The sequence below is a fragment of the Coregonus lavaretus genome (genome assembly GCF_964263955.1).
Source record: "Coregonus lavaretus genome assembly, chromosome: 27".
NCBI lineage: Eukaryota > Metazoa > Chordata > Actinopteri > Salmoniformes > Salmonidae > Coregonus > Coregonus lavaretus.
The window spans coordinates 21579511-21708554 of NC_140014.1; the positions used below are offsets into that span (position 1 = coordinate 21579511).

The 129044-nt window shown below is 43.1% G+C and overlaps 9 protein-coding genes and 1 pseudogene across 10 annotated transcripts; 7 read left to right on the top strand and 3 right to left on the bottom strand.

Moving 5' to 3' along the window:
- Positions 1 to 28476: 28476 nt before the first annotated feature.
- LOC311102771 (apoptosis-resistant E3 ubiquitin protein ligase 1-like) lies at positions 28477 to 57014 on the bottom strand. The gene is made up of 22 exons (XM_084144173.1): positions 56978 to 57014; positions 56325 to 56594; positions 55639 to 55807; positions 53895 to 54115; positions 42581 to 42652; positions 41992 to 42218; positions 41259 to 41496; positions 40425 to 40594; positions 40125 to 40305; positions 39640 to 39893; positions 39444 to 39521; positions 39186 to 39327; positions 33843 to 33964; positions 33647 to 33722; positions 33432 to 33541; positions 33141 to 33320; positions 32709 to 32834; positions 32376 to 32505; positions 32235 to 32293; positions 32057 to 32146; positions 31749 to 31924; positions 28477 to 31520 (listed from the first exon to the last, which is right to left on the bottom strand). The coding sequence occupies exons 2-22, from the start codon at positions 56470 to 56472 to the stop codon at positions 31418 to 31420; spliced, it is 3072 nt and encodes a 1023-aa protein (XP_084000299.1). The 5' UTR covers positions 56473 to 56594; positions 56978 to 57014; the 3' UTR covers positions 28477 to 31417.
- An 855-nt stretch (positions 57015 to 57869) lies between these two features.
- Positions 57870 to 61346, top strand: LOC311102352 (rRNA-processing protein FCF1 homolog). The gene is made up of 8 exons (XM_084143668.1): positions 57870 to 57944; positions 58233 to 58297; positions 58606 to 58677; positions 58812 to 58960; positions 59060 to 59132; positions 59427 to 59514; positions 60263 to 60357; positions 61050 to 61346. The coding sequence occupies exons 1-8, from the start codon at positions 57942 to 57944 to the stop codon at positions 61096 to 61098; spliced, it is 594 nt and encodes a 197-aa protein (XP_083999794.1). The 5' UTR covers positions 57870 to 57941; the 3' UTR covers positions 61099 to 61346.
- A 1275-nt stretch (positions 61347 to 62621) lies between these two features.
- On the top strand, positions 62622 to 69590 carry LOC311102477 (tubulinyl-Tyr carboxypeptidase 1-like; the record flags this gene model as incomplete). The annotated part of the gene is made up of 7 exons (XM_084143833.1): positions 62622 to 62849; positions 65303 to 65391; positions 65988 to 66044; positions 66712 to 66786; positions 67229 to 67610; positions 69149 to 69258; positions 69518 to 69590. 7 exons carry the CDS (start codon positions 62622 to 62624, stop codon positions 69588 to 69590), a joined length of 1014 nt encoding a protein of 337 aa, XP_083999959.1.
- Positions 69591 to 74548: 4958 nt separating this feature from the next.
- Positions 74549 to 77094, bottom strand: angel1 (angel homolog 1; the record flags this gene model as incomplete). The annotated part of the gene is made up of 8 exons (XM_084143995.1): positions 76951 to 77094; positions 76769 to 76838; positions 76189 to 76631; positions 75902 to 76055; positions 75627 to 75737; positions 75457 to 75487; positions 74826 to 74992; positions 74549 to 74709 (listed from the first exon to the last, which is right to left on the bottom strand). Exons 1-8 carry the CDS (start codon positions 77083 to 77085, stop codon positions 74549 to 74551), a joined length of 1272 nt encoding a protein of 423 aa, XP_084000121.1. The 5' UTR covers positions 77086 to 77094.
- Positions 77095 to 80248: 3154 nt separating this feature from the next.
- Positions 80249 to 83267, top strand: LOC311102626 (annotated as a pseudogene). Its single transcript has 10 exons — positions 80249 to 80344; positions 80462 to 80545; positions 80792 to 80873; positions 81776 to 81825; positions 81923 to 82004; positions 82162 to 82247; positions 82349 to 82541; positions 82627 to 82757; positions 82830 to 82918; positions 83136 to 83267. The product of its transcript is annotated as an uncharacterized misc_RNA (transcript).
- Positions 83268 to 84920: 1653 nt separating this feature from the next.
- olfm4.1 (olfactomedin 4, tandem duplicate 1) lies at positions 84921 to 87042 on the top strand (the record flags this gene model as incomplete). Its single annotated transcript, XM_084143997.1, has 5 exons — positions 84921 to 84974; positions 85061 to 85222; positions 85617 to 85829; positions 85968 to 86112; positions 86216 to 87042. 5 exons carry the CDS (start codon positions 84921 to 84923, stop codon positions 87040 to 87042), a joined length of 1401 nt encoding a protein of 466 aa, XP_084000123.1.
- Positions 87043 to 90320: 3278 nt separating this feature from the next.
- On the top strand, positions 90321 to 92145 carry olfm4.2 (olfactomedin 4, tandem duplicate 2; the record flags this gene model as incomplete). Its single annotated transcript, XM_084143998.1, has 4 exons — positions 90321 to 90485; positions 90721 to 90933; positions 91090 to 91234; positions 91352 to 92145. 4 exons carry the CDS (start codon positions 90321 to 90323, stop codon positions 92143 to 92145), a joined length of 1317 nt encoding a protein of 438 aa, XP_084000124.1.
- Positions 92146 to 95021: 2876 nt separating this feature from the next.
- Positions 95022 to 103598, top strand: rps6kl1 (ribosomal protein S6 kinase-like 1; the record flags this gene model as incomplete). The annotated part of the gene is made up of 11 exons (XM_084143999.1): positions 95022 to 95157; positions 95597 to 95721; positions 96284 to 96376; positions 98611 to 98658; positions 99675 to 99807; positions 100068 to 100739; positions 100938 to 101636; positions 101749 to 101838; positions 101995 to 102077; positions 102240 to 102335; positions 102499 to 103598. The coding sequence occupies 11 exons, from the start codon at positions 95022 to 95024 to the stop codon at positions 102607 to 102609; spliced, it is 2286 nt and encodes a 761-aa protein (XP_084000125.1). The 3' UTR covers positions 102610 to 103598.
- Positions 103599 to 103675: 77 nt separating this feature from the next.
- On the bottom strand, positions 103676 to 111237 carry LOC311102886 (dihydrolipoyllysine-residue succinyltransferase component of 2-oxoglutarate dehydrogenase complex, mitochondrial-like). Its single transcript, XM_084144344.1, has 15 exons — positions 111113 to 111237; positions 110013 to 110046; positions 108517 to 108556; positions 108342 to 108403; positions 108144 to 108218; positions 107962 to 108017; positions 107680 to 107788; positions 107341 to 107505; positions 107066 to 107151; positions 106748 to 106845; positions 105533 to 105663; positions 104908 to 104981; positions 104726 to 104809; positions 104484 to 104651; positions 103676 to 104337 (listed from the first exon to the last, which is right to left on the bottom strand). The coding sequence occupies exons 1-15, from the start codon at positions 111173 to 111175 to the stop codon at positions 104203 to 104205; spliced, it is 1380 nt and encodes a 459-aa protein (XP_084000470.1). The 5' UTR covers positions 111176 to 111237; the 3' UTR covers positions 103676 to 104202.
- Positions 111238 to 111873: 636 nt separating this feature from the next.
- On the top strand, positions 111874 to 121371 carry LOC311102498 (prospero homeobox protein 1-like; the record flags this gene model as incomplete). Its single annotated transcript, XM_084143858.1, has 5 exons — positions 111874 to 111923; positions 113923 to 115603; positions 117376 to 117477; positions 118603 to 118797; positions 121204 to 121371. The coding sequence occupies exons 2-5, from the start codon at positions 114002 to 114004 to the stop codon at positions 121369 to 121371; spliced, it is 2067 nt and encodes a 688-aa protein (XP_083999984.1). The 5' UTR covers positions 111874 to 111923; positions 113923 to 114001.
- Between the last annotated feature and the right edge of the window lie 7673 nt (positions 121372 to 129044).

Sequence of the window (129044 nt, forward strand, 5' to 3'; positions counted from 1 at the left end):
CGCCATGCTCTGCCAACTGAGCTACACGGGACTATGTGTGTCAATGTGTGGGGGCACCGGTTAGTCGAGGTAATTGAGGTAATATGTACATGTAGGTAGAGTTATTAAAGTGACTATGCATAGATAATAAACAGAGAGTAGCAGCAGTGTAAAGGGGGGGGGGGGGGGGGGGGGCAATGCAAATAGTCTGGGTAGCCATTTGATTAGATGTTCAGGAGTCTTATGGCTTGGGGGTAGAAGCTGTTTAGAAGCCTCTTCGACCTTCAAAGCCTTTCAAAGCACTTCATGGCTACAGACGTGAGTGCTACGGGTCGGTAGTCATTTAGGCAGGTTACCTTAGTGTTCTTGGGCACAGGGACTATGGTGGTCTGCTTGAAACATGTTGGTATTACAGACTCAGACAGGGAGAGGTTGAAAATGTCAGTGAAGACACTTGCCAGTTGGTCAGCGCATGCTCAGAGTACACGTCCTGGTAATCCGTCTGGCCCTGCGGCCTTGTGAATGTTGACCTGTTTAAAGGTCTTACTCACATCGGCTACGGAGAGCGTGATCACACAGTCGTCCTTAACAGCTGATGCTCTCATGCATGTTTCAGTGTTACTTGCCTCGAAGCAAGCATTTAAGTAATTTAGCTCGTCTGGTAGGCTCGTGTCACTGGGCAGCTCGCGGCTGTGCTTCCCTTTGTAGTCTGTAATAGTTTGCAAGCCCTGCCACATCCGACGAGCGTCTGAGCCGGTGTAGTACGATTCGATCTTAGTCCTGTATTGACGCTTTGCCTGTTTGATGGTTCGTCGGAGGGCATAGCGGGATTTCTTATAAGCTTCCGGGTTAGAGTCCCGCTCCTTGAAAGTGGAAGCACTACCCTTTAGCTCAGTGCGAATGTTGCCTGTAATCCATGGCATATTGCAGTCTGTGCTAGCAAAACAGTCCTGTAGCTTAGCATCTGCTTCATCTGACCACTTTTTGATTGACCGAGTCACTGGTGCTTCCTGCTTGAGTTTTTGCTTGTAAGCAGGAATCAGGTGGATAGAATTATGGTCAGATTTGCCAAATGGAGGGCGAGGGAGAGCTTTGTACTCATCTCTGTGTGTGGAGTAAAGGTGGTCTAGAGAGATGAAAACTCTCTTGGTAGATAATGTGGTCTACAGCTTATCATGAGATACACTACCTCAGGCAAGCAAAACCTAGAGACTTCCTTAGATATCATGCACCAGCTGTTGTTTACAAATATACATAGACCGCCACCCCTTGTCTTACCATAGGCTGCTGTTCTATCCTGCCGATACAGTGTATAACCCGCCAGCAGCTGTATGTTATTCATGTCTTCGTTCAGCCATGACTCGGTGGAACATAAGATATTACAGTTTTTAATGTCCCGTTGGTAGGATATACGTGTTTGTAGTTCGTCCACTTTATTATCAAGCAATTGTCCCATGTCCGTTGGTCTCGTGAGTACCTGTGCTCTATTGTATCGGCTTTCGTGTTACGTGTTACTGTACATTGTATTACGGTTTACATACCGTGTCATTGTGCACTTGTTATTACGGGTCTCGTCCTGTGTATTATTTAGAGGTTTACACCTTGCTCTTTTGTTTGGGTTACATCCCTGTGTTATATATATACGTGTTTGTTTTGGGCTTCGTCCCCGTCATTTTTCATGACATACCTTATGTTGGGTGGAGTAATAAAAAAAACTATTACGTATTCCTGCGCCTGTCTTCTATCATTATACAACGTGACAGAATAATTGACCAATCTAAATGGAGACAGCGGGAAAGGCCGAGCTGGTAACCATCGTAGAGACAGTCCAGCATCTTGAGGACTGTCTCTCCAGACTCGGCAGCGCCATGGACAGCGTGATGGTAACCATTCTACATTTGGAGGGGAATGTGCAGTCCCTCCAGTCTCCAGCACTGGTTCTGGCACCAGCCCCCACACCACCACTACCTGCCTCTGTCCCATCTGAGCCGGTCCGCGGAAATACCCCTGTCCCTCCCGGAGCGCTTTGACGGCGCGCCAGCGAGATGCAAGGGATTCCTTCTGTAATGTGACCTGTACCTCGCTCGCTACGCCGAGGCTGTGTCCGGGAGAGACAGGGTTGCCACAGTCATCTCGGCACTGACCGGACGGGCCCTGGACTGGGGTGCCGCGATCTGGGAAACGGGCGGACCCGAGGTCAAGTCCTACGAGCGCTTCACCCTCCTCTTCCGCTCGGTGTTTGATCATCCTGTGGAGGGCCGAGAGGGGGGTGAGCATCTACTCCGACTACGCCAGGGATCTAGGACTGCCTCTGCTCCTATTGTAGAGAAAGGGGTCATTTCTCCCCAACCTGCCCTCTAATAGGCGAGGAGGTGACAAGCCAGGGAATTCCCTTGCTCCAACCCAGGTAGGATGCAAGATCTCCTCTCCTTTTCTGTCAACTCAACCAGTGTGTTTTTCCATTAAATTCCCTGAATACCCTAGCCCCTCTCTCCCGTTAGCTCTGATTGATTCCAGAGCTGCCATGAATCTTTTAGATAGCGCATTGGCCACTGCATTTCGCATTCCTTTGGTTCCCTTACAGTAACCCATTCCGGTTCGAGCCCTGGATAATCGTACAATAGGGACAGGGCTCGTACATCACATCAATGTTCCCGTTTCTCTGCTGATCCATGACACTCATTTAGAACAGATCACCTTTTTGATTATAGACACCACCATGCACCCCATTGTTTTAGGTCTCCCCTGTTTGAGTTGGCATAACCCTGTTATTTCCTGGTCCGAGAGGAGACTGCTGGGTTGGTCGCAGGAGTGTCACGGGAGGTGTCTCGCGGTGTCTGTCAACGCCACTATGGTGGAAAGTCCGGACCACGCCACTCAAGTGGATTTACCGGAGGAATACCAGGATCTGCACCGGGTTTTCGCTGCCCTTTGGCCTATCTAATGCTCCTTCAGTCTTCCAGGCCTTTATTAACGAAGTGTTTCGGGACATGCTGGGATGGGGCGTAGTGGTTTATATAGACAACATTTTGGTCTATTCTGCTGACCGAGCCCAGCATGTCTCGTTAGTCAGGTCTGTGCTGGGAAGACTGTTGGAGCATAATCTATATGTTAAACAAGAAAAATGTTTGTTTTTCCAGCGGACCGTGTCCTTTTTGGGCTACTAATTTCCATGGAGGGAGTATGAAAATATATGCACTCACTAACTGTAAGTCGCTCTGGATAAGAGCGTCTGCTAAATGACTAAAATGTACAAAAAAAATAATAATGAGATGGAGGAGCAATGTGTCAGCGCAGTCAGGTCATGGCCCATCCCCAACTCCGTGAAAGCAGTCCAGCGATTCCTGGGGTTCGCCAACTATTTCCGGAGGTCCATCCGGGGCTTCAGCACGGTGGTCGCGCCTCTTACCTCCCTGCTGAGAGGAGGTCCCCAGCGGCTTCGTTGGATGGCAGAGGCGAAGAGGACATTCGAGACGCTGAAGGCACGCTTCACCACTGCTCCCGTGCTGGCACATCCCGACCCCTCACTCCCCTTCATCGTCGAGGTGGATGCCTCCAAAGTAAGAGTTGGGGCAGTGCTGTCCCAGCGCACCAGAACCCCTCCAAAACTGTAGCCCTGCGCCTTCTACTCAAAGCAGCTGAGCCCCTCCCAGAGGAACTACGACGTAGGGGACCGGGAACTATTGGCGGTCAAGAAGGCTCTGAAGGCGTGGAGGCACTGGCTGGAGGGGTCCAAACACCCTCTCCTGGTGTGGTCGGACCACCGCAACCTGGAGTACATCAGGGTTGCGAAGAGGCTAAACCCGAGACAGGCCAGGTGGGTTCTATTCTTCACCAGGTTCCAATTCATGCTTTCCTATAGGCCAGGCTCGAGGAATGTGAAGGCGGACGCCCTGTCTCATCTCTATGACGCAGAGGAGAGGCAGGGAGAGGAGACCCCATCATCCCTCCATTCCGTATCATCGCGCCAGTAGTGTGGGACGTGGATGCCGACATACGGCTGGCCCTGCATACGGAACCCGCACCTGCACAGTGCCCGGAGAACCGCTTCTACGTGCCCACGGGTGTGCGGGACCGCCTCCTTTCCTGGGTGCACACGGCGCCTGTATCGGGTCATCCTGGGATAGGCCGTACCATCGCCTGCCTGACTGAGAAATACTGGTGGCCCACCTTGACTAGGGATGTCCGGGTTTACGTCTCTTCCTGCTCCATCTGTGCCCAGTCTAAGACACCCAGACACCTCCCTAATGGAAAGCTCCTTCCCCTGCCGGTTCCACAACGACCCTGGTCTCACCTCTCGGTGGGCTTTGTCACTGACCTTCCCCCTCCCAAGGGAACACCACCGTTCTCGTTGTTGTGGACCGGTTTTCCAAAGCTTGTCGCCTCCTTCCTCTGCCTGGGCTCCCGTCGGCCATGCAAATCATGGAGGCTCTTTTTATGCTTGTCTGCACTACGGGATCCCGGAGGACATTGTGTCAGACCGTGGCCCTCAGTTCACCTCACGCTTATGGAAAGCGTTCATGGAACGCCTGGGGGTCACGGTCAGTCTTACCTCCGGGTACCGTCCTCAAGCTAATGGGCAGGTGGAGAGGGTCAATCAGGAAGTGGGCAGGTTCCTGAGGTGTTACTGTCAGGATTGGCCGGGAAAGTGGGCGGATTTTCTACCTTGGACTGAGTACAAGCAGAATTCCCTCCTCCACTCCGCCACTAACCTCACTCCTTTCCAGTGCGTGTTGGGGTATCAGCCGGCCCTGGCACCTTGGCATCCAAGCCAGACCGAGGCCCCTGCGGTGGACGAGTGGTTTCGGCACGCTGAGGAGATCTGGCACACTGCGCACACTCGTTTCCAGCGGGTCGTGCGTCGGCACAAGGAACAGGCCGACCTCCACCGCAGTGAGGCACCTATTTTCTCTCCAGGCGACCGGGTCTGGCTCTCGACCCGGAACCTGCGCCTGTCTTCTATCATTATACAACTTAACAATTGCACCTTGTGCATTCTACTATTACAACTTTCAAAAATCAGTTTAAAGCCGGACAGAGTTCCTTTAAAAAAAAAATGTGTGTGCACTATGTCATCACGCACTGATTTTTATCTTGCAACAAGTCTGTTTGGTGGAAACACCACTGGTGGGAAAATGTGCATATTTTCTTTATGCATATTTTTGAATAGTCGCATGAAAATCTGTCGCCAATTGGATGGAAACCTAGCTACTAACCATAACTAATCATTGGACTCCAGAAGAGCAGGAGGTAATGTTCCTTTCAGGTCAGAGGTCAGTAGGGTAACGCCACAGATATTTCACCGGATGTATAAATGTGAAGCATCCGGTTGGCGTTTCCACTCACGACCAAATATGGTGGTGAGAGGAAGCCCAGTGGCCAACAGCGGGAGAAGATGGAGCGAGATGGAATTTGGACGACATTCTGATAATTTTCTCATCGATGAAACATTTGATACAGCTTTCTGTTTCCAAAACTAGATCTGTTACAAACAGAGTGGACTAAGTTTTGTAGACTTTACCCTTTGCCAAAGTTTCAAAACATGGTGTTGTTTAGAAGGAGTGCAAGGGCGAATTGGGTTACTGCACATGCTCACTTCACAGAGAAGGCGTTCCCTAACGGAAATATGCAAGTACTTGCTCTCCCCTCCTTCTTGCTTGTTCTGCCCACTATGATTAATTTGCTCCCATTGGAAACAACAGGCTGTAGTCTATCTTGGGTTAGTTATAAAAAATATTTGTTAACGCTGATAGCTAGCGGCACCACTGAGAGTGAAGCTCTGTCTCCGCGGCAACCCTTAGAGTAAAGCGCTCTGTTTCTGTGTATGACAATCAATTATACCTTGCTAGGGTCATGTGATCCTGGGTGAGAGGACAGTCTGAGGGGAACGGGAGAGGAGGAGGCTGATGGAGGGGAAGGCAGTGTTTCTGAGGCTGGGGAAGAGGCTTCTCTCCCTGGCCGGACTAGTCTGCTGCAAAGGCCTCCAGGCAGGCATACACCTAAGGCAATTCCCCTTCCCAGTGCTTCAGACAGATGTTAGGAAAAAGTGCTCCATTCATCATGCCGTTTCTATGGCATCTCTTTGAACTTCCTTTTATTCTACACTACCAGCCAAAAGTTTGGACACACCTACTCATTCAAAGGTTTTTCTTTATTTGTACTATTTTTTACATTGGAGAATAATAGTGAATACATCAAAACTATGAAATAACACATATGGAATCATGTAGTAACCAAAAAAGTGTTAAACAAATCAAAATATATTTTATATTTGAGATTCTTGAAATAGCCACCCTTTGCCTTCATGACAGCTTTGCACACTCTTTGCATTCTCTCAACCAGCTTCATGAGGTAGTCACCTGGAATGCATTTCAATTAACAGGTGTGCCTTCTTAAAAGATAATGTGTGGAATTCCTTCTTAATGCGTTTGAGCCAATCAGTTGTGGTGTGACAAGGTGTGTGTGTGTGTGTGGGGGGGGGGTATACAGAAGATAGCCCTATTTGGTAAATGACCAAGTCCATATTATGGCAAGAGCAGCTCAAATAAGCAAAGAGAAACGACAGTCCATAATTACTTTAAGACATGAAGGTCAGTCAATATGAAACATTTCAAGAACTTTGAAAGTTTCTTCAAGTGCAGTTGCAAAAACCATCAAGCGCTATGATGAAACTGGCTCTCATGAGGACCGCCACAGGAATGGAAGACCCAGAGTTACCTCTGCTGCAGAGGATAAGTTCATTAGAGTTACCAGCCTCAGAAATTGCAGCCCAAATAAATGCTTCACAGAGTTCAAGTTCCAGACACATCTCAACAGCAGCTGTTCAGAGGGGACTGTGTGAATCAGGCCTTCATGGTCGAATTGCTGCAAAGAAACCATTACTAAAGGACACCAATAAGAAGAAGAGACCTGCTTGGGCCAAGAAACATGAGCAATGGACATAAAACCGGTGGAAATGTGTCCTTTGGTCTAGAGTCCAAATTGGAGATTTTTGGTTCCAACCGCCGTGTCTTTGTGAGACGCGGTGTGGGTGAACGGATGATCTCCGCATGTGTAGTTCCCACCGTAAAGCATGGAGGAGGAGGTGTTATGGTGTGGGGATGCTTTGCTGGTGACACTGTCTGTGATTTATTTAGAGTTCAAGGCACACTTAACCAGCATGGCTACCACAGCATTCTGCAGTGCTACGCCATCCCATCTGGTTTGGGCTTAGTGGGACTATCATTTGTTTTTCAACAGGACAATGACCCAACACACCTCCAGTCTGTGTAAGGGCTATTTTACCAAGAAGGAGAGTGATGGAGTGCTGCATCAGATGACCTGGCCTCCACAATCCCCGACCTCAACCGAATTGAGATGGTTTTGGATGAGTCGGACGGCAGAGTGAAGGAAAAGCAGCTAACAAGTGCTCAGCATATGTGGGAACTCCTTCAAGACTGTTGGAAAAGCATTCCAGGTGAAGCTGGTTGAGAGAATATAAAGAGTATGCAAAGCTGTCATCAAGGCAAAGGGTGCCTTTTTGACAAATCTCAAATCTCAAATATATTTTGATTTGTGTAACTCTTTTTTCGTTACTATATGACTCCATATGTGTTATTTCATAGTTTTGATGTCTTCACTATTATTCTACAATGTAGAAAACAGTACAAATAAAGACAAACCCTTGAATGAGTAGGTGTGTCCAAACTTTTGACTGGTACGGTATGTCTCAGTCAGTGCAGAGGCAGCTTAGTCAACTGAGGCTGGAGGTGTAGAGTTGACCTATATGCTAGGTGCTACAGTAGGCTGTGTCCCACATTAACCATTGGTCTAATCATCAGGGGTTCATAATGTAGCAGGACGTCAAAACCAAAGTGTTGTGTAAAGCGGTGACTACAACTCACAGACTTCATTACCCAATCTGGGATTTCCACGTCCCCCAAACACACACGCCGTTAAACCCATTCTCCCTGGTGTGTCTCATCAATGCCCAGCTAGTAAATCACAGTCCACAGGGAGTGCTCGCTGGGGCAGCCAGGTTATTATTGTGTGATGTTGTCCACACACACTAGACACAGCCCTGTGTGATGCTGTCTACACATACACACACACACACACCAGGCACTGTCTGCAGGGTTATGTCATGGCATCAGCGGGAGTTGACTAGGGGCAAGCCCATGTGGAACAATCCCTCCCATGTCACCTTTACCTCCCATCTAACACCAGCTCACAGCAACCTCCCAGAGCACTGCAGTGGGGGTTATACCATGCAAAGCAAAGGAAACATAGGAAACATACATCCCCTCCTATCAATAACTATGCCTTCTCAACAAGCACATATCTGCATAACATGTTGACAAAAACAACCACCGTGTGTTTACTGTACTGTATTGTGTCTATGTTAGAAGAACTTGATATCAAGATCTTTGTATCATAAATCCCCCATGCAGCCTATAGTGGCTACATAGAGTTGAGCAGTCAGGAGAGAGCAGGAAGAGAGGCCCTGTGCTCCATGGTCTCGGCTCCTGAGCGCTGCTGAGCACCCAGCAGGCTTCAAGGGCGAACGGTCATTAAGGAGCCAAGTTTTAATAAGCCTGCAGACAGACATGCTGCTACACAGCCCAAGTGCCAGGAAAGGTGATTTTCTTTTGTGCACTCAGTCACTACATTCTCCCTCATGACTCCAGATATCATGAATGACCTGCAGCCAAACATCTCTCTGTCTCCAACAGTCACCTGTAACAAAGGATGATCTGTAGCTTTTACGAATACTTTGTCAATGTTCATTGTCTTACATGGATGGGTTGACCCAGTAGTCATGAGATGGTAAGGCCTTCCTGATGAATTGAGGAAGGCAGGGGTGAGGGGGTGGTGGAATCATTGACACATCAGAGGGTTATCAGTCTGCCCCCTTACCAGTGGTGTACCACAGTTTCACAGCAACCCCCCCCCCCCCCCCCCCAGCAGTTTTATAGGTAATCTCATGCTATTTTAACCATTTTAACACACACACACACTCACTCACACATTTACACCATATGTGCACCATAATCTTCACTCCTCAGGAATACTTTGAATATCTCTCCATTTAGATACAACTTGAAATACACACACTATAAAACCCATGGTAAGGGGGCAAACGCGGAGATATACCAGAAACAGGAGTGTAATATAACTGTACTAGAGGAGTAGCTAGAAATATAAGAGTCATGCGTTATACTGTGTGCACTGATGGCAGATAGACAGTAAGAGAGGAAGACGATGGGGAAAGATAGAGGTTGTGTCAAAGGCAAGTATGCCGGATTAAAGGGTAGTAGGCCGGATTAAAGGGTAGTAGGCCAGATTAAAGGGTAGTAGGCCAGATTAAAGGGTAGTAGGCCGGATTAAAGGGTAGTAGGCCAGATTAAAGGGTAGTAGGCCGGATTAAAGGGTAGTAGGCCGGATTAAAGGGTAGTAGGCCAGATTAAAGGGTAGTAGGCCGGATTAAAGGGTAGTAGGCCGGATTAAAGGGTAGTAGGCCAGATTAAAGGGTAGTAGGCCAGATTAAAGGGTAGTAGGCCAGATTAAAGGGTAGTAGGCCAGATTAAAGGGTAGTAGGCCAGATTAAAGGGTAGTAGGCCAGATTAAAGGGTAGTAGGCCAGATTTGTATTTATTCTGACACTGTAGACGTGTGCAGGAGGCTGTGGCATTACCACTAGACAAGCCAGGCCACGTAGGAATCTTTCTGATATTAATCATGTTTCATTCATATCGTTGTGATCTCAAAACCCTCTTCTGTAAAAGTGAGTCACCCAGTTTCAGTCCTTTCATTGTCCTTTTCAGACTTGGCCCATGCAGGACATTGTTATATTGAGACTGTTGGGAAAAGGTGAATTATAAAGGGCAGGGTGACAGCTGAGGAGAAAGGCACCTGACGACAGACACAACAAATATCAGGACCTGTGAACGAACAAGATAATATGTCACGATTATCTTTCAGCATTTTGTACTTAACTGTGCTGGCTCCTGGAATGTGGGCAGAAAGCAGCAAAGCAGGTAAACCCTGAGTAATTAAACAAGCATTTTATAATGTTCCATAGTCATTTTTCTCACATAATACTTTATATAGATCCTCAGATAATGTACCTATGCTTCCTTTTGCAAATGAGAAGAGTTACTTATACAGGGTGACGTACTGTACAAATATAGGTTACAACTTGTCAATTATTGTCTGGAAGGTGTAGGGTTAATGCTCTTTAGCTGCCCTATGGCTGTTGGGAATCATACTTTTCATTCAGAAAAGAGTGTGTCTAAATTAAGTGGGTGTCTTTGGAAGTAGACCATAATTGTTTCACAAAATATAGTGTTTTGAGTGAGCTGATGAAAGCCAGTCAGTATTCACAAATTAGGACTGGCCTATGGCACTAATATACAGCCCTGTTTACCATGGATGTATCCAGAGCATTCTCAGGCTCCCTTTGAAAATAAACACAGACTCAGTGGCGTTTGGCACCATGACTATGTACATTCTAACAAGACAGAATTTCCTCACTCATGAAACAGACAGCAGAGGAGAGTTGGCAGAGAAACCAGTGCTTTCCATAAGGGTTGGATTACACTAAGGGCTGTAGTAGTGGCCATCTTTGTGTTGGTCCTACTGTTTGCTTCAGCCACATTTGTGTTTTCATTCCTCTTATGGATAGTCTGTGACTGTGTTACGAGAAGCTGAATAATTTCTGGCTGTGATCATTTGATGAGGGGTCCAACCATCTGTCCAGCAGTCTACTGAGGAGAGGAGAGGAATGACTCCATGTTTGCTGCTTGGAGACTGATGTGCTTATCAGATCACTGTATCAAGTTTAATGATGATGGATGTTGTCAGATAAAACTTAAATTGGAAATCTTTACAAAGTATTATTCATTATTCAGAAAGGCATGCAGGACCACATCTGGAACCAACCTGTTGTGTGGACTGTCCAAGGCCTAACTAAATATAGACTACTCAAATAGCTTTGGCAAAGGTGCAACATCTCAAAAGTACTGCATTAGGTCACTTTTTAAAGTATCTCTATTGTTATGACATCTTTGTTCTTGAGCTAAGGGGGGAAGGAAAAAAGTATGGAGTATACTGTACAAGCTCATTCTGAAAATGAGAACCGCAATAAGTGCTGTACAGGTAGGCCAAGTAATTTGGGAATGTATAGTATGCTTTTCATATCATAAGATCATATCCAAATATGTCGACCAAATATATGATATGCAACATACAGAAGCCAGTTTCATTGAAATAAAGACATGAATCATCACGGTCACTTCCAAAACTCTGTCACATGAGCCTATACAATACAACTACAAACAAGACCATAAACTTGGACTAAAGTTATGGCTAAACGAATGGCATTATGTAATAAATTCATTCAGTCAGGTTCATTTCCATGCCAAACCTCATTGAAGAAAACGTTATGGTCAAAGGCTGCGCTGATATAATGTTTACTCTGCCGCAGAAAGCTTAGTGTAGCCAGAGTTCTCTTAAGACTCAACACACGGATCAAAGATTGATTAATCAGATGGAAAATAAAATGTCCAAACAATGGTGTGCATGCACAGTGTAGCATATCTGACATTTTGAATCTCCCTCCAAGTTGGGCTGACTGGCTGGACTGACTGGCTGGGCTGTCTGGGATGTCTGGCTGGGCTGACTGGCTGGGCTGTCTGGCTGGGCTGTCTGGCTGACCTGACGCTGAGAGTCAGACTGAGAGGTTGACAGCCCCCTCTGTGACAGCAGCAGTCTGGAATGGGCTTCTTCAAAAGGTAATGGGGCTTCCATGACTTTAATGAATTATCGCTGCTAATTGGTCCTGTGAAGAGTGACACTGGGGAAAAAGCAGAGACACAGAGAGAAAGGGTGGCTCCATCCTGCATGAATCAGATTTCAGTCTTGATTCATACAGCGTATGGGGAGGCTGGACTGGATTACATAAACACTGTGTGTGTGTGTATGCACATGTGTGTGCATGTGTGAGAGAGAGAAAAAGAGAGGGAGAGAAGGAGAGGAGAGAGAAAGAATTTACAGTAAACTCAGTCCATCCCTGCTACAAATCATAAATCATAACTCACCTACTGTCCTCTCAGTTAGGGCCTCCTGCAGCTGTTACTATTTCCTTTCCACCTGCCACCCCACAATGCCCTGCAAATCAACACCCATCCGATCAGGTTCTGGGTCTCTGTAGCCTGGAGAAGAAACACCAATGGGCCTCTAGCTTTCCTGAACTACAGCCCTGTCCAAAGGAAGCAAACAAATCAGGTGCCTGTCAGACTCTCCTGTCCATCAACAATATATGTAAAGTACCAGTCAAACGTTTGGACACACCTACTTGTTCAAGGGTTTTTCTTTATTTTTACTATTTTCTACATTGTAGAATAATAGTGAAGACATCAAAACTATGAAATAACACATGGAATCATGTAGTAACCAAAAAAGTGTTAAACAAATCAAAATATATTTTATATTTGAGATTCTTCAAATAGCCACCCTTTGCCTTGATGACAGCTTTGCACACTCTTTGCATTCTCTCAATCAGCTTCACCTGGAATGCTTTTCCAACAGTCTTGAAGGAGTTCCCACATATGCTGAGCACTTGTTGGCTGCTTTTCCTTCACTCTGCCATCCGACTCATCCCAAACCATCTCAATTGGGTTGAAGTCGGGGGATTGTGGAGGCCAGGTCATCTGATGCAGCACTCCATCACTCTCCTTCTTGGTCAAATAGCCCTTACACAGCCTGGAGGTGTGTTGGGTCATTGTCCTGTTGAAAAACAAATGATTGTCCCACTAAGCCCAAACCAGATGGGATGACGTAGCACTGCAGAATGCTGTGGTAGCCATGCTGGTTAAGTGTGCCACCAGCAAATCACCATCACACCACATATCATCCGTTCACCTTCACTGCGTCTCACAAAGACACAGCGGTTGGAACCAAAAATCTCAAATTTGGACAAATTTGGCAAAGGGTGGCTATTTGAAGAATCTCAAATATAAAATCTATTTTGATTTGTTTAACACTTTTTTGGTTACTACATGATTCCATATGTGTTATTTCATAGTTTTGATGTCTTCACTATTATTCTACAATGAGTAGGTGTGTCCAAACTTTTGACTGGAACTGTATGCATTTTCAATTCATGAACTCACGTGCAGTGCATACTGACATTCCCAGGCAACATTTCTTCCTCTTTTGGACATCAAGATGATGCCATTGTCTTCTATTCATCTGACGTTTATGTTTTCACTGGTAATTATAATAATACATTTTAATGTTAAGTCATCTTTTAATTTCTCATCTTTGATGTCTGATTCATGGACAATCTACCACTCAAATCAGTCAAAATGTCTGAGGCAAGTTCGAAATTACAACTGCTTTAATACATAAGCTAATAACAATGCAGTCTCTCAACCTTGCCACACAAAAAAAAAAAAAAAAAAAAAAAAATTGTACCTTGGCTTACTAAAATGCCTGAAATCTGTCCAAGAAACATTTCTTGCTAGAGAAAAAGAAAGCTGTGAAATAGTCGCAGATCATCTTACTGAAAGCGTAAAGGTAGTTGTTAAAAAGACATATGTTTACACAATTTTCCCTGATATTCCTGTTCGAACAGTGTGACGACTTTCAGAGGCCCTCCGCTGCTGAGGCTTCTCGTCCAATCCATAAAATAAAAATATACAGCCAGCTCTTCTCATGGCTCCCACCCCGAACCAAGTCAACACAGTCTGCCATGGCTGTGGCCCTTCTCATGTCCTCACATGTATCTGGCCTTTAATGTCCTCCCCAGAGTGCACTGGATGTTATCCTCATTATCCTATTGGGTGGCTGACACTTTCAAACAGGAAGAGGCTCCTGCACTGACCCACAGCACTAACACAGAAAGCAGAGAGGATGGTGGGAGTATTACATCACATCCTGCTGGCACCTGGTAATAACTAAGGGCCAACAGTGTCATAATGTGTTGAGCGATGGAGAGAAGCATGGAAATGATCGACCTTTGCCCTCATACAATAATCTGGAATTAGCTCAACACTGACAGGACAGAAGCGATCAAGGAGATTCATGAACAGATTAATTTTCTAGTGAAATAAATACTTTTTTCTCTTTTTATACACTCCAAAACCGAACTTATACATACAAACAACAACTTACAGACATAAACAATGACTACATCTCATCTGTCCATACCCTTGTGAGATTATACACATGCTACCTTACCTTGCATGCACCCTCGAAATACATTAGATAAGCTGTCAAGCTGAAACATTTCTAAACTACCCTATACGTGCAGACAGCCTTACCACACATCCCAGCCTCATCTAGATTGAGTGGTGATTGGCATGGAGGCAGTAGTACCTAATAGTATTCAGTCAATCTTCCAGTCGTGTTGAACAGAGCTTCGCCCTGTTCTGTTACTGCACCACCAGGGTGGTCCCATGGATCTGTAGGCTGTTGAGAAGGCTTGGCAGAGGATGCTACCCATGCCAGGGCCAGACAGACAGGAATACACTTCACTCACTCAGCAGTTTCCAGCAGGTATATTCCCACTGGTTCCTCTGGGGACCCCTCCATCTCACCCCACCCATCCTCCAACCAGCCCCTCTGTCTCCCAGCAAGGCAGGTCCCTCAGTTTCCCCTGTGTAGCTCCAGCCCTGCTCAGTGTGGCACCATGCCAGCCCAGGCACATGCACCACTGTCCTGGCCAAGCTAAATGCCAGGCTGAGCAGCTACCTTATTTGGCAAATTTCTACGTCCTGTCGTTGATGCTCCTTTTAAACCCGTCCGCTTTTTTTATTTGTCTATTCCCCTCCTGCCTACGCTGTGTGCGATTGCTCTAGCAACAAAACATCATTACCATTACTGACTGACCCACACAAAGAGGTCTGATAGTGGGCTTATGAGACGTGGTGATACATGTGGTTGCCAGATGTTGCTATTGGTGTGGTTGTTCAGTTGTTGTCATATGTGTCCCTCTAGTTGGGGGAAAGCAGGGGCAAACAAACAATATGAATAAATTCTCCACAGACTAGATAAACTGTGTGATTACAATTCTCACAGAGACACTGCTCACTCCGCTCTCTGACACAGAGGCTCCCAACACCACACCACATCTCCTTGACATGGAGAGCCTCATCCACAGACCACAACACAACCCCTGTGGTCTGTCTGTGTCTACAGGGGAGAACCAGGCTCAGCCTCTCCATGAGGAACGGGTGAAATAATCCAGGCAGAGCAGGCTCAGTGACAAGAGACAGAGAATGTATATCTCGCAAATTTATGACTGCAGATTGCACTAAATCTAACTTAAACCAACATTACTTTGAATTTCCATAAAACAAGGTTCCTGGTAAGGACAATGTTCATAGTCATCTACTGTTACAGCAGTACCTCATTCCAGGGGATTTACTGAGGCTAGTAAAAAAATGATAAATTAACCCCAGTGTGAGTGTCACCAGTGGAACTGCAACAGAAGCAGGAAATTTAAAACAGCACCATTATATATATATATATATATATATATATATATGTACTGTAGCCTACTCTCTCCCAGCAGATCCATGACCGGATACATCCACTCTCTCATACAGTATTTGTGTTGAGTCTGAACAAAGCTCTTTGAAGAGTAGCAGTGCTCCGACCAGGCTGGGTTCAGGTCTGGCTGAGTGGCCTGGATCATTCTGTAAGCCTGCAGTCAGTCACAGTGGTTGGAAAGGGGGCTGGTGCCAAACCCATTCCTGGGCACTGCCAGCCAGACCTTGGCGTATGTCAAGGCCCTCAGAGATGTGAACATACCCTCAACAGATCCCTCTGAAGGGCCCCAAAGGATTGTGATACCACCAGGCAGAAAGGCTCTCATTGTACAGACTGAATTCATGACACTGACTTTGACCTTAAGCATAAACCTCCCCCTCCCCATCCCATGGCTTCACAGCAAGGGCCCTGCCGTTCACACACACCAGGAGAAGACATCTTAAACTGTACCATGTCCTCCTGGATGAGTGAAGATGTATATAAAGTGTTTTAACATGCGTTTGCAGTAAATGGGACAATTTGACATGGCCATGTTTATGGGACCAGGAGAAAACACTGTGGCGTTCCGCATTGTTTGTTTTACATATTTTTACATGAGTCCTGTTCCCAAAGACGGCGTGGACTCCACTTTACAACCCATTCATGCCTGATATGGCGGTGGCAGGGGGACCCTGGAGAGAGAGACGGGGGTGGGTTGTTCATTGAACAATTGAGAACTGGGCTTCAGAGAGCAAGGCAGTGCAGAGGAAATATGAGGACTGTAAATGTTTCCTGACAAACTGAAATTAATACGGCTGCACATCCCAGCAGGACCACTAACCCCCATGAATCAAGGTGGCTTACTCTAACACCATATATAACACAGACAGCAGCAGACTGGGGAGCACTCCATCTACCTCCAAACATCTTCCCAAGTCATTCCTAGTTTTTTATATTTTGGATGAAAGAGGATGAAAGATTCTGTACATTTTTTTATTTTTTTTGTACATGTCTGACCTCAGCCTACACTATGTAAGCTATAGGGTTGATGTAAATATTCATAACAAGTCTCGCATAACACGTTGGCTGTTTTGTTTTTTAAGGAAGGCTACATTTCAGAGAGAACATTAACATTCAAACACCCTAAATATCTCACATTCTGTAGACACTAGTGACTTCACCTCCCATGGATTGTTATCAGAGATCTCTGTATTTTAAAGCATTCACAGCCACTTGCATCACCCATAGTCTTTCCTATGTAGGCAAGTTGTGGTGGTGAAGCTGAGGGTATGGAGATCTCTCACCCTTGTACAGTGGGAAGCAGCAGGAATGGTCTCTGCTCTGGGCCTTGTTCAGATTGGAGTCGTTGAGAGCGTCCCAACACGGGTGATGAGTTCTAGGGGGATGAGTACCAGGTCTCAGTGCAAACCAGACCAGTGCAAACCAGAGATAGGAAGTCATATGTAACAGAGATATAGAGAGAGAGTGAGGGAGAAAAAGAAAGAGAGAGAAGGAGAAAAAAGAAAGAGAGGGAGACAAATCCTTTAATCAGCAGCCTCCCATGCACACATTCCACCCCCAGTGATCTGCCAGAGCGGCGTCATCACTCGGCCACCCATCTCCCCCAGGGTCACCGTCATTTCCCCCACAATCCCCCACAACGCCACACTGTCACCATGTCACAAAGCCACACACTGCTGGCCCTGGCAGCGGCGCAGCAGGAAGACCTGGAGGGGACAGAACCGGCGGTGATAAATATCCACTAAAGTAATTTAGTCAATCCATCACCTTGTCAGAGCTGTTGTGACTGGCCAGCCGCTGTGCTCTGTTCCGTGCCGAGGGAGAGCATATTTGGTCTCGTTTTAAGGAGGATGCTCCGTGTGGCTGACGTTTGCCAGGGTTTTGGACCCAGGCCTAAGGGACCGGTCGCACGTAACATGAAGTCAGTCCTCGATGGTGCCTGCGAAGAGAGGAGGATGGAAACCCATGAAGAAGTCTAACCAAGGCTGCTCCTGGAGAGAGAGCGCCTGCCTGTCCTTCAACACTGATTGAAACTGGCCCCTCAATCAGCCCAAATGATAAATACCTACAGCCAATCGAGTTGCCAGTTAATCAGTGTCATCCAATCAGGTAATCAGGAGCCAATGTTGGAATGGGGAGCAGAGGGCCCTGAAGATGTCCAGCAGGAGGAAACATCAGTCATGTTCTTCAGACATTAAGACCTGCCAGGCCACACTTCTGCTCTCTGTCCCACATGGCACAGTACTGTCTGTGCACAATTATCCTGTAATCGGCTAGCAGACAAACAGATAGACTTCCCCTCAGGAATAGAATGGTTGAGTCAGGAGAGGAAATGGATCTCAACACTTTCAAGGCAATCCAATGGTTTGAGCTAACCACCCACAAGTGCTCTTGTTTATGCCATTGCCTGAGAATGGGAACATTGTCGTAAAGTGATTATTTCCCAAAGGATTCCTACTGATAAAGATGATTCTGTGACTTCATTGTGTAGGTAGATTATCTCCACATTACATTTCTCATGGGAGGGGACTAACAAATCAACAAACAAACAAACAAATATGGTACAATATCTCTGTGGCGGGTCAGAGGCATCCATCTTGATTTGTGGTCCTTGTTTATCGAGCATTCCTGCAGGGAATTTGAGAGGGACCATTATGCAAATACCCAGGTGCATGCCAAGACTGAGGGACTGAACTCTTGTTCCAAGTGCTTCAAGATGCCTTGGCCTAGCCTTGATAGGGTTTACACAACAATGGTGGGAGGCAGGCAGCTTGTGAGCATGTGGATGTAGTGTGGAGGGCCAGGAGTTCTTCATATCTGGAGTACTCCCCATTCCAACAACAAAACCATTAGATGCTAGGCTTGGCTCTGCACTGTATATCTGTAGTCCATGCACCAGCCATATTACAGCCACAAGTTTACATTCAATCCTTCTTTGGTCACCAGTTATCACTTCTGTATGTTTTGACAGAGGGAAGCTAGGTTGTCTTCTTTCCCCTCTCTCATTCTTCACTTTCTCCACTCAAGTATCACATTCTAGTGCAAAGTAGAACTGTCACGTTCGTTCATAGATGGGTCAGACCAAGGCGCAGCGTGATATGCATACATGTTTATTTTAAACTTAATAAACAACGACAAAACAATAAACCAACGAAACGCGACGTCCAAAGGTAACACACAACAAACCTCACACGGAACAAGATCCCACAACTTAACGAATGCCAATAGGCTGCCTAAGTATGATCCCCAATCAGAGACAACGAGTGACAGCTGCCTCTGATTGGGAACCACACCGGCCAACATAGAACTACACATACTAGAATATAAACATATATATACACCACATAGAAAATCACACCCTGACTCAACAAATAAGAGTCCCCTGAGTCAGGGCGTGACAGTATCCCCCCCCCCCCAAAGGTGCGGACTCCGACCGCACAACCTTTACTTAACAGGGTAGGGGCCGGGTGGGCATTCCGCTTCGGAGGCGGATCCGGCGACGCACACCACTGTCTTGGTGCAAGGAGCAGGAACAGGCCGGGCCGGGCTGGCGACGCGCACCACTGGCTTGGTGCGAGGAGCAGGAACAGGCCGGACCGGGCTGGCGACGCGCACCACTGGCTTAGTGCGAGGAGCAGGAACGGGCCGTACCGGACTGTGGAGGCGGACTGGAGGTCTGAAGCGGAGAGCTGGCACAACCCGTCCTGGCTGGATGCCTACTTCCGCACAGTATGTGTGAGGCATTAGCACAGGACGCACAGGGCTGTGCACGCGCACTGGCGATACAATACGTAGAACCGGCGCAGGATATGCGGGACCGAGAAGGCGTACTGGAGACCAGGAGCGTTGAGCCGGCACACCCCGTCCTGGCTGGATGCCCATCTTCGCACGGCACGTGCGTGGTGCTAGCACAGGACGTACAGGACTGTGCCGGCACACTGGCGACACAGTACGTAGCTCCGCATAACACGGAGCCTGCCCAGTCACACGCCTCCTCGCGTGAGTACGGGGAGTTGGCTCTGCTCTAACACTAGGCTCCGCCAACCACCCTTTTAGCCCCCCCCAAAAATGTTCTTGGGGCTGTCTCTTGGGCTTCTTCCTCGGCCAGCGCCTTCTGCGTTGCCGCTGCTCCTCTCTATACCGGGCCTCCACTGTCTCCTCCCAAGGACGGCGATCCATCCCGGGCTGAATCTCCTCCCATGTCCAGGATCCCTTTACTTCCAGGATCTCCTCCCATGTCCAGGATCCCTTTACTTCCAGGATCTCCTCCCATGTCCAGGCTGTCTGCTCCTGGACACGCTGCTTGGTCCTCGTTTGGTAGGATCTTCTGTCACGTTCGTTCATAGACGGGTCAGACCAAGGCGTAGCGTGATATGCATACATGTTTATTTTAAACTTAATAAACAATGACAAAACAATAAACCGACGAAACGTGACGTCCAAAGGTAACACACAACAAACCTCACACGGAACAAGATCCCACAACTTAATGAGTGCCAATAGGCTGCCTAAGTATGATCCCCAATCAGAGACAACGAGTGACAGCTGCCTCTGATTGGGAACCACACCGGCCAACATAGAACTACACATACTAGAACATAAACATAGATATACACCACATAGAAAATCACACCCTGACTCAACAAATAAGAGTCCCCTGAGTCAGGGCGTGACAAGAACACTCAATTGGTTGACTTCATTAAGTCTTTAACTGATGGGAAAACAGTGCTATTGAATGAGGCATATTTATTTTTAAACGTAATGAGGTGTCAGTAGGGTCGTTCGCCGAACCATTTGAACTCACAAGGTAAATAAAAGTATTTAATCAGCCACCAATTGTGCAAGTTCTCCCACTTAAAAAGATGAGAGAGGCCTGTAATTTTCATCATAGGTACACGCCAACTATGACAGACAAATTGAGGAGAAAAAAATCCAGAAAATCACATTTTTTATGAATTTATTTGCAAATGATGGTGGAAAATAAGTATTTGGTCACCTACAAACAAGCAAGATTTCTGGCTCTCACAGACCTGTAACTTCTTCTTTAAGAGGCTGCTCTGTCCTCCACTCGTTACCTGTATTAATGGCACCTGTTTGAACTTGTTATCAGTATAAAAGACACCTGTCCACAACTTCAAACAGTCACACTCCAAACTCTACTATGCCCAAGACCAAAGAGCTGTCAAAGGACACCAGAAACAAAATTGTAGACCTGCACCAGGCTGGGAAGACTGAATCTGCAATAGGTAAGCAGTTTGGTTTGAAGAAATCAACTGTGGGAGCAATTATTAGGAAATGGAAGACATACAAAACCACTGATAATCTCCCTCGATCTGGGGCTCCACGCAAGATCTCACCCCGTGGGGTCAAAATGATCACAAGAACGGTGAGCAAAAATCCCAGAACCACACGGGGGGACCTAGTGAATGACCTGCAGAGAGCTGGGACCAAAGTAACAAAGCCTACCATCAGTAACACACTACGCTGCCAGGGACTCAAATCCTGCAGTGCCAGACGTGTCCCCCTGCTTAAGCCAGTACATGTCCAGGCCCGTCTGAAGTTTGCTAGAGTGCATTTGGATGATCCAGAAGAGGATTGGGAGAATGTCATATGGTCAGATGAAACCAAAATAGAACTTTTTGGTAAAAACTCAACTCGTCTTGTTTGGAGGACAAAGAATGCTGAGTTGCATCCAAAGAACACCATACCTACTGTGAAGCATGGGGGTGGAAACATCATGCTTTGGGGCTGTTTTTCTGCAAAGGGACCAGGACAACTGATCCGTGTAAAGGAAAGAATGAATGGGGCCATGTATCGTGAGATTTTGAGTGAAAACCTCCTTCCATCAGCAAGGGCATTGAAGAGGAAATGTGGCTGGGTCTTTCAGCATGACAATGATCCCAAATACACCGCCCGGGCAATGAAGGAGTGGCTTCGTAAGAAGCATTTCAAGGTCCTGGAGTGGCCTAGCCAGTCTCCAGATCTCAACCCCATAGAAAATCTTTGGAGGGAGTTGAAAGTCCGTGTTGCCCAGCGACAGCCCCAAAACATCACTGCTCTAGAGGAGATCTGCATGGAGGAATGGGCCAAAATACCAGCAACAGTGTGTGAAAACCTTGTGAAGACTTACAGAAAACGTTTGACCTGTGTCATTGCCAACAAAGGGTATATAACAAAGTATTGAGAAACTTTTGTTATTGACCAAATACTTATTTTCCACCATAATTTGCAAATAAATTCATTAAAAATCCTACAATGTGATTTTCTGGAAATGTTTTTCTCATTTTGTCTGTCATAGTTGACGTGTACCTATGATGAAAATTACAGGCCTCTCTCATCTTTTTAAGTGGGAGAACTTGCACAATTGGTGGCTGACTAAATACTTTTTTCCCCCACTGTATCTGGATCATTTATCATTGGACTCTCTTTGACTCTCCCTCACACTGCAGGAGTGGAGATATCAGGACAGGCGTGGTGGTCAGTTGAGGAGAGGAAAGCCCCTCATCATCAGTTACTGTTAGTGGGATCTGTCTCTACTCTAGGGTTAGGGATGGATCGACATTTACAGAATGGTTAGCCTATCTGGAGGAAAATGGGGGAGGGTCATGTTTTTTCAATTTCAGTCAAGTGGAAGGTTTAGTATTTTTTTTAAATCTAGTCCAGGGGAGGGTAATGTAATTTTGTATGGTGAATTTTCAATATTTCTCAGTGTTTTAGAATTAGTTGCTTATTAGGCTATTATTCGGTGTGTGCCACCCCTTATCTCTGATTCTCCGCTGGGTGCGCAATATCAAGTGCGCCTATAGGCTATTTAGTGTGGTCTCAATCAAATGATCCATAGCCTATAGGCTACGAAGTACATGCTCGGAGAAGCACAGTCACAGAGCAAAGTTATATTTCTAAGATAGCTGCTGGGATGGTATAAGTACAACTAGGCTGCATTACACACTGCAGTGGATATTCCAACCCTGAGCCCCGGCCTGCTCTGCTCTTGCTGATCAAAAACGTTTTTGTGTGCTGCCTAACCAATGGCTGTGCTGTGTAGGCCTACAGTGGCAGTTCAGGAAGAGATTCAAAGCCTTCTTCCGGGTGGACTAGACTATTGCCTATGTTCTGGTGGTCCAGAGGTCAATTGTAATACTTTGCTACTACTATAATTGATTTAATTAAAAACAATATATTGCTTGCCCATGATGTATTTATCTGAGTTATTGACCTCACAATAAGACAGATTCTAGTAACTTACATTGTGGTGCTGAAACTTGAAGCAGCAGCCGTGGCACAATCAACCGGAAGTGGACAGCTCATGGTGCTGAAAGTAGGCAAATTTGAGTACATATAATTAATTTCAACCGTCTTCATTTTAATTAGACTTTACTAACAACAAGAGGGCTTTGTGTTGGAGCCTATTTCTTCCTATTTAAGTAGGCCTACCGGTTTGACCGACGAAATTATGCTTTAGGCTCCTATATCCATAGATTTGTCGGTCAATTCCTCCATCAACCATGTACTCTTTAAATAGACTACCTCTGTGTCAGTGAAGTGCTGTTAAGTTAAAACCAAGACTCGAATTGAGGGGGTATGAGAGGGTATGCCATAGGCCTAACTTATATGAAAGCAAATGGCAACAAAAAAAACAGGCCTACCCCTTGTTAGCTTAAGATTTTGAAGAAGAAAAAAACGGATCCGATTATATAAAGTGAGCTATAACAGCGCTTTGGTCCGCGATGCTTTATGCTACAAACAAGCTGTAAAATACCCGGGAAAAACATGACTCCGATGCATATGGGAATATCATAGCTTCGTTTCTTTGACATTCAGCGGCTGAGCTACAACCTATAGCCTAGGAGACAAAAAATAAACTTTGCTTGGGAAGTAATCTAATTCCGTCACTATAGAAGATGTTTAAACCCCCTTAACTTTTGAAAGTACTATGCTCAGATTCCTAATGATGTCTCAGATTTAATTATTTGCAGGGACAGTTTTGTTGCAAGACACACTGATTTGGCATTGGAGAAATATGATAACATTTACATTTATATTTTAGTCATTTAGCAGACGCTCTTATCCGAGCGATTTACAGTTAGTGAGTGCATACATTTTCATACTGGCCCCCCGTGGGAATAAGATGAACACATAGGCATATCTCTGTCCATTCTTAGCCTGTAATTTGTGTAAGTTGTGTGGTATTAAAAAAGATTCTGCTAATATGTAAAATGACGTAGAATTGCATGAAATGTTTATAAAAGGCTATTTTTTTCTCAGACCTGCAAATACGATGATAGATTCATGTAATGATTTTACTATAAAGGAGATCTTTCCACCCCTACTCCTGTCCACGGTGGTCTGCGAACCCACAACATTCTGGCCCACAGCCCTGTGGCTATCAAAAGTCTTACGTTGCAATGTAATGAGTACAGGATTCCGAACAGTTCTTAAAACTGCATATCTAAGGCTCTGGTCTGTCCAAGAAGTGAGGGTAAACGGTAGAAATGTTCTCTGCTATAGATTTTGTTTTAATACTTATTTTGGGTATAGGGGAGGGTCACTTGTTTTGTTTAAGCGTTTAGGGAGGGTTTAGGTAAATATATTTTGCTAAAGAGAGGGCCATCCATTTTCATTTCGGAGCGGTCCGATTTGCTCCATGTAACCCTTATTATAAATAACGTTCACTGTCTTAGCGGTAACCTGTGAAGTCTGCTGACTGGAGGGAGTGTTGCCATACTGTTGCTGCTTTGCTTCACATGTAGAAATACTGCCCACTTGTGTCTGAAAGAACATTACATTCTGCTGAAATTGTAGCCTATCACAGCAGGGCAATGGTGGTTGCATAATCATGAGGGTAATTTTGAAATGCACTATTAAACAAAACATGCAAGTCCCACAAATGATAGACTACCATAAAATCATAGTAGGATGAAAGTGAAAGCAGTCTGGTAGCCTACTGAAGACTCCAGTCCAGGTGAAGAGCAGGCCTCCAGATATTCCCAGCATGTGGTAGTCATGCACCATCTGGTTACGCTCTTCATGTGATCTCAATGAAATGCTAATGCAACATGAGGCCTTCCCATTTTAGCACCTGTAGACAGGCTTGTCACTATACCACAGCAGATGGGATAATTGATGCCAGGCTATGTTGAGGCTGCCGGACAGACGGACGCTCTTCTCCTCCCCATCCCTTTGATTGTGTCCATGGACAGACCACTGGGACGTCAATTAAAATAGAGATAATCCTGGAAGGAGCAAGACCTTGTCTGTCTATGGGAATCATCTTTAGTTTTGTGCTGTGGAGAGAAAGGCTAGTGCGTCTGTGTTGCAGTGAAAGGGCACATGCTATAGCCACTAGCCAGGCTGCTGCAATTATCACTGTCATATACACTGAGTGTACAAATGTTGCTTTTTTCCATGACATAGACCAGGGATGGGCAACTTTGATGGGGGCCACAAAAAACTGAACTAATGAGGGGCCGCAGTGGCTCATGGGTCTGCATACCCACATCCTTAGCCCGGTCAGTAATTTGACCATGCTTACTACAAGTTTAGATAGCTGGCCGCTAGTCTCATTTACCAATCTAAAAAAAACAGCTGACATGGGCTAATTGAGTGACTGCTCAAAATTGCACCATGTGTATTCTATTATTCTAATTCTCAACAGGAAGTTCCAACTGAGTTCCTAAAATAAATACAAATATATCTATATTTTTTTGGGAGTGAAATTGGTCCGCGGGCCTACAAAAGTTGCCCATCCCTGACATAGACTGACCAGGTAAATCCAGGTGAGATATGGACTGTGTATGTATGCCATTCAGAGGGTGAATGGGCAAGACAAAATATTTAAGTGCCTTTGAACGGGGTATGGTAGTAGGTGCCAGGCGCACCTGTTTGAGTGTGTCAAGAACTGTAACGCTGCTTGCTGGGTTTTTCACGCAAAACTGACGAATTGAGGCTGTTCTGAGGGCAAAAGGGGGTGCAACTCAACATTAGGAAGGTGTTCCTAATGTATTGTACACTCAATGTAGTTCCCCCACACTCGGCAATCAGAGAGCTGGGGTCTGGATTTAGTCTGGCTCTACATGATCATACTGACAGCATTGGTCACACTCCCCATCAGAGAGAGGGTCAGGCCCAGGGTTCTCCTCTAAGTCTGGAGTCACTAGTCAGGTGGCCATGTTGGACTGGTCAGACACATCCAGGTCCCGCACTTAATTTCGAACGGTAACAATGCTTTGATAATAATATCAGAGGATTAGAAATACAGGGCTTAAAAACAAAGGTGTCATTGTACGCTGATGATTCATGTTTTCTTTTAAATCCACAACTAGAATCCCTCCACAGCCTCATAGAGGATCTAGATACATTTTCTAACCTCTCTGGATTACAACCAAATTATGACAAATGTACTATATTACGTATTGATCACTAAAAAATAAAAATTTTACATTACCATGTAGTTTACCAATAAAATGGTCTGATGGTGATGTGGATATACTCGTAATACATATCCCAAAGGAAATAAATGATCTCACTTCAATACATTTTAATAGAAAGTTAGCAAAAATAGATAAGATCTTACTACCATGGAAAGGAAAATACCTGTCAATTTGTGGAAAAATCACCCTGATTAACTCTTTAGTATTATCCCAGTTTACCTATTTGCTTATGGTCTTGCCGACGCCTAGCGAACAGTTTTTTAAATTATATGGAAAAAAAATATTCTATTTTATTTGGAACGGCAAGCCAGACAAAATTAAAAGAGCATATTTATATAATGAATATGAATTCGGAGGACAGAAATTATTAAATATTAAAGCATTAGACCTATCACTAAAAGCTTCAGTCATACAAAAGTTATACTTAAATCCGAACTGGTTCTCAAGCAAATTAGTAAGATTGTCTCACCCAATGTTCAAGAAAGGCCTTTTTCCCTTTATTCAGATTACAACCTCTCACTTTCAGTTATTTGAAAAGGAAATAATCTCCCAAATGTCACTATTTCTAAAACAAGCTATAGAAAGTTGGTTGCAATTTCAATTTAATCCTCCAGAAACAACAGAACAAATAATGCAACAAATATTGTGGTTAAATTCAAATATACTAATTGACAAAAAACCTTTATTTTTTGACAGAATGTTTAAAAAAGGTATAATCTTCGTAAATGATATCATCGGTAGGACTGGTGGAGTTATGTCGCACATGCAGCTAACAAAAACATATGGAAATGTCTGCTCTACCCAAAATTACAACCAAATAATTGCAGCCTTACCGCAAAAGTGGAAGAGGAAAGTGGAAGGGGGAGAAAGTAAGGAACTTCTCTGTCGGCCCTGCATTAAAGAACATAATTGGTTAAGGAAAACTGTGATAAATAAAAAAGTATATCAGTTTCACTTAAGGACCAAAGGATTGACAGCCGTCCCATATAGATTGCAAAATAGTTGGGAAGAGATCTTTGACGTACCGATCCCATGGCATAGTGTTTATGAACTGACACGCAAAACGACACCGGATTCAAAAATCAGAATCTTTCAATTTAAATTATTATATAAAATTCTTGCTACCAATAGAATGTTATTTATATGGGGGATACAATCTTCCCAGCTCTGCAGATTTTGCTGTGAAGAGACAGAATCATTAGATCATTTGTTTTGGTTCTGTCCATTTGTAGCTTGTTTTTGGACACAGGTCCAGGAATGGCTAAAGGATTGCAATATTTACCTGGAACTAACCTTGCAGATAGCACTACTGGGTGATCTGAAAAGTCATAGTCAATCAATCAATAATATAATAATACTTTTAGCAAAAATGTTTATTTTTAATTCACAATCTGTAGAAGCAATGAGAATAGAAAGGTTCAGAACTTTTATAAAACATCACAGTACGGTTGAAATATATATGGCAAATAGAAATCCTATATGGATGGTGTTAAGAGATAGATGGGAGGTATTGAATAGAGTTGAAGGATGGGACTAATAACAAATAACAACAAATAATAACAAAGATATCTAATAATGTAAGCATACTGTGTCCATAATAAGTATATAGGTTGTATGTTGGGAGCTTTTGGGAAAGAGCACAGTTAGAAAGATATGGCATATAGAAGCAAACCGGATGGACATCATGAAAATGATCGGAGAGGTTGAGAGTAGAAGAAGTTCAGGAGCAAAAAAAAAAAATAAAAAATAAAAATAAAAATAAAATATATATATATATATATATATAATATAATTATTGTAAAATTAACTCTGTCCATAAGGTGTAGATAGTAATTATAGACCGGAAGTAGAGGCCTGGGCATTGTTGTTCACTAATTTACTCCAAGTAGGGAAAGGATGGTGGGGTTGAAAAGTAATAAAGGGGAGTATATATATAAAAAAAATATATTAAAAAAACATGGGGGATTGGAAGTGATGCAGACAATTACATTGATAGAAGATACAATTTATCTGCAATATTAAGCTGATCCATTAACCCCCCCCCCCCCATTTTTTTTTTTTTTACAAAAATAACAAATAAAAAAATTATAATTTATTTATTTATTAATAAATAAAAAACAAAAATAAACAATGCTTTGATCACTGAACATTGTTCAAAACACCAGAACATCAAATGTTCTGTTTCAGCATAATTTCCCCCCTAATTTTTTATCAATGGTATTTGCAATGAAGGTGAACATTATTTGAATTGGAGCATACTTGAGTGATATGTAGCTGTACCATAATGGAGTAAATGCTTGCTTACTTAAATGTGCCGGATGATGGCATGCCATAGCTCTCTGTTATTCATGATAGCTGGAAGGTCCTCTGTTCTGAGACCAGTGTCTCTGCAGATGTTGTCCACGCAGGTTTCATGTGGTCTTCCAGGAGGTCTGCGCCCATGAGAGGATACCCACAGTATGAGATTGCTGGTGACTAGCTCGAGATGCCTGAAACAGTGACCAGCAAATCTCAGCCTCCTTAAACGAAGACAAATTGACACACAATGTAATAATCACTTTTTAATCGCATTAAACAAAAAAGGACTGCAGAGCAGGAACTCTGACATTCATCAGTGATGGCCAACAGTTTGGCCATTTTATTTTACACAAAGAAATCTCAGCTCCAAGCCATAAACAACTATTTCACAATATTTACATAGATAGAAATCCAATACCAAACCCCAATAACCACTGAGCTTTCCAAATCAGTCGAACTGGAACCTTGAACACTGAAAGCAGGACCTGCTTATGAACGTGAAACACTATATAAACAATAACTTTAAAATCACAATTATTTACACATCTTCATATCATGTCCTTATCTAAACTGTACTCAACTATTTACACTTTTGTAAATGCACATGGTTTGTATAAGAATATTTTGGATCTTGATTCCTATAGTACAATGCATTTCTACTTCTGACAACAGTTTGACTTGTGCCTCCATAAGGATAGCTACCATTTTAGTTGACTACCTAGTCTTTAACATTTCAAAATAATATTCAAATATTTCATTAAGATTTGCCCGAGGCAAATCCAAGTGGAGGAAGAAAGCTCACTGCATCGCAAAAGAAAAGTTGCATCGGCTCTGAGTGACTGGGAGGTATTTAGTATTTACTAGGTACAGTACGTGCAGTAAACCCAAGCACCAATAAGAAAAAAACAGCCCCCTAAAGAGGTTCCCAATAATGTAAAATTATTCTGTTAGACTGTGAGAAGTGTGTATCCTGTTCAACAAGAGTGAGGTGACGTTTAAGTGGTAAATCTCTTAGTGGTTGATTCACATTGACAAATGTGAGGAGGGTTGAAGAACAACAACTTAACCTCCCGTGGGTTTGCATTTGTGGGGCGTTGTGAGGCTAATGATTCAGGTGAATATGATATTTTAACACTTCAAAGAATACAATAGTATTGCTTAAAAATGTGTCTGTGTGTCTGCTTTAGGCTACTGTGCTATGTTCTAGATGTTGGCTTTCCTAAATAGCCTGTACATGTGGTTAGCTGCACACTGTAATACACTGCATATTGCCAAATGTACAAATGTTCGCTGCAGAGATGAAACGACCATAGAAGATGAATACATGCAGTTCAGAACATAAACCAATATTTGACACCATCCTGTAGGCTCAGAGTTTGACTTAACAACAGTATTATACGGACATGAGCATTGGAAAACTCTGGAAATAAATATGTAGACATAAGTCAATAATACAATGAAAACACAGGTAATAAATATTCACCTTGTGTATCCTGTATCATTCCAATGATAAAACTGGGGGGGACAAAAATGCAATTTCAGAATGTGGGGCCCCCGTTCCCAGTGAAAGTTACGCCCCTGGTTAGTCAGAAGGGAGGCAGCTAAAATCACACAAGCACTCGGAAGGACACAGACACACAAACACACATACAGCGAAGGGGATGCATAGATGAAATTGGAGATCCAGAGGTAAACCCATACAAGGCGGTGAATGAAAACCAAGTCAAGAGCACAAGACATGACAGATATCAAGGTAACCTTGAGTTCCAGTCTCTTCAAATGTTAACATTCAATTGATATTCACATCTCAAATCTCCCCGGCAAAGTCTACCGAAAGTAATGTTATTGTAATATCTCTGTTGTTATAGTTTTACTAGTCTAGGCTTTGTTTAACTATACACTTCTCCAGATAAAGTCAGAGGCAAAGGGCTTGAATAAGGCAGGTTTTAAAAGAAAAACAGTTAGGGTTCAAGACGAATAACATCGTCAACAAAAAGTAATCAACAGTATGGGGGAAAACAACACAAATCAGTCCATAAAACAGACACAGTGACATGGGGATGTACTTGGTTTGTTCCTTTGAAAACCCATGTCTTTGTACAGTGAAGTCAATTGCCGATGTGAAACGTTAAAGGGATTCTTCAGGATTTTGGCAATGAGGCTCTAACCCTTTATCTACTTGAAGGAAGTTAGAGGTAGTTTCGCGAGCCATACCTATAGACTTCCAGTCATTGCGCTTACGCTAGTTAGCATTGGCTCGCAAAACTACCTCTAACTTCCTTCATACTGTACACAGAGACATAAAAATTGTATCCACGAGTTCATCTGACTCTGGGGAGGTAGATAAATGTCCTCATTGCCAAAATCCTGAAGTATCCCTTTAATAACAAAAAACGAATGAATCAGCTTGACTTCAACTGTAATATATGAAACTCCCACCAACAAAAAAGTGTGACCTCAAATATATAAATATCAAGTACCTCTTGTCCCTTCTCTTTGAAAATAAATCAAAAAAAGATCTGAACTGTTGCCATAACATGAAAACCTATTTACATTTATGTACACATATTGAAATAAAAGAGTCATATATATGTACACATATTGAAATAAAAGAGTCTATATATTATACATACATACATACATACATACATACACTGTATATCCTTCCCTGATCAGTTAAGGCCAAAGTGCTATGGGTGCACAGCTTCTCCACACTTTGTGTAGGCTGCTTTTGCATTTAAATGTTCCTTATTTTTTATTCCAAAACAAAATTCCAAAAAGCAATATAACATCAAGCTCACAAGGCTCTTAAACTAGTGCTACATTCTGTCTCAAACATATAACTAAGTAACTAGCATCTAGAATAAAACTACCAAGCCTTTTAACACCAGTTCATCTTTCTTCATTAGAAAAGCAAGCGTTGTACAGCATATACATAGTGCCAGCAGACGCATTAGGACTTCCCAGAGCCTTCTGGGACATCCTGTGGACTTCCTGTAATGCCCTCTACCACTTAAAGAGGATCATGGATAGTCTATTTGAGTCAAGGAGGGTTGAAGCGGATGGAGAGGATAACAGGGGCATACCAGAGGCCTGGTTGGCGCTGGTGTCGTCAGTACAGTGTGACCAGAGTCTGGGGGTGAGCTCCAGGGAGAGGAGCTCCAGGAATAGGGCCAATCAGAGCATGCCGAAGCCCTCACTGCCCTCACTGATGGCCAGCTTCAGCATCTTGTGCAGCTCCTCATAGGAGTCATAGGTAGGGAGGCACAGCTGGTTAAAGCTAGAGAGAGTAGAATCCACAGATAGTCAGTCAATTGACAGTTGTGTATGTGTGTGTTCTACAAGATGTGTAGTGTGTCTGGTCATTATTCATGTAAAGAACTGAAACCAACTATATAGTACATGTATATGAGCCAAGTATGAATGTGAGAGTGAATGTGCATATACTGTAAATGTCTGTCTGAGTGTGTGTGTGTTTGTGAGGGTGCGTGCATGCCCGTCCACTCACCAGGTGTGTGCGGTGGGCAGGGTGCTGTGTGTGGGAGCAGCGATGATCTGGAAGGAGGGGCAGAGGGTGTTGAAGCCCCCGGGGGGCAGCTGGGAGGAGCCGGTGGTGAACTGCAGCAGGCGAGCCAACTCCTCCTGCGTGAAGCTGGACACCACGGCCCAGAACCACTTCATCACCTAGGACAACACGACACCAGAACACAGTCAGCATGGTGCTCAACACTAACATTTATCACATCTCCATCAATGCTGTGGCAAAGCAGTATCTTTCACCATGTACTATGGATCAGAACTGGTGATGTCACCCACCTTCTCTCTGAAGTGCCAAGACCCTCCTACGACCACAGCATGGGCCTTGAAGTCCTGGACATCGATGTCCCCCGTACCACACAACAGCAGCTGGGGAAAAACAGACATTTAGACATTACAGGGCCATAAGAGTGAGATTTGGAACGTATGACAGGGAATGTGATTTTATGCAGCATACCTCCAGCTCATTCTCATCAAATATGGCCAAAAGGTTCTCTGGAACAAGTTCATTCAAACCTGCAATTCACACGAGATTCCAGATTAGACACAGATGTGAATGTGAAATGACTCCATACTATATCTTTGTTTGTATCCTTACCTTTGAGAAAGTGCTCCACCTCGTCTCGCACCTGACTGGCGAGCCTGTACTGGGCCAGCAGGTTCAGATAATGCATCTTGTTCTCATTGTTGACAGCAATCTGAGCTCCTCCAGATATCAGCTCCACCACCTGCAGTGACACAGTAACAGAGCTCAGGACATGACTGACAACACATAACAAACCTTACACTACCTCTACTTTATTTAGGAGTCCTAAGCAGTCTGCCAAGGAAATCATATGGATTTCTTCTGTTTAGTTAGTGCTTTCTTTTTTCTCTGAGATGACATGGTGGATAAGGGAAGTCATGTCAAATAGAATGATTGCCTCATCACCTTCTCCAGCTGTCCTGACTTGCTGTACTTCTCCTCGGCAAACACCAGGTCCATTTCACTGACATCATTGTTTAGGATGACACAGACTTTCATTTTGTAGAACTCCTGATCATCCGTCTCAAAGTACTGCCGTGGAAAATGAAATAAAAACACAGGAAAATGGTATTGAAATAAACACGTCATTCTATCTTGGCGAAACATTAAGGATGACTTATCCACATAGAGCGGCAGGTTCAGATCTTAATATGTTCTAGAAACACCACAACATACAACTCGTACGCTATGAAATCAACAGATCTCCTTTCATAGCCTTGTGAACAATGCAACACTTACTGTATGATACCAACTAGCCGAAGCATAAAGGTAAACATTGGGAGTGAGGTCTAACTCCAGTTCCTCTGGGCGGATGTAGGACTGGGGTGGAGGGCGTACCTTGTAGTTCATCCTGAGTCCGATGATCTGGGCTAGGAAGGAGCGGGTAAAGCGAGCGCGGACCATCTGTTTGTAGGCCCCGCCCAGGGCTGACTCATACAGGCACTTCCCCACCACGCGGCCCGCAAACTCATACATCTTCAGACGCAGGTGTGCCGGCCGCTCTGCGTTGGGGTGAACCTGGGAAGACAGACAGAAACATTACCTCACTATCATATTGGAAAACCCCCAGCACTAAGTCAGTATTAGCCGTATTGTGTTAGTTGTGCTGGTGAAAAGGGGAGGTCTTACTAGGCCCTGGTTGTCGTCACTGAAGCGAGTGAACAGCTGATTGGTGGTGTCAAACAGGGTCTTACAGATGAGCTCAAACCACTCCCTTCGTGGCCCTCCCCAGTCCAGCGCTAGGGACCAACACAACACACATACTTAGTCATTCAACAGCCCTCCCCAAAAACAACACTAGCTGACTGTCCTGTCATCTGCAGTATGTTGAGTGTTGATCTTACCTTCCTCATCCTGGAACACCACCTCAAAGTTCTTACTCCAGTCCGACACGGAGAAGTTCCGGGTGGATTTCAGAGACTGGGGAGAGAGATTTTAAAACATTGTAATTTTCACACTCATTGTCATCATATGAGTCTGCTGTAGCAGTTCTTAATCTCACTGCGGCTCAGAGAGTAGTTGCACGGTGGGTTCACTCACCGAGTCCAGGATGCAGTGGCGTGTGATCTTCAGGCAGGTCTTGGTGCGAGGTCTCTTGGAGTGGATGTGTCTGAGCTCCCTCTGGAAGAAGCTCACCTTGTCCTGGAACGTCTCCGAGCCGCCTGTTAATGGCATAAAAACCATAAAATCGCAACGCTTCTACAGATCTTAACCATGTACTCCCCATGGATACTGAATTGGAAGAGGAAGGAAACTAGGGCTGACCCCATTTAGTCGACTGGTCAATTGTTTGGTCGATAGGCTGTTGGTCGACCAAGATTTCTTTAGTCGAGCAGTAGCAAAAAATAAATAAAAATGTTCATGGTGTGGAAGACACCTGTCTGATTCAAGCCTGTCAGTGGACTAATCCATTATGGAGGCCGTAGGGATGGCATAGTCCATCACTCTAAGACATGTGCTACTGAAATTGTATATGGTTGTATTACATAAGAACAATGGCGCAACACTAATAAAAAGTATATTATTTTATAATAAATTAGCTTTCTCTCGCGTTGGATAGCGGTCGCGGTTCTGAAACACATCAGTGCGCTGTTGAATTGGCGCCTTTTCCTAGACCATGTTGCTATGTGCATAATAGCAAAGTTAACCAGCATATTGTTGTTGAGAACAATGCGGCGGAGGCAGCAGGGGAGTTAGGAGACGAGAAAACATCCCTTGCCTTAGTTGTCTAAGGAAAGTGAGGAGAGAGGAAACTCCATCTTAATTAGGTCTATAATCAATAGCCTAACTAACTAAAGACATACAAGACCACTGATAATCTCCCTCGATCTGGGGCTCCACGCAAGATCTCACCCCGTGGGGTCAAAATGATCACAAGAACGGTGAGCAAAAATCCCAGAACCACACGGGGGACCTAGTGAATGACCTGCAGAGAGCTGGGACCAAAGTAACAAAGCCTACCATCACAAACACAATACGCCGCCAGGGACTCAAATCCTGCAGTACCAGACGTGTCCCCCTGCTTAAGCCAGTACATGTCCAGGCCCGTCTGAAGTTTGCTAGAGTGCATTTGGATGATCCAGAAGAGGATTGGGAGAATGTCATATGGTCAGATGAAACCAAAATAGAACTTTTTGGTAAAAACTCAACTCGTCGTGTTTGGAGGACAAAGAATGCTGAGTTGCATCCAAAGAACACCATACCTACTGTGAAGCATGGGGGTGGAAACATCATGCTTTGGGGCTGTTTTTCTGCAAAGGGACCAGGACGACTGATCCGTGTAAAGGAAAGAATGAATGGGGCCATGTATCGTGAGATTTTGAGTGAAAACCTCCTTCCATCAGCAAGGGCATTGAAGATGAAACGTGGCTGGGTCTTTCAGCATGACAATGATCCCAAACACACCGCCCGGGCAACGAAGGAGTGGCTTCGTAAGAAGCATTTCAAGGTCCTGGAGTGGCCTAGCCAGTCTCCAGATCTCAACCCCATAGAAAATCTTTGGAGGGAGTTGAAAGTCTGTGTTGCCCAGCGACAGCCCCAAAACATCACTGCTCTAGAGGAGATCTGCATGGAGGAATGGGCCAAAATACCAGCAACAGTGTGTGAAAACCTTGTGAAGACTTACAGAAAACGTTTGACCTGTGTCATTGCCAACAAAGGGTATATAACAAAGTATTGAGAAACTTTTGTTATTGACCAAATACTTATTTTCCACCATCATTTGCAAATAAATTCATAAAAAATCCTACAATGTGATTTTCTTTTCTCATTTTGTCTGTCATAGTTGACGTGTACCTATGATGAAAATTACAGGCCTCTCTCATCTTTTTAAGTGGGAGAACTTGCACAATTGGTGGCTGACCAAATAATTTTTCCCCCCACTGTATATAGACTACTGTATCAATCAATCATTAATTTGTTCATGTCATCACACAGCATATGAGTCATTCATGATTTGAAATGCAATCAAGCATTTTAGTTTTAAAATAAAATGAACCTTGAATAATTAGCGTAAACAATAAATAAACCGTTCCATTTCGTAATTCACAAATGAATGAGACTGTTTTTAGTCTTAATAAAGGCTTTAAAGTTACAGACTTTCTGGTACGCTTATAATTTATTTAATGTTGTTTACATTGTTCCAAACGGTCCGAAAAATTATATTGTAATCTGACAGCACCTGTTTGACACACATAATATGCATGCAGCACTTGCTCCTTACCTTCTTTTTCTTGCTCTCCAGTATTTTCCACAACTAGTCAAATGAATTCCTCACATCTGACTTCCCCTTTACCTCCTGAGCAACCAGTAAACATTCCCCTGTTTCGAGTTTATTTGTCACGTCCTCTGCATCCAGTTTGCTGTCAAATGTGTTACGGTGTTCTGAGTTTGTTATCACCAATTTATTGATGTGATTATGATATACAGTGCATTCGGAAAGTATTAACACCCCTTGACTTTTTTCACAATTTGTTACATTACAGCCTTATTCTAAAATGGATTAAATAAAAATAAATCCTCATCAATCTACATACAATAACCCATAATGACAAAGCGAAAACAGGTTTAGACATTTTTGCTAATTTATATACAGTACCAGTCAAAAGTTTGGACACAACTACTCATTCCACGGTTTTTCTTTATTTCTACCATTTTCTACATTGTAGAATAATAGTGAACACATGAAAACTATGAAATAACACATTTGGAATCATGTAGTAATCAAAAAAGTGTTACACAAATCAAAATATATTTGAGATTTGAGATTCTTCAAAGTAGCCACCCTTTGCCTTGATGACAGCTTTGCACACTCTTGGCATTCTCTCTACCAGCTTCACTGGGAATGCTTTTCCAACAGTCTTGAAGGAGTTAGCACATATGCTGAGCACTTGTTGGCTGCTTTTCCTTCACTCTGCAGTCTGACTCATCCCAAACCATCTCAATTGGGTTGAGGTTGTGGGATTGTGTGCCTTGAATTCTAAATAAATCACAGACAGTGTCACCAGCAAAACACCCCCACACCATAATACTTCCTCCTCCATGCTTTACGGTGGGAAATACACATGTAGAGATCATCCGTTCACCCACGCCCGTCTCACAAAGCCACGGCGGTTGGAACCAAAAATCTCCAATTTGGACTCCAGACCAAAGGACAAATTTCCACCGGTCTAATGTCCATTGCTCGTGTTTCTTGGCCCAAGCAAGTCTCTTCTTCTTTTTGGTGTCCTTTAGTAGTGGTTTCTTTGCAACAATTCGACCATGAAGGCCTGATTCACACAGTCTCCTCTGAATTTTTTTAACACTTTTTGGGTTACTACATGATTCCATATGTGTTATTTCATAGTTTTGATGTCTTCACTATTATTCTACAATGTAAAAAAAATAGTACAAATAAAGAAAAACACTTGAATGAGCAGGTGTGTCCAAACTTTTGACTAGTAGTGTATATAAAAATACAAAAAATACCTTCTTTACCTAAGAATTCAGACCCTTTGCTATGAGACTCAAAATTGAGCTCAGGTGCATCCTGTTTCCATTGGTCATCCTTGAGATGTTTCTACAACTTGATTGGAGTCCACCTGTGGTAAATTCAATTGATTGGACATGATTTGGAAAGGCACACACCTGTCTATATAAAGGTACCACAGTTGACAGTGCATGTCAGAGCAAACACCAAGCCATGAGGTTGAAGGAATTGTCCGTATAGCTCCGAGACAGGATTGTGTCGAGGCACAGATCTGGGGAAGGGTACCAAAAAATATCTGCAGCATTGAAGGTCCCCAAGAACACAGTGGCCTCCATCATTCTTAAATGGAAGAAGTTTGGAACCACCAAGATTCTTCCTAGAGCTGGCCGCCAGGCCAAACTGAGCAATCGGGGGAGAAGGGCCTTGTTCAGGGAGGTGATCTAGAACCCAATGGTCACTCTGACAGAGCTCCAGAGTTCCTCTGTGGAGATGGGAGGACCTTTCAGAAGGACAACCATTTCTGCAGCAATCCACCAATCAGGCCTTTATGGTAGAGTGGCCAGACAGAAGCCACTCCTCAGTAAAAGGCACATGACAGCCCGCTTGGAGTTTGTCAAAAGGCACCTAAAAGACTCTCAGACCATGAGAAACAAGATTCTCTGTTCTGATGAAACCAAGATTGAACTCTTTGGCCTGAATGCCAAGCGTCACGTCTGGAGGAAACCTGGCACCATCCCTACGGTGAAGCATGGTGGTGGACGCATCATGCTGTGGGGATGTTTTTCAGCAGCAGGGACTGGGAGACTAGTCAGGATAGAGGGAAAGATGAACAGAGAAAAGTACAGAGAGATCCTTGATGAAAACCTGCTCCAGAGCGCTCAGGACCTCAGACTGGGGCGAAGGTTCACGTTCCAACAGGACAAGGACCCTAAGCACACAGCCAAGACAACGCAGGAGTGGCTTCGGGACAAGTCTGAATGTCCTTGAGTGGCCCAGCCAGAGCCCGGACTTGAACCCGATCGAACATCTCTGGAGAGACCTGAAAAAAGCTGTGCAGCGACGCTCCCCATCCAACCTGACAGAGCTTGAGAGGATCTGCAGAGAAGAATGGGAGAAACTCCCCAAATACAGGTGTGCCAAGCTTCAAGCTTGTAGCGTCATACCCAAGAAGACTTGAGGCTCTAATCGCTGCCAAAGGTGCTTCAACAAAGTACTGAGTAAAGGGTCTGAATACTTATGTAAATGTTATATTTCAGTTTTTTTTTATATATAAATGTAAAAAAAAAATCTAAAAACCTGTTTTTGCTTTGTCATTATGGGGTATTGTGTGTAGATTGATGCGGGAGAATAAGGCTGTAACTTAACAAAATGTGGAAAAAGTCAATGGGTCTGAATACTTTCCGAATGAACTGTACTATAAGTCAGGCCCTATTGGTCACGTGCATGCGATGATGCATACATGTGTCACGTAAAGAGAGCAATGGTTGAGGGACTAGGGAATGTAAATGGCTCTAATTATGTTGCAGCTTCAGCAACACGGACAGCGCGATAAACACTGTTGATGTTCTGTGGTGGTCGCTTCAGCAGGGAGGAGAGCAAGACAACGGGTGCTAGTCACACAGTCACTCGCTGCCATTATTTTTTTAACACAGCGCAGGAAGTCTGAGCCTGGCCCGGCACAATCAAATCAATTACGGTTGGACTCCCTCTAGTCAATTGTGTGTCTTAATTATTTAATCAAACAGTGCGCTTAAAGCATGAGACAAGCTCAGTGAATATAGTTGATTTGATTAAAATACATAGCATGTGGAATATACACGTTTTAAAATGTTGACCAATCAATTGGTCGAATGAACAGATGACTCTCGGTCGACCAAGATTTTCTTTGGTCGGGGATAGCCCTAAAGGAAACCAACCGATATTCTTGTGCAGGAAACGGATGAAGGTGGCAGCCATGATGTTTCTGTCTTTACAGCTCAGCTCCACTGGCGGCTGGATCCCATCATCCACCACTAGAGTCAGGTACTTGTGAACAGGGTCAGGGCCGTAGTATGTGAACTGGGAGGGACAGAAGAGGAGGGTGAACACACCAGCTCTTTAAATCTACTGATAAAAGGTCAGAAAGTATTATGTGGACATCATACAGTGTTTCACAGCAGGGCTACTTGTCCTACCTTTGTCCCTGGACACACTCGAAAGGTAAAAAGGCGCCATGGAATAATTTTCAGGTAAAACTCCTTCACGGACAGTTGCTGTGTGGCAGAAAAGTAAATTGTCCAGTCAATGACAAAAGTCTGCAACACACCCGACTGTAGAGCATGTGCTATTTCTATTAAAATAGCCTTCCCTTTCTAACCCCTCTTCACCCACCTTTGGGGATATGTAGCAGTAGACCTTTTTTGGTTTCTTGACCTTCTCTGGCTGGCCCTCTACAGGGGAGTCATGCTCATCCTCCTCGTCCCCCATGGAGGGCCGTCTCTGAGGGGCCATCAGAGCAGAGGCTGGGAGCTGCCACGAGGAGTTACTGTTGTTACTGTAGTTCCCTGTGCCATAGAGGTACGCCTCAAAGTAGATGCTGATCCCTGGAGTGGACACGTTCTTCTCCACACAGTTCTTCTCATTCTCTGTGGGGGAGGTGGAAGAGCAGCAGTTGAAACACAGGAGCGATGTAAGAGATTTGACTACACCAAGAACGAAAGTCTTGATATATACTGTACAGTATCTCATTTTGAGTATGATAGGCTGACAATACATGTAGCAACTTGGTGAAATACTAATTGATCAACTCTATCCTACCTCTGTCTCCCTTCACCTCGGCCTGTGTAATCGTACCATAAAATAGGACCCTTACTCACCACTGAGAACGATGATGTCAAATTCCCCGTTGCTGATGGGCAGGTCGTTATAGGAGATGCGTGCCCGGAAACAGCCCTTCTTCCTAAGGGTGATCTTCAGCAGTACCTGGCACAGCTGCTTGTTGGATGTCACTGACTTACTGTAGTACTCCTCCAGGCTGTCGTCATCCACTGTGCCCAACTGAGAGGAGGAAGACACTAAATGGATTCCCATTTTCCACTTTCACAGTCTAAAATCCGGAAACAAATGACTTTATGCTGTTATATGAGGATTGCTATATTGGGTCCCAAGTGTCTTACCGAGTGGACGTGGACACTGTAGTTGACCTTGTCTATGAGTGAGGTGGAGTTACTGGTGGGGTTGCCATACTCGTCCCGGGGCTCAATCTGCAGGGTGTGCTGCTGGCCATATACTAAGACCAGGGTGGAGAAGTGGTAGGCTATCTTCGTTTTGGATGGGACCACTGTCCCTGAAATGAACACAGAAAATAAGGGGAACAGATGAGTATTGAAGGAACGTTTCAAATTAAAGTATGTAGTGTTTGCCAGTACAATACATGCAATGGCCATGAGACAGCAGAGAAAAACAAGTCTCTTTCATTTACACAAAAGGTTCAAGTTGCTTCCATGTTAAGGGACCATTTCAAGCCTAATTGATCAAAGCTGTAGAGCATGATGAAAAGTCAAAGCAATCCAAACATTGTAATAAACAACCAGACGAAAATACAATGTTCAGAAAAATATTGATTTTGTCTTAAATAAGGTTGATGTCAAGTTCAGCATCACCTCATGCTATATTTTGTAAACAAAGTCAAACTACAAAACTGATTGTGATGAAGAATATTATTAACAGCCTTATTATCGTGCTATGAGGACAAGCAATGGAAAGAACATTGGAAGTAATATTGGCATTATAATCAGGGGTATCAACATTTCTGGTCTGGGTGGCCATTCATTCATTCTTACTAGGCAACGTCAAAGTTATGTTCTTTATCATGAGCAAAAGCACATGATTATCAATATCAATTACTTAAACGTCATCATGTCATTCATGCTTCGTATTAATCTTACAAATATAGCACAGTCCTGTCCTGAGATGGGTTAGTTACACAGTCCAAAAGGTCATGACCTTACCTGGCTGGAATATCTTGTAGTAGGGGCTGTAGGCCACGTTGAGTCCTCCCAGTTTGACAGCCACCTCATAGCGTCCAGCCTTTCGGACAGTGAAGGTCACTTTGACCACGTTGGACTCAGGCTCCTGCAGCACCTCCTGGGTGACAGGAATGTCTAGGGCCAGCTCTATGTGGGTGATGTTGACCCTTAACCCCACAGGCCGGTGGGCAGGGAAGGGCTGGCCGTTCTTATAGAAGAGCTGGGGTAGAGAGTCAGAGCAAACCATGAGAAACCATGACAGGAAGTCTAGCACCACAACTTCTGCCAGAACACCATCGTGCCAACAGTCTATTCATTGTGTGCTTTATGATCCCAATAGAAACCTGTAGTCCCCTGTAGCTCAGTTGGTAGAGCATGGCGCTTGCAACGCCAGGGTTGTGGGTTAGTTTCCCACGGGGGGCCAGTATGAAAATGTATGCACTCACTAACTGTAAGTCGCTCTGGATAAGAGCGTCTGCTAAATGACTAAAATGTAAAATGTAAATGTAAACCCAACAAACAAGCCAAATAACAGAATCACTGATTTTAATCTGCAGAAACAAAAAAAATGACATCCAAATGTATCCTTCCTCCACACTCTTTTTAATATTTGAGGTAGGTGGTTGTGTTTTAATACAGAAACTAAACTCTTAAAATCCAGAAATGACTGAAGTAGACTTCAGATTTCAAGCCGTTAGGTAGGTAAGGATCTTACCTGAACACGGAAGCTCATAGTTTGGCCTACTTCCTGTGGGTCCTTCCAATCCCATGACACCTTGCAGGAGCGCGGGTCCAGGTAGTTCCCCCGTACATAGTCGTAGATGCTGCGGTCGCCCCTCCTCCCAGGGTCATCATTCTGCAGGAAGCTAACCACCCGTGCAGCGAGCTCACATAGGAACTTGATGGTAAAGACAAACGCTATGATGGAAACAGTAATTCCACCTGCCAGGGGGAGACATTGTGTCAGAGACCTAAATGTGATTAAATGCACAGCACACTGAGGATGGCTCATACTGATCTTATTAGTAGAGAGACCATTTGCAATGCAATACTGGAAATATTACTTCAAAGAATGCCCTCCAGGTCTATTTGATTTAATGAGCTGCAGAGAAGCAGTAATTGTATGGGTAAAGCCTGAATCTTGGGACACAAACAGTATCACAAGTTCAAATATGTACTAGTATTTCAACAAGTTCTATGTTCTTCCTGATAATTCTTAATTACAAGTTAGTTTAGGCCCCAGGCCTGGATGACAGGCGTCCATCCCCTACTTCAAACAGCTACGGTCAGTAGAACTCACTCACCAATCACGTAAAACATGAGGTCCCTTATCAGAAAGCAAAGTGCCACAGTACAGCCAAATATAAGAGCTCCCGCTGAAAGAGAAACAAAGACAGACAGCATACTTCACTTGACTTTCACAGCACAGGAGCTTTCAACAGACATTTCATTTAAAGCTGACGTGCTCTAGTGTACACGATTCATTCTGAGAGCCGCACTTACAGATCAACTTGGAGGATTGACCTGTATTTCACTTTTGCTTTCTGATTCATCTGTAGATAATAAACCTTTAAACGTAGAACACACCCAGGTTGGACTCTGCATCCAGGACATTAATCAGGAAGCCTATTAGGTCCATGTTGTCCTGCACTAGCCAAGTACTGCAGTATGTGGACTAGGGCTGACTCCGTTTAGTCGTCTGGTCGATAGGCTGTTGGTCGACCAAGATTTCTTTAGTCGAGCAGTGGCAAATATATAAAAAAAGAGACACCTGTCTGATACACACCTGTCTGAGTGGACTAATCCACTGCGGAGGCCGCGTTAGAGTGGCACATCAATATCACCAGTAGTACTAAATAAAATGTTTGTTTGGTTATGGTCATTTCTGTTAATACATTCAATATAGTATTATTACAGTCTTACCATCATTGTAGGAGTGGACACGTTGTTTGCAGAACGCACAACCTAGGCTACACTTGTGAGAAAAAAGTTAATTATATTTACGAGTTGTCAATTTATTCATTGTCTTTTGTTTGGAGCGCTTCTGTCAATCTTGAGTAAGGACATGCACTTGACTATGCATAGAAGTAGGCCTAGGCTACCTGGCCTGCGCGCAAACGTAGGCCAAAAGATTTGCCCATTTGGGGATCTGATACTATTTCTGATTGTCTTAACTCACCATCACTGTGGAGCTTCTCAAAGTAATTTTTTCTTCGCCTCAAACCGCAAGTAAATGAAGTCTTGTTTTTACATCCATTGAGAATGACAATAGTTCCTCAACGTAGCCTATTTGAAAAATATTTCCAGCTCTCTCCCTTTTGATAACCACTCAGCATGAAAGGGGAAAAAAATGTCATGCTCTGATTTGATCTGCAAATAGCCTTACGCTGTATCTGTCTGTCCGGAGCTCACCGGTGTGGGAAACTCTGAGGGCCCAGAATATTTGATACAATGTTGCAAGTTTGCTAGCATGAGCTTCTGGCCCGACCAAGTTAATAGTTGATACAATGTTTAAAGTTCCTTGCAGACAGGCCATGCGTAACCATAGTGATTTATAGGATATTAATTCATCAGGATATTTTCTACCTGCAGGCTGCAATGTTTTTAATTTGTTGGCTTTATGTAGGCCATTTTTACATATTGGCAATGGCAATAGAAGTTACTTTTAGATTTGTTTCATTTTAATAGAATTTTGATTAACCACATAACATGAATTAAATTAAACAGTTCCATGAAAATGTGCATATGAAAATCATAACTGGCACGCAGATCAGTAGAAATGGTGCGATAACTTGGAACTCCAAATGGAAAAGGTTGCTGACCGCTGGTGTAGCCTATTACCGGCAACTTCAGGAGAGTAATGGCAGAATCTGCAAAGGCCAGCAGCAGCGGGCAGAGGGAAGAGGAGGGTGTTTTTTTTACCCCTTTTTCTCCCCAATTTCGTGATATCCTAATTGGTAGTTACAGTCTTGTCCCATCGCTGCAACTCCCGTATGGACTTGGGAGAGGAAGATCAAGAGCCACGCGTCGACGAAACCCGACCCTGCCAAGCCGCACTGCTTCTTGACACACTGCTCGCTTAACCCGGAAGCCAGCCGCACCAATGTGTCGGAGGAAACACTGTCCAACTGGCGACCGAAGTCAGCATGCATGCACCCGGCCCGCCACAAGGAGTCGCTAGAGCACAATGGGACAAGGACATCCCGGCAGGCCAAACCCTCCCCTAACCCGGACGACGCTGGGCCAATTGTGTGCCGCCTCATGGGTCTCCCGGTCACGGCCGGCTGCGACACAGCCTGAGATCGAACCCGGGTCTGTAGTGACGCCTCTAACACTGCGATGCAGAGCTTTAGACCGCTGCGCCACTCAGGAGGCCCACATTAAAAAATGTCAACCAATCGATTGGTTGAAAGAACAGACGACTCTCGGTCGACCAAGAGTTTTTTTCTTCGGGAACAGCCCTAATGTGGACACTGTGTTTATTCACCGATGCACCATACAACAAAGGCAAATCAAGATTTTCCAGGAATAGGAGTTAGGATATTCTTGGCGTCAGAGAAGATACCTATCACAGGATGCATAGCTATTTGTTCATTGAGAGTGTATAGGCCAATGAGAATCGATGTGTGTACTACAGTTTGTAAATTATTGACATAATGGAATGTAGACTTCATGGCCCCAAACCACTCATCTCTTAACTCTTTCCCTGTCCTCACAACACTATGGCATGACATCATTATACCATAAAAACATCATATCAGGATAGGGTAAGGAAATGGTACATTGGAGAATTGTAATGTAACAACATAGGCCTAGGCTACCTTCTTTCACATTATGTGGTTGCACTTTTTTACAATCCAAAACATCCACGTATAAACAACAACATGCAGGCGCACACAAACATCCACAACATCATCCCTGCCCAGACCCACCTGCTCACCCCCCGTCTTCAGCACCCATATTACTCTCCGCCACATGGCTTCAAACTGCACCATTTTGTATCTCTCCGTCGCCTACGCACTTTCAATCAATCAATCAATTTTATTTTATATAGCCCTTCTTACATCAGCTAATATCTCGAAGTGCTGTACAGAAACCCAGCCTAAAACCCCAAACAGCTAGTAATGCAGGTGTAGAAGCACGGTGGCTAGGAAAAACTCCCTAGAAAGGCGAAAACCTAGGAAGAAACCTAGAGAGGAACCAGGCTATGAGGGGTGGCCAGTCCTCTTCTGGCTGTGCCGGGTGGAGATTATAACAGAACCATGCCAAGATGTTCAAAAATGTTCATAAGTGACAAGCATGGTCAAATAATAATCAGGAATAAATCTCAGTTGGCTTTTCATAGCCGATCATTAAGAGTTTAAAACAGCAGGTCTGGGACAGGTAGGGGTTCCATAACCGCAGGCAGAACAGTTGAAACTGGAATAGCAGCAAGGCCAGGCGGACTGGGGACAGCAAGGAGTCACCACGGCCGGTAGTCCCGACGTATGGTCCTAGGGCTCAGGTCTCTCAGTTGGCTTTTCATAGCCGATCATTAAGAGTTGAAAACAGCAGGTCTGGGACAGGTAGGGGTTTCGTAGCCGCAGGCAGAACAGTTGAAACTGGAATAGCAGCAAGGCCAGGCGGACTGGGGACAGCAAGGTGTCATCATGCCCGGTAGTCCTGACGTATGGTCCTAGGGCTCAGGTTCTCAGAGAGAAAGAGAGAACGAGAGAATTAGAGAGAGCATACTTAAATTCACACAGGACACTGGATAAGACAGGAGAAGTACTCCAGGTATAACCAACTAACCCCAGCCCCCCGACACATAAACTACTGCAGCATAAATACTGGAGGCTGAGACAGGAGCGGTCCGGAGACACTGTGGCCCCATCCGAAGAAACCCCCGGACAGGGCCAAACAGGAAGGATATAACCCCACCCACTCCGCCAAAGCACAGCCCCCGCACCACTAGAGGGATATCCCCAACCACCAACTTACAATCCTGAGACAAGGCCGAGTATAGCCCACAGAGGTCTCCACCACAGCACAAACCAAGGGGGGGGGCGCCAACCCAGACAGGAAGATCACATCAGTAACTCAACCCACTCAAGTGACGCACCCCTCCCAGGGACGGCATGAAAGAGCACCAGCAAGCCAGTGACTCAGCCCCTGCAACAGGGTTAGAGGCAGAGAACCCCAGTGGAGAGGGGAACCGGCCTGGCAGAGACAGCAAGGGCTGTTCGTTGCTCCAGCCTTTCCGTTCACCTTCACACTCCTGGGCCAGACTACACTCAATCATATGACCTACTGAAGAGATAAGTCTTCAGTAAAGACTTAAAGGTTGAGACCGAGTCTGCGTCTCTCACATGGGTAGGCAGACTGTTCCATAAAAATGGAGATCTATAGGAGAAAGCCCTGCCTCCCGCTGTTTGCTTAGAAATTCTAGGGACAATTAGGAGGCCTGCGTCTTGTGACCGTAGCGTACGTATTGGTATGTACGGCAGGACCAACTCGGAAAGATAGGTAGGAGCAAGCCCATGTAACGCTTTATAGGTTAACAGTAAAACCTTGAAATCAGCCCTTGCCTTAACAGGAAGCCAGTGTAGGGAAGCTAGCACTGGAGTAATATGATCAAATTTCTTGGTTCTAGTCAGGATTCTAGCAGCCGTATTTAGCACTAACTGAAGTTTATTTAGTGCTTTATCCGGGTAGCCGGAAAATAGAGCATTGCAGTAGTCTAACCTAGAAGTAACAAATGCATGGATTAATTTTTCTGCATCATTTTTGGACAGAAAATTTCTGATTTTTGCAATGTCAACATTTAGATAATAAAGCATTTGACCTTTCCATTGTGTTAACGATGAAGGATTGATTGATTTCCAGTTTAAGTATACGTTTTCTCAAGATGATTGACGAGAAAAGTATCGTCCAACCCATTGGGTATCTCACTGCACCCTCATATGCCATGTCTTGAAATATGCAGACAGACGGATTAAAAGTAAATTGACATTGTAATACTTCTGACAGCCAACTTTCTAACTCCACACATAACTTTTTGACTTTATAGCATTCCCAGAATGCATGGATTATTGAGTCATTGTTAGTTTTACACTTAAGACATGACCCGTTGTGCTGTAGAATGTAGCATACGCATCTTCAATATGTACCCATTGTTCCTCTTTAATCCATTTAACTATATGTCACAAGTAAAATCCCTGAGTGCGAAGTTGATACAATTCCAGGTCTGGAAGGTTAAAACCACCCTCTGACTTATGAAGATGTAAAACTTTCCTTTTTATTTGATGAGTTTTATTTGCCCAGTCTGTTATGACTGAGTATACTTGTTTAAAGAATCTATTCGGTGAAGTAATTGGTTATACCAAGAATAAATATAAAAATGTTGGGAGCCATGCCATTCTGAAGAGGTTTATTCTACCTGTAAAATGTATGGGAAGATTGTTCCATTGAATTAGATCTGCTTTCATATTATAATAATAATAATAATATGCCATTTAGCAGACGCTTTTATCCAAAGCGACTTACAGTCATGTGTGCATACATTTTTGTGTATATTGTTGAGTAATGGGATAAAGTTGCCTTTATACATTTGTTGTCACTAATTTGTTGTCACTTATTAAGTATCTTAAGTATTTTATATTTGTTGTGGTCCACTTAAAGGATTGCTGTCGATCATGAGTTATCATTTTTACTATTTCCATAATTTCGTTTTTTCCCATGCAAATCTTATATCCTGAGATTTTAGAAACAACTTGATTGGAGTCCACCTGTGGTAAATTCAATTGATTGAACATGATTTGGAACGGCACACACCTGTCTATATAAGGTCCCACAGTTGACAGTGCATGTCAGAGCAAAAACCAAGCCATGAGGTTGAAGGAATTGTCCGTATGGCTCCGAGACAGGATTGTGTCGAGGCACAGATCTGGGGAAGGGTACCAAAAAATATCTGCAGCATTGAAGGTCCCCAAGAACACAGTGACCTCCATCATTCAAGTTTGGAACCACCAAGACTCGTCCTAGAGCTGGCTGCCCGGCCAAACTGAGCAATCGGGAGAGAAGGGCCTTGGTCAGGGAGGTGACCAAGAACCCGATGGTCATTCTGACAGAGCTCCAGAGTTCCTCTGTGGAGATGGGAGAACCTTCCTTAAGGACAACCATCTCTGCAGCACTCCACCTATCAGGCCTTTATGGTAGATTGGCCAGACGGAAGGCACTCCTCAGTAAAAGGCACATAACAACCGGCTTAAAGTTTGCCAAAAGGCACCTAAAGGACTCTGACCATGAGAAACAACATTCTCTTGTCTGATGAAACCAAGATTGAACTCTTTGGCCTGAATGCCAAACGTCACGTCTGGAGGAAACCTGGCACCATCCCTACGGTGAAGCATGGTGGCGGCAGCATCATGCTGTGGGTATGTTTTTCAGCGGCAGGGACTGGGAAACTAGTTAGGATCGAGGGAAAGAGGAACGGAGCAAAGTACAGAGAGATCCTTGATGAAAACCTGCTCCAGAGCACTCAGGACCTCAGACTGGGGCGAAGATTCACCTTCCAACAGGACAACGACCCTAAGCACACAGCCAAGACAACGCAGGAGTGGCTTCGGGACAAGTCTCTGAATGTCCTTGAGTGGCCCAGCCAAAGCCCGGACTTGAACCCGATTGAGCATCTCTGGAGAGACCTGAAAATAGCTGTGCAGCAACGCTCCTCATCCAACCTGACAGAGCTTGAGAGGATCTGCAGAGAAGAATGGGAGAAAATCCCCAAATACAGGTGTGCCAAGCTTGTAGCGTCATAACCAAGAAGACTCGAGGCTGTAATCGCTGCCAAAGGTGCTTCAACAAAGTACTGAGTAAAGAGTCTGAATACTTATGTAAATGTGATATTACAGATTTTTATTTGTAATACATTTGCAAACATTTCAAAAAAACTGTTTTTGTTTTGTCATTATAGGGTATTGTGTGTACAGTCGTGGTCAAAAGTTTTGAGAATGACAAGTATTGGTCTTCACAAAGTTCACTGCTTCAGTGTTATGGAGATATTTTTGCCAGATGTTACTATGGTATACTGAAGTATAATTACAAGCATTCCATAAGTGTCAAAGGCTTTTATTGACAATTATATTAAGTTTATGCAAAGAGTCAATATTTGCAGTGTTGACACTTCTTTTTTAAGACCTCTGCAATCCGCCCTGGCATGCTGTCAATTAACTTCTGGGCCACACCCTGACTGATAGCAGCCCATTCTTGCATAATCAATGCTTGGAGTTTGTCAGAATTTGTGGGTTTTTGTTTGTCCACCCGCCTCTTGAGGATCGACCACAAGTTCTCAATGGGATTAAGGTCTGGGGACTTTCCTGGCCATGGACCCAAAATGTAGACGTTTTGTTCCCCGAGCCACTTAGTTATCACTTTTGCCTTATGGCAAGGTGCTCCATCATGCTGGAAAAGGCATTGGTCGTCACCAAACTGTTCTTGGATGGTTGGGAGAAGTTGCTCTCGGAGGATGTGTTGGTACCATTCTTTATTCATGGCTGTGTTCTTAGGCAAAATTGTGAGTGAGCCCACTCCCTTGGCTGAGAAGCAACCCCACACATGAATGGTCTCAAGATGCTTTACTGTTGGCATGACACAGGACTGATGGTAGCGCTCCCCTTGTCTTCTCCGGACAAGGTGTTTTCCGGATGCCCCAAACAATCGGAAAGGGGATTCATCAGAGAAAATGACTTTATCCCAGTCTTCAGCAGTCCAATCCCTGTACCATTTGCAGAATATCAGTCTGTCCCTGATGTTTTTCCTGGAGAGAAGTGGCTTCTTTGCTGCCCTTCTTGACACCAGGCCATCCTCCAAAAGTCTTCGCCTCACTGTGCGTGCAGATGCACTCACACCTGCCTGCTGCCATTCCTGAGCAAGCTCTGCACTGGTGGTGCCCTGATCCTGCAGCTGAATCAACTTTAGGAGACAGTCCTGGCGCTTGCTGGACTTTCTTGGGCTCCCTGACGCCTTCTTCACAACAATTGGACCTCTCTCCTTGAAGTTCTTGATGATCCGATAAATGGTTGATTTGAAGCCCTTTTTGTGCAAAGCAATGATGACGGCATGTGTTTCCTTGCAGGTAACCATGGTTAACAGAGGAAGAACAATGATTTCAAGCACCACCCTCCTTTTAAAGCTTCCAGTCTGTTATTCTAACTCAATCAGCATGACAGAGTGATCTCCAGTCTTGTCCTCGTCAACACTCTCACCTGTGTTAACGAGAGAATCACTGACATGATGGCAGCTGGTCCTTTTGTGGCAGGGCTGAAATGCAGTGGAAATGTTTTTTTGGGGGATTAAGTTCATTTTCATGGCAAAGAGGGACTTTGCAATTAATTGCAATTCATCTGATCACTCTTCATGACATTCTGGAGTATATGCAAATTGCCATCATCAAAACTGAGGCAGCAGACTTTGTGAAAATTAGTATTTGTGTCATTCTCAAAACTTTTGACCACGACTGTACATGTTGAGATAAGCATAGTATAAAGCATAGTATAAAAAAACGATTTAATCAATTTCAGAATACTTTCCGAATGCACTGTATGAGCTTTGTTCAGATGTTGAAATCAAGTGGCCTACCTTATTATTCAGAATGAGAACGAGTTGCCAATTACTTATATAATAGTTTTATGCTTATTTCACATTTATAAAACACAGACTAAACAGCTACTATAACAACCTTTATTTGACTAAAATGCTGCTAGCGATACGTGGTACCGTAACGCACGTGCGCAACAAACTGAGCATACATTTTCCAGAATGAATGTTCATTGGTACATCCGTTTCAGTAGTGTCTGCTCTGTTCGAAATTTAAGGAGTTGAAACATAAACAGGGTATGGTTCGAAAGGTTCACTTCTCCTCTTACAGTAAAATAATGTCTCCATGTGTTTCGGTGTCCATATGACCGATTCAGTTGGATCAAACCTCAAATGCAAATAGCGAGTTGAAACCATTTGTCAGAGAGAAAGAAGTGATCTTTCATTTTTGTTGTTGTGAGTGGTAGGGGGAGGGGCTTTGGAGAAAGAGGCGAAGCAAGAGATTAATTTACAGTGTACATTCAATTAATATATAGTGGATGGTGGGGGTCTACTTGGGGAGAGTGGGTCCACCGAGAGACTGAAGTGAGATGAGTGGAGGCCCCACAGACAAGTGTCTGATGCCCTCCCAGTCACCCCATCCCCATCCCCCGGAAAGAGCCCCTCTCCACTCTCACCAATAACCACCATTGAATCTTAGCTATAATGACAAACTCGACATCTTCTCCTAATCTATCCAGAACTCTTATTCATTTTACAGCAGGTTTGCAAGTCACAAAAATAAATTAAATGACATTGTAGTATAGTTAAATACTTCCTTCTCTCTCTCCCAAGCCATACCCATCCCTCTCCAGCTCCCTCTCCCTGCTTTCTCCCCCCTTTACCCCACCCAAGCCAAGCTTGTCACAACCTCCTATCTTTTCCCACCCTCCCTACCTCTCTGACACACTTACACCCATTTCCGCCCAACATATACCCTATGCATCCAAACACCCATTCTCTCCCACCCTCCTACACATATTCATATTCACCACCTATCACCAGTTTTAACCGGCAGGTAGACTAGCGGTTAAGAGCGTTGGGCCAGTAACCGAAAGGTCGCTGGTTCGAATCCCTGAGCCGACTAGGTGAAAAATCTGTCTGTGCCCTCGTGCAAGGCACTTTACCCTAATTGCTCCTGTAAGTCGTTCTGGATAAGAGCATCTGCTAAATGACCCAAATAAATATATACAGTACCAGTCAAAAGTTTGGACACACCTACTCATTCCAGGGTTTTTCTTTATTTTCACTATTTTCTACATTGTAGAATAATAGTGAAGACATCACTATGAAATAACACATATGGAATCATGTAGTAACCAAAAAAGTGTTATAATATTTTATATTTGAAATTCTTCAAAGTAGCCACCCTTTGCGTTCATGACAGCTTTGCACACTCTTGGCATTCTCTCAACCATCTTCATGAGGTAGTCACCTGGAATGCATTTCAATTAGCAGATGTGCCTTCTTAAAAGTTAATTTGTGGAATTTATTTCCTTCTTAATGCATTTGAGCCAATCAGTTCTGTGACAAGGTAGGGGGGTATACAGAAGATAGCCCTATTTGGTAAAAGACCAAGTCCATATTATGGCAAGAACAGCTAAAATGAGCAAAGAGAAATTACAGTCCATCATTACTTTAAGACATGAAGTTGAGTCAATCCCGAAAATGTCAAGAATTTAGAAAGTTTCTTCAAGTGCAGTCGCAAAAACCATCAAGCGCTATGATGAAACTGGCTCTCATGAGGACCGCCACAGGAAAGTAAAACCCAGAGTTACCTCTGCTGCAGAGGATAAGTTCATTAGCGCTACCAGCCTCAGAAATTGCAGCACAAATCAATGCTTCACAGGGTTCAAGTAACAGACACATCTCAACATCAACTGTTCAGAGGAGACTGCGTGAATCAGGCCTTCATGGTCGAATTGCTGGTTCAAACCACTACTAAAGGACACAAATAATAAGAAGAGACTTGCTTAGGCAAAGAAACACGAGCAATGGACATTAGACCGGTGGAAATCTGTACTTTGGTCTGATGAGTCCAAATTTGAGATTTTTGGTTCCATCCGCTGTCTTTGTGAGACGCAGAGTCTGTGAACGGATGATCTCTGCATGTGTGGTTCCCAACGTGAAGCATGGAGGAGGAGGTGTGATGGTGCTTTGCTGGTGATACTGTCTGTGATTTATTTAGAATTCAAGGCACACTTAACCAGCATGGCTACCACAGCATTCTGCAGCGATACGCCATCCCATCTGGTTTGGGCTTAGTGGGACTATCATTTGTTTTTCAACAGGACAATGACCCAACACACCTCCAGGCTGTGTAAGGGCTATTTTACCAAGAAGGAGAGTGATGGAGTGCTGCATCAGATGACCTGACCTCCACAATCCCCCGACCCCAACCCAATTGAGATGGTTTGGGGTGAAGGAAAAGCAGCCAACAAGTGCTCAGCATATGCGGGAACTCCTTCAAGACTGTTGGAAAAGCATTCCAGGTGAAGCTGGTTGAGAGAATGCCAAGAGTGTGCATAGCTGTTATCAAGGCAAAGGTTGGCTACTTAGAAGAATATAAAATGTATTTTGATTTGTTTAACACTTTTTTGGGTACTACATGATTCCATATGTGTTATTTCATAGTTATTCTACAATGTAGAAAATAGTAAAAATAAAGAAAAACCCTTAAATGAGTAGGTGTGTCCAAACTTTTGACTGGTACTGTATATATATATTTTTATATACAAACACATACCCACACACACGCACATCCATAAAACAGTTATTGACATATATGCACTTACTGTTTCAGCATGACTATGTAGTAACAGTCAACTTCTCCTTTACAACATATTACCTAGATCTGCTCATCTGTGTGGCTATTGCTTGATAAAACAGTGAAACGCTAGGTCCTTGCAATACATCAGTATCTTCTACAGACAGCTATTGAATCCATGGCAGAAGCTTTCCAACACCTATCCAACAATGCGTACAAAGTGATCAGGCACTCACCGATAGACCACTTCTCATTCAGCCGCCTCTCAGCAAGGTTGTGCACCAGTTGGATCTCGTAGTCTTGGTCGCGGCTCCCCCTAGAGGCCTGGAGAACCTTAACACCCGTGGACAGCTTGATGTAGTCTTCGTAGTAATATCCCCACGCAGCCAGAGAGAGCTGCAACTGGCTGTCAAACTGGGCTAGATCATCCAAATTCATACAACCCAAGGTCTTCAGTCTTCATTTGGACCACAGTGCAACATGGTCAAACAGAGAGAAAAACTGTCAATTTTATTCATTTCACCTCTAGCATGGCCACAGTCTCACACAGGACAACACAGAGAGCGACTGAACAAGAAGAACCTGACTTTAAACAGGGCTGTGGTCTGTTAGCTAGTGCCTTAAATAGGCTTCTGTGTACTCTACCATGCACGCAAAGCAAATATTGGTTTATCACCTTGTTCTGCACTGCACCATAGTAAACGTAACATGATCTACTAAGTTACATTTACATTAAGCCTTAAAGGGGCAATCTGCAGTTCAAACAACAACAAAGCGGTCAAACCGCCACTGATTTGGTAAATAGCTGAGGGATGGGGCTGGATAAATGTAACCACTCTTAAATTCATAGACAAAGCTATGGATGCAAGGAGATCAAATGAGATCAAAATTACAGTTTTAACCATGTTGAGGCAATACCATGTTTGTTTACCATTACTTTGTTTAGAAATAAAGGAGTAAAACAAGTTTACATTTTGGGTTCTGATGGGGTAAGAAGATTAACTATGCTCATGAGGGATTTATAAGTTATATTCTTCAAGAATCAAATGGGTATTAATCATGAATTTAAAAGTCCAGAAATGGATGTAGCAATCACAGATTGTCTCTTCAAGAGTTATATAAACATTAGAACGTCAGATAGTCATAGTGTGGTATGTATTGAGTCATGATGGAAATGGATTAGTATTCCTATGACAGATGTATTAAATGGTATAGTGTAATCTACTCAAGGAGCAAAAGCTTTCCAGGGTTGACAGCTGCTGTAGCCACAATAAACACAGTATAGTAACCACTATAACCCAGCTGCTCATGTTTACAATACATTACTTTAGGTAGGGAGTGTCAGTGCTTAGACAGACGTGAGCTCATCCTGTACTACAGAATCTGCAAAGAGGATGTCAAGTTTACAATCCCCTCTGTATGACTAACCTTTGTATCACATTAAAAGATATGAATGTGATACAACTGAAAATAGAAAACATTTGTCTTTATTTATTCATACATAAAAACAGTTAGTTTCTACTATTATACAGAAAGGCCTATATGCTGTCTGACTACAGTTGAACTGAGTCCACTGAGAGCTACCCCCACATCTGCAGGATTGCAGAACATCGACTACTATATTGTATGTGTAACAGCCCCTTAAGAGCACTCATTACTGCAGTGACCCTCTGAAACACTGCAGCCTCCTGAGCTCAATGTCACCAAGTGCAGCCAGCCATGAATGGGGAGTCTGCCCCCAAGTGGCCAAAAAAGCAGACACAAAGCAGTATCTGTTCTATGGTTGTTATTTTCAGCCATGTAGCCCATCTCTCAGTGAAAGAGACCTCTCAGTGTTTCACGAAATGACTGAATTCTGTTAGATATAAGTGCAGAATTGTGTAGTAATGTTAGCTGTGTTTATGTGATGAGTTTGAATCTGCCCATGACAGGTGAGAGGTAGGTAGTACTATGCTAATAACATGGTGGTGGTATGCTTACGTATGATAGTAGTGGTCAAGGCTCTGAGAGCAAAGCCACTCCTGGAAGGCAAAGTCTCGCAGCAGCTGGATGTGAGCCTCTGCGATGTCCCTCCAGCGCCGCTTCTCTCTCACCACGTCCTCCAGACGAGTCAGAACACTCAGGCTCAGCTCCTCCAGAGTCTCCACATCTACACAAACAGATGCAGACAGACAAAGGCAAATCAGCCAGAGCAGAGCAGACATGCCAGGATGAGGATCTATTCTAGTCTATAGCCTTATCACAAATAAATACACCTCAGCATTACCATAATGAGGCGAACATAAGAACATATTAAATCACTGAAACGACAACATCATGCGCTACAGGAAATTACACCAAGAACTGTACCTCTTCAATGGCAGAAGATAAGCTGTCGAGAAGGAATTTCACCCATTGGCCTAACCTTTGTTTAAATGCCCTTTGAACTGTGGTAGACTTTTGTGCAAACTCCAATGGATGAGAAAATTCAAAGAGAATCAATTATGGGATGCTGTTTATTAACTACAGAGCAAATAAATGAAGATTTGACTGTGTATGGCTGCAATTACATTAGCCTCCTTCCCATCAGCAATAGTTCACAGATGCCAAACTGCCACTGAAGATGTTCCATGTCATTCATAAACACTGAATAATCTCAAAGAGTGGCGGCTATTTTCTCAACTGACCTTCAAATAAGTGTTTGTATTCGGAGAGACTGTGGCCTTGAATCCATTCTTCGATCTGACTTTCTTTGCCTTTCTTCCAGCGCACTTCCCAGAAGAAAATCCACGAGACTGAGCAGAAGAGGAAGGTCAGCAAAAAGCGGCGGTCCATCAGACCATCTTCAGCCAGGACTCAGACTCCTCTGCTCCTCACAAAGGCTAGGCCAGGTCCAAAATACTGCACAATAAAGTCTCAAATTATCTTAATTCTCCAGCTTCTTCACTTGGAAAGACCTAGAGCAACAACAACAAAAAACATGACAGGTATAAGTCCGGCAGTTCATAAAGAATTAACCTAAACAATGACTGAGACAATTAAAAACTTGTGACCATGCTCATCTAGCTACTCAGACACTGTCACTAATCAGTAGCAGCATAGCCAAGAAGACATGAATGAATATTAATGTGTCACACTGGAGGAGTGTTGGGTGATGGGATAGGACATGTAATCCAGATGACTGAAATATGCATGAACTGGCAAGTGTCCTAAAGGGTCTCATTACTTTAATGTCATAATCTAAACCAAAGACCACCATAGTGATAAAAACATAAACTAAATGCATTGTGGCAACACCCATAGCCAGACTGTCTACAAAAACAACATCCCTACAAGATACCTATTTGTTGTCAGCCCCCCTTTGGAAGCCTTCATCAAGGTTGAAATGATACCTGCATTGATTTACATATGCCCCCTATGAATGACAACTAGGTCGAGGAAGCTAGGCTATTTCAATAAGGAGGTATTCTGACAGCATATCACAGAGTGCTGTTTGCTAAAGATCTGACGAGAAATGACAAATCTGGAATGGTGAAAGGTTTGGCAATACTGCATAGCTTCAGTAATCAATATGACTAGAAACTGGCTCTTGGGGTTAACTTGTCCTGCTAACGTTACCTGGCTGGTTGGGAAAGTAAGGCGATCAATTAATGGAACAACAACAGCAGCACCTAGTTATGTCGTTATCTCGCTACTACATGCATGCATGCATGCATGCGTGTGTGTGTGTGTGTGTGTGCGTGTGTGCGTGTAGAACGGAGAGCCGTAGGCTACGGCGTAGCTAATAACGACCATCATTTTCAACGTGATTAACATGTCTTAGGGCTATGCAAAATTAACAAAACTGGCAGGGATGAATTTATAGCTAGCTACAACATGATTTTAGCTAACGTCAGTTAGCTACACAAATAACATGTCGCATCATCAATTCCTTCAGAACAAGTGCATGATAGCTAGCTAACGTTAGTTACTGATAGCTAGCCTATGCTAGCTAGCTACGTTAACCGTCAATGTCAACGCAAAATAGAAATGTGGTATTCCAAAGCCAAATTCAGTGTTTCAAAACAAATGTGATAATTCACCCCTCACTCATAGCTACGTCAAATACCAATTTAAATACATTACATAGCTAATACAACGTTCATTTGAACAATAACACTTATCCTACCTTGTGTGTATTTAATAGCCAGCAGCAACCGGAAGTCGAAATGTGCAAGGCAACAAACGTCTATTGTTGATGACGTACAAACACACTTACACTAGGGCTAGCGACATACAACAAGTCAGCTGTTGGATAACAAATCATGGTAAAATCGTACTTTAACTTATCATATTATAATGACATGATAACATGTATATAGTGGTTGTTGATTTAGCTGTTTGTATTATAATGACATGATAACTGTTTGAATGATTGAACATGTGTTTCAGTTGTTGTTGATGGAAGTTCGTATGTTTTGTTTTGCTCTAATACTATTAGTACTAGCTTAGCGAACGTAACGTGAATTTCTCGATTAACCCGTAGCTAGCTAGTAGTTTACGTTATAGTTTTTCTTTTTTGCTCTGACTGTATTATTCCCGTATGTGTATTTCAGGGGAAACAGAAGACTAAAAAGTTTGCTTCAATGAAGAGGATGATAAGTTTGAAAGATCAGAGAATGTGAGTTGCTAGCATGCTATGTTACTACCGCCGGTAGACACGAATATGAATGTTGTACTTTCTGCACAGGTTCATAACACACACCATTTAGCGAGCTAACGTTAGTTGACTTACAAACCATGCCAACTTTGTATATACAAATTGTCAAGCTAACAAATTGGCATGGATTGTCAGAATAAATAATTAGCTAGCCAGTTTGCTTACTAATTGTTCATACATTCCTTTCTTTACTTTGAATAAGACATAGCTATCTTATCAATCATGTTCTCTCCAGTTTCATTTCCATGGTAATGACTGTGTTTCTTTAGAAAAGAGAAAGACCGTGCCAAAGTACAGGTGAAAAAGAAGAAAGATCCTTCAGAAATAAAGGAAAAAGAAGTATAAGTACATCCGAGTAAACAAATACAAACGTACCAATAGCTCTTAACTGATATTCAATATATTGTCAACACATGATTGATTATAAGTTGATACCTTCTTACTGTGTGTTCACACATTCCTTTCCTACCTGCAGGCCAAAATACCCATCATGCCTGTTCTTCCAGTACAACACTCAGCTTGGTCCCCCTTATCACATCCTCGTCGACACCAATTTCATAAACTTCTCCATCAAGGCTAAACTCGACATAGTTCAGTCAATGATGGACTGCCTGTACGCCAAATGTGAGTATCTGGAAAAGTTTATTCAGCTGAAACTCAATTAATGTAACCCTATTAGGCAATAACTGTATATTTTAAATTATTATCTTGCTTGTTATCAAGGTATCCCATGCATCACAGACTGTGTAATGGCTGAGATAGAGAAACTGGGGATGAAGTATCGAGTTGCTCTAAGGTAACTAGCCTGTTGTGAAGACCAACACCCAGATACATCTAGACATATAGAGACATAAAAACATGATCAGAGCACAGGAGGTTGGTGGCACCTTAATTGGGGAGGACGGGCACATGGTAATGGCTGGAGCGGAATAGTGGAACGGTATCAACAACATAAAACACATGGTTTCCATGTGTTTGATGCCAATTCTATACGCTCTGTTCCAGCCATTATTGTGAACCGTCCTCCCCTCAGCAACTTCCACTCGATCAGAGGGTTATTATTGACAGATAAATATTTGTCTCGCTGTAGGATAGCCAAGGATCCTCGGTTCGAACGACTGCCATGCACCCACAAAGGAACTTACGCTGATGACTGCTTAGTTCAAAGGGTAACACAGGTAATGTAGTTTAATGTACTAAATTGACTATATATTATACTGATCAAAAATATAAACGCAACATGTAAAGTGTTGGTCCCATGTTTCATAAGTTGAAATAAAAGATCCCAGAAATGATCCATATGCACAAAAAGCTTATTTCTCTCAAATTGTGTAAACAAATTAGTTTGTATCCTTGTTAGTGAGCATTTATCATTTCCAGGATAATCCATCCACCTCACAGGTGTGGCTTATTAAAAAGCTGATTTAACAGCATGATCATTGCACAGGTGCACCTTGTGCTGGGAACAATAAAAGGCCACTCTAAAATGTGCAGTTTTGTCACACAACACAATGGCACAGATGTCTCAAGTTTTGAGGGAGCATCCAATTGGCATGCTGACTGCATGAATGTCCACAGGGTTCGCACAAGCTGCTTAAAGTACTTGAATTTGCCACACATTCAAGTACTGCAATACCTTGAAAATCAGAAATGTTCTCAAGTTGGTACTTTAATTAAACTGCACCTTTTTTTTTAAGGTATCTGTGACCAACATATGCATATATGTATTCCCTGTCATGTGAAGTCCATAGATTAGGGCCTCATTTATTTATTTCAATTGACTGATTACCTTATATGAACTGTGATCTTTGAAATTGTTCCGTGCTGCATTTTATATTTTTGTTCAGTGTATATTAGGTGAACCCTCTAGTCATTAGAACACTGGTTTTATACCAGAGCATCAATTCAATTGTGTGTCTTTCACAGCACAAGTGCTACATCCTGGCAACTGTGGACAGAGACCTGAAGAGAAGAATCAGAAAGATCCCAGGAGTACCCATCATGTACATCTCCAACCATAGGTCAGAATTAACATTATATTATTAGTGTTTAATGGGTCATTTATGTGGCTATAACTACGTTTATAACTAGGTAATATATAGCAAATATTATACACTGAGTATACCTAACTTTAGGAACACCTTTCTAATATTGAGCCCCACCCCCTTTGCCCTCAGAACAGCCTACATTTGTTGGCGCATGGACTCTACAAGGTGTCGAAAGCGTTCCACAAGGATGCTGGCCCATGTTGACTCCAATGCTTCCCACAGTTGTGTCAAGTTGGCTGGATGTCCTTTGGGTGGTGGACCATTCTTGATACACACAGGAAACTGTTGAGTGTGAAAAACCCAGCAGCGTTGCAGTTCTTGACACAAACCAGTGCGCCTGGAACCTACTACCATACCCCGTTCAAAGGCACTTCAATCTTTTGTCTTGCCCGTTCACCCTCTGAATGGCACACATACACAATCCATGTCTCAATTGTCTCAAGGCTTAAAAGTCCTTCTTTACCCTGTCTACACTGATTTTGCAGTGGATTTAACAAGTGACATCAATAAGGGATCATGGCGTTCACCTGGATTCAGTCTGTCATGGAAAGAGCAGGTGTTCTTGATGTTTTGTATACTCAGTGTATGGCAATAAAATGTATAGCAAGATAAAATACCTTATACTATGACATTTAAACCATGTATAACACATTTTTTTTTCACAGGTTCAACATTGAAAGAATGCCTGATGACTATGGTGCTCCAAGATTTTAACATTCAATGGATGGAATTTAAATTCCAGTTGGACTGTGGCTTCTGTCGAGGAGGATTTGATTTGTTTGGAGGATTTGATTTGTTTACCTGCTTATTGTATATTATCAAAGGACTTGAGTTTATGCTGGGTTTTATTTTGTGAAAACAGGAATGACAGAATAATATTTTTTGCAAGCTTAAAGTCCAGCTGTGTAATTCTTACCAATCCAAACACATTTTTTGTTCCATAAAAGTGCAATAAATTAATAAAAGAAAAGTAAAATGTATCCAGTTTATTTTTCTGCCATAGTGTGAAGATGTAGGCTATCCTTAGTCCTAGAGTTTTGATAACTTGGAGAATGCATTTATTATACAGTAAGCTCTTCATCTGCTCTGAGTGTAAAGTATCGAAGAATGGTGCTAATACCATCTATTTGCTGTTAAATGTTTATATAATACCTGCCCACTTTTGTGCTGGCATTATATCAAGTTCCTGCAAGCCCTTGCATTTCACAGTTTATTTATTAATAGACTAGTGTAGTTTCAGCTCAATATTTGTGTGTAAAGCAGAGGAAATTAAGTTTGGTTTACACCACCCACGGACTAGACGAAATGTGCATGTCGCCGAAAATGTAATCCGTCAGATAGAGCATGCGCAGCTGCTGGGAAATGGGAGTGTCTGAGCGGCTCAATATTGTAGCAGGCATGAGATCAGCGCTCGCGACTGTGTAGTCATGGGCGTTCAAACTGGACAATGACTTGGACTGACAAGAAGAATATGATGTAAAATGGACTAGACTGAAATGAGGCCACCGACTAAGCGGAGTGTCGAAGAAATGTCCAATCTAATCTTTCCCGGCGTTTTGGATATAGACGGAATCACCTCTCTGGGATAACGGTGCCGGGTATTAGTGATTTGTAATATAGTAGTTTGTTGTGGCCTACCCTGTTGGAAGACTGCTATTTTTCCCCATTATGTTGTAGGCATTATGTTTATTCATCATTTTCCAAGGTGCTGTATTTATCCTCAATGTTGTAGGCCTAGTATAATGTTTTTAATGTTGGCTGCCAATTCACTCCTTTTCTAGTTTTGATAATTATTGTCCAGTTTCAGTATTCAAGTGATTTACTTGACATAACCTGCATCTTATAGATCATTGTGATTTTTCTAAAATGCCAATAACAATATCAATCAGATAGTGATTTGACTATTGATGTAGCCAAAATTCCCTTTAATCTCGGATTTTGCAAGCATTTGTTAATGTTTTTGAAGTTGAACTCATCTGACATAACTTAAGTGGACAATTGTAACAACATATGGGACGTATGATTTTAATATCAGTGTGCCATTTTGTTCATGAGAGGCACAGTATTTGAATTTGGAGACTAATAGGCTACAGCCTGCAGTTTTTCAAAGTTCTACATATCCAGCATGTCATGAATTGCTCATCTTTCTCACCTGCTGTCGGAGAGTTACATGCTGAGAAACTGCAATCAGATTGACAGTTAAAGGGCGAGGCTGTAAGCCATCTGTGCCAGCCGGGATGCTGAGGACCACAAGGGGGTGTGTGGGGGTGGAGGAGAGAGATGAGGAGCAGGAGGATGAAGGTGAAGAGGACTTGCGGGATGGAGGGGTGCCCTTCTTCGTGAACAGGGGAGGCCTACCGGTGGATGAGGAGACTTGGGAGCAGATGTGGAGGCATGTGGCCCGGATTCACCCTAATGGCGAGGCCATAGGGAAACGCATCCGGGGAGCCAGTGATCTGCCTAAGGTAGGATGAAGGTGAAGTCCTTACCTAGCTAGACACCCTGCCTGGCTGTTGTCTTCAGTTTGAGAACTCTACAGGCTGCATTCATACACAGTCTTTGTCAATAGCTCCCCCCCCCCAGTAGTATAGGCCTAGAGCGTTCCTGTAATTTCCACACCAGTCACATTTATTTAAAGTAAACCATCATTCAAGATTGAGATAAACATGCAGTAAACCGTTCAGGAGGATAGATTTTTCAATAGCGTTGTGGGCCTAGTATATTATGCTACATGAACTTTATCAGACTCACACTTACTGGAGATCGAGTGAAGATAGCTGACTATGCAGAAAGATGGTAGTTACAACCCTTCCAGATGCACACCAATCATTGAAACACTACATATTCTGGGGTAGCACTTCTCACCTTTCTGTCATGCAACATACAGGCATACAGAATCCAGTTGAGCTGCCCATGCCATTTCCTCACCTGGTTGTAAGAAATTCAGTAAATGAACCATATGAATGTGATGTTAATTGACAAAGTATTCAGACCCCTTCCCGTTTTCCACATTTTGTTACATTACAGCCTTATTCTAAAATCGATTAAATAAAAACATTTCATCATTAATCTACACACAATACCATATAAAAAACAGAAATACCTTATTTACATAAGTATTCAGAACCTTTGCTATGAGACACGAAATTGAGCTCAGGTACATCATGATTTGATTGGAGTCCACCTGTGGTAAATTCAATTGATTGGACATGATTTGGAAAGGGGCACAACTGTCTATATAAGGTCCCACAGGTGACAGTGCATGCCAGAGCAAAAACCAAGCCATGAGGTCGAAGGAATTGTCCGTAGAGCTCCGAGACAGGATTGTGTCGATGCACAGATCTGGGGAAGTGTACCAAAAAATGCCTTGGTCAGGGAGGTGACTAAGAACCCGATGTTCACTCTGACAGAGCTCCAGAGTTCCTCTGTGGAGATGGGAGAACCTTCCAGAAGGACAATCATCTCTGCAGCACTCCACCAATCAGGTCTTTATGGTAGTGGCCAGACGGAAGCCACTCCTCAGTAAAAGACACATGACAACCTGCTTGGAGTTTGCCAAAAGGCACCCAAAGGACTCTCAGACCATGAGAAACAAGATTCTCTAGTCTGATGAAACCAAGATTGAACTCTTGGACCTGAATGCCTAGCGTCACGTCTGGAGGAAACCTGGCACCATCCCTAATGTGAAGCATGGTGGTGGCAGCATCATGCTGTGGGGATGTTTTTCAGCGGCAGGGACTGGGAGACTAGTCAGGATTGAGGGAAAGATGAACGGAGTAAAGTACAGAGAGATCCTTGATGAAAACCTGCTCCAGAGCGCTCAGGACCTCAGACTTGGGCAAAGGATCACCTTCCAACAGGACAAGGACCCTAAGCACACAGCCAAGACAACGCAGGAGTCTGAATGTCCTTGAGTGGCCCAGCCAGAGCCTGGACATGAACCCGATCGAACATCTCTGGAGAGACCTGAAAATAGCTGTGCAGCGACGCTCCCCATCCAACCTGACAGAGCTTGAGAGGATCTGCAGAGAAGAATGGGAGAAACTCAGATGTGCCAAGCTTGTAGCGTCATACCCAAGAAGACTCGAGGCTGTGATCGCTGCCAAAGGTGCTTTAACAAAGTACTTAGTAAAGGGTCTGAATACTTATGTAAGTGTGATATTTCAGGTTTTTTGCAACAAATTCTAAAAACCTGTTTTTGCTTTGTCATTATGGGGTATTGTGTATAGATTGACGAGGGAAAACCCCCCAATTTAATCCATTTTAGAATAAGGCTGTAACAATGTGGAAAAAGTCAAGGAGTCTGAATACTTTCCAAATGCACTGTATGCTTGAAGACATCCACTGACTATTGTCAATGATGGGTTGTTTGTTTTTTGTTAAGTGTAAGTGTGTCTCCGACTGCACATTCCAGTTAGGAATTTCATTATACAAAATGACTTTATTTTCGGACCAAAACCAAGTGGAGAAAGCTGTCAAAATATGCAGCTTTACAAACCACGCAAATAAACATGCCACTACATTTACTGATGGTGTTCGGTCCAGAAGAGGATAAATGCTCCCTCTGTGCTTATGAGGAATTCCATCATATATTCAATTAATTTACGCGTTTTGAGACATTTTACATTTACCTGACACTCCTATCCAGAGCGACTTACAGGCTCAATTAGGGTTAAGTGCCTTGCTCAAGGAAACATCGACAGATTTTTCACTTAGTCGGCTTGGGGATTTGAACCAGCAACCTTTCAGTTACTGGCCCAATGCACTTAACCATAATGCACTTATAGGGAACAATTAAAATAATGATCATGGGTTATAAAACATGGTTAAGTTAAACAAGAGGACACACTCCAGCTCTGTAAATATAGGGATTGTGTGATACTAATGCCTCTGGTTGTGCTCTGCCTCTCCCCCATAGATTCCAACACTGAGTGTGCCTACATACCAGCCAACCACCAGTATCCCACAGCGCCTGGAAGTCATACAGAAATACATCAGGGACTTGCAGTATCCTTTGCCTGGAATGGTAGAATTGTTTGTCACTATTGCCAAGCTCTGGACCAATGATGACTAGTCCAGCTAGCCTGGATAAAGATATGACTATGCTAGCACACTATGCTCTGGGTTGGAATTCAAGATAGGTCTCCTGAAACATGTGTTAGCCATGCACTGTATTATGTATTGCTTCATACATAATTCAGAGACATAGGCACAAGCTGATTCCATGCAAATGGAAACTGTGCCACACACAGATGTACCGAAGAAGATTATGGTGGTGACTGACCAGTAAAATAGTTCATAAGTACTTCATACCTGTCTGACTCAGTCTGTTTAGGACAATATCAATGTATGTCACAACATCTCAGAATGTAGGCCATGTTTAGACTATCATCTATTTTAAGCATAAACATTAGTACCTCTCAGCTCAAGAAGCTTATCCATAATGCACAAACGAGGAACTATGAATATCAGAAAGCACTTAACGTGGTTTTATTCCCCATGAGAATACGTTTAGTGCCCAACCCAGAGGGTCTGTTGTGTTTGAACAGTTTCCATATTGTTTCACTCCCTCTGCATTGTGTGTACTTAACAATATCCTACAGGTACAATCACACGGGAACACAGTTTTTTGAAATCAAGAAGAGCAGGCCTCTTACTGCGTAAGCACAGTCTCTTCTATCCCATTCCTGTTTCCTAACCTTACATTTTAGGTTAGCTCTTTGATTATCCTAAGTGGATCATGGCCTTGTAGGGGTATTGTAAATGTCAGACGGTGTTAGCGACATGACTGTTGTCTGCCAGAGAGAATCTCAGGGTTTGGCGAAATAGCTTTTCCTGGGGCTGCAGAGAGGCCACAGAGGCAGCAGACAGAGGAAGCAGCTGAGGATGTTTACCGATTGCTTTCATATTGTGCTGATCATGACAGAAGCTGAAGGAACTGGATATCTGGATCAGCTGTATGTCTGTTGCTCCCAATGGCTGAGGGACCAGGAACTGTTATCATAGCCTAATATGATCTGTTTCCAGGGCAGAAGCTTCTAATGCATTTTGCTTGCTCATCCACTCAGTTTGTGACATTTAGCACCAGATTATTTTATTTCAGTGTTTCTCAAAATGCCAGTTTTCTAAGCTTTGAGATCTTTTTAGGAATCAATAGTTTCGCCTAAAGGAGGTAATCATTTTCTCTTTGCATGCCTACACATTTCCTGTAATATGTGCAAATGTCCTTCAGGCCATTTAGAATCCATTTTTAGAATTGCTACCTTTAGTGTAGACTATTTTGTTGCCTTGCCTTCGGTTTTATTCTAAACCTCATATTCTGTGTAGGTTGATGGACATCGCCAAGGAGATGATGCGGGAGTCACTACCAATCAAGTGTCTGGAGGCAGTGATCCTTGGAATGTATCCTTTCCTTTAAATAGCTTATGTATTCCATGGGTCACATCGACAGAACGTGGAAATTGTAATGAGTTTCTTATACAACTGTTTTTAGCTGCACATAATTTTTTTCTCAGATTTATGAATGGGGTGATGATAAATGATGACCTGGAAATGTTGTTTTCCAACTGAGTGTTTATGGGATGTTAAAAAGAACCCAGAGTGATTTAGATAAGACAAAGCTTTATGGGAACAACCAGGGCATCCGTTTATGTGATTAGAACTGACTTGTGTGCTTACAGTCCGAGACTACTGTATGCGACTAATGTATTCTTGTTTTAAAAACAGATCAGTGGAGCTTGAAAACTTTTGTCTATGTTACCCTGTAAAGGAGCACTCAAGTGGGAGCACACAACCAGGTAAGTTATAATAGGGGTTTCCATTTCCTTGACCTTGCCTGTCCCAGTTACCTCAGCAACAGCATGCCGGGTGTGGAGCGCTTCCCCCTCAGCTTTAAGACGCAGTTCTCAGGGAACCACTTCTGCCACATTGTGCTGGGGATGCACAGCGGTGGCCGCTTCGGGGCGCTGGGCATCAGCCGGCGGGAGGACCTCATGTTCAAACCCCTGGAGTTCCGCACGCTGGCTGACCTGGTGCAGGAGTTTGAGGGGGCCTACAGGAGCTACTGGCATACCCTGAGCAAGGTGAAGATTGGTCAGTATGTGTCCCATGACCCCCACAGTGTGGAACAGATCGACTGGAAACACTCCATAATAGATGTGGACAAACTGACCAAGGAGGAGCTGCGGAGAGAGCTGGAGAGACACACCCGGGACATGAGGCTGAAGGTACAGGACCAGAGATCCCCTGTTAAAGAGTGTAGGAATGGGATGTGATGGGATGTACAGCACTAGAGCAGGACATGTGCACACATCCAGGAAGGATCCTGGGGACTGAGATGGAAAATGTCCACGAACCAAACCATCTTAGGGATCCATGAAACAAACCCGTCAGCTTCCTTATTAGAGAATTCTAGTGATTGCATTAGATCCAACCAGTCATACTTGAGTAAAAGTAAAGATACCTTAATAGAAAATGACTCGAGTACAAGTGAAAGTCACCCAGTAAAATACTACTTGAGTAAAAGTATTTGGTTTTAAATATACTTAAGTATAAAAAGTAAATGTAATAGCTAAAATATACTTAAGTATCAAAAGTAAAAGTATAAATCATTTCAAATCCTTATATTATGCAAACCAGACGGCACCATTTTCTTGTTTTTTAAATTTACGGATAGCCAGGGGCACGCTCCAACACTCAGACATCATTTACAAACAAAGCATGTGTTTAGTGAGTCCGCCAGATCAGAGGCAGTAGGGATGACCAGAGATGTTTTCTTGATAAGTGTGTGAATTAGACCATTTTCCTGTCCTGCTAAGCATTCAAAAAGTAACGAGTACTTTTGGGTGTCAGGGAAAATGTATGGAGTAAAAAGTATATAATTTACTTTAGGAATGTAGTGAAGTAAAAGTTGTCAAAAATATAAATAGTAAAGTACAGATATATATATATAACTACTTAAGTAGTACTTTCAAGTATTTTTACTTAAGTACTTTACACCACTGGATCCAACTGGGACTGAATTAGTCTGCAGCCTATCACTGTACCAGCAGTGAATTTAGATTAGTGTCAAATTAAATTGGATGTATGTGAGCTCCATTAGATCTGAATCTACGTGAGGGGGAAGCACAAGCCCTTCTTAATCACTGAGATTCTGACTTCTCCTTTTGACCCGTCATGCATGATGACGTGGAGTTGACCTGCCAATTCAGGAGCTATCATCCTCAAATGATGACCTCTCATGGGTTATCATCCCAAGCAGTAATGAAAGGAGCCTTAACGCAGGGCCCTGTGAATAATAAAATGAATGTGATGGCATTTCTCTGCTCCGTTGTGCGTCAAGCATGGCTGCCTCAATCAATCAATGGCTGATCTTTTATAGAGAGGGCTCTCACCCAATGGCCGCACTCACAATCACATTAAAGATTTTGAGTATTTTACCACCATCACCATCAACACTGTGCCTCCTTTAGCACATTAGGGCCTCGCATCGAGGTTCTCACCTTAGTGCTACTCTAAGTAATAGAAAGCTGATGATCGGAGTGTGTGTGTATCTATGCGCATGTTTGCTACAGTTTCCTTCCTCTGCATAAATGATGTGCTGAATTTTAAAAGACATAAACATTTAGTAATTGGAGAACTGCACTTCTCCTTAGTCTACACAGTGGATATGACCAGAACTCAACTTGTAAGCATTTGTACCTCTCATTTGTGTTTCCGCTTGTTGTTACTGTGAGGTAAACAGAACTGTGTGATTGTCTTTCAGATTGGGAAGGCAGCGCCCCCTTCACCCACCAAAGACAGGAAGAGTAACATGGGCTCGCCCCTCCGTAACCCAGGCAGCCCCATGCGCAGGAACAGCCGCATCGAGAGACGGTAATGCTGATTGTGCACTATAGTCAGATATCAGGAGCTGCTTAGTCTCACTATAGTCTCTCTGACAGCACAGTAAATACTAATTAGGTCAGTAAACAAGGTGCTAGCTGTAGTGGAGATGGCCCTGCACTGATCTGAACAAGCACTAGAGGCTATATGTCCTATGATGGCGTAGTCCAAGAGGAATCGCTGAACAGTAATCTCTCAGTTTTAATCTGTGTCATGAGAAATCATATTTGAATTTTTTTGGGGTTTACAGTCCATCTGGAGAGAAGAAAGTTCTTGATCCGAAGCCACCTCCGGACATGAATGGATATCAGATTCGAGTGTGAGGAGGATTTCACTTCATAAAATCATCCTGCAAAACAAGACCTTAGAATGGTTGGGTTCTGTCCAACAAAAGGTTAGTTCTGGGGAATGGGGCTTTTGTGTTCAGTTTTCCAAATAGGTTTGTACTGTGTAAGCAATTTATTTTGGGTATTTTGCATTCAACAAACATGAGGTATACTGTACAGAGCATGGCCATGTCAATAACTGATTAATGACTAAATGTATGTTCATTTAGTCAATAATTGGGGATATCAAACACTCGTTTTACACCAGGGGATATCAAACACTTGTGTATGCCTGCGGATCAATTCCGCAGACCTACACATTTTTTTCTTCTTTTTTTTCTCAGTGGCGTCTCAACTTACTGTTGAGAGTTAGAATAGTAGAATACACAAGGTGCAATTTCAAAATATGGTTGTGCATCAGCAGTTTTTCTCTTATGTCAGTCACTGACAGTCACTCAATGAACCCATGTCAGCTAAACATTTTTAGATTGGTAAATTAGTCTAGCGGCCAGCTATCTAAACTTGTAGTAATCATGGTTGAATTACCGACCGGGGGCCCCCCATTGATTTTGTTAGTCACTCTCAGATATCATATTAAAAACTGCAAACATTTCTCTGCACCATATAGCAGAATGTGTAGAATTGCAGGAAATTAGCTGTAAAACTACAACAACAAAAAATCCTGACCCCATGGCAAAATTAGTAGAATTGTATGAAATTAGTTATAAAATTGCTAAATCTTCTCTCCGCCCCATGGCATAATGTGTAGAATTGCAGCAAACTTGTTTTAAAACCGCAACATTTTCTCTACGCCCCATGGCAAAAATGTGTTTAATTGCAGGAAATTAACTCTAAAACTTCAATGAACTTCATAAAAGTTGCCCACCCCTGTTTTACACAGACAAATCTATTTAAATTAACAGGCATAACTGGCAGACCTATTCACAAGATCTCTTTGAAAAATAGATGTTGATTAAGTCCCCAGCAACTTCTTTCCAAATAGTGGCATGGGCCATTCAGCAGCCCTGTTGTTCTTGGTTGCTACCAGGCTTTTTGTAAAGCCAGAAGCTTGGTAGTGAAATCATTATTTTATAGTCCATTCTACAATAGGATTGGTTCAGACAGCATTTAAGGAATTCCCGAAGGCTAAACAGGTATGGATCATGTTTTTAAAGATGTGGGGTTTTGTTAATATGCAATGTTACATTTGGCTTATTAAGCTGTGTAAGGTGTAAAAATTTGCAATTGGACATATCACAGAAGAGATCAATGTTGTCAGTTATTAAGAATTGCAATTCTTGTGAGGTTTATGTGCAATCTGTGTCTCCATGTCGTACTTTAAGTGTGTAAATACATTTAATATTATAGCTCTGCTGGACAGTAACCGCTTTTGTAGTGTAGTTTGCAATCCACTTACCTTGTGCCTTTTTATGAACATTTTAAAAGACTGTGATAAAGAAGTGTTACCGGGTGAATCGTTTTTTTCAATTTCACTAGCAAAACATACTGTACCATCTGCTCTATCCCAAATAGCCAGTAAATTGAGCGATCTACACCGTGATTGAATATGGGGTAATTCAGCGTACAGTAGTCTATTCAAACCTTCCAAAGCATGAGAAGTGTGATAGGATTTAGGATAGTAAGAGAAAGTGGTCACTGTGCTCAACAGAATTGTATAAGTTTGTGGTCACTTACAAGACAAAAACCTCACACTCACAAAATGACTGTCAAACACAGTGTGAATGATTATGTTGCAGCTGATTTTTTTTGGGTCATTATTCTTGAGGAAATATACATTTTGAAGGCAGCAGTTGCTTTTCCATATTGACATGGACTGATATGTTTTTGTTCAGTATAAATAACATTGTTCTTATTATCTTAACACATAGCCTTAGTGTGGTTGTCTAGCTACTTAAAATATTTAAAAATTGTATTCAAGGTGCAAAGAGATTTGTTTACAATATTCTCATCTGCATTTTTATATGGCATTTAGGCCAGAGTTTCTGTAATTTTATACCTGCCTCAATTTTTATTATTACCGAGAAATTGGAGTCCGCACCATTTTTTTATATATTGCCACAGAGCACACTGAAATGTGTTGGTTGGGATTCCTTTAGTCCACTTTCATTTCAATACCATAAACAAAGGTTGTTGTCTTGTGCCAAAAGATTGTAATTTACCTTTTATCATGTTGGAAGACTTTCTATTGATTTAGAAATAAACTCCTCTCACCTCCCTCCCAGTGTATCTGTTGTCGCTATGATTTAGCTCACTCATGACATGGGTCAGATGGCTGAGAGTTTATTAGTGAACTTCATCTACATTAAGCGATCTACAAAATGCAACAGTGGACAAAATGGAGTTAAAATCAATGACGATACAGTATAAATAAACTGGGTGCTAAAGACACGGAGGACACTCTGACAGTTTACATGCCAACCAAGAGTCCAAATTGGGCACAGTGTGCACTCATCTGAAAGACCTCTGCCATACAGAGACAGACAATACAAAGAATAGCCTGGGCTAGAGAGTGACTAACATTTCCTCCTTTAATTGTCTTCAAAGAAACCTTAATACAAATCCCATACTGAGGATCTGTGTACTGGGGGACCATACACTAAGACAATGAACAAAGACATCTGGTTGCAGCTACACTAATTAGAATTTTCTGTATCTTCTCTGTTGCCTGCTGGTACACTGTGAGACATCATCCTAGCCCATTTTGGGCTCTTAAGACATACGTGACTGGAAATCACAGCGGTTTTGATATTTCCTATTTTTCACTGCAATGTAGTCTTTCTGTTCCTTAGTGCAAATATGAGATGTGATGACACTATGAATACATTTCATCTGAAATATTGTAACCCGAAATCACCTGTGTGGCTTTGTGACACTTTGAAACTGAAACAAACAAGGAGCTGGTATTTGACCAGATTTGTTGAAAACAAATGGTGTAACATTGAGTGATTTAACCTACCTCTTTTCCCATTCATCACATGCTTTTTGGAGAGCTGCCAGTGCTAGCCACCAGCAGAGGTTGTACAAGTCAATTGTACTGTGCTGGCTGTGTCTGCAGTGTACTGACACCCAGGGATCCTGATGCACACAATCAATTAAGTCTAATGGAAACCTGGCTGAATGGATAGTCTACCCGACAGCACTGCAATCGGCTAACAAGGCTTAACTAATGAAACTCTGCTAACCTGACATATTTCATCAAACGAGCACAGAGGACTGCCATGGTTGCTGCTCTCCTGAACAACCAGCCTCTGTTTAACAGGGGAAATCCAAATGAGGTACTGTTTCATGTTCAGACCGGGGAGATTTTGATAGCTCTCATATACAGTATCACAAGAGTAGCTGGTGACTGTTCTCTTATGAAATGGCTCCTGTTAGTATATGCTATAGCTGAATGCACATAATGTAGGTATGGTATGTGAAATGCAAGTGTTGAAGTCACCGTTTGTTAAGTGGGGGTAGGGTTGGTAATGTTCAGTGGAAAGAAGTATTTCAAATGTATGAAGGAACAGAGGGAGACAAAACAGAACTCCCGTCTTAACTTGAAGTAGAGCCCAGTGGTAACATAAACACTAGGTAGTAACGTCCCCTACCAGTTTATGAAATGAAGACAGAAGGAATAGTGGCCTACTTTGAAAAACCTACTGACCCATTTCTCCTCAGTACGTGTGTTTTGTGCCACAGGGGAAATCTCTGTTCATGCAGCACAGTCCAACTCCTGTATAGGTTTCAAGGTAGATACTGGAACTGAAGCCTTACACTCTGAACCCACTGCCTGCCTTTATGCTATCTTACATTTAAAAACTATTTCATTGATTGATTATAATGATACAGAAAATACTTCCCTGGAAGACCTTATAGAGAAAACATCTACTGATTTATTGTAGTTAGGCTAAAGGAAGTGTCAGACCTTGACATTTGTGTCATTCTAGTGAGCTATAACTGGAGGTCTTAGTGTTGACAGGAGTCCGTTAGCTGTTCCTCTAGACCAGGGGTGCCCAAACTCTGTCCTGCCCCCCCCCCCCCCCTCCTCCTCATCAAGTTTTTATTATTTGAATCAGCTGTGTAGTGCTAGGGCAAAAACCAAAACGTACACCCAGGGGGAGCCCTAGGACAGAGTTTGGAAAACCCTGGTCAAGACTGCAGTGTACACACACAGAAGCCCCGACAGTGCCCTAGCACGCATAAACACTCCCTCCCTGCAATCTGAATGAATAATTGATTCATGCCTCAGCCAGCCACACACATCTTCTCCCTGACAGATAGAGTGCCTCAGTGGAGAGAGAGAGATCTTCCATCTCAGTGTGGCACTGCCAACATTCAGGTCACAATCTTAACACCAAAAGATGATGTAGATCATCCTAATTAGACTGCCAAACTATTATTATATTTATTCAATATTTCTACCATTTGAAAAAGAACACTATGACTGGCCCAAAGCCAGAGGATAAGGGAAAAACAACACAAAATAAATAGAAAACAATGAGGTACATTCAATTATTTCAGTTTGTAAATGTTAAGACAAATGTTCCAATTTACTAGTGTAGCAGATTGTGAGCAAACTGAGTAAACAAAATCCAGATTTAAAAAAAGTAAAATATCAACTTTTTAAATCTACAAGCTTCTTGCATTCAAATAAACTCCAACTCTAACTGAATTTAACCTTTTTGTTTAGTTTTTTTCTCTCTAAACAATCATTCAGAGGACATCCCTTCTCCTCTGGAAATTGGGCTGAGTCATTTTTCTTCAGTTGGGAAACAAGCAGAGTATACGATGGGACTCAAAACACCCTGTGAGCCCCAGGAACCAAGTAAGTACAATTCTTCACTTTTAAACATGAAATCATGCCATGGGAAAATCATGTAAGGTTTGAACAACATTTTTTAAATGCTTGACCTCTGTCCTCCTGATTCTTCATTGACCACAGACAGCCCAAATCACACAGGGTTTAGGTCCAGCTGGAACCTGGTCAGGAGACTGAGATGGTCCGAGGGGAACATTTCATTGGGTAAACCCTTCATTGTCCAGAGGTCCTCCTCTGATAGGAGGGAGAGACGACCAAGCAGCTTCAGACCTCTGCTCTGCCGTTGACCTCCAGCTGAAACAACATTTCTGATAAGCCATCTCTCAATTCTTCTTTCTCTATACACTTACTAGACAGGAGGACAATATCAATGGATTTTTATATATTTCCTTTGGATACATGCCCCTTACCTTTCTGATCAGCACCAGAACTGCCACGCCTTGGAGAGTAGAAGATGTAGTCGACCGTAGCTCCAACCTCGGAGTGCAGTGTGGTCACCTCAGCACGGTCTGTTCCAGGTATGAAGTGGCCGTAGGCTGACCGCAGGTTCAGGTTATGGGAGATAGTCTGTCTGAACCTGAGGAAGGACATGGACAATGTTATTACATTTAACATGTATTCAGCACTGTCAGAGAGATACAGTGCTTCAGGAAGTATTCACACCCCTTGACGTTATCCCCATTTTGTTGCGTTACATCCTGAATTACAGCCTGCTGCTACAGGACTCCTATTTATATTACTGCACAATGTCTATTTATTATCACACAATCCATTGCACAATTCCTCGGCACGTGTAAATATCCTACTTCAATTTGTTGAGTGCCTTCTTGTATTACATTAAAAAATCATTACAAAAATATTAATTGAGCTTTTATTTTTAGTACCGTTTTATTCACTTAATTAATTTCCCATTGTCGAGAGGTGAACCTGCAAGTAAGCATTTCGTTGCACTGTGTACTCCATGTATATCAATGTGTATATGACAAATAAACAAACTTGAACATGAAATTTGGCACTTTGAAAAGGAACATAAAAGCTGACCTTGTTGCATAAGGATGCTTGTCCTCAGGATCTATAGGAAATAAGTGAAAGAGTAACATACAGGAGTCATTATTAACTGTTCTCTACACAACTGTGCTCTGGGGTCTCACCTGCCGTGGGTACAGTTGAGATTAAGTGTTTTAGTAGTAGTGTGTTTTAGTGTGTGTTACCAGGTGTGTTGTCAGTGACCCCTGGGATGAGCTCCAGGTCCTGTGGCCGGACACAGGCAGCCTCACAGAAACGCAGCCGATGGAGGAAGTCATGGTTGTACTGCAGGTTCCCTACACATGAAGAACAAATATAGAGTGACCAGTCAGACCATCACACAACACTTAAATGGAGTAACTGTCTGAGTGAGAAGAGAAATCGACCCATTGTCATAATGGGAGCTTGACCAACAATCCACCCTGACATGGTCCAAACAGAAAGACTGACACATACATACCTGGTTCTGGACTCTGGGTTGACGTGACTTGACTCTTTGGCTCATTTACAGTTGTGTACTGGCAGTTGTCATCGATGCCCACGGTGCTTGGCCAAAGGGGAGCGAATACCCTCCTATGATGGATGTTGTAGGACAGGTCCTCTTGACCTGATATCTGCCACACATAGGAAACAAAACACAGAACTCATTGGCCAAGGTAACATACTGAACACCAACTCACCATTGAATTATTAAGTAGCTTAAAATTGACAACAACAAGCCATTTTCCATAGGAGTAGTGTGCTCACCATCCAGGCAGGTAAACCATGATAGTAAAGCCGTCTTGTAGTGATCAGTTGGTACAGTGGCATGTTGGGCAGAGCATTGAAGTCCCCACATAGAACAACATTGCAGTGCTCTCCCTTCACCTTGCAGTTCCTCACGATGCAGTCGATCTCTGCCAGTAGTATGGCAAGCTGGGTCAGCTTCACGTCGCCCCTCCTGGTGTTGAACAGGAGGTGGGTGGTTGCCACACAGAGGGGCGGGCCCTTGGCAGTGACTTCTGACCCCTGTGTGATAATTGGCTGGAGCAGCAGGACAATGCCCACGTTGTCTCGGTCCAGCAGCTCACACTCTGGCCTGTAGAACTCCAGCAGACTCTCTGACACCTGGGAGAAACGGTCGCCGCGGTAACAAACCACACAGCCGTCAGTCTTGGTGCCGGTGCGCCGCTTGTAAACACAGGTGTAGCCTTGAGGATTGAACCACAAAATTACAAATATTGATATACAAACAGCTATTACATGTCTGTTACCGACTGTAGCTGACATACTATTTTGCAATGGTCTTGATTGTGCAATAAACAGATACTGAGGGCCTTGGACCTACCCATGTCACGAAGGACAGGATGGAGTTGCTCTGTAAAGTGGTTCTCCTGGACCTCTTGCAGACACAGGATCTACACATGGGAAAAACATACAGCTCAATTCACAAAGAGACTCCGATGATAATGGTTCAGCAATACAGTGTCAATAGATGTTACTGTATTAGGTTGGTAAGGTCAGACTCGCATCTGGTTCCCATTTCTTGAACTCCTGTGTGAGATTGGGGAAGCGGTAGTCCCAGCTCAACACCTCTAGAGGGCAGTGTGTGTACAGCTCCTGGTTGGCCTCCAGCAGGTCCTGGGCCAGGATGTTGTAGGACATCACAGTGAAGTCAAACAGGGGCCGTGGCTCTGAGGGGGTACTCTGGGGAGGCTCTGGCGCTGTGTGGGTCTCACTCAGTTCCTCCCACATCCTCCACACCACTAAAGGGGAAGCAGAGATGTCTAAGCAAACAGTAACACTGAAATTCTGATGTTGATGTGGGTTACATTTACATTTTTTTACATTTACGTCATTTAGCAGACACTCTTATCCAGAGCGACTTACAGTTAGTGAGTGCATACATTATTTGTATTTATTTTTCATACTGGCCCCCCATGGGAATCGAACCCACAACCCTGGCGTTGCAAACCCCATGGGTCTCACGGTCGCGGCCAGCTACAACAGAGCCTGGATTCGAACCAGGATCTCTAGTGGCACAGCTAGCACTGCGATGCAGTGCCTTAGACCACTGCACCACTCGGGAGACAAACATTCACAAACATTCAATCAAAAACCTGTACTTAATGTTACAGATATCATGCAAATAGCTCACCTTCGAAGGCCCCTCTCTCCAGCGAATGTGGGTAGTAGCTCATGCCTGGGAATACTCTGGAAGGGCAGAACAACACCTCTTCCAGGCCAGGGCCGATGTAGAAATGCCAGCCCTTGGGTGGGGGCTGAGCCCTACTCTTCCATGGCTGTGTCTGGGCCTCTGCCTCATAGAGAAGGGAGACCAGGTCCAGCCCAACATCCCATATCTCAGCAGGCACTTCACCAGTGCTTGCATGTGGGTCTACAAAAGAGCTCAAGTCTAGCCCTGCTGCAGTCTGGCTCTCCCCCTTTGGTTTTTGCACCTGGGCCATGGTTCCTGACTCTCCCATGCTCATCTTTTCCACTATCTGTTCTAACAGGACATGGGCCATCGCTCTATCTTCTGTTGTCCTGCTGTCCTTGACTGATGGATTCTGTACTTCAGATGTCTCTGTTGTTAGCTCCAGTGCTGGGTTACTGTTCTCAGACTCCTCTGTGGGGGAACAGGGAGCCTCATGCACGCCATCATCCCTCTTGAGCTTCTCTGAGTGGAGGATAGTCTGCTCCTGGTCCTGCTGCTGGGGAGATTCCACTCTGACCCTGTCCTCCTCCACTCCGTCTCTCCCCTCTGCCTCCTTCTTTCCTTCTCTCACCTCTTCCTTCACTCCCCCAGGCAGCCCACCCTCCAGAGTTACTAATACAGGCTCTTCCCTGGCTGTCTCTGGTTCAGAACCCATCACCTCTTTCACAGTGCTTTTCTTCATCTCTGCCTCTTTACTCTTCTCCTTTTCTAGTGCACCGTTCTCCTTCAACCATTCCCCAGTCACTCTCCCGGGATCCTTCTTGGCCTTTGGGGGGCCGCTGCCTGTACTGAGCCACAGATCCAGCAGGGCTGCCTGCGTTTTAGTAAACCTTCTGGAAGGGACTTCACCATCCCACACCTCCTTGCCATTAATGGACACAGAGGGAGACTTTTTCAAGGGTTCTGTGTTAAAGAAATGGTGCAATAATTTACATATGTGTTCAAACACTAGCTTATTATTACTGCATGCAAATATTTTAAGCAATCATATAATTACTCCTCATAAAATCAAACAAACAGCTGTCAGTCACTGCACACGCCACAACAACATTTGCACGTGGTACTCATGACGTCACACAGTAAATGTAGAATCCTTTGCTCCTAGCTAAAATGTCAATGCCATGTGTTTGCTATTTAGGTTATGTTAAAGCTCAAATGGCATGCGGTAGCTAAAGCAGACCTGTTTAGCAACTGATAAGCCTTTAGTTAAACCATCAATACAAAATTTGACTCCAACAAAATATATGCTACGAGACGTGTAGCTAGTTAGAGCAAGCTATTTGGCCATTCAACTTGAGGCACCCAAACTAGCCAGCACGTTCGGCGAAAAATATACAGACAATAAAACAAAAAGCAAAGTATCAAATGTTTGTATGTGGTTTACCTGTGACGCAGTTTATAAGCCGTGTTAACGGGTAAAGGCAGTAAAATATCAGGCTCCCAATCATGCTCTGCTCCAATGATTGGGCGGACCCGGTCTATGGCCCGTGACATGAACGGGAGGAGCGCCCTTCTCAAATCGAACAATAATCTGCGCCACGCGGTCATGTTGTCAATTTATATATAATTTTTTTTTTTTTCCATGTTGTCAACAAAGCATGGTGTATTGTCCAGAAACATCCATCTATTTTACATAAAATATGTGTTTGCATTTTCTAACTAGTTTTCAATGGAAAGGCAGACTAAGCGTTTTTATCAAAAGCAATCACTTTTGAAAAAACTAAGAATCCTACTCATTACTCCATGACTGGAACAAATTGCAAAAATCTCTGAAGCTGGAGACTCTTATCTCCCTCACTAACTTTAAGCATCAGTTGTCAGAGCACCTTACCGATCACTGCACCTTTACACAGCCCATCTGAAATTAGCCCACCCAACTACCTCATCCCTATATTGTTATTTATTTTGCTCATTTGCACCCCAGTATCTCTATTTGCACATCATCTCTTGCACATCTATCATTCCAGTGTTAATACTAATTGTAATTATTTTGCACTATAGCCTATGTATTGCCTTACCTCCATAACTTGCTACATTTGCACACACTGTATATATATTTTCTGTTGTATTTTTGACTTTATGTTTTGTTTTACCCCATATGTAACTCTGTGTTGTTGTTTTTATCGCACTGCTTTGCTTTATCTTGGCCAGGTCGCAGTTGTAAATGAGAACTTGTTCTCAACTGGCTTACCTGGTTAAATAAAGGTGAAATAAAAATAAAAAAATAAAAAAATGTGCTTAATTATATGTCACTTTTGTTTTGAGCCGAGTTAGCGTGGGCATTTGCCCCATTCGAAACAACTGGGAACTCGGAAACCTCTGACTTAAATGTGTTCAAGACAACTGGGAACTCGGGAAAAAACTGAGCTCCGACTGGGAACATCGTTTTGAATGGTCATCGGAATTCCAAATCGGAAACTCTTTAGAACCAGTGACGTCATGATTTGACCTTGTTTTTTCCCCGAGTTCCCAGTTCCTCACGGCAGCCCGGTTCCAAAACAAACGCAACTTTCACCCGGGCCAGATTAATCGAATCCTCTCACTGCTCTGCTCAGATTAATTATGTATGATTAATTGTCATCATTAGAGGTGAAAAAGACTACCGCGGAGATGTACCTGCAGGCCTGCAAGCTGGTCGGGGTGGTTCCTGTGTCTTACTTCCTCCAGAATCTGGGCACCTCCACCATGAGCCTCAACCACCACGGCGTGAGACCCCTGGGGGGAGGCGCTTGCCATTGCCCTGGTGATAAGTCTGGTGGACGTCTATTGACACATTATCAACTTCAAGAAACGCTCATCATAGATTCCAATGTTTCTTCTCAGACTGACAGGCACGTCACCAACCTGGAGCTGGTAGACAACTACCTGCTGGCTGACTCGGCCAGATACCCTGTGGTGTTGTTGAAGGTACATTTCACCATTCAGCATCTGGTAAATTTGTATGAGCTCTTTGTAAGAAGGTACAGTAAATGTATCTGGTACCATCAACATCTCTAAAACATATTAATTCAGAAGTGGGATAAGTATGATGTGCTATGTGTCCCACAATCCGCCACAAGAGGGCATTAGAGTCGTGCAGGCCATGCAGTACTTGAAGTTTAGAGCTGTATTAAAATGCCCACTGTTTGTCAAGTAGTAGAGTGTGTCCAACAGTCACTGAATGCATTGCACGGAGCTGAGTGCATATATTTTTTTTTGCTTGACTACATTTCCATCAAATCCAGCAAACTTTCAGGTAGTACACACAGATTTGAAAATGAAAACAAAAAACTCTGTTAGTTAGACACACTGAACACAAATATAAACGCAACATGTAAAGTGTTGGTCCCATGTTTCATGAGCTGAAATAAAAGATCCCAGAAATGTTCCATATGCACAAAAAGCTTCTTTCTCTCAAATTTTGTGCACAAATTTGTTTACTTCCCTGTTAGTTATTTATCCTTTGCCAAGAAAATCCATCCACCTGACAGGTGTGGCATATCATTAAATTGATTAAACAGCATGATCATTACACAGGTGCACATTGTGCTGGGGACAATAAAAGGCCACTCTAAAATGTGCAGTTTTGTCACAAACACAATGCCACAGATGTCTGAAGTTTTGAGGGAGCGTGTAATTGGCATGCTGACTGCAAGAATGTCCACTAGAGCTGTTGTCAGATAATTGAACGTTAATTTCTCTACCATAAACTCCCTCCAACGTAGTTTTAGAGAATTTGGCAGTACGTCCAACCGGCCTCACAACCGCAGACCACGTGTAACGACGCCAGCCCAGGACCTCCACATCCGACTTCTTCACCTGCGGGATCGTCTGAGACCAACCACCCTGACAGCTGATGAAACTGAGGAGTATTTCTGTCTGTAATAAAGCCCTTTTGTGGGGAAAAACTAATTCTGATTGGCCAGTGGATGGGCCTATGCCCTTCCAGGCCCACTCATGGCTGTGCCCCTGCCCAGTCATGAGAAATCCATAGATTAGGGCCTAATGAAATTATCTCAATTGACTGATTTCCTTAAATGAACTGTAACTCAGTAAAATCGTTGAAATTGTTGCATGTTGCGTTTATATTTTTGTTCAGTATATATTATATTTCTCTACTTTATTTGTGATTCTTTTTTTTAACAATTTCAACAACAGGGAATGGATTCATAGAGGACGATGCTAAAAGTTTTGCAGATGCACTGGCAGTAAGTGAATAGAAATTACATACAAAATGCATGCATGTTGATGATATTACTGTCATTGGAGTCTATAGCTAGCTCCTTGCTATATCTCTCCCTTTAGAACAACTACAGAGTAAAAGAGCTGGACTTGAGCCACAGTCAGTTCTGTGGGAGAGGTGGGGAGCATCTGGGCCAGATGTTAGGTTGGACCATTTCACTTTATGTCTGCATCTCACATCGTTACAGTTGAGCAGTCTCATGGAGTATACAGAGTCTAATGGAGTCATTAGGGTTACAATCATGCACAATGTGAGTGTTTAGCGTTTTGCATCTTCTGCCACTGACCTTGTAATCGTAGAGCAAACGATGAAGGTCTGGCAGTACTAGACTTGAGCTGGAACCATCTGCAAATGAAAGGAGTTGTGGCTTTCTGTGCCGGCCTTAAGGTTTGGATAAACATACTCAACCCAATTCCCACAAAGTGTAATTCTTTGTTAAAATAAAATAGTAAAACAGTATGTGATCAAGATATCTACTCTTCACAAAGGTGAATGTGACCCTGAAACACCTAGACCTGTCCTGGAATATCTTTGGGAATGAGGGGGCCTTGACTTTAGGAGAGGCACTGAAATTCAACAACACTGGTATACCTAGACCTCAACAACAACCACATCACCAACGAGAGGGTGGGCATGCAGTGCAAAGGGCTGGAGGCCAACGACACTCTCAGAGTGCTGATGGTAGGTGCTTGATTGACAGAGCACACACCCACTGACCTGTGTGGTGTGAAACTAGGGTGACTTGAAATGTTTTGTGTCCCTTCAGCTGGCTTATAACTCTCTGACAGTGGAGGGGGCACTGGCTCTTGTCACTGTGGTCAAGAAAACACCCAAAACTGCTCTGGAGGAGATCAACATATGTGAGCATTGTTGTTCTCTACTTGATGTACACTAGAAGTGTTTTGGTCCGTGTGTTATAACTTTACCATGGTTTGGAGTGTTAACTGAGTCATTTGTGTTTGTGAGTAGAATCCAGTCTAGCGGTGCAGTATGGAGGGGTCGGAGGCTTTATCGCTAAGAAATCACCCAAATTCCTTGACCCAATGATAGTCATTCAGGTACACTGACTGGTCAAATCATTTTTGTCAAATGTGTATTCACATGTAGTAGTCACAAGTGATTGTAAATCATAACTGAATAGAGAGTATTTTTAAAATTATGCAAATTCCACTCACTAGGACCTAGTTATCAATGTTTTTCAAACCAGTGCAAGATGTGAAATAGGGAGGATTATGTAAAGGAAAAAACCTCTCTGCTCTACTCTTTTCTTTGAAGGATAATCTGGATCAATGAAAGCTGCACCTTTGGGACTTATTTCGGAACATTGATAAAGATGGGACAATGCGAGTGCCTGTGGCAGACTTCAGGAAGGCTGTGCACCTCTCAAACTTATTGCTCATCCCATAGTCTCTGACATTTGCAGGGTCTGTTGAGCTAATGCATTTCCAATGCTCCAAGATACCATGGAATACCCTCACTTGCATGTACTCATATGAGTGGTTTCTGTAATGTTATTCTCATACTGAGTGTACAAAACATTAGGAACACCTTCAGTTTGTAGGGGCATGGACTCTACAAGGTGTTGAAAGCGTTCCACAGGGATGCTGGCCCATGTTGACTCCAAAGTTTCCCACAGTTGTGTCAAGTTGGCTGGATGTCCTTTGGGTGATGGACCATTTTTGATACACACGGGAAACTGTTGAGCGTGAAAAACCCAGTAGCGTTGCAGTTCTTGACACAAATTGGTGCACCTGGCACCTACTACCATACCCCGTTCAAAGGCACTTCAATCTTTTGTCTTGCCCATTCACCCTCTGAATGGCACACATACACTTTTTAAAATTGTCTCAATCTTTAAAAATCATTCTTTAACCTGTCTCCTCCCCCTTCATCTACACTGATTGAAGTGGATATAACAGGTGACATCAATTAGGGATCATAGCTTTCACCTGGATTCACCTGGTCAGTCTATGTCATTGAAAGTTCCTAATATTTTGTAGACTCAGTGTAAGATGGAATTCAGTGGCCAGCTCATTGCCTTTATTTGTTAACTCTTATGTCTTATGTAACCATTACAGCAATCAGTCATCCCCTTGGATCAATACCAGATTGAGGTGTTGATTCAGAGACTGGATCGTGAAAGGACAGGGATGGTTGATTACAGGTGGGCTTTTCTCATACAGTACACACTGTCAGACTGTTATGAGTGTGTAAAGAAAACACCACACATCATCAATAACCTGAGAACTGAAAAGAAAATTGTCATGAACTGTCCACACATTTGTTTGTCCTAAAAAAAAAACTCAACATGAGCAGACGTTTATGGTCAGAGTGTTGAAGTACGGCAAATGTATCTATTTATAAAAGTATTGAGAAACTTTTGTTATTGACCAAATACTTATTTTCCACCATAATTTGCAAATAAATTCATTAAAAATCCTACAATGTGATTTTCTGGAAAAAAATTTCTCAATTTGTCTGTCGTAGTTGACGTGTACCTATGATGAAAATTACAGGCCTCTCTCATCTTTTTAAGTGGGAGAACTTGCACAATTGGTGGCTGACTAAATACTTTTTTCCCCCACTGTACATAGCCACATTTCATGCCAACTTTATTCTCACCCAGCTAAATTAGATGGGATGATGATCTTTAAATGCATGTGCCTTAGCTCAATAGTGTGACCTCTGTTATTTAAGATATACAGTATCATTTAGGGCCAGGGTTGGCAAAGATCCTGCTCAGACCATAGCTCTTTTCATAATGTCTGGGAAAGTTCCCAGGTGTAGATGCACACCCATGAATCATCTGGGAAAATTCTAATACCACATCATTATATGACATACCTGCACTAAACATATCCTAACAGTTAGAATATGTTTGTCAAAGATAGCTGACGTCTCACAGTTGTAAAAAGGAGTCTAGATACTATGTGACATGTATCTTTAATAGTGACGGTGTGGGTGTGAAGAACACAGATGCTGATTTTCTCGGAGATATCACAGGCTTTATAAGTCTGCGGACCAACAAGTCTGAATCATAACCATCTCGACTACTCCAGAATGATTTCCACTCTGTTTGTCTTAGCTCTCCTGAGAACCACCTTGGCCTTTGGGGTATGTGTGATGTGATTCTGGTGCATTTCTCTCATTAAACTAACTGATGTCTATAGAAGTGACTTGTTTATTCGCCTTGTTCTCAGCCTGTAGGCCTGTGGAGTGAGAGGAACGGGACGGAGGATGGAGGGGGGAAGTGCTCCTGTGAGGCCTTCCTGCCTGGCTCTACCTTCCCAGTGGGAGAGCTGGTCCTCCTGGAAGAGACAGCTGTGCAGATCAACCACAAGCTGGAGATGGAAATGAACAAGGTACACCAGTATGGAGTCACATAGATGGTTACAATAGCCTATCACTCTCTGACGCACTATATACCATACATCCTATCATCAAATCCAATTTTATTTGTCACATGCGCTGAATACAACAGGTAGACCTTACCGTGAAATGCTTACTTATGAGCCCTTTCCCAACAATGCATAGTTAAAAAGTAAGAAACATTTGCAAAAAAGGAAATGGTAACACAATAAAATAACAATAACGAGATTATATACAAGGAGTACCATCATACAAATATAGCTAAGCTATAAAGATTCTACAATAAGCAATAGTTCTGATGACCTACTATTTTCTTAACAGTAGTTCAGTTTGCCTATTATAATGTGGCTTAAGGTAATTTGCATATAAAATATCCCTCCCCTCCAGTTTGAGACATATGAGAGCAAGCTGACAGTGTATGCAGAGAGGATAGTGAACCTGACAGTTTTGGTGGAGATGATGGAGAAGAACCCTGATGCGTACAGTGAGGCCTACATGCAGGATGTGAAGGTGCAGATCAAACAGGTGGAGGCTCTGGTACAGGAGCTCCTGGGCTCCGTACAGACCTCCACTACCGTCTTTGAGTCTCTGCACCAGCAGGTAACTACCCAAGAACTGTACCTAACAACTCATCTGGCCACGATACAGCTATAAACAATGACCATGTCTACTTCAGACATGTATCTTTTGTAGTACTTAAACTTCTGGTCTTATGGATGTTTATCTGTGTACCCTCAGATCTCCTCCATGGTGGTGGTCGTGACCAAGCTGGAGAGATACGATAAGAACCTGGTGTTGGTGACCCGTCGTGAGTACATCAACATACAGATCAAACTGGAGGAGTGTGAGAGGCGCCACAATGAGATCTTCAACCCCAACATCGGTAAGTCTAAGACTACTTTTATGGTGATACACATCCGCCTCATGCCAAAACATCTGTAGACCATTGCATCTTTGATGTCACTGACTTCACCCTCTTTTCTCAGGGTCCTGTGAGCACGGAGGTATAACCAGAGTCAGCAAGCCCATCGTCAATCAACTGAATGCCCACTTGAATGCTGGGTACAAATGGGGAGGCTGGGGGAAAGATTCTAAGCCTGTGCATGGTTCTGAATCTCAATACTGGTACTCTGGGTATAGTGGTGCCTCAATTGTTGACATTAGATTTTACAGTAGCTACAAAAATCTTATTTTGAGAACTCCATTTAAACACCAAAGCTTGACAAGTAGCTGGTATGGAACTGGTAACAATTTCATTGTACGTGATAACACCCTGTATTATCAATTGAACAACCCATTTAGCATGGCCAAACTGAATTTTACTACAATGAAATATGAGTACAGGGTGATTGCAAAGGCTAGCACCAGATTCTCGTACGGTCACTCACCCAATCAGAACCTAGACTTCGCTGCTGATGAGAATGGGCTGTGGGTGACCTATGCCACAGAGGAATCCAAGGGTAAAATGGTAATTGCTAAAATCCATGAGCCATCATTTGGTATAGAGGAGTTGTGGGAAACCAGTGTGTACAAACCATCTGTGAGCAATGCTTTCATGGTGTGTGGGGTTTTCTATGCTGTCAGAACAGTTGACATTCACTATGAGGAGATATTTTATACTTATGACACCAAGACAAAACAAGAGAGCTACATTACTATTCCATTTGAGCGGTTCCAGGACAAGTATGTCAACCTGGACTACAACCCCACTGATCAGAAACTCTACATGTACAATGATGGCTACTATGTTAACTATCATCTTTGGTTTGACAACCAGGCCACTGTAAACACAACACATCCCTTGGTCAGATAAAAGGCCTATTGTGGCATCTCTCATATTGAAACGCGTTATACTCAAATCAGATTTCATCTCTTTTGTAGTTGCTCTGATTATGTAGAGTACCCTGTTTCATGCTCAACTTGTTGATTTTAAATAAATCTCTGATGAATCATTATCTTTGTGTTCAAGTGTTTACTTTTGATATTACATCTGAAATAATACTGTCTTCATTATATTCAAGTATTATGATTCCTTCAGTCTTCAGTCTAAATCAACATCTGTATAATGAGGTGTATATTGGACAGAGTGAGCCAAATGCAGGTCAGTTGTGGCTAATAAGCATGATACAGTGTATTTCATATAAAATACTTTAAATGTGTCCCTTATGCTGATAACCTATTGGGTGCCAAACAGGAAGTCAGATGCCAATACATTGTCTGGCTCTAGACTGTCTTGTTCATCTTCATGCAGGCCTACTGTAGGTATTAGGCAGTCTCACTCACCAACATCACAGAGGGGTTTTGTCGTACTGTTTCAGGGGATAATCTCTCTCAATATGCAGCACATTGTTAGGAATTAATTAACAATAACACCCTTCATTTCTGAGTATACTTAGTCTGCTCATTATTGATATCTAACCATATAGAAAATAAAACTTGTACAATATGATGTGAAATGGGAAGGCTACTGCAAAGTCTTGAAAGAACAACATTTGTCTTTGTTCCTTGTCTTATCTAAAAAATACTATGGTAAAACCATGTTGAACATAGACCCAATCCTCTTTTGGCCTCTTTGGCCATTTATTTTGTTAGCAATACAGTATGGATTGAAACTATGGAAAGTGGCTTGAGTGTTAACTATTTAAATGTGGTTCATGTACAGGGGCTGGATTCAGTCTGTATCGCCGAAGCATTGCGGATGATCCGCATTCCGATTGAGCCGACATATGCAGCGTTTACCGTGAATGCATTCTCTGCGACAGCAGAAACATTGCCTTTATTAATTGTCAATCACATTATAACGCGGATCTTCAGCCCCTATACTTCTTACCAACATAACAATCTAATGTCCCATGTGAAGAAATAAAGTAGCATAATACTTGTGAATTGTGTGCTGGAACTTGCTAGGCTATAGAATTGGAATAAGGATGAAAAAACGTTATTATACTATGCTTATCTCAACATGTACAGTCGTGGTCAAATGTTTTGAGAATGACACAAATATTAATTTTCACAAAGTCTGCTGCCTCAGTTTTTATGATGGCAATTTGCGTATACTCCAGAATGTTATGAAGAGTGATCAGATTAATTGCAATTAATTGCAAAGTCCCTCTTTGCCATGAAAATGAACTTAATCCCCAAAAACATTTCCACTGCATTTCAGCCCTGCCACAAAAGGACCAGCTGACATCATGTCAGTGATTCTCTCGTTAACACAGGTGAGAGTGTTGACGAGGACAAGGATGGAGATCACTCTGTCATGCTGATAGAGTTAGAATAACAGACTGGAAGCTTTAAAAGGAGGGTGGTGCTTGAAATCATTGTTCTTCCTCTGTTAACCATGGTTACCTGCAAGGAAACGTGTGCCGTCATCATTGCTTGGCACAAAAAGGGCTTCACAGGCAAGGATATTGCTGCTAGTAAGATTGCACCTAAATCAACCATTTATCGGATCATCAAGAACTTCAAGGAGAGAAGTTCAATTGTTGTGAAGAAGGCTTCAGGGCGAGCAAGTCCAGCAAGCGCCAGGACCGTCTCCTAAAGTTGATTCAGCTGCGGGATCGGGGCACCACCAGTGCAGAGCTTGCTCAGGAATGGCAGCAGGCAGGTGTGAGTGCAACTGCACGCTCAGTGAGGCGAAGACTTTTGGAGGATGGCCTGGTGTCAAGAAGGGCAGCGAGGAAGCCACTTCTCTCCAGGAAAAACATCAGGGACAGACTGATATTCTGCAAAAGGTACAGGGATTGGACTGCTGAGGACTGGGGTAAAGTCATTTTCTCTGATGAATCCCCTTTGTTGTTTGGGGCATCCGGAAAAAAGCTTGTCCGGAGAAGACAAGGTGAGCGCTACCATCCGTCCTGTGTCATGCCAACAGTAAAGCATCCTGAGACCATTCATGTGTGGGGTTGCTTCTCAGCCAAGGGAGTGGGCTCACTCACAATTTTGCCTAAGAACACAGCCATGAATAAAGAATGGTACCAACACATCCTCCGAGAGCAACTTCTCCCAACCATCCAAGAACAGTTTGGTGACGACCAATGCCTTTTCCAGCATGATGGAGCACCTTGCCATAAGGCAAAAGTGATAACTAAGTGGCTCGGGGAACAAAACATCGACATTTTGGGTCCATGGTCAGGAAAGTCCCCAGACCTTAATCCCATTGAGAACTTGTGGTTGATCCTCAAGAGGCGGGTGGACAAACAAAACCCCACAAATTCTGACAAACTCCAAGCATTGATTATGCAAGAATGGGCTCCCATCAGTCAGGATGTGGCCCAGAAGTTAATTGACAGCATGCCAGGGCGGATTGCAGAGGTCTTGAAAAAGAAGGGTCAACACTGCAAATATTGACTCTTTGCATAAACTTAATGTAATTGTCAATAAAAGCCTTTGACACTTATGGAATGCTTGTAATTATACTTCAGTATACCATAGTAACATCTGACAAAAATATCTAAAAATACTGAAGCAGCAAACTTTGTGAAGACCAATACTTGTGTCATTCTCAAAACCTTTGACCACAACTGTAATATCCTGCCACGTTGTTGATGACTGATAGTAAGATCCTGTTATGTAGTTGATAATGTCAGGTGCCATCTACAGTATGCCGTCAATAACATGTCTTCATAACTGAAAAACTGTCCATATGGCCAGTTTCTCATGCACTCCATGTCCACATCATTGTGATCAATAAAATGATGAGACAGATTTCACATAATTGTACTTGAGTATTTTATTACAAGCAAACAAGGATGTCTGCATATAATGTCACAAGAATTGAAGGTCTCTTATGCAACAGCAGTAATTATGGGAAGAAGCAAGATGTTTCTGATAAGCTGATAGGAGGGTCTTTAAAAACCTAGAACAGAAAGACAAGGAGCCACATCAGAACAACACTGGATACAAGATGGTTCCATTTCTTATGTTCCTGCCTCTCATTTGCCCTGCAGTGGCTTGGCTGGTAAGGGACTCTCATTTTCTCCTTCCACTAAAACTTGACAGCTAGAGACACTTCCAAAAAGAGTGCTAGTTTACTACTTGTGTGAGCTACCACTGTGAAGTTCAGTCTGAACTTGTATTTTCCCCCAGCCAATGGAGGACTGGGACTCTGGCAATGTGACTGCATCTGTAGGTGAGTCGGGGCAATGCCTTTGTCATGTGTTTCTACCTGACACCACCTTCCCTGCCGACCGTGTTGAACACATGCAGCAAGTCACCAAGGATCTAATGCTGGAAGTGGGAATCCAGATAAATAAGGTACTATTGTATTGTAATGAACACCATGAGGTGTGAACCCCTTGAACAGGATTGAATCCATATTGCATTTACACACCAGGTTTTAGAGTGATGTTAACAGTAGCCTACTCCAGTATATGGAACAAGTCTTGTAAACCTTGGAGGAGATGCATGTGTATATTTAACTGAGACCTCATTCACAGTATACCCTACTAGATATCTTACACCGGGACTACTACCTGTGTCTCTCTTGCAGCTGGACAGTTACAAGGGCAGGCTTGTGATCTTTTTGGCTGAGTTAAGCAACCTGACTATCCGAGTGGAGATTGTGGAGAGCGGCCCTGAGAAGTACATCCGACTGGATTTCGAGCTTCTCAGGATCGAGCTGAGAGAGTTCGAATTGTTGGTGACACAGCTGAAGGATTCCCTCAACTCCTCCTCACCTATGTTCGACAGCCTGTACACTGAGGTAAATGGGTGATAGGTAGACAGATATAGCAGAATGACTATTAATGACTGGCAGTGGCATGATAATTAAGTGACAGGTAATATCATGCGGAAGCAAGAGGAATGTTGCTGTATGGAACAAATGACCTATTTGTCCTTTGTACACATGCATCCATAGATTCGCAACATGAGCCTGATTGTAAACCAGCTGGAGAGCTATGACAAGAGTAACCTGGAGGTGATCCGTATTGAGTTTGGAAAACTGCAGAAGAAGCTGGAGGAGTGCCAGAAGAACCAAGAGGAGGGCATAAACCCAGATATTGGTAAGGAGCCTCTGTGATAGTAGCATTGTTAACATATTGTATCATTAGATCAAAAGCAGTAGTTTGTGGATTTGTTTGTCTTATATATTATTAATAGCTATTTATGTTTTCCCCCAGGCTCCTGCAACCATAAAGGCATTGCCAGTGTAGGGAAGCCAGTGGTCAGCCAACTGAATGCGAACTTGAATGCGGGCTACAGATTTGGGGGGTGGGGGAAAGACTCAAAACCCAATCGTGGCTTCGAATCAATGTATTGGTACGGTGCCTATAGCAGTGCCTCAGTGCATGACTTTTATCTTTACTCCGACTATCAAAATCTGGTTTTAAGGAATTCATTTAAACGACATAACTTGCCAGATGGATGGCAGGGTACCGGCAACAATTACATTGTTCATGGTAACACCCTGTATTATCAGAAAAACAGCCCATTCAGCATGGCTAAACTGAATATGACCACATCCAAATATGACTACAGAGTAATTGAAAAGGCCAGTGCAACATTCTCATACAGTTACTCAGCCAATCAGAACATGGACTTCTCAGGCGATGAGAATGGGCTATGGGTAACCTATGCCACCGCTGAATCCAAGGGTAAAATGGTCATTGCCAAAGTAAACGAGGTTGAATTTGGTATAGAGGAGCTGTGGAATACCAATGTATACAAAGCATTGGTAGGCAATGCCTTCATGGTGTGTGGTGTTCTCTATGCTACCAGACCAATAGATGTTCACACAGAGGAGATCTTCTACTCTTATGACACCAAAACAGAGCAGGAGAACTACCTCAGCATTCCATTTGAGAAGTTCCAGGATGAATATATAAACCTGCACTACAACCCTATTGATCAGAAACTCTACATGTACAACAAGGGCTACTATGTGTCTTATAGTGTCAAGTTTAACAAAGACTAGAGCCTCCCTCTGGTCTATTGTATCGTGACTGATGCGACTGATATGACGCTCTGACAGCATGGGGCATTGACTGAATAAATACTCATTACATTGTCTGATGTATTGACTTGCATTCAAAACTCATGTCCCTTGAATTTCTGAAATAAAATGAAACTGAAGCATTGAAATAATTGTCTGTGTTCTATTTCGGTTCATTTTCAGTTGGATTGAAAATGTAAATGTTTGTTATTGCCATAATTACTAAAATACCCAGCCACTGTGTCAGATTCGATCCCATTACCTAAGGCAGTCCAATGAGAAAGAGTATAAGGATGCAATATCCCACCCCTTATTTTTCAGTAGAATTTGAGTCACCCTGTATAACTAGTACCTCAATATGACTCATCCCCAGTATGATATCAGACCCCTCCCACCCTAGTTTTGGGCTGATGGGCTGGGCTGTGGTTTACTCTCTCACACCCTCACCTCTCATTTCCCCTCCCCCTCCCATCTCTCCTCATTGGGCTCAGGCTGGGGCTTCCTCCTTGCTCCTCTGTAAGCAAGCCCTCCTGGGGTTGTTCTTTGTGCTCCAGTGAGAGTCTGGCTCCTGTAACTCAGGACCAAATCAGAGCAGATTACACTAACCAGGCAGGGTGAGCCCACATAGCATCCATCCACTGCATATACAACAATGAACCATGCACATTGTTTTATTCTTATGGTTTAATGTCACTGTTGTACAAATCCATTGACTCATTCAAATGTGGATACAACATTATACTGTAGCATACTGTAATATATTGCAAAATCTATCTGAAATAGAAAAAAGGTCTGGAGACACAGCAAGACAAAAACAGCACTGTCTCTTTAAATCTTGCATCTGTCAGGATGAGGGGGGAAATGAAGGCCTTGTCAGGGTGCACCGGATTAGACAACACGGGTGTCCTCGTGGCTAATGGTACCACTGTACATCATCGCAAGCCAATACGCAGCCTCACTGAGCTCTCTCCTCCTTTTCTGTGCAGAGAGGGAGGCTGCTGAGGACGAAGGAAGGCTGCTGCTGGGGCAGTGGGTCTAGGCATGCTGATCACATCAGGTAGGATATATGTGTGCATGTACTGTCTGTCGTGTGGCAACCATGATGTGTGTATGATGCAAGCATGTCTATCCATTCCAGACAAACAAATGGGATTATTCCATTGTGAATCTTGTGTTATCTGGCTTGTCTCTACGTGTACATCATGTTTTTCGTTAGTATCAAGGATATTGGTGCATGTATCATGGAAATACTGCAGGAGGCTGACTGCATGTAATTGCTGTGAGGATTCTCAACAACAGACACACTAGGGTGCTGCAGTGCTACTTGGCTTGACTTCCCCTCATTAGACTGTATGAGGAATGATAATGAGTGGGTGTGTATACAAAGCTAACCCCGTGTCACAATGATACTGTGGTAAGGCATCAGCACATTTTCATAGTGCACTTTTGTGGTATGCTAAGAGCTACTATGATTACAATACAGGGATCTGCCCACAGCTTTCGTACAGTAACGTTCATATGTACCCACTGGGCACAGACGTCATTTCAACGTCTAGTTTTGATTTACATTTGGTTCAGTTGTCAACTAACGTAAATTCAATGTGAAATCAACAACAACAAAAAACGATGTCATTGGATTTAGGTTAAAAGTTGGGTGAAAAAAATACAAAATGCTCTTAGGTTGATTACTTTTTACAAATCTAATCAGTTTCCCACGTTAATTCAACATCAACACATTTATATTTTTGGTTGAAATGACGTGGAAACAATGTTGATTTAACCCGTTTTTGTCCAGTGGGTATTTAATCTGACAGGAGTGGGTGGACATCAGGCAGTTAAGTACTTTGAGTCATCCTTCCTCCTCACCACCCCTGCAGCACTGACTGTCTGTTTATTCATCAGCAATAGTACTACTGAAGTAGAACTGAACTCTCTGATAACCAAGGTTCGTATCGTCATGCTTGGAAACAAAGACTTTAACCTTCAAGTGGAGGAGGATAACCCCCCAGTGAGCCGACTAACTGCTGCCAGAGATGAGTCCCACTGCTCATAGGACCAGGGAGAAAAGGTGAGACACTCCACATGCTTATGATCTGATGAGGAGGCTGGTGAGGGGAGGATGGCTCATAATAATGGCTGGAATGGGGTGATTGGAATGGTATCAAACACATGGTTTCCATGGGTTTGATGTGTTTGACACCATTCCATTTATTCCTTTCCAGCCATTACTGTGAGCCCGTCGTACAACTGACTAGGTATCCCCCTTTCCTATCCCTTCCCTTTCCTTTCCTTCCCTTTCCTTTCCTTTCCCTTTCCTTTCCTTTCCTTTCCCTTTCCTTTCCTTTCCTTTCCTTTCCTTTCCTTTCCTTTCCTTTCCTTTCCTTTCCTTTCCTTTCCTTTCCCTTCCTTTCCCTTCCTTTCCTTTCCTTTCCCTTCCTTTCTCTTCCTTCCTCCCCAATTAGGGTGCCACCAGCTGCCTGTAAGGGGAGAGGAACAGAAACAGTCTATTATTGGTCACATTACTTTCACTTTACTCTCCGTTTCATGCTTTGCCGTCATGTTTTTCTCAGACAAGTGACTAGTTAAGGGATTTATTGTATTCCTGGGGAAATCTTGACTCTTGGCTTTTGGCAGTTACCATCTCTGGAAGATTTGATCAATCATTCACTGCCAGCATAAGGATTATTCTTAGGAACTTCCCTTAAAGAGAGTAAAGTCTTAGCGGTGGCAGGTCGTGTTATGACCCCTCCTAGGATATACAGTTCAGTGTGATTACATATAGTACAGTACACTCTGTTGTGCGGCTGCTAGGCCCGTCTGGACCTCCACAGGGCCGATCCTGGACAGCCTGGACAGCCATGGCCAAGAGAGACTACTTGGTGGAGGCAGCCAAGCAGATCCGCATGGCTCTGGACAGGGAGGTCAGTGAAGACTATGAAGCTGCCTTCAGCTACTACAAGAACGGGGTTGACCTGCTTCTCAATGGAGTTCAAGGTACAGTGGTAAATCTACGGTACTGTAGAGTATTGCTGTCAACATGCAGGGTTCTGGTTAGGGTGAAATTGAATAGAGCAGGTTAAGGCTTGGCAGACTTTAGCTACTCAACACAGTGAGAACAAGTCATGCGGCATGAAACAGGAACATGTAGATTCATCTGTTCATGATTCATCCATTTTAAAGCAGAATTAAATAGTTCCTATGAAAAACAGGAAGTCAGAAAGCCAAGGTCAGAGAAAGATTTCCATACTGGTAAAGCATGCTGGATATTCTCTCTCTCTCTCTCTCTGCTGTGCTAGTGAAGTATGTCAGCTATATTCAAACAGAAGCGTTTGAATTATATGAGGTTATTTCAGTTTCAGTTTAGTGAAGTGAGGTTTCTCCATTGTGTGAGAGGGAGAGAACTGAGGTCTGACGTAGTTGGTCTGTCTTCCAGTGGACCCTAACAAGGAGCGCCGGGAGGCAGTGAAGAGGAAGACTACTCAGTATCTGAAGAGGGCAGAGGAAATCTTTATCTCCCACCTGCAGGACAACCTGGGGAAGGGGAACTCTCACTTAGGGGTAAGAAGATTACATTTAAACCCTCATTTGACAAGATTAACATTCCATAATACTGTGCATCTTATGAATGGAAATCAACCCACTCTGATCATACATGTTACTCTGTGATACTGGCCACTCATTTTCCAGCTTTTCACTCCTGTGTTGATTCATATGTCTAGTCTGTTTATTGAAGAGGTGGTTAAGTGCTATTAATGTTAGCACCGCTGAATCATTTCCTTCTGGGAAAGCCCGAGTTAAATCCTCAGAGCAACCAGTCTGTGCTGCTTACAGTCTCTCTCTGGAGATAGGCCACAGAACAGCACAACAACCCCATTCCCCTCTGTTACACTACACCCGACCCGGGATAGAAGATCACATTATATCTGCCAGGGTGCCTCGCACTGGCTGGCTGGGCGCTCTCTCTCCCCCTCTCTCTTATGTAACATGCTAATATCTGTCCTAAGATTGTAACTAATCCTTGAGTAGAAGCACTATTTCAGAATTGAATTAAACACAAAGACACGTGTCCACATCCCTGTTATCTGTGCTGTACTGATCTGTAATCTCTTTTTATCACCAGGGTTACAGTAGTCTGAGATTCCGGCCAATCAGACACCTGAGCTGCCCAGTGGAGGATCTGGAGATGTGGAAAGTGGTGGGGATCATCGATAAGGTAGGGAGGTTTTTACACTCACTGCTCTCAACCAGACAGAGTGTACTATAACTGTTTGTTACAGCTGATGATAATCTCTTGAACATACATCCTGGCTGTAGTTACCCCTTTATTAACCATAACAACCATGATGCTTACCTACAGTGAGGGAAAAAAGTATTTGATCCCCTGCTGATTTTGTACATTTGCCCACTGACAAAGACATGATCAGTCTATAATTTTAATGGTAGGTTTATTTGAACAGTGAGAGACAGAATAACAACAAAAAAATCTAGAAAAACGCATGTCAAAAATGTTATAAATTGATTTGCATTTTAATGAGGGAAGTAAGTATTTGACCCCTCCGCAAAACATGACTTAGTACTTGGTGGCAAAACCCTTGTTGGCAATCACAGAGATCAGATGTTTCTTGTAGTTGGCCACCAGGTTTGCACACATCTCAGGAGGGATTTTGTCCCACTCCTCTTTGCAGATCTTCTCCAAGTCATTAAGGTTTCGAGGCTGACGTTTGGCAACTCGAACCTTCAGCTCCCTCCACAGATTTTCTATGGGATTAAGGTCTGGAGACTGGCTAGGCCACTCCAGGACCTTAATGTGCTTCTTCTTGAGCCACTCCTTTGTTGCCTTGGCTGTGTGTTTTGGGTCATTGTCATGCTGGAATACAACCCATTTTCAATGCCCTGGCTGAGGGAAGGAGGTTCTCACCCAAGATTTGACGGTACATGGCCCCGTCCATCGTCCCTTTGATGCGGTGAAGTTGTCCTGTCCTCTTAGCAGAAAAACACCCCCAAAGCATAATGTTTCCACCTCCATGTTTGACGGTGAGGATGGTGTTCTTGGGGTCATAGGCAGCATTCCTCCTCCTCCAAACACAGCGAGTTGAGTTGATGCCAAAGAGCTCGATTTTGGTCTCATCTGACCACAACACTTTCACCCAGTTCTCCTCTGAATCATTCAGATGTTCATTGGCAAACTTCAGACGGGCCTGTATATGTGCTTTCTTGAGCAGGAGGACTTTGAGGGCGCTGCAGGATTTCAGTCCTTCACAGCATAGTGTGTTACCAATTGTTTTCTTGGTGACTATGGTCCCAGCTGCCTTGAGATCATTGACAAGATCCTGCCGTGTAGTTCTGGGATGATTTCTCATGATCATTGCAACTCCACGAGGTGAGATCTTGCATGGAGCCCCAGGCCGAGGGAGATTGACAGTTATTTTGTGTTTCTTCCATTTGCGAATAATCGCACCAACTGTTGTCACCTTCTCACCAAGCTGCTTGGCGATGGTCTTGTAGCCCATTCCAGCCTTGTGTAGGTCTACAATCTTGTCCCTGACATCCCTGGAGAGCTCTTTGGTCTTGGCCATGGTGGAGAGTTTGGAATCTGATTGATTGATTGCTTCTGTGGACAGGTGTCTTTTATACAGGTAACAAGCTGAGATTAGGAGCACTCCCTTTAAGAGTGTGCTCCTAATCTCAGCTCGTTACCTGTATAAAAGACACCTGGGAGCCAGAAATCTTTCTGATTGAGAGGTGGTCAAATACTTATTTCCCTCATTAAAATGCAAATCAATTTATAACATTTTTGACATGCGTTTTTCTGGATTTTTTTGTTGTTATTCTGTCTCTCACTGTTCAAATAAACCTACCATTAAAATTATAGACTGATAATTTCTTTGTCAGTGGGCAAACGTACAAAATCAGCAGGGGATCAAATACTTTTTTCCCTCACTGTATGCAAATAGTACCATGTCCTAAAATGTCACAACCATCTAATAACATACTACTCTAAGCTCTATTTAAACTAACATAACATGTATGTCAGAGCACCTTACCGATCACTGCACCTGTACACAGCCCATCTGAAATTAGCCCACCCAACTACCTCATCCCTATATTGTTATTTATTTTGCTCTTTTGCACCCCAGTATCTCTATTTGCACATAATCTCTTGCACATCTAGCATTCCAGTGTTAATACTATTGTAATTATTCTGCACTATAGCCTATTTATTGCCTTACCTCCATAACTTGCTACATTTGCACACACTGTATATATATTTTCTGTTGTATTTTTGACTTTATGTTTTTTTACCCCATATGTAACTCTGTGTTGTTTTTATTGCACTGCTTTGCTTTATCTTGGCCAGGTCGCAGTTGTAAATGAGAACCTGTTCTCAACTGGTTTACCTGGTTAAATAAAGGTGAAATAAAAATAAAAATATGTCTTCTCCCCAAGGTCCTGATTGTCCAAAGCCTGATTACCAAGGACAAATGTGTTGTTAAAGTAAGTACTTACTCCTGAGCTCAACACTACCAATACAGTATGTCAGAGGACCAATGTGGCAGACAGGTAGTAAAAGCAGTGCAGCTGTCTTATCTGTGTAGATGCATATCCAGTGCACAGATGGCTGTTGTCCTGTCCGGACCTCTGCCAGCCATTCTGTGGCAGCCCAGTCAATGGGAATACTCTCAGCCGTATCTCCCTGAGTATCCTTCACCATTGATCTGGCTAAAAGCTATCCACTCTGACCCTCTTAGTGCAAATGCACCTCTGATTTCCGTAACCAGAGAGTTGTTATTGGAAAACACTGTAGCAGGGGTGGCTAAGGCGCAGGTCTCAGTAGCCTCATTTATACCTGGCACTACCATGCATCATGTGTCTTGATCTTGTCCACATTCTGATTGTGTCCACATCTTGAGGAATGCGTCTACATATGGTATTAAAATGTGTCTTTTGTACAACCACTGTGTCCACATTGTGACCAGATTTCCTGGTCTCTCCTTGTATCAAAATTATTTTATGGATATTCTTTCATAATAATATTTATTTATTTTAAGACGCATATTGATGCCTTAAGTCAGTAGTGCCACCTGTCAAGGATTTTAAAGGACAGGATAATGATTATTTAAATGGTTTCGCTGCCCAGATCCTGTCTACCCTTGTAAGATATCCAGACACAATGCATGCCTGACTACCTCCGGAAGTGGTCAGGAAGATCTGATCACAATGCGTATTTTAATCGTCTACACCTGTCTAAAAATGTGGACAAGATCAGGACGAAGGATGCATGTTAGAACCAGGTATAAACGGGGCTAGAGAAGTTGCTATCTAGGCACTGGTAGAGCCAGCTTTTGTAGAGATATGAGTTTTTAGATTTCTGTCTTTATCAATTAACTATAGACAAAGTTAAGACTAGACAGAAAACTATTTGTAGTACAGTAGTGATAAGTTGTATTTTGACCAAGGTAATAGTAACAGCATAGTAATAAGTGTATTGTTCTGTTGCACTGTCCTCTCAGAGCCTGCCCAAGTCGGGCTGGGAGAGCCGGGACCAGCCCACTATCATCCCCCAAGGCGTCCCCTATATGGTGAAGCTGCTGAAGTACTATGTCAGTGAGGACGCTGTGTACCTGCATCTGGAGCATGTTCAAGGTGAGCTGAACACAGGCTCTGCCTGCCAGCCCTGCAGTATGGGAGATTTAGCTGATGCTCTTACCTAGCCTATAGCAATGCAAAGGGAGATTTATGTCCATGGCATAGCAGTGGACCTACAGTTTAAATGTTTTGTTGATGGTTGCACTCTTCAGCCATTTTGGGTCAAGGATGCCACAGAGAGTATAAATAATTGCTGAATTAAAATTAAGAAAAACTACTATTGTCTTATGATGTATTGACTTTTCTATGCTCTGTAGGTGGAAAGCTTTTCTCCAAACTGTCCAAGGTCAGGAAAGACCGAGCCAAGGAGCACCCAGAATGCTACAGTCCCAGCCAGCACAGGATCAAACTGAAGAACAGCTACACCTCCCCTACCATCAGCTCAGACTACACCTCCCCTACCATCAGCTCAGACTACACCTCCCCTACCATCAGCTCAGACTACCAGCAGAATGACAGAGGGGGCACATGGACAACCCCTCTCCTGGAGAGCGAGGAGAGCCCAGACACAGACTCCCCTGCATCCTGGCACGAGGCTCAGCAACGCCTGGAGAGCTGCAGCACCCACTCCTACTGCGAGGAGACAGGCTGCCTGCAGAACAACTCCAGGTCTACAGCACCACACGCTCTGGCCACACAGCCCTCCTTATCTGGGCCAATGAGGACAGACATCAGTCCCCATATCCATCCAGCAGGCCACAGTCAGTGTTTGCACTCTGAAACTCAGGACAAGCCTGCTCTTCCTAGTCATCTGTGCATCGACCAGGCTCCTGATGTCACCTCTGAGCCTTTTGGGAAGGCCACTGGAACAGAAAAAATAGAATCCAGTTTGGATTTCAACGTGGTGTGGAAGGCTGCTGATCCGACACAGAATTGTGAGAGTTCAGCCCCATATGCAGTGACTGGTACTGACTCAGATATAGCTGCAGGTAATCCTGTACCTCAAACAACTCAGACCTCTTCTGGTGGGACAGGGTCAACGGTGAACTTGAAGAATCATTCTATCAGTTTGTGTTCACAGAGAAGTTCTGTTCCCAATACATTGCAATTACCCCTCCATAATCGAAGCCAGGCTAGTGAGAGAGCAACTTTGACCTCCTATGGCTCTCACCAAGGGAGTGTTTCAGGTAGAGACCTTGAAAACACTGTGGGTGTGGAGATATCCACACACCAGGGGGAGCAGGTAAACCATCACACTACTGAGGAGAGCATGGTGAACTCAGTAAGCAGGGACACAGAGACATCCCAGCCTGGCAGAGTTGTGTGTCCCTCTACAGTAGACAAGCTGAAGCTCATAAGGACATCCTCAGGGAGCTCTCAACCCCCTTCTGTCCCTCACTGTCACAGTGCTGGGACACAGCAGGAGACCCAGCCAGGCATCTCCCTGGCCCCCACAGGGGCGAAGTACCATGTGGGGCCTCCTTGCAGAGAGCCAGGGGAGGAGGTGGAGGAGGGCTGGGAGCTGAGCCCTGTGAATAAGGACATCCCCCAAGGGAAAGGATCACTGTGTGACCCCAACACGCCTGGCTCCACAGGAGCCTCCACACAGTGTCGGAAGGGGGACATGGATGCTTTCCTGAAGTCAAAGGGATCAGATGGACAGGGTGAGGATCAGATCATTGAGGTGGAGAGCTGGTGCCACCTGCCCAAGTTCCCAGCCAAGGCCTCCAGAGGGAGAGACAGGGCCAGGCAGGGCTGCTGGGGGCTGCCTGAGGCAGAGGTGCGTCTGTTGGGGGCTCAGATCCTCGTGGCCCTGGAGAGTCTTCACCAGCAAGGTGTCATGTGCCGTGACCTCAACCCAAAGAACATCCTGCTTACCAGCATCGGTTAGTCACCTAAATCACTTTAACTCCGTAAGGTTTTTGAGTTGTTGAGTTTTCAAGACTCAACTTAAAAACTCAAACTTTGGTTGTGACGTATTGGCATGTTTCTCAACAGGAAAGGTCTGCCTGACATTCTTTGGCCAGTGGAGTCAAGTTCAGTCAGAAATCAACTCTAAAGCTATGGAACAGATGTACTGTGCACCAGGTGAAAACAATGTTTATTCAATAAACCTGTCATATGTTACAACAGTTACACATAGGGTTCCTACCCTACAGTGCCTTCTAGTGGTGAGAATCAGACATTTAGTTTGATCCAACAATAAACCTGTGAATAACAGTTCTGTTTGTTGTTGGCCAATAGAGATTGGAGGTGTGTCCAAAATCACAGAGGCTTGTGATTGGTGGAGTCTGGGTGCATTGCTATTTGAACTTCTTACAGGAATGGTAAATAACATTTGTATTGAATAATCTGTCAAGTTTATTCAATCCAAACATGTATGTATATTGATTAGAGTGCTGCCTACTGATCTGTTGATAGTGTATCTGTGTTGGTACCATTATCAAGGCATTGTTGTTGAAACTGTATGCCTGTTCCTGTGCCTCCAGCCCCTGTGGCAGTTCCACCCAGCCGGGGTGCATTCTCACACCCAGCTCCTGATCCCAGACCACCTGAGTACTGCAGCCGCCTCCCTGCTCACTGAGGTAAGGCCTGAGTCCCCTTACACACCCATATGGCCTGTACTGTAAATACCTTAGACATATACACACACCTGCTGCTAGCCTGCTACCAAAGACACACACAGCCACAAACATTGTACAAACTCCAATTGGCTTTCTGAATGAGTGACTATTGTGTGTTCCACAGCTTCTGCAGTTTGACGCTGGTTATCGATTAGGCTCTGGAGGCGGTGGTGTGAGTGACATCAAGTGTCACCCCTTCTTCAATGGTGTCTCCTGGAAGGCACTGAGCAGTTAGCAGGTCAACAGACCAGGCTATCTGTCTGTAGCCTGAATGCAGCCTGAAAAGTTATCTGCAGCCAAGTAAAGTTGGGCAGCCACTGCCCCCTTGTGGCTAAAATAATTGAAGCCCTAGCTCTGTAGCGACTTCCTGAGTATAATAATAATATAATAATATGCCATTTAGCAGACGCTTTTATCCAAAGCGACTTACAGTCATGCGTGCATACAAAGTATCTTGTACTTTCCAAAGAATGATAGATTAGAATTGTAATTCAGAGCAGCAGACACAGCCAACATGTCAACCGTGCAACAACCAACCTCTGCCTGCTGTGTTCTTTGTAACCTCCATGTTTGAATGATAGAGGCTAGTGTAAACCTCACCTGGTCTTTTGACATACAGTAGGGCAAAATGTACTCCTGGGTGACTTTTTGGGTACTTCTGTTGTAGAAATGACATGCAATACTACTACTGTTAACATATCCATGTATATCATCACCAAGCATGAAAACTGATGTTTTTCAATGTCAAATACTTTTTGGACAGTCAGCCAATAATGGTTGTGATAAACAGCGTTGACAATAAGGTTCATAAAATGAAGCAATGCATCTGTGCTGTGTTAGTCTTTGATACACACTCATGGTCAGCCTTTTTTCTGGTCATCTGTACATAGCCTATATCAGGGTTTTCCAAACTCAGTCCTGGGGCCCTCCCTGGGTGCACGTTTTGGCTTCTGCCCTAGCTTGATGAGTTGGTTATTTGAATCACCTGTGTAGTGCTAGGGCAAAAACTAAACCGTGCACCTAGGGGGAGCCCCAAGACCAAGTTTGGGAAATCCTGGTCTATGACTATATTTCTACCACAGCTCAGACAGTCTACCCACTTCCTGACTTGTAAGTGATGTGGCGTGTTCTCAGTCTCTTTTTAAATGTCTCCATTTCTTTTAAGCTTCCAAGGCCTGGCAATATCTATTTTAAACTACACACCAGCCACCTGGTTTCTGAATTGCTCTTATCGGCAATCATTTTGACAGCATTCTGTAAAAAAGGCAAGTGTCTGTGTAAACAGAAAACAAAATGCATAGTTAAGATTTCATTGGTAAAAATATTATTTTTTTAACAGCAGAAACATTTTCTTAGTGAGCGTGAATCAGATGTCAGGACCCATTGATTTCATCAGTGTAACAAAGCATCAACAACCTGTACCATGAACATCTTAGGCTATAGTGATGTTGCAGTCCATCTTGTGATAGGTAACAATTGTTATTTTCTCAGGAAAAATAAATGAAAAATACTTAATGCAATTTTTTGCCAAAAATATTACAATTATTTGACAAATATTTATTGTAGGTAGAAACAACTCAAATTACGCTTTGAGTTGTACAACACTCTCTCCCTGCCCTAGACACACAACATTTAGCATCAATATTTTCACAATTTCAGCCCATGCAATTAGACCAAAAGGTGCATTGGACTTTTCAAGTATCCCTTTGCCTAGTTAACCAACACAATAAAACGTCTGCAGTTTAGGATCATCATCAGGCAGGTATAGCTGCTGCGTGTGAAGGGCGGTAGGTTGGTTTGTTTAGCCATTGACTGTGGGGAGGCTGGCTCACATGTCCAGTAGCAGCACTCTGGGATCTTCTACCACAGTCTTGATCTTACGCAGGAAGGTGACCGCCTCTCTGCCGTCGATGAGGCGATGGTCGTACGTCAGAGCCACGTACATCATGGGGCGGATCTCCACCTGTAGCAGAGGAGGAGGCGCTTCAGAGACAGACAAATACTGCTTCCTGTCTGTCTCTATTCCACATATGATAAGGGGGTCTCCTGAGATATGAATCTACAATATAGGAGGTAAATCAAAGTCTACAGAACAGAGCCAACACCCACCTTGCCCCCGATGGCCACTGGCCTCTCGAAGATGCCATGCATTCCCAGGATGGCAGACTGCGGAGGGTTGATGATGGGCGTGCCAAACATGGATCCAAACACGCCACCGTTGCTGATGGTGAAGGTTCCTCCATCCATGTCTTCCACGGCCAGCTCATTCTTACGGGCCTGCAATCAACATCATCAACTTAGAGAATGCACAACAAAGTCCAACAAGTACAGAGAAATCCATGTTCTCCTACCTTCTCCCCCAGCTTGTTGATGGTCTTCTCAATGTCAGCAAAGTTCATTCCCTCCACTCCACGGATGACAGGCACCACCAAGCCCTGCGAGACAGGACGAATGAGATATTCAGAATTTTGGTTAATGTATATCAGCCCTGTTGTAAAAGTGTTCAATGTGAGTAGCCAACCATCGGCATTACCTTTGGTGTTGCTACAGCCACACTGATGTCCACGTAGTCCCGGTACACAATCTCTTTGGTGGTGTCGTCAATGACTAAAAAGAGAAAAGGTATGAAAATAAGTTTGAAAATGTTAAATACTGTATTAACTAATACACTTTAAATCAAATCAAATTGGGGGGGGGGGGGGGGTCAATGTAAATAGTCCAGGTGGCCATTTGATTAATTGTTCAGCAGTCTTATGGCTTGGGGGTAGAAGCTGTTAAGAAACCTTTTGGACCTAGACTTGGCGCTCCGGTACCGCTTGCCGTGCGGTAGCAGAGAGAACAGTCTGCTTTAGCGTCTATGATTCACTTCCTTGAAGCATATAGCGTTTTGTGTGTCTGTGGGGAGGGGAGGACCCACAGACAATTTTAGCCACATATACGTTACCAGTGAAGATGAACCACTTCTTGACTGTGGCTAGTTTAAATAGGCCAGAGAGGCATTGGCAGAGTACACACTAAGTACGGTTGTCTATGTAAATCTCGTTCTAGTTCTTAACCAACTTAACCACATACACCTGACACCAGTGGATACTAAATGTGTGTTTCCTTATTCAGACTGATATGAGAAGTAAAGCAAATTCTGGGAAAGAAGAGCACACCTCCGTTGACGGCAGGCTGTTCCATCAGAGCGTATGCTGAAGCCTTGACAAAGGCAGACATGAAGCCGAGCTTGATGTTGTGTTTCTTCAGGAAAGCGTCTTTGTAGGCCTTCCTCATCTCACTGATGTTGCTGTGGAGAGAATTAGACCAAGTCAAAATGCTGTCGTCCTACCCTAATTATTTTCTGGAAATTTTGGAATAAATCGACAAACAAATACATTTGTCATAGACAGCTCTCATATTGATAGATAGCATACATGCATTACACTCAATCTTTTCAACCAAACCTAAAAAAACGACCCACAGTTTTTGGTAAAAGTTCAGCTTCTCCAGGTCATGGTGATTAAGTGCTATTGACACTGGGCTAATGTTTCACCATTGGTCATTTCTCCTCTGTATGATGAAAAGGGACTCTTGTATCTCTTTTTAATTGTTTAACCTGGTTTAAACTCTAGGGTTTCTTCGCTAACGGCATTAGCCTCTCCCAAGACACTGAGAAAGGAGAGAAGAAGCGATAAAAATCTTCACTTTCCAAACCCTCTAAATCTTATTGGCCTGTCATAAAAGCCCATATCGGTTGAGGCAGCTCGTCCACTCAGAGCGCAGGTCTCTGTGGGCCCCAGTAGATGCTCTGGTCTCCTGGTCTGACTGCTCCTTCGGCTACAGATGAGCCCAGGCCTGGAAGTCTTCCTCCAGACCATCAATGCCAATTCAATTAGGATGCAGAGAAATCCCTGAATAGCTGAAAGTTGACACCCCGCATTTGCATGGAAAATAAATCCTCAAAGTGTCATCTTTAGCACAGGGGTCAAATGTGGGCACTAACATTTCCTTGTAAATGAATAAAGCCCCTGTTTTAAGAAATCTTATCTTTTTTTTCACCAATATTACGACCAAATATTTACATTCCATCGTTTAAGAGGGCATCGGGTTTCAAAAAGCTTTTCCTATTGAGCAGATTCAAATCTATAACCATTGTCTGTATGGTCTCAGCTTGAATAACACCTAGAAGTATAGCCTTTCTTTGCTTTTGACCTTACTTCATCCAGATACGTTTATTTTAGAAAGGACATATAATCCCTAATATAAATGTATACAGTGTGGTAGTAATGTTTAATATGTGCTAGATGAGTAATCAGCTCCCTTATGATCCATTTCCTATCTAATAGTGATAGGGCTTGATAATGTAAGACAACTATTCTGTTATTGCCTACCTCATGTCGACCTCATTAAATGTTGTCAACATAGCGCAGGTGTTCTGGGCTTCCTTCAGTCTCTGGGCGATTCTCAGACGCATACGGTTCATCTTCACCTGAGACAGAAATTAGGAAAAAAAAAAAAAATCACTATTTTAAGAATTTTCCCAGAAATATTTTATCTTAAGAGAAAACATCACAACAGCTATACATACTATCAGATACTGTTTTGGTTGTTGCATACTCTACCAACACTATGGTCTGAGCCATTGTGAATAATAATAATAATAATAATAAGTCTCCTTTACTGCAGTATTCCTGATTATGATGCCTCACCCTGTGCTCTGTTCTGTCTGGTTTAGCCCTTCCATCTGTGACAGCGGCTGGGGAAGCAGGAGCAGCAGTGGGTTTGATGGCTGAAACTGTACCGAACAGACAGGGGAACAGGAGTTTTTAGTTGCCACGCCACCTCTTCTTAGCCATTAGCAAGTGTCACTGTCAACAGGCAAGGGCCAAGTGATTTATCCTATTTCCATAATCAACAGTGCACACTGGTCACGCTAAATACTTCTCACATGACAATGAGTCCATTGAGTGGCTGACAGACTAACCTGGTATGGCAGAGATGGCAGCTCCTGGCACGGGTGGCACTGGGGGCATAGTGGTAGGGATGGGGCCCACTGCAGAGGGAGCAGGAGAGGGAGGTGTGGCAGCAGCAGGGGGTGGAGGGGCTGCTACTGATGCTGCTGGGGACTCTGCAGCTTGGGCAGCAACAGCTGCAGAGAGAAAGGTATAAGAATGCATTAGGCAAGATTAATATTAGACAATAGCAATGTGTTTACTGTGTAGGTATAATGTGTATAATCTAATAGCTCTGTAAACACAACATCTACCATGTGTCTTGAATTTAGAAGATTTGTTAAAAATGTGGTAAACTCAGTGGTACTGACCTCCTTTCCGGAGTTTGAAGAGAGCCTGTCCTCCTTCGACCTTCTCCCCATCAGGGACCAGCAGCTCCTCAATCACCCCAGCAGCAGGAGACGGCACCTGCACTGATGTCTGTGGAGCGACACAAACCATCAAGGACCATGATGATACATCTTCCCATGGGTCTGTTACTCTAACAATCTACAGTCAACTGTTAGTTTATTACTTTATAAGGCTGTTGTAAAAATGGCAGTTCAAAAGGTGAGTGATTCAGTGACCATTAAATAATTCCAGAACTGTCATACCTTGTCCGTCTCAATTTCACAAACCACCTCATCCTCTTTGACAGAATCACCAACCGCTGTAAAGAGAGAGTTGCATTTAGAGTGGCAAACAGATAAATATCTACCTGCCTGCAACCAACATCTGAATGAGAACAAAGAACACAGAGACAAACGGACAGAGAAACACACATAAGTTACTGTACCTTTCTCCCACCTAACATCCCCCTCTGTGACTGACTCTGCAAATGCAGGTGTCTTTACTGTGATGACTTCATTCCCTAAAAAGACAGAGACAACACAATACTGACTTCATACAACTCTTGTAGTGTTACACAAAATCACATTACTGCTTAGATCACAAGGGTCAAATAAAAAGGATGGGTGTCCAGGCTAATACATACTGCAAGCTACAGATGTCTTGAAGTATCTGATTTGGAAGACGCTGGACCTGGCATCACATTTCCTACAAATAAAACAGTCAATACAGAAAGTATAACTGCACAATACAAGGCTAAAACACAGCTGAAGCAATGTTCCAATGAGAAGACAGGTCAATGGTGTAGCTATAATACTTACGTAGGGTTGTTGACAGTGACACTACGGCTAGCTGACAATCCTGCAGGACAGATGACAACAGTACTGAGTTCTAGTGCAGAATCTCAAACTACACTGAACAAAATTATAAACGCAATATGCAACAATTTTAAAGATTTTACTGAGTTACAGTTCATATAAGGAAATCAGTCAAAACTCATTAGGCCCTAATCTATGGATTTCGCATGACTGGGAATACAGATATGCATCAGTTGGTCACAGATACAAAAAAAAAAAAAAGCAGGGCGTGGATCAGAAAACCAGTCAGTATCTCGTGTGACCACCATTTGCCTCATGCAGCGTGACACATCTCCTTTGCATAGAGTTGATCAGGCAGTTGATTGTGGCCTGCTGAATGTTGTCCCACTCCTCTTCAAAGGCTGTGCAAAGTTGCTGGATATTGGCGGGAACTGGAACAAGCTGTCATACATGTCGATCCAGAGCATCCCAAACATGCTCAATGGGTGACATGTGTGGTGAGTATGCAGGCCATGGAAGAACTGGGAAATGTTCAGCTTCCAGGAATTGTGTACAGATCCTTGCGACATGGGGCCGTGCATTATCATTCTGAAACATGAGGTGATGGCGGCGGAAAAATGGCATGACAATGGGCCTCAGGATCTCGTCACGGTATATCTGTGCATCCAAATTGCCATAGATAAAATGCAATCGTGTTCGTTGTCTGTAGCTTATGCTTGCCCATACCATAACCCCACCGTCACCACGGGGCACTTTGTTCACAACTTTGACATCAGCAAACCACTCGCCCACACGACGCAAATACGTCTGCCTGGTACAGTTGAAACTGGGATTCATCCGTGAACTTCTCCAGCGTGCCAGTGGCCATCGAAGGTGAGCATTTGCCCGCCGAACTGCAGTCAGGTCAAGACCCTGGTGAGGATGACGAGCATGCAGATGACGGTTTCTGACAGTTTGTGCAGAAATTATTTGGTTGTGCAAACCCACAGTTTCATCAGCTGTCCGGGTGGCTGGTCTCAGACAATGCCGCAGGTGAAAAGGCCTGGGCTGGCGTGGTTACATGTGGTCTGCTGTTGTGAGGCTGTTTGGACGTACTGCCAAATTCGCTAAAACGACTTATGGTAGAGAAATTATCATTATATTTTCTGTGGCATTGTGTTATGACAAAACTGCACATTTTAGAGTGGCCTTTTAATGTCCCCAGCACAAGGTGCACCTGTGTAATGATCAGCTTCTTCATATGCCACACCTGTCAGGTGGATGGATTATCTTGCAAAGGAGAAATGCTCACTGACAGGGATGTAAACAAATTTGTGCACAACATTTGAAAGAAATAAGATTTTTGTGCGTATGGAACATTTCTGGGATCTTTTATTTTAGCTCATGAAACATGTGACCAACACTTTACATGTTCCATTTATATTTTTGTTCAGTATACTTCATAAAGGAAAGAGTTGGGTTCAACTACTGTGATTTACACGCAGTTTCAAAACACTCACCTGACACAGCCCGCTGTGCAGACACATTGTTTCCCTGTCAAAAAGACCAGCAACCTGTTAGCTATCAATATAAAGTGATCATTAAACAATTCAAAATATAATTACATTTACATTTTAGTCATTTAGCATATATCATATGCATATGTTATATCCCCCCTTCTAAAACGAGGGAGTGAAACTGCATAAAACCAACAATAGGTGTTTGTTACCAAGGACCATGTTTACAATGTCCACATGAACAGTCTGACAGACAGACTTGGACATACTGTACCTCCCTGTCAAAGGTCAGTAGTGGTGGTGGTAGTGGAGGTGGGGCTACTGCCACGTTGAAAAAAAACTGGGTAACTCGGAACTCTCCGACTTCCGAGCGTTCAAGTCAACTGGGAACTAGGATCGTTTTGTCAACTGGGAACTAGGATCGTTTTGACTGGTCATCCAACTATTTAATGCATGCGTGTTAAACCAATCAGTGACTTCAACACATGGAAACAATGTAGGCATACATTATTATACAAACAGACTGCTAGGGGATAACTAGCTACTATAAATAAATATATAACCAAGTGAAAATAGATTGATAGAGGGCTGTCTTATCTGTGTATTTGAGAGTTCGACTGGTTTGTTTAATCTAACGTTAGTTATGCAAAGATTGGACAGTCAATGTGATGTAAAATCTGAATAAAAACATATAGCTATTCTAACTAGGCAAAATAAAATAGTCTTTATCATCACAAAAATAGCTATGTGTGCTAGCCAAAACTCAAATGACCTCAGATTGTTTTCAATAGAGGCAAGCTATCTAGGTAACGTTAGCTAAATAAACCACAGGTTGGCTAACTAGTTAACTTCGTGAAACCACATAAAATGTTAGCTATAATAAAATGATATTAGAGACACTGCTTTAGAATTCAAAACCGGGTTGAACCAATGTCTTGCCGGGGAATCGGGTGTCATGCTGTCCTTGGCTTGCAATGTGAAGACCTACGGCGGCCTACTGCTCGCACCGGCGGCGCTTCTACACCTCTCCTAACGTAGACCTCAGCATTGGCAGCAGCATGATGAAGCTCCGCGTGAAAGTGTTCCATTTATGTAATGCCTACCTGACGAATGACAGCGAGAGAACGACAGAAATTCCGGGTGAAACACCGGGTGTGGGATAACATGGTGTCTGATATGACAGCAACCTGTCCGCGGGAGGGTTCTCCTCTCCTGTAGCACGCCAAAAGCTGCTAAAGGCGGAAGCAGTGTGGGAGGAACCAAGAGCCCCAGCTAAAGAGGGGAGTGATCAAAGGGCTGTCCCAAAGAGGATTCACTGTGGAAAAACTAGTGGCACAGTGAGTGAAAATGAGCTACAATAAATGTGCATTATGCATGTTTTATTTTTCCTAATCTATCCCTAAATATGATTGGATAATTACATAATAAGATTATTCATTTGGATTTTACGTCAGTTTATTAATGTGTAATATAGCTTTAAAAAATGGTAGGCCAATTAAATCACTGATACTGTGATCTCTAGTCTACACTCAATAAAGTGAGTGCCTACCGGTAAACAAACAATCAGTTCACCACAAATTGTAGCCTACATTTTCTTCTCATTCCATAATCTGTTTTCTTGCTAATTGTCCTCAAACTCACCACTCTGAAATATTGCCCTATTATGCCAATACATAGATTTGTTGAAAATGACTAAAAATAAGCTATTAAACAACTAATATGAGCTCAGCTAATTAGTTATATTGAGGATTTGTTTTGAATTATTATCCTTGATCTGCTCATCTCTTTTCACTTTCCCAAGTTGAATCAACTCCGAGGCCACGCCTCTGTTTCTAATGCATTGACAGTCGCTCCCGCACTCATCACATTCATTTTCGGTGTATCAACCCGACTCGACTCTACTCAACGCAACAGGTAAGGTGCGCATGCTGTCTGTTCGTTTACTTTGTGACATTCTCATGATGACAACCAAGCCTAATATTACTCAGCTACATCCTTAGTTTCGCAACAACTAAAGGCTATGATTGTTGACCTTATTTGTAGTTGATGTCAGCATTGTCCACATGCAAATTAATTGGTTGCTTATGATTTCAGCTATGTTGAATTCTTGACGTTTTTTTTGTGTCTATCAGTAACTCAGTGAATAAAGGCACATTTATTTTGTGTTTTTAGGCAAACCTTAGCCACATTTTAGGCTTGATGAAACATTTGATGGACAAGAACTCTCAATTTATCTCATCATTAATGAGCACTTATAGACTACTTTTCACTACAGATTACAAGCTGCACTGTAACATTTTGTAATGCTTGTCTTGTTAAAAAATATATTAATAACTATATAATTGATTGATTATAGTTTTACGGATAGTTCCGTCATTTCCATGCAGATTGACGTAGGCTATAGGCGTATTATGTTAGAATATCATGATTCGTTTGGGATTGATCCAAATAAATGTACTTGATAATCATTAATTGCCTAAAGAATAAGAGTCTCCTATTAGATAACCTTACTAAAAAAGTTGTAAGGATGATTCAACAAATGACAGAAAGGGTTTCCATAAAATAAAGAGGATGAAATAATCCATCCTCAAATTGTAAATCAAGTATAGAGACTACCAGCTCTTCAATCACTGCCATACACCAGGTAGCCTATACAATGTGCAATGTGCTGTAAATTATACATTAAAGACATGTGCTGTAAGTGGAATATGAATGACTTCACTGTATTTATTGAGGATGTCTATTTTTCCAACTTTCTGTAGTCATAGTGGTCAGAAGATCCTTTTTGTTGTGTTTTCCCTCATACAAAGTTATTGCAAAGAAAATGTTCATATTGGCTATATGGTTATTTACTGACTTATATAAAACAAAATATCTGTCACATGAGGGCTTGGTGAAATTGAAATATATAAAATGTGGATCTCTCATATACAAATTAATTGTGTGTTGTTTTTATAGAATGCAAGTCTGTCGTTTGTAATGTGTAATTAATAGTGATTGTGATACATTTGATCGATGTATGTTTTCACCAGGAGACATTTTTACTAGCTAACTTAACGTGCTGTTTGCAAACATGATCCACACCATAGGAATAAATCAACTTACGAAGAAACTACAATTGAACGCTAATGAGAGATGAAAACATTAATTCATTTATTTTCCTCTTAATAATATACATTGATCCTTTATATGTTTTTTCTGAATATTTTCTTACCTTTCGTATTCTAATTAAGTAAAACCTTTCATGAGTAAAACTGTTATTATTTGTATCATTCATATTGACTATCTCCATCCCAAGATGAAAGGGAGACACAAGTGTGCACTCCCCTGTGCCTTGAGATCTTAGAGATATCTCTTATAAATCGGAGGGTCTTCAAATAATGACCTACGGGCCTTTGACATGCCATGCTATGAATGTAATAACAAGTTTGTTAACTGAGGTAGTGATGATAAGATCACAGATGAAATTTCAAGTTCTTAAAATGAAATGGCAGCATCACATGTGAGGCTATTGCATTATATTTTTAATTCTTTGAAATAATAGTTTAGTTCTGTGCATCACTACTTTAAGCTCCTATCCCAGGTGTCGTAAGCATAATGGAAGAAGCAGATTATTGTTTCCCACCATGATTATATACATTCAATCAATTATATTGAATATAATTTAAGTGGCATGTAATAGAGAAATGAGGGAGCGCTGTCTACTAACATTTAGTAGCCAAAGTATTCTGGTGCAATTCCTCAGTATGTTTTGTAGGTTTAACTTGTACTTGTGCTTTCTACTTTCCCCAAAACATAACCATATTAACCAAAAATATTTTTAAGTGTTCATACTGTTCACAGTGCTATAGATGCTGTACTGTACTGAATAAGAGATTTACGGTATATTCAGGTTTTTTCCTTTGCTTTTCAGATACATTTCTAGAGCATTCGTCTCATTGTGACTCACTCCAAGGTGTCCCGACACAGCAATAAAAAGGTTCCCAGTGAGCATGAACCTTAGCCTTCCTGACCAGAACATGCACAACCCCAGTGACGGCGGTCTGGAGGATGACAAGGCTGAGCTCATGAGCCCCTGCTTCCGCAGAAACGTGTACGATGAACCTCTAACCTCATACTCCAATGGATCCATCATTTCCCACCTCCTGCGCAAAACCATCCACAACAAGAGGGCTCTGGACGAAAGCCACTTCTACCTACCGACCTCGGCTGTGTCCAGCTCCACCATGGCTGACTCCAGTCAGGAGGACCAGAGTAGTGTCTCCTCCAAGGACAGCGCGGCAGAGTCTGCATCCCCAGGCAGTCACCTCTCAAACGGAGCCAGCCCTGAGGGGGACAGGCCACTGAGTGATCACCTCCAGGCCAAACGTGCCCGTGTGGAGAACATCATCCGAGGCATGGCAGGCTCTCCTAACAGCAGGCTCCATGGGGACAGTGAGAGGGCCGTGTCAGACACCAGGGAGGCTAGAGAGGCCTACAGGGAGAACAAACGCAAACAGAGGCTCCCCCAGCATCAGGAGCACAGTCTCAATGCAGCCGCTCCAGCTAACAGAGGCAGCAGTAGCAGCAGTGGCAGCAGCGGCAGCAGTAAGGATGAAGAGTGCCACAAGCTGAAGGAGCAGCTCCAGAGCATGCAGAGGCTCCTGAGACAGCTCCAGGAGAAGTTCTTGCAGGTTTATAACCAGGAAGATGCTGAGCGCGAGGACAGAGATGACACAGGCACAGCCAGCATCGCGAAACATGACGAGACCACACCAAGCAAAGAGTCTGGGTTCCGTATGAACATGGATGAAGAGTTAGAGAGGAAGCATGACCGGGCTAAAGGGGGCTGTAAGGACAGAGTGAAGAAAGACGGAAGTTATCTGACACATCAAAAGGAAGGCAAGTACCTACAGGAGACTCTGAAGCATGAGCTTTCCAAAGCGGTGAGTGAGAGTGTAGATATGGTGTTCAAGAAACTCTCCTCCACAGGGCTCAACCAGTCACCTTATCAGCGCATGTGTCACACCCCAGAGCACGTCAACGTGAGAGCTGAGAGGAAGAGCCAGGTAGCCTGTAACCAGGAGCAATCACACACTGAGGAGCCAGTCAAACCCCAGGCTCTGGAGTACTATGAGAGCACTGAGCCTCGCAGCCCTGAGGATCAGACCGAGGCTCTGTCTCTAGTGGTCCATAAGCCGCTCCTGAGCCAGCTTAGCTCAGTTACCCAGACGGTGAAGAGGCCCTACCCCTTACACCAGTCTCCATTCCAGTTCAGCTACAGCACACCTCTCCATGACAGTCAAATCCTGGAACACCTCCTCAAATACGGGCCCCACACTAACTTCGGAGGTCTCCCATGCATGCCCCCATCCATGGACAGAACCTCCCCAGACTCGGTAGAGCTGCCCTGGGATGCCATCACCATGAGGTCCAAAGTGACATCCAGCCACCTGACCCACCACCCTCGCCCATCAGGCCTGGGACCAGTGACCGTGGACAGTCTGTGTCTCCCTCACGTCAAGATGGAGTGTGGGGATATGCAGAGCATGGCAGAGAGAAACTCCTACATGTCTCTCAATATATCCTTTTATTGGCCTAAAAAATCTCATAGTGTGGTAGTGTTCCAGCTAACATTTGTCAGCATATAGATTTAGTAATTTAGAATTGCATTTACAGTATATAATCAATGGCTGTATGCATTAAATGTTTCATATCATATTTTTTTCACTGACATAATGACACATAGAGCATTATGTACACTGTATTAATAATCTTAGCTGTTTTTACTAATATTGAGTTATCTGATATAATGTACCTGCATTTATTATAAAATCCAGTATACAAACTCCCTCTGTTTGCCTTCCCAGTTGAACAATGACTCGTTGAGGTTCAATGCAGCATGCACAGTTCCAGTAATACAGACTTCAAGGAAAACCATGTATTTGATCTTGCTAACACAAAATAAAAAAAATAGCATCTTCTTTAATCTTAGCAGAGTAATGACTTTAAGTCTAGAAAAAGACAAATAAAAAGGAATACAAGGCTTTGATAAGAATTGTCAGGAACAAAAGCCAATTTTCAAAGGCAGAGAAAGCTTCTGTTTCTGTCCAGGAACAGTGTTTTTTCAGACTTGAAAAGGTGCAGAATATATTTCTCTATCATCAGTGTGATAGGAGTGCATCTGAAAGGTCATAACTGAGTGCCTGTGGAAAGCAGAAGTGCCTCCGTACCAGAACACTTGTCTTCTTGAGCATATATTGGATACATACACAGCCATCAAAAGATGTGTTTATACACACTAAAAACATTCCAACAATAAATATAATTCAGTGAGAGTATTTTCAATGACACCACTCTGCATTCTATCATGATTATGATCACTTTAATAATATATTAATATCATCACATTATCAAACGAAACATATTCATAATTATGTCTACATGCTAATATTCCCCTGCTGCTGCTGTTTAGCATTGTTCGATCATTGGATACATTACCGGCACATCACAGGTAAGCTGTAGTAAGCCAACTCCTGTACCATATTTATTTTTCACCTCTACTGAACAACTCAAAGAAATGTGAAGATCGTAAACATGGTCAGAAGTGGTCATTGTCCTTAGTTGTAAGGATTTGGAGAATAATATTATCAGGCTCTCTGAGGATATCCTTTATCTTTACTGTACAAAGAGCTGTGGTTCTCTTTGAACAATTTCTCATCAATCTTTCATTCCAACTTCCTTATTTCAAAGGTAGGATTCCCTAATAAATGTATAGTGTGCTGTGACCTGCTGATAAGGAAGTATTACCTAAGGCGGGGCTGTGGGCTACAGAAAGAAAGGTCTCTGAAGATCTAGCTGAATAGAAACTTTGCTTGAGGTATGATTTTATTTGTAACATGACAAAGCAGATGAATACAAAAAAAGTCTGTTCCTCCCAAGCTACTAATCTGTTATAGTTCAGAGGGATGAGGAAAACATAATGTATGAAAATACCAATGCATTAACAAAAATGGATTTCAAAATGATAAACAAGCAATTACTTTGATTAGTTTAATACAATGAAATAGCTGGAAGATGTCTTCAAATTGTACAGTAACTAGCTACTATTCAAAGCATTTTCCAAACAATCACAATCACCACTGCTAGGCGTTAGGTGTAAGAGCCGCAGTCACTAATTAAAATCCCTAATCTAGTTCATAATGTTGTAGGGTCATTATTGACTCCCTGGTTACTACAGAGCTGTTATTTAGTGTCATTCATTTTAATTGGAGACAGAGGCAACCCAGTATTCTAGTCTATTAACACTTTGCAGAGTGTATGTGAACTGTATTGTGATTGGGATCGACTGCCAGTACTTGCGGCCTTAACACATTGACACATTCAGGAAGGCCTAACCCCCAACCATCTGAAGAAAGCAAAGCTGATGTTCTTCTACACCCGTTATCCCAGCTCCAATGTGCTGAAAACCTTCTTTCCCGATGTCAAGGTAAGCTATCACAATATTAATTAACATGATGTTATTTACTGTTAATGGGTTTGTTCTATGTTCACCATATTTGCCTGCAGAATACTTGTTGATGTATTTTTGGGACAGCATGAGCAGTAGGTCGGAGGGAGGAAACAAAAGAACACACGCTTTAGAAAAACAAAGCTGTTAAGCCAGTAGCATGTCCTGGGGCGTAGACCAGGGAGATAGAGGGGCATTCTTTCTTTAAAAAGTCCCTCCAGTCAGCAAATGGAGTGACAAAAGACTCTGTAAAAAGCCACTGTCGTTCGGCGTCAACACAGGGCAGGTTTTAGACATGCAGGCAGTCAGGCTGTGAGGCGAGCACTGGGCCTAACCACAGCATCCTGTATGTCTGTGTGCCCTGTGTGTCTCCTCTCCTGTCCCCTCTCCTTCCACCATGGCCGGGACATGTCCTGCTGGGGGCAGTCTGTGTCTGGGGCCCAGGCCTGGCCTCCACACTACTCTATCTGACCCTAGGGTCATAGGGGAGGCCTGCAGCCAGCAGCCTACTGCGTCTCCTCCTTGCCCACGACCCTGTGGTGGGAAGTGGCACTGAACAAAAGACAGTTCTAATCCTGGTGTCTGATTCCATCCTATCAGGCAGAGTCACTGAGAGGGAAGCTTCCTTCTGTCCTTACGCTGCGTCCGATAACAGCAGAGAAAATAAACGTCTTTGATGCTTGCCCAGCCCTTGGGCGTTTTTTTCTTTCTTTCTGGATGAAGAGATAGAATAACCAGGCTAATGTCAAGACTGAGTTTAGAAACACACGGCTTTGACAGATGTTTTTTTATTCAGTAAGTTGGTGGGAAAAGATCAGAGCAATTAACGTTGAATAAAATGACAGACCAACACAATCCATATTACTTGCATGCATACTGAATAGAGGTTTTTATTCTCTTGTGGAAGGTTTTACTCAAAACAACACATTTATATTCCAGCTTAGATTTGAAAGTCGATATGAAAAAGAGAGAAGACACGGTTTTGACACAGTGTAGGTTTTCGATCATCTTGCATCAACTTGATGATTTGTACAATAAAGACATGTCATCTCAATAAACAATATCAGTGCATTTTCTCAACTTGTTGTCCCCTTGTGTCCCCAGTTCAATCGCTGCATCACCTCTCAGCTCATCAAGTGGTTCAGTAACTTCCGGGAGTTCTACTACATCCAGATGGAGAAGTTTGCCCGCCAGGCCATAGTGGACGGGGTCACCGATGTGAAAGACATGTCCATCAGCAGAGACTCTGAGCTGTTCAGAGCCCTCAACATGCACTACAACAAAGCCAATGACTTCCAGGTATGTCAAAAGATGTTTATCTTACCATATGTATGGTCAGCTCCTCCCCTGGTATCCAATGTAACTATATACTGCATAGAAGCTCGTCAATGTTTTTCCATGACTTTTAGATTATTAGATATTAGATTAACACCCTCCCTTTACAAAGTAAATTGCAACATGTATTCAAAGACAATATGGTCAATGCTGAGTGAATGATCTTTATGTATGGGAACAGTGTGTTCATTCTGCTTTCATCAGCACTCCTCAGTTGATGCAGCCAATGCTGTGTTTTTTGTCCTGAAACAAACATTTGTCATAATGGAGGAAAACAATAAAGTTGTTTAGGCATGAATGCGATAAATTACACATTGATGTAGTAACAGGGTAATAAACCTTCATTAGCATATCAGAGAACTCTCCTCCCAGTAACCTGTTCCTGGTCTGGTCTGGTCAGTAATCTCCTAGTTGTGGTCACGTATGTCCTTACCCTGACCCATGTGTCACTGCACCTGTGGCTGCACAGCCTTTGCAGCCATTATCTAAACTCTAGAGCAATGCTTTATCAAACTGTGGGAAGAGGAAGCTGCAGAATCCCACTAAAACAACTCGGGATTAGAGGACCAGTACGCCTGAGCGAGGCTCAGATTGCTACTGATGCGGAATGCTGAGAAAGATGCTGTGAATTCCGAGGGAGAAGGCTGTTTGGTGGGAAAGAACCGAGACCGTTTTCTTTACCTTGGGACCAAGACATTCCTTTCCCAGGGATGCTTTGTGTCGGGAGATGAGAAAAAAAAAATTATGCCAACAACTGGACTGTTAGCTGGTCTACGGGAAATAATGGCACCGAATAGATTCTTCTCCCAGCATCCAAACCTGATCTGTGTTGATCTGTGTTGAGAGCAGGTTGAAATTCCTGGGAAGGCTTGGTGCTTTCTCTCTTTCCGAACAGCTAAGTTCAAGCCAACAAGGCTACAAAGACAAAGCAGAATCCCACTACAGACAGCTAATGATTATGACATTGTATTTGTTTTATGAGTACAGAGAACAAATTGTGAAGGAGCTGTCTGTTTTGAAGTGAGTGAGGGTGTTAAATGTGCTTGTAAGCAGGGCCGGATGAAGAAATCATAGGCCCCGGGGCTTTGTTTTTTTTATAGGCCTCCCAAACTTTGCTTTCCAAACTGTACGTTTTCCCCGCGATTGTATTTTGAAATCTGCAAAAGGCAAACCGAAAGCTGCAACCAACCATAGAAATATAATCCATATATGGCCGTTCCCATTCAAGTCAGGACTGGCATCGATTGCTAGTGTACCCATGAGTTTAACAGTCAAATTGCCAGGGTAAGAAGTTACAAAACCCTTCTATGGATTATATGTCTATGGCCACAATGCAACAAGCTGTGTATTTGGCGCGCATGCTGCCCAAACGGCAGTCTTCCCAACTGTAACATACTGGTAACTGCCAAAATAAAGGAAACACTTGAGTAAACGAGGGATACAAAGTATATATTATGGTGTGGGGTGCATTTTCCTGGCATGGTTTAGGTCCACTTGTAGAATCTATGCCAAGGTGCATTGAAGCTGTTCTGGCAGCTCGTGGTGGCCCAACACCCTTTTAAGACACTTTATGTTGATGTTTCCTTTATTTTGGCAAATACCTTTATGTGCTTGTGATAAAACTTGATCCACAGTCATTTTTTATAAACTATTGATCCTCTGTGGCAAAATTATGCTCTAGTGTATTTTGAACATTGAGACATTATTTATTTTCTTGCTTCTTGGGCCCCCTAAGGGCTGGGTCCCAGCCCCTGACTCACACAATTCACAAGTCACATTTATTTATTATGCATTTTTATTTTTTAGTAATTAGTTACCCAATCAAGGCAGGGCCCCTCAGTTACCCACCTGGGCCCCATACCTCCTCTCCTCCTCCCATCTGATGATTAACAGAGCGGCAGCAGCAGGCTGTCTACACTCATTGAGAGCGGGCTCCTCCTGTGGTTGACGGTTGCAGGAAAAAAAGACAAAATATATACTACATATATAATATATACTGTATATATTTCCTTTATAATATTTTTTGGTAAAACATATATATATACAGTATTATTATTATCATTAGTGTTATTATATATATATTTTTTGCTTCCCCTTTGGCCCCCACGGGCCTGGGCCCAGGGGCTTCAGCCCCGGTAAACCCCTGCGTTAATCCAGCCCTGCTTGTAGGTCCAGATTCCACAGTGTTGGTTCAGAGCACTGTACCAGAGCGTAATATAAACAATGAGACAACACACTTACCATCCACTGTGGTTTGTCACTCACAACATCAAAGAAGCCTTTGGTTTAGATTTTGTTTGGTTTCAGTGCAGGTAATTCATTGAGACTTGGCTTTAAGCACAACATTGTGTTTGATCCCTCTACCAACAGGTTCCTGAGAGATTCCTTGAGGTTGCTGAAATTACTCTCCAAGAGTTTTTCAACGCCATTTCAACTGCCAAAGATTCTGACCCCTCTTGGAAGAAGGCAATCTACAAGGTCATCTGTAAACTGGACAGTGATGTCCCAGATGAGTTCAAATCATCTACCTGCCTATAGACAGAGCAAACAAAAGCCATGCTCGAGGAAGGAAGGACATTCATTTTTGCAGTCATACAATGACAATAAGTGCTAATTTTAACACATCTTGCCAATGAATTGGATTTTAGTGAGAGAATCATGGAACAAATGTATTATGTTGTAAATGACATATTATACACTGCAGTATAGGAGCCTACTTATTACTGCACAAGCTTTTTACAGTCTCAGTCACCTTTATAGCACTGCTCCAGCTCTCTCCTAGGAGTTTTTTTAAGACTTAGCTGACAGCAGATCGTAGTGTGTCTGTGTGTCTCCATATGGATTCAATTAAGACAAGATGTAGTTGCATGTTTGTAGATGTACTGATATTTAATGGCAGTGTTTTAATACTGTAGGATGCTTGCTAGGTCTGGTAGACTTACAAATGTGAAGAAAATTGTACTTTCTATACATATTTGACTTATGGTTCCTAATGGACATGCGGTTTTGGATGATTGTGAGAGAAAGACATACTGTGCTAATTGTTTATTTTTATTTTGTAGCACGTGTTTTATGTAAATGTCAATACGCCACAATTATATTTGGATACTCCATAAAGTGTTTTAAGGCCAAATGTATTAACCTAATAGCATGTAAATATTGCAAATGACCACAAATAACCAATTCTATGAGAGAAAATGACATGTACAAAAAAGTACAAAGTTATGTTTAGATGTTTTGTGCCTATTTCTATAGTCTATGGCCTATTGTCAACTCAATTCCATAGACACCATATTTTGAGTGGTTATTTGATAGTCCTGTTGATAGAATAAAGCTGCACTTAATTCATCTTGAGATGTCTTGTTTTTATATCACTGATCGTAAGTCACTCTGGATGAGATTGTCTAATAAAATGACTTAAATATAAATAGATGGAAATAATCACAATTTTATTTTATTGAATTATTTCACAATTAATTTCAGGCATCACCAAACATTTAGTCAATATAATGTATATTTTTAGTACTACTGTTTGTAACACCCCATTGAAAGTATTCTGCCTAAATTCGGAGCCACTAAGGTGCCTCTAATCCATGTCATAAAGACAGCTGTTCAAAGTCCTACAAACTATGCTGCTCACATTGTTCACTGAAGTCGACTTTCTAAGGCCTGCATTCATTGTGCGGGCAGCGCGGATGCGAACAACTGCCATGTCTTAAAAACAGACACAATGCATTCCCTCCTAATGAGTAATGCCCAATGTGACCTCATATCAGAGTTGTGCCACCAAAGCAAAATTCCACAAACCCGTTGACTTTTTCTTCCAGGCACCGGCTTGCTCAAAGCGTGTTAATCACTTTACAAAAACACACACACGCTGACCCACAGATATACACACACTGTGACACCACAACTATGAATGGCGTGATTCCTCTCCCTGCTATCTGATAGAGGGCCGCCTGTGGTTAGCTCAATGGAAGCAATCATTTATTATAAATCTATCAAAAGACAATCAATACAATCAAAACACGCTGTCAAAATGCAGTATAGCTTTGACTTCTTATAAACACAAATGAATAAAAAGAAGTCAAAAGGTCTGCATACACTGTGAGAGTAGCAGCTCTTCATTAAAGTAGATTGTTTCATGTTCATGTTTTAAATCATTTTGGCACTTCACAAAACAAACATTTAATTGGAAAACCTGTTAGGCACCCAAGCACCAATTACATCTGAAATGATAACATTTAAGAAATTAAAACATTTGTTTGATTAGCTTTATGAGAAGGAGCGGATAATACAAAACCTAGGTAATCATTTAATAGACATTTCTTTTCAATTAGATCAATCTTCTTCCGTAAATTGATTTAACATTTCAACTCAATTAAAAAGCCACCGGTTGAACTAAAGTACTTTGTTCAAATTAATTTGTTGTGACATTTTCAGTACAAGACTTGGTAATGCCTGATATGATGAAAGAAAACAAAGAGAATTGTCTCAAATGTCCAACTGCCCCAGGGCTTACTGTGCTGAAGCTCCCAGTGTGAGAACATAGTAATAGGAAATATATAGGGCAGGGGAAAAGCAAGAAAATTCTAAATGAGAAAACAAAACATATAGAATTTTAGTATAATTTTAAGGTGTGTGTAATGTAAAGATCCCTTCTTATTTGAACACTGTTCCCCAAAATATTAGAAAGAGATTTTTAGAGAGGAGGAACCATGCTAGCTATGCTTGTTTGTTAATTATGAGAACACCCTCTAGTCAAGAAGCAATTACGAGAAACAATTGAATGAAAAAATGCCCCCACATTTACATATTGTAAAACTGTCATGGTAGTGTCTTCATGGAGACTTGTAAAGATATGTGTATATATCTTTAAAAACAGAGAAGGTAAATATAGAGGGAATCTCACAGAGGGACATAGTAAAGGATCATTCAATAGAGAAACAGTGTCATCTAGTGGATCACTGAAGTAACATAGAGCGATCTTGCCACAATTAGGGCACTGACCAAGATCTCACTTTTATTATTTGATGCATGCCCTTTGATATTTCAGTATCTACATGTGCTAGTTCATAGCATGTATACCGTGTTATTCTCCCAACATTATTTGTTTTCTTTTATCATTTAGCAATCAAACAAAACATTCTTATACAGTAACACAGTCATGTTGTAAAAGTCTCCACACAGGGGTGCCCTAATTACTGTAACACAACTGTTATGATACTGTTACAATACTGTTACAATACTGAACCTGAGCCTATCCTCCAAACTTTTTGATTTGCACAACAGATACAAATATAAATGTGACTTAAACAGTCGTCAATGTGAATGTTTCATCACCTTGAAATTATAATCTCTTTTTAAATAGTAGCAACCATTTGGATTACACAATTCAACACTGACTTACTGCCGCTAATTCTGTGCCAGGTTCCACAAGCATAAGAAAATAACCCCAGAAAAATGTTCAGGTACTGTGATGAAGTAACAACAGTTTTATATAAATGTATTGGTGTATGTGCGGTGCAACATCCTTTTGATATTACAGTAAACACATCTAGCTTCAGCTGGGTCTGGTAGACAAAGCCAAGAGCAAACACAAAAGAGCTGAACACAATAGGAGCAAAGTGGTGGCACTGGGATGGTTATTGTGCTTAATCTTCCATTTCTTACTCCAAGATATGGGCTCATTGGCACGGTCACAGAGGGAGGGCGTAGGGAGCACTGGGAGGGCGTAGGGAGCACTGGGAGGGCGTAGGGAGCACTGGGAGGGCGTAGGGAGCACAGGGAGAGCGTAGGGAGCACTGGGAGGGCGTAGGGAGCACAGGGAGGGCGTAGGGAGCACAGGGAGAGCGTAGGGAGCACAGGGAGGGAAACTTGAGAATGGAAGACGCTGACTTTAGGCTGCCCTTCAGACAGCCACTCCTTGGCATAGTTTTGTGTGATCACCGGTAAATCTTTATTAATTTTAATTGGAGCCCCCATTTAAAAGAGCAATTAACGCGGATTAATCGAGCCCATCCCGTATAATGTCTTCTGTTAATTAGTTTGTCAGCACTGTTTTAATATCATCTAATGACTTCATATTTCAGGGATGACATTAAAGAGATGCTGAAGGAAAATAAATGGCCTTATCAGAATGCCGAGCTTTAATGGTTGATGTCCCCCGCTGCCAGGCAAGGTCAGGGCTCTGTGGCCGCTGGGGAGGGAGGGCAGCCTGCAGGGTGGCACCAGGCGCCTGCTGCCTCCAGGGACAATGCACTGCTCTCTCACTCACACTCTCCCTCACAAATGTATACAGTCCTGAGAGAACTCGACTCCACTTTGATTATCATTACAGCTGGATCAGTTACTGAGGAAAATTTACCATTCTGACAAAAGAATAGCAAACTGCTCTCTTGTTTGGTATTCTACAATGTTGACAATTGTTGTAGTAACTGCTGATATGGAAGCACATTACCCCCTACATGGTGTGAGTGATGGTGTCCTACTTGACCTCCCACCTCTCATCCTGTGAGAAAGCCTAGCAGACAATAGGGGTTGGAGGTCATGTCCTCTGCCCCACCTGTTTTAGGGTAAACAAACCAAGGCTCAGGATCAGGGAGAGAGGTTGGTACTGTAGCCCTATCTCTCTCTTCATCTGTTTATCCATCTGAGAAACCACCATATGTCAGGGTTCTCTGTTCCTCACCCCCTCTACAGCCGAGAGCCACTGCTTGTGAGTTGTGAATAATGCCTTCATGGACAATTCAATGGATTCATTATGAGGGGAATAAGTATTGGGCTCTTCTCTGTTTGTCACTATGGCCAGGATGATCACCATACATCAGTGTAAGATAACAAAACCCTACAATGGGACATGGTAATAACAGAGGTTTAAAATGGTTATACGACGATCCACCTCAAGAAGGAAGGATATAAATGAATCATAGACACTTTCCATTTGAAGTCATATGGCTATTTTATGTTAATTAACACATTTAACTTGGTCCCACCAGCATGTGGGCCTATCCTCACACAATAGAGACAGAGAGATTGACAGGCCGAGTGAAGTTGATAAAAAACAACACCTCAAAAAGCTCATCCAGTTTATTGCGTCTCTGGCGTGCATCCCTGCTAATTTGAGTGTGCCCTCGCACCTCCACTCTCCTCGGCAGATTCATAAATCTCATTCCCATTATCCCGCTAATTAGCCGGGATTACAGGAGCATGTAATGCCCCCGCCTCCCAATAGATGGATTGGAGGACGGTCTCTTTGTTTTGAAATCACTTCCTGATTGATGTACAGAGTCCTAGTTTGCAATTGTAATGGCCCAGATGTTAACAATCAAATGCGTTTCCGCTCCAGGAAGTAACAGTCTGTCATGGAAGAGGAGCCAGCCAGGCGTGTAACGACACATCACAGGAGTGTGGGGAAGAAGGGACCGGGAGGGGAGGAGGGGGAGTGGGGTGGGGCTAGCGCATGCCCCTGCCCATAATTGAGCGCTCTGTTCTTCCCACCATAAGTACCACATAGGCCCTTGTGTTGATTGTGCCATCAGGCTACACTGATATAGCTAACTGGGAGGATTCCTCAGTCAAATATTGATCTCTGAAGCTCTTGTGAGAAACATAGAGAGTTTTTCATTATGATTTTGCATAACCACTCATGTCTCTTTCTCAAATCTGTCTGTAGCCTATATCCATGAGGGGCCCCTCTGAGAAGTTACTCTTTTGGATAGGTTCCTCTCAGTAATAGAACATTGTGGGGTGAGAAATAATTTAAACCTCTAATTTCTGCATAAATACTAGCTAACTTTCACAGACACAAATTGAGATACTATCATTTTCAACTGCTGTGTATCCCCATGTAAGAAGTGATGCTAACATTACTATCCAGCAGAGGGCACTATTGTCTTTCTGAAGCCACTCTCTCTCCCTTTTCTCCATCTCTTCTTTCTTCCCCTTCACCAGTAAATCACTTCCCATTATAGTTCATGGATATAGAAGCAGATCATGAGTGAGCTATCTACGGGCCGATAATTCAAGTGAAGATCCCCACACTGATTGTACTGAAAGGTTATTTATTTCAACAATAATGCAGGACACAAAGGGGGAATCTGGGCAAGATTCCTGGTGGGGGTATAGTGGAGCGTTCATCTCAAATGGAGCAGCGTGCAAATTGGGTTCACTTTCCCCCAGTTTATTTCTACTCTATGCACATGGAAGACTTTTGCTGTCCTCTCGGGGGTGGGTGAGAGAGGTGACTGTGTGTGTGTGTGGGGAGAGGGTGGGTTTAGTCCTTGAAAAATGCCCCATTCGTCCCCGGGTTGATTGTCTGTATAGTGGGGAGCACCCCAGGGCACAGTGGCTGGCTCAGCACAGATACTCCAGCTCTCTCACCATGCAGAAAAATGCATGATTAGGACCCAACTGACATGTCTGAACAGGGCTGGGGAGAGTGGAGGAGATAGCTCCATATGCCTTCCCATGTGGCCACAGCATCCCCCGAGTATGGCACTGTTGACTGGCTATGCATTACTTAAAGTGGACTGTAGACATAAGAGTTTCAAAATACACTACATTACCAAAAGTATGTGGACACCTCGCCGAACATCTCATTCCAAAATCATGGGCATTAATATGGAGTTGGTTTCCCCTTTGCTGCTATAACAGCCTCCACTCTTCTGGGAAGGCTTTCCACTAGATGTTGGAACATTGCTGCAGGGACTTGCTTCCATTCAGCCACAAGAGCATTAGTGAGGTCAGGCGCTGATGTTGGGCGATTAGGCCTGGCTCGCAGTCGGCGTTCCAATTCATCCCAAAGGTGTTCGATGGGGTTGAGGTCAGGGCTCTGTGCAGGCCAGTCAAGGGCTGAAAAACAGCCACAGACCATTATTCCCCCTCCACCAAACTTTACTTTACAGTTGGCACTATGCATTCGGGCAGGTAGTGTTCTCCTGGCATCCGCCAAACCCAGATTCGTCCGTTGGACTGCCAGATGGTGAAGCGTGATTCATCACTCCAGAGAACAGGTTTCCATTGCTCCAGAGTCCAATGGCAGCGAGCTTTACACCACTCCAGCGGACGCTTGGCATTTCGCATGGTGGTCTTAGGCTGCTCGTCCATGGAAACCCATTTCGTGAAGCTCCCGAATAACAGTTCTTGTGCTGACGTTGATTCCAGAGGCAGTTTGGAACTCGGTAGTGAGTGTTGCAACCGAGGACAGACGATTTTTACGTGCTACACGCTTCAGCACTCAGCGGTCCCGTTCTGTGAGCTTGTGTGGCCTATCACTTCGCGGCTGAGCCGTTGTTGCTCCTAGACGTTTCCACTTCACAATAACAGCACTTACCGGGGCAGCTCTAGCAGGGCAGAAATTTGATGAACTGACTTGTTGGAAAGGTGGCATCCTATGACGGTGCCACGTTGAAAGTCCCTGAGCTCTTCAGTAAGGCCATTCTACTGCCAATGTTTGTTATTGGCGATTGCATGGCTGTGTGCTCGATTGTATACACCTGTCAGCAACGGGTGTGGCTGAAATAGCCGAATCCACTAATTTGAAGGGGTGTCCACATGCCTTTGAATATATAGTGTATTATTGAACCGGTGAATAAAGGAATGACGGAAAATGGAAAGACATACAGTACCTGAACACGTATGTTACATGAAATGTATACTTGTACATCTAGATGTGTTGTGTAGCATGTTGCAGACTTTCAACAGGCCTGTTAACTTAAGCCTTAAATACAGAAGATAAGTATCAGACATGAATCCGCTGTGAGATATGTCTAATGGGTATTCTACTGTATGAGAGCCCATATGTTGTGTGATAAGCAGTGCGATTGAGAGATATTATGCATGTACAGTGAGGGAAAAAAGTATTTGATCCCCTGCTGATTTTGTAAGTTTGCCCAATGACAAAGAAATTATCAGTCTACCAATAGAATGTTATTTATATGGGGGATACAATCTTCCCAGCTCTGCAGATTTTGCTGTGAAGAGACAGAATCATTAGATCATTTGTTTTGGTTCTGTCCATTTGTAGCTTGTTTTTGGACACAGGTCCAGGAATGGCTAAAGGATTGCAATATTTACCTGGAGCTAACCTTGCAGATAGCATTACTGGGTGATCTGAAAAGTCATAGTCAATCGATCAATAATATAATAATACTTTTAGCAAAAATGTTTATTTTTAATTCACAATCTGTAGAAGCAATGAGAATAGAAAG

What these genes read in the sequence shown, in the direction of transcription:
- LOC311102886 (XM_084144344.1), bottom strand. Translation starts at nt 111,175, where the DNA reads ATGTTATCCCACACCCGGTGTTTCACCCGGAATTTCTGTCGTTCTCTC. An exon ending in TGGCTGTAGCAACACCAAAG is followed by an intron (nt 104,810 to 104,907) that starts GTAATGCCGATG and finishes CCTGTCTCGCAG; the next exon opens with GGCTTGGTGGTGCCTGTCAT. An exon ending in TCAACAAGCTGGGGGAGAAG is followed by an intron (nt 104,652 to 104,725) that starts GTAGGAGAACAT and finishes TGTTGATTGCAG; the next exon opens with GCCCGTAAGAATGAGCTGGC.
- LOC311102771 (XM_084144173.1), bottom strand. Translation starts at nt 56,472, where the DNA reads ATGGACCGCCGCTTTTTGCTGACCTTCCTCTTCTGCTCAGTCTCGTGG. An exon ending in GGTGTTCCAGGATGAGGAAG is followed by an intron (nt 33,542 to 33,646) that starts GTAAGATCAACA and finishes GTTGGTCCCTAG; the next exon opens with CGCTGGACTGGGGAGGGCCA. An exon ending in GACTCAGGATGAACTACAAG is followed by an intron (nt 32,835 to 33,140) that starts GTACGCCCTCCA and finishes TTTCCACGGCAG; the next exon opens with TACTTTGAGACGGATGATCA.
- LOC311102352 (XM_084143668.1), top strand. An exon ending in GGACTGCCTGTACGCCAAAT is followed by an intron (nt 58,961 to 59,059) that starts GTGAGTATCTGG and finishes CTTGTTATCAAG; the next exon opens with GTATCCCATGCATCACAGAC. An exon ending in ATGTACATCTCCAACCATAG is followed by an intron (nt 60,358 to 61,049) that starts GTCAGAATTAAC and finishes TTTTTTTCACAG; the next exon opens with GTTCAACATTGAAAGAATGC.